This window comes from Copadichromis virginalis, linkage group LG1 (genome assembly GCF_057382275.1).
Source record: "Copadichromis virginalis isolate Kocher_CV1m ecotype Utaka linkage group LG1, C_Virginalis_male_GT1.1, whole genome shotgun sequence".
Classification (NCBI taxonomy): domain Eukaryota; kingdom Metazoa; phylum Chordata; class Actinopteri; order Cichliformes; family Cichlidae; genus Copadichromis; species Copadichromis virginalis.
The window spans coordinates 14,386,136-14,507,228 of NC_140618.1; the positions used below are offsets into that span (position 1 = coordinate 14,386,136).

Consider the following 121,093-nt stretch of genomic DNA (forward strand, 5'->3'; position numbering starts at 1 on the left):
TATGTTTCCACATGCCCCGCTAGTTTAGAGTCAAAAAGCAGCTCTTGGAGCTCACACTCCTCACCTGTCCCATAGCCCAAATCCTTCAAAGAGCAGCTTCCCTCGCAGCTATTTATTGACAAACTGTTACAATACACATCACAGCAAAAGCACCTCCCCTCGTAAGACCCCTCTTGATTACAAAGACAAGGCACTATGTGTGTATGTGTAGGCACTTGTATGCATGTGCAAGAACGTGTGTGTGTCTATGTGTGTCCATGTGTGTGTTTGGGTGAGTGTGTGAGAATGTGTGTGCGTGTGTGTGTGTATGTGACCTCCTGCTCACCAAAAGGGTCGTAAAAGCAGGAAGCTACAACACAAGAAACAGATCTTCCAGATAGAATGTATCTGCAGTAAAACCTCCCCCAGCACAGAGTGGCTGGAGAGGTGGTCAGAAACAAAGGAATGGCTTTGATCCTACAGTTTGAACCAAGACAAATTTAAGAAACACAATGACAACATTCAACAATTAGACTTAACAAGTATTAAATCTACTAACCTCAGCCAAGGAAGAGTTATGGAGGACTTTTGTCTTTCACCAACAGCACTACTGATTGGACTACAGGCAGCCATTTCAGCCTTGTTACGCATAAGCCTCACTTTGTTCACACTGTGGGTGTGTTTATGGGTGTCATCAACATCACACATAAATAATAAATTATACTGATGGAGATCACTTAATCTGTTACTCAGTGATAATGATAAGCTACATTAAGGAATTATAATCCTAAAGTTCCAATTAAACACCTAAAAACCAATCAAATATACCCCCACATGCTCTCATCTCTAGTCATTAGAATCTTGAAGTTTTCATTTGACCTCTGTCAATGGAAAATTGTATTTAGTAGTCAGTATAATCTTTTAGTGATATAAGTTTGCATATGATAGAATACTGCATGTAGTTATTTGTATTAGGAAATATTCAACCATGTATACTTAGAGGCATATAATCAATTGTGTGTGATCTCTAACAGGCTGCAGGCTTGGTGTGCACTCCAGGAATGCACCCCCACGTCCTGGGAGCATGAGAGTTCGTACCTTGTTTTATTGTTTTACGGCAGGATTAACGTAGCTATGTCTGTTTTAGTTTAAGTGCTTCTTTACATATAGATGAACTGTTGGATTTTCCAGACCAGCGGGTTAAGGGAAGTTGTTCATGGGGTCACACTCTGACCCTTTGATCTCTCACACACACACACACACACACACACACACACACACACACACACACACCACTGAAGTATAAATAAAGACCAGGGCAAAGCTCAGCGCGAGTCTCAGTCTGGAGGCTTTACTGAAGAAGTGTTTTAGAACATTTTCCTTAACAACCTCTGTCCACATGTATTTTATTAGTTGTATCTTGGCCTGTCGATCCATCAGTGAAATGGAATGATTTTATGTCATTTTTGAGATTAAGTTTGAAATAATAATAAGGTGAAAAACCAAACTAACTTCAGATCTGGTTAGAATTATATTTGGTTTTGAGTGAGTTAAGAATGTGTATATTTGTACAGATTGGGGTCCATTATGTGTCTCAACAACTTTAGAAGTTAACACAGGATCAATTATTTATACAAGTTCACACTTTACTGGGTCTTACCGGGAATGCTACTATGTGCTTCTTTGTGATTTTTGCAGCAGGTAAACAACACATTGAAACAATGCTGGTCTGAACATTCTGTCCTCCAGGAGATGTTTAACTCTACCACCATCAATGTGTCACAAGAAAAAAAAAACAACAAAGGTGAGGAGGATTACTACAACAATTACAAAGGAATATACCCTCTGATTGATGAAAAAGTGTTTAGTGTTAAACTAGAATTCCTAGACACTTTTGCTGTCTTCATTGTTCCTGCTACTCGTATGTAACTTTGAAATTGGCAGGATATTAAAAAGGCCTATAATGTTCAAGCTGCTTGAGTTGAGTTGGCTCCACTTGTATGTTCCTCAGCTTGATGCGACCTTTCCTGAAAAATATGATTAACCACATTTTTGGGAAATCTCAGTTCAAAATCCCTGCCAAATCTGTTGAAAAAAAGAAATTACATAAATAGAACCTGTCTAACAAACTAGTAATTTAAAAGATATCAAAAAGCAGCACATCATGCACTGTAAAATCTAATTAGTTCCCAGAACTCAAAAAAATTGAGGAAACTCGTTGCCTCAAAAAAAATTGAGTAAAGCTAAGCTAAAAATGACTAAATTAGGACAACTTATTTATTTTGAGTACTCTATACAGGCTCATTTGTTCCCAGAACTCAAGAAAATTGGATCAAGTTTACGTAAGATGACCAAGTTAGGGCAACTTACTCATTTTGAGTACACTGTACAGCCTTGTTAGTTCCCAGAACTCAAAACAATTGAGGAAACTCGTTGCCTCAAAAAAACTAAGTAAAGCTTACTTAAGATGACTGTTAGGACAACTTATTCATTGCAAGTCTGCAGTATTAAGAATAACTTGATATTTCTGACTGTACAATACTAATTGTTTACGTCTGTGAAGGTTCTCAGTCATCCAGGTCATCGTAGTCAAAGGAGCTTGCAAAGAAAAGCGTCTGGACTTCTTTAAGTTACTTGAAGACGTTTCACCTCTCATCCGAGAAGCTTCTTCAGTTCTAAGGTCAAATGGTGGAGAGTCCCAGATATAAACCTAGTGGGAGTGACCCCCCACAGAGGAACAAAAGGACCCCCTGATGATCCTCTAATCGCCTGAGCCAAGGTGTGAAACTGGGTGTGGGTCCCAATCAGCCAGAGTTTTGGGTGAGTTCATTGTGAAACCTGGCCCCACCTTATCATGCGAATTCCTGAGATCAGGTGGCCCAGGATGTGAGTGGGCGTTAAGGCGTCTGGGAAGGGATCTCAAAACTGGATTATAGATGGCAGAGAGTTGGTGTCGTAAACCACCACCTCTGTTCAAAGATGGTCGCTCACAGTGGACATAGATGGCTTCTTTCACTCCTCTTTCTTTGGTTTGAAAGAGGAGTGAAAGAAGCCATCTGGCTCAAGCGATTAGAGGATCATCAGGGGGTCCTTTTGTCCCTCTGTGGGGGGTCACTCCCACTAGGTTTATATCTGGGACGCTCTGTTATCCACCAGCAGCTGACCGGGAGGTCAAGGCTCGATAGAGTCCGGGAGCACAGCTAACTTCTGGCTATTCTTTTCAACCCCCCTGCACTCTTTTGCTACTCAGGTTAAACATGATATATAGTTAGTTAGTTAGTTAGTTAGTTAGTTAGTTGGTTATGGCTATGGATTGAAAATACCCCCACCCCTAACTAGGGTTGCCAACTCCCTGAAAAATAAATAAGGGACACCTCGTGGCCAGGGCCGGGCGACCCAGTTGTCTTCACCCTTCCCAGTGTGGTGAATTTTCTAGCTCTTTTTTTGTGTGTGAAATTATTTTTTTAACCATTTGACTTGAAGTTGATTGTGCGATTTTTGGCCCATTTTGAGCCGATTTTTGAGTGATCGGACCGATTTTGGCCTTCATCGTGCGTCGTGTAGTATACGTGGGGTAACGAGAAGTGATTAACACCTCACGACCAGCTCCCGATCATCAATCGCGCGCAAACGTAAACGTAAACGTTGGTGAAAAAGACGGCGCAGCACGGCTGTGCAGCGTGTGATCTGGACACAAGCGATGGAGGCACAACTTGTAGAACTTTGGAAAGCTCATCCGAGCCTTTTCGATGTGGCATCACAAAATGATCACGACCACAACAACCGTGAAAATAGTTGGATTTACTCTGCTGCTCAATCACAGCTGCCTGATCAATGTTTTTCATTAGCAATTTAGCAAAGTTGATGGTGGTGGTGTGTGTGTCTGTGTGAGTGAAAGACAGAGCGAGCGACAGATTTTCTGTTATAACCTTCATGTTATGGACGCACAGTGTGAGCACTCAGGTCGCATCAGAGCATCGGGCGGTATAGTGTGAGACCCTGCATCGTGACCTACCAACTTCTAACCCCTGCGAGTCAATCGTGCAGTTTGAGCAGGAGCTGAATAACGTGACTGAAAAAAATCGCACAGTGTTTGCCCAGCTTTAGGTGTACTGTCATCCGAGACTTGCACCGCAGAGTCGGCGTCTGTTCCCCTGTTGGCCATGCTTCTTGTTGTGGTCATCTGTTGTCTTCCGGTATTTTCTCCGCAAGCGACCTTTCCTCGACCAATGAGATGAGCGGTAATCTGAATTGTCATACTCGAATTGTCATAAGTGTGCTGTCAGCTCATTGGTCACAAAGCAGGAGAGGGGCTGGGAATTATGTTTTCAAACAAAGCGTTAATTCCATTAACATTTATAGACTACTTTTGATTCTCACTGTATTACGGGACAAAGTGCGTCCCTTATTAGCTCAATACGGGACGTGTACTTTTGTTTCTAAATACAGGACGATTCCGTATTTTAAGGGACGGTTGGCAACCCTACCCCTAACGGCTGCACCTCCCAAAGAATTTTGTCTGGGCTCTTATCTCACTTTTTTTTTTATTTCAAACAATCAACAGAAAATTTCACCGACACAGTTTTATGTAAGGTTTTTAAGGCTGTTGTGTTAATTTTTAAGTAACATGACCCCAGCGGCAGCAGCAACGCTAGGCTAACACTAACTAGCTAGCAAGATTATAAACCTGGTGCTAAACTAAGAGAAGCCGCAAAATCAGTTTGAATAAGAGTAAACATTTACTCACCAAGTCAGTGTATCAGGTAAAGATTCACAGCAATGACAATAATCTCTTGAGCTGACGCTTCTCCAGGTTTGCTCAACATATCCCATAACAAATGCTGGCACCATGAACATGTGGACTGATCCGAGAGGGAGGAGGAGGTAGTCATGTGGCATTTTCAAAACACATTTTTCATCCTTCCGCCCTGAGAAGCAAAACTTCCAGCTTACTTAGTTTTTCTAAGTTTAGACAACTCAAATAAATTGAGTTTATCAGCATTTTTGCATAAAAAGTACTGGTAACTTATTTAAATCGAGTTCTAATAACAAATTGATAAAAATTGAGTTCAGCCCATTTAATATTTTTAATTAAACACAATATTACATTTTACAGTGTGCCATGATCTAAAGAAACCCAAGAACAACTGAGATTTGCATTGTGGGCTACTTTTTGTGAAAACTTTTGAATTTATCAGTGAGAGAATAAAAATCCTCGTCTCAATCATGTTTAATATCTAAGCAATAATATCTTCAATAAAAGGACTGAATAAATTCCTTGAGGAAGATTGCTGAAACTATCAGAATGGAAGTGAGGGAATTAATCAAGAGGGAAAAACTAGAGAGACAACTATGTTTGCATCTGCAAAAAAAAAAAAAAAAAAAAAAAGACCACATAAAAGAGTGGGCACCCAGAGGGAATGTAACCAGGATTTTATTTTAACTTCAAACACTGGCTTCCTCTAGTTCTTGCAGCTTTTGGAGTACCTACCGAATACAAAGGAAATGTTTAAAACGCTTTAAGGAGAATTTGAACCTTTGCCGCAGACACAGTTATAATCTGCTAACACAAAAACACACTGGCATATGAACTCAGTAACCCTGAGACCCAGAACTTATGACCACGTTTCAGACAAATACAAGGGGGAGGGGGTTTAGGATCTGACTGAGTGAGTTTTCACCAACAAAATTTAGAACAGTTTGTGAGAAAGTAAGAGTATTTACTGCAGTGAGAACTTTCAGTTTGACAGATTGGCAGACACTTTCATTCACTGAAACTCCAGAAACATCCCATAAGCCTTTACTGAAATACTTGGAAAATCAAAGTTTCAACTCTAGAGTGTTATTGGCTTTTTCATTTTTATGTTGCAAACCCAGGACAGGAAAGTTACCAATATATGATTCATGGGTAGAGCTATGTTGAAAACAAATATTTACAGATATATATAGTTTAAAAAACATTGAAGCTACACAATTCAATAAAAGCTTAATAATTACTAAATAAGTAAAATGGAATAAAACTGCTGTATTAAAGCCTAAAAAAATCAGATTTAGGGGATTACATGTAACATTAAATATTGTAATTACATATTTACTTCTATTTAAAATCATGTTACATTTTGCAATTTAGCTGCCTTTAATTAAAAGACTTTTTTTTAGTTTTACAGCAAAGTAACCACGACACATCATTATAACTGAGATAGATAGATAGATAGATAGATAGATAGATAGATAGATAGATAGATAGATAGATAGATAGATAGATAGATAGATAGATAGATAGATAGATAGATAGATAGATGGATGGATGGATGCTGAAAAACTGTTATAAATTGTATTTAAGGATCGTGTTATTGTTGATCTTCCAGCCTGTAGATGGCGATAACGGCTTCTGTCCCCAGTTCCCCGAATCATGTGACTTCCACCAAAACAAAGCTACCAGCCAGCTGACGGTGAAAGTACAGAGGTCAGAGGCTGAAACTTTTTAGACTGAATGAAACCGCTGCTGGTTTAGGATGAACACGACACTGAAGCACTGGAAAGAGTCGGCCACTCTGATTTTAGCCGCAGGACGCGGGCGTGGTTTCACCCCGAGAGCACCGCTGACAGGGGAAAGCGACTCTGGACAGTCACATCTGCCCCACAGGTCCCTCTTTGATTACGACGTTTTGCTGCTTAAAAGAAGCGGTAAAAGCGGATTCATGCCCAATGCTTATGTGTTTCCTGGGGGAGTGGTGGACGCATCGGATTTTTCCAGTGAGTGGCTGGACATTTTCAGATCTTTCACTAACTCCCTGACTTTCGGGTTAAGAAGTGTCAAACAGCCTCTGGAGACCAGACCTCCAATCTTTGCTACAGACCGACTGAAACTAGGCTCTCCCATCCCGGGAGAAGTCGCCCTCCGGATCTGCGCGTTGAGGGAAACATTTGAGGAATCTGGCGTACTTCTGGTTGCTCCCAAAACAGAGGAGAAAAAAATGTTAAAAAGCATAAAGGACTTTGGTTACATTGAGCGCTACGGGGTGAATGATCTGTGCAGCAGTGAGCTCACCAAGTGGAGGGCTCTGGTTAACCAGAACCCCTCCAACTTTATCAGGATGTGTAGAGAGCTGCAAGTGTTGCCTAACATCTGGGCTTTACATGAGTGGAGCAACTGGCTGACTCCAGCAGGCCGATATGGGACGACGAGATTTGACACAGCTTTCTTCATCTGCTGCTTGCAGGAGATTCCGCATACGCTACAAGATGATAAGGAAATTGAGCGTTTTCAGGTGATTACATATATCCAGCCAGATTAATTTATATTCTTTATAGACGCATGAAACGCACACGTGACCATCAAAACCTGCTTACCAATTCATTAAAAAGGGGGTCAGTCATATAATCCAACAGTATCCCAACTAAAATCTGGGATCTGGTAGAGCAACTGACTCCTGAGCTACAGCCACTGAGGGGTGGCTCCTTTCTGATTTTTCTATCTCTTGGTATGGCCATATTATTTAGCAAAGATATAGTATAGCCATACTCAGCACAGATGTCCCTGTATACTATGCCAGGCACTTGGTTATAGGGTTCCATGTATCCCCTGCCTGCTAGCATCTTGCACGCTGCTGTTATGTGGTCATCTCAGGAGCATCTTTGCACAACTTGCACCGAGGGTCTTGCCTGGTGTGGTAGGACACAGCCTCTATCGACCTTTTGCTTATAGCTTACAGAAAACAAGAGATGTCAATTTATTCTTATTAGACAGACCTGCAGATCTTTTTGTCCACAGCCCATGCAATGCCAGGGGACAAAGTAAAGCAAAGAAATGCTCCAAATGTAACAGGAAATGAATTCGGAGAACAAAATTAAGACCTTTCAGTAATCACTGCTAAATACTTTATTGATCCCAGAAAGGAAATGATTGTGTTACAGCAGTGGGATAAGGAATAAAAACAGCACAGTCTGCAGTAAATAAACAACCAAATGAATGTATAAGTGCCACAGGTGCACAGTAAGGGAATTATACTGTTAAATAGTGCAAAAATTTACATAGACTACAATGATAACAAACAAAGAGTAAAACTGAAGCGAATGCAAGAGAATAGTGTAAATTGCATTTACAAAAAAATTAATAAAAGTAAACATGAAAGGGTATAATACAAAAATGTGTGTTTTAGATCTTATTCCTGACAGGTATGTTCACCTGTGACAGAACAAAACCTTATTGTACAGTTTTATAGAGAAATATAGGATTGATTTCCACAATCATTCTTTATGGCAGTGTGTTTGAATCAGTCTGAAGGAGCTCTGCTGCCTCAGTAGTGCGGAGTGGAGTGGGTGAGATTGTCTGTGGTGGAGAGCAGTTTGTTCAGTGACCTCCTGTCCCTCACTAACGGAAACACCTCCAAATTCTTGATAGTGATGCTTACCGCCTTGTGAATCAGTTTCTTGACAATCATGATTTCTGTTTTACGACACAGAGTTCGTTTTTGTTTTTTTTAAAGAAGCACAGTTGGAAAATGTCATAGACCTAAGAAGTGGTTCGATACTTGCTCCTTTTTAAATTTTCCCAGTGCAGTCAACTTGCCTCTTAAATAATGTTCCTCATAAAAAAAAAAGTGTGATCTCAGAAAATCACACTGTGAAGCTAGCATCTTCTCTGACCTCCCAAGATAAGAACTGATATCACCTGACACTGAACTTCTTTATACAATTCCTCTACCAATCATTAAAATCTTCCAGGGGCCACTGGTTACACAAGGATAAGTCAGCGTGAGTAATTCAAAAATGGGGTTTTGCAGCTGAAATTACACAGAAAATGTGGTAAAATTAGTTTCAGTGGGTAAATAACACTAGCTCTTTCGGGTGTCTTTGTACCAGCTGATTGATATTGTGTACCAAATCAAAGGTAAGATCACAGTGTTGCAGTTCTAAAACACTAACCCCATCTGTGTGTTTCAGTGGTCCACACCCTCAGAGATCTTGCAGAGCTACCAGGCACAGGAGTTGTGGATTGCGCCTCCACAGTTCTATGAACTCAGCCGCCTGTGCCACTTCCCTCTACTAAATGATCTCCACAACTTCGCCAGCCAGCGTGCCACAGCGGGCTGCGAGCAGTGGATGCCCGTTGTTGTATCAAATGATGAACATCATATATCGCTGCTGCCAGGTGCAGATTTTATCATTATCATTTAATGATTTACACCTATCTATGTTTAATCTTTCCTCTCTCTCTCTTGGACTACTTACTCATCCAGGTGATAAACTTTATCCAGTGGACAGCCCAAGAGACTCTGAAGCTGCAAAAAACACAGCCCCTCAATCAAAGGATCATCAGGATGCTTCCCCGCTCCACCGTGTTGTCATATCAGATCCATACACTTTAAGGGTACAGATCACCATCACTCCAAAATACAAGCACGTCCTCCCTGTTGCACATTCAGCAGTGTCACATGACTCAAAAAGTCAGCTTTGACAACCCTGTGATCCTTGTCCTCCTGTGCCTATGAAATAAAAAGTCACAAAACCAGGCAAATTTACAGTCATATTTTTATATCGGTCTCAGTCATGTTGCTCTCATCACTGTATATTTTATTATGTTAATTTAAATGAGAAATTTTGCAGCACTTTGAGAGTTAATGTGTTTCAGATTGGCTTGTTTTGGGTAGAAATTCCTAGTACATGAAGCTGGAAGAGAAGAAGAAGACAAACATGGACAGAAGAGAAAGAACATTCAGTCTTCAGCTCAGGCCAAACTTTGCAGGACCTGCCAGACAGCTCATTTAAATAATGGCAGTAATCGTGTCTGTTTTTACAGTGTGTAGTTAGTTTTTACGTCAGGACAAAAAGCAACTTCAAAAATTGTATATGCAGTTTAAAGATTAGACAACTTTTTATTTGCACGGACCTGCCTGCACAGACACAGATGCATTAAGAGGTCAGATTTTTGTTCCAATAAAAATGTATATATAGTTATTGCAATCCAAAGACATGTTCTTCATGACTATACAGAGGACCAGAGTATCCTCAAACTTTGTCACAGTTGTAGTGAAAGCTGAAGGCTGTGTTTGACCAGTTGTGCTTATTACTGGAAATATAGGTTGATTACAGCAATGCTGTTAATGAAATTTGTTAAATCTGATTAATTTAAACATAAAGGCTGCTGAAAAACACAAGTGTCTTGTGTGTGTTCATGGTTGTCCTTGTGTGGAGGATGCATAAGTAGAAGTTTTCCAGAACAGTGTCCTTCAGGACAAATTGAAGCCCTGTGAGAAATACTTTGTGCAAAATGGGCCACGCAGGATTTTTGCCAGTATAAATGAATTTATTATTGAGCATATTTGATCATTATTCATATTAACCTTTCAATAACGCTGCTTTAACCTGCCTTTTTGTGCTATATCTTATGATTATTTGTGATGGACATAAGTAATGAGCCAAATGGTTTGTCCTATTAAAATTAAGGCTCTCAATTCAGTTCAATCATCACAGTATAACACAAAGTCAGGTAAGTTTCAGGCATATTGTAGGGAACATAGACTGCTGTAAATCAGTTTCATCCATTTTGGTGCAAATCAACGTGATAACACATGCAGTGCTTCCTCTCCTTTGCTGTAATTTTTCAGTACCATTCTTGTCAATACTGGCAGCATGAAACAGTACCTGAAGCACATTCCTTTTGCACAGATAGCCCAGCTCCTCCAGGATGGCATACCTGTTTATACTGTCTAAAAAATGTTTCCTGTATCTCCCAACTATCACCATCAAAAGTGTGGAAGAGCATCAATCCAGCAGCAGGATTAGTATCTGCTTGTTTGTATGAGAAAGAAACACTACCAGAGCTCTGGAAGTGTTTGTTCTGCTCTTTCAAATAGACTTCAAAAGGGCTACTCATGCATGTTTTTCTTATCAAACAGCCAGACACAGGCTCCATGAGGGTGGTGTGAGGTAGTTTGTTAAACTATCTGAGAAAACAGTTCATATTAACCAGGTTTTAAAGTAAAAGTCTGGATATGATTTGTCATGAAATCCAAGACATGACAAATTTTGTTTCTTGTGGAACATGAGCATCCAAAGATTTTTTTCTTTTAGCTTTCAGTGTTCACTTAACTGTATATTTGACATAACAACAAGCTTTGTACAGATACAAAATTAATTTCAGATAAAAGAGGCCAATGGTTGAATTCACCCCGAGAGTTCCAGTACATTATGCACCAGTCACCTTTTTAGAAAAGGTGCAATTCAGAGGTACACTTTCACTAATTCACACTCAAAATGTAAAATGTAAATAAAGTATATTACAACTTTATTTATAATGTTCTTTCTTCTGTAGTAAGAAAGAACGGAAAAACCACCTGTTTTTCGGGCCGGAAAACTGGTGGTGGCTCAACGTACCCATAGCCTTGTCTCACACATTTCTCCAGTACAGTATTTTAAGACAGGATTTTTTTTTCATAACTGTTTTTGGTATCGGCTCTCAAAAACACAAAGTGCACTTTAAATGTGACAGACCACCGTCTGCTGGACTGCTGAGACGACTAGAACAAGTGGGAAGAGGCTGAACCAGCACAAGAGATAGATCCAAATATGCTGTCATAATGTCACCTGTGTTCATCAGAAAAAGTACTTTAATGTCACTCTGATCTGACGAAAACATTTCTCCCAGAAAAAAAAAATGAAGACACACACTGAAGCGAGTCAGCAGCCCTCAGTCTGGTTTTCATCTTTCTGACATATTTTACCTGTCAGCTTGATAAAAGATGCAGAGCTTCTGTCCCCTTTTGCCCTCCCCTGTCCTCACACCTCATCTCTTACTGCTTCAGAGTGCCGTGTGTGTAGGATGGTGGTGGCAGAAAGCGGGTGAGTTGAAATAACGCTGCTGAACCTTCTGTGCTGTTTGCGGAGTATGTTAAGGGTTTCTATGGCAACTCACAGCCTTGAAAACCCACCATCTAAGTCCAGATGAAGTGATGATGCAGTGGTCTGTGTCTGCCAAGTGTGTAGCTCACCTCTTTGTGAACCAGTCTGCTTAGTGTGCTTGTTTCCAAGCGAGCGAATTAAGCAAATACATGGTTTTGTTGTGCATATGTTAAAATAAAATACCTCCAAACAGCTGTTGAGAAACCTGATTTACTCACCTGTAAAGGTGAGTGATGGAGCACTCTAAATATTTGATGCTGTGGCTATTTTCAGGAACATCTTGCATAACTGAAATTTTTTAAAAAGCAATTTAAAAGACACATGAAACAGTCTCTGAGTTGCATGTTGCATAAATGCTCCTCTTCCTCTGGAAGTGAGTGGAACAAATTTTAAAGGGCAGCATTTGAGGATGCTTCATCTCATTCTCTACTTAAATCTCCTCCCTCTCATCCTCATGTTTAATTAATCACTTTTATATTTTTAGATTTCCGGATGACAATGTAAATCTGTCATAAGTTTCGAGAGATTCAAGGTCCGTGACTCACTGTTAGAAGAGCATAGTGCCTCTGTGAAATGACAGCAACGATAAACAAGATGTCAGAAAGCCTACTGTGAATCAGATGTGAGTAGAGCATGCCACTGATTTTCACACATCGAAGTCTTGCCAAAGAATGCTTTCAGCTTTTTTGTTAGAAGATTAAATATCTTGCATTTTATCTACTTTGTTTACTCTATTATACTAGTTTCTTTTTTAAATGTTTCTCCACAGAATTTCTGTATTGAGAGGTGGAGAAGAGAGAGAGATTCATTTCCTGGAAACAGGAAATGAATCTGAAACTTGAATACCTTTACAATGTTTTACATATAGTTCATATATATATATATACACACATATATATATATATATATGTAAAGGAAGGAGCCTCTGCTTCGAACAGGAATGTGGATGTACTGTAATTGCATTTAAACATGTGAGATAACTACATTCAGCCTAAGACTCAATTGACTTCAAATGCCATGGGTCCACTTACCATATACAATTAGTACAAGAGGACCTCCTTAATAGTGAAGAAGCTGATCATTAGGGTCCTTTCAGGGCTCATGTGATGTGCAGCTTTTCAGGTGCCAGCATTTAAACAGTCTTTTCATTAGAATTTGCATCAAACTGTTATTTTAATGATACAAGTGTAAATATTTATCTTGAATTATTGTTTTTAGTTAAATTGGCTCTTTTGTCAATCTAAATGGACCTCCTTCTGATTTGACTGATGACCAGAGTCATTACTTCCATGACTGTTTGTTGTTTCACTTATGAAATCAATGAGCGTTTAGTGAACATAAGTTAACCAACTTGCAATGAAGATGAGGAAACTCACAGGATGAACACGGTGGCCTGTTGGGGAAAGAAACTCAGACACCTACTTACATGAAGTGGCATGTTTTTTTAAATGAATAATAATGATAACACACAAACACTCTGACACAAAAATGCAATGAGTTTGTGCATAAATCTGGTTTTCTATTTCACTTACATAGACATTATGGCTATGTAAGAAATGAAGTTTTGTGATACCTGGATATTTTAGCCTGGAGGTATCAAAGTACAAGTTACTGTGATTTCAAACCCAGATTATGACAAAGTTTCAATGACCATTATTATTTTTCACCCACATATACATTTCTGAAAATATCTACATGCATGCTTATACCAACAATTTTGCTATCTTTATTTTTTAAGTGCACTTTTGTCTTTTTGACTTTTTACATTTTTTGTCAAACTTTTGTGGAGTTAAAAAAAGTGGAAGATGTTTTCAATCCTTTGCATAATTCTATTTTATGAATTTTAGGGTGGTTTGACAAGCATTAGATGCATTATCTCTCTATATGTTAAGGTTTTTGTTTTTAGCCCAATGTACTAAAGCATGTGACTTGAAAATATTTCTGGAGCAGCACTCGTTTCTGTTCTGCAAATTAATAACTAACTTGCATTTATATTCATGTTGGGCTAAAGAAAACTGTCTTAGTGTGCATCTACCCTTAACTAACAACCACATGGGTGGAAACTTTGACTCTGACTGCTTCCAGTTCAACTGGATGCCAGTCCAGGAATACCCTTAAAGGCTCTTAGATGTAAAACTATTAGGGATTTAAGCATAGTCTACTTTCCATTTAAATTAAGTACTATTTTAAACCTAAGGTGGTTAAGTGGTTAATTCCCTTCTTAAAACATCTCTATGTGTGTTAGATGTATAGATCTCTAGCTTAGGTTTGCAGTGATTACAAACTAGGCCCGGACTGGTACACAACTTACCACACCTTCAGACAAAGTGACCTTACAAGCATGCCTGGTCATGTTTGTAAAGCACCTATCAAACTGCAAGCACATTTTCAAGTGTGTTTCGAAGTTTTATTATAATAAATATACTTGATCGTATGTACATTTTCTGAAACAGCAGTATATACAAACCTTCTATTCATGTTGCAATGTACATTCAACACTGTGCAAGAAAACCCTGAAAAGGAACATGAGCAGGCTTACAGTGAATGGATGCGTTATTAAAAGACTGTGAACATCTCTTCGGTCCCAAGGCTCTCATCAAGCACATTGTGATTTGATGCGGTAAAGTAAGATGCAGGCCTATTGCAATCTGGCTATACAGATTATTATGACGCATTAAAACGGTGCTGAAAGGAGTGTAGAAGAGTGCAGATTTGATAACATCCGACCAGTGTGGTTTGACGAGCAGAGATTAACTGTGCTGGCTTCCACTATAGTTTCAATAAGACAACCATTTTTTAGATGCCCCCCTGTTTGTTTGAGCAGATTTAACTTTTCTGGATGCAAAGCATCAATCCACAGAACATCATGAGAATAGTTAACCGTAGGCTACATTTCTGCTTGAGCTTTTCCACTAATCCACTTGGATTACGTGTTGTTTATATCATCCTGATGGCTAGACTCTGTCACGTAATTTTATGACCTTTTTTCCCACCCTCTTCCAAAAATAAATGGTCCACTGGCCCTCCCCCCAAACATACTTTTTCTACCTCACTCCCATTATTTTCACACTTTGGCTATATTGTTCTAGTACATTTTAGCTTATCTGGTGCAATTTCTCGTCTCTGCCAAATACCTTCACAAATCAAGGAAAGCTTAATAACTTTTCTGTGTCCACATTATTTTTCAAGCCCAAAAAGACGCTCTTTCTCTTTCTTATGGGCCTGCAGAGTCTTACCGCTCCCTGGGCAGCTTCACAGGTTGTCCATCAGGGTGGGCTTTTGGTTAGACAGTTCACATATTGACGACCAAATAGCCTAGAACCAAGGCGACTATAACGATGACAAAGAATCCAATCACCGCGCAGATTGACGCAAAACCAGTCTCCCTGCTCCCTCCGCCACCTTCTTCTTCTTTGGGCTCTTCTTCGCAGATCGAGATGACACCCACTGAGGAATTCCCTACACTCATGTTGGACTTGAGCTCAGCGCCTGCCTCCTGCTTCGCCTCCACGGCCCACGGCGCCACCTGCACCTTCATCTCCATTTCTTCCATCATCTGGCTCACCTGGGTGATCTCGGCCTGTAGGTCTCTGAGGTCTGCCGTGTCGATATTGCTGTCCGCCTCGTACTTCATATTCTGCACGCTCATGGCCCGGGCCGCCACCGTGGTGGTGCTGCCGGTCATCCCTGTCTGGATGAGGTGTCTTGTGGGCACCTTGAGGGGGAAATCCTGTGCTATCTCTAAGGACCTTTTCATGTCCACCTCAAGAAGCTCCATGCAACTAGAGAACAGCACCCACAGGCGCTCGTACTCGGTCCGATCCTCTTTGCTGATGGTCTTATCTTTGAGCAAAGAAGTCAGTTTAGTCCTGTTGGCCACCGCCAGCTCCTGGGCCTTTTTGCGGGTCTTCTTCAGCTCCTCTCGCAGGTTTTGCGAGTCCGAAGTGCTCCCAAGAGCGATGACCAAATGCCTGTAGCAGGCGGTCACTTTGTTCAAAGCGTCCAGCATTGTTTTGCATTCCTCTTTCCCCATGACTGATAAAAAAAAATCTATATCCTTCTTAGAAAATATGAAATGATTAAAAAGGGGGAGCTCTAAACAGCGCGCTTATTCGAACAATGCTTTAGCCACTGACCTCGGTTTAGTTTCCACGGGAGCTCACCAGCCGCTCTCTAAATCCACTCAACGCGCTGGTGAGAGAAAATTCCTCTCTATCCATGCTCCTTCCTGTGCAAGCATATATAGAGAGGGGCTTAGAAAGTAATGCCCCGTAGCCTAAAAGGCTTTAGATTACCTTTGTGTTTTCCAACACGAGATCATACGGCTCCGCAGCCCGTCTCCTGCAGGACGGATGCGAACGTGAAACAATCCAACCACCCTTTTATGAAATTGCGATCCCGATTCAGCCACAGGTGTCACAACATCCGCCTAACCGTTTGCGTAGAGAGCTCGGCGCCTTTTCTCTTCAGCAGCTTAAAATAAATGTTCAAAGAAAATGCGCTGCCGGACAAGTTAGGTTCGCCATTCAGCGTCCGCGAGGAGCAACGCGAGCCATTGTTGTTTTGGTTTGTTTTATCTGCATGAGGAGCTGTCCACTTCAGCACCCGATCGATGATTTTTAAATACCAGTAAGCGCCTTCTGTAGTCACATGTGCACGCACAACAGTGCTATTCAGCGACAGGCAGAGGCAGGGCAGCAAAACAGCTTCACTCCCATTGGTTTTTTTTTCCACACAGGCGTTTGGTTTACATTCTTCATGCTATTGGCTGCTCTGTCCATGATGTGGGCAGAACTGCGATGTCTATCAGCAGGGAAGTCAAATCACAAACACCCTAACTCTCTGACAATACCATGGTCATCAGGGTTCCTGCTTACAGTCGGCTGCACGAGGAAAAATAAAGACCGGTGAACCCAGAGAGGAATGTAAAGTAAATAAATAAAAAAAATTAGATTGTTATTTATATAATTTTTTACTTAAGTTAAACAATCTATACTTTTAGTATGAATTGTTTAAATGAATGGTTCTTTTCTTCCTCTTGGAACTATCCTCAGTCTGTTTCAGTGTTGCCTATTACTTCATCTTCACTGCTGGAGGTTAGGCTAAAGAGCTTTCACTGGTACTCTCTCTCGTTCCCACAGTTCCCTTTCAATGGCCATAAAATAATCAAACTCTGATGCCCTGCAGTATATATATGTGGCTTGTAGACTTCCTGTGTTCTCTGTGTAACAGAGGCTATATTGCCATCAACATAAAAATGCACTGTACTTTCAACTAAGCTGCAATAGTTAGCAGCACACTGATAAATCTACCCTAATCTGTAATGTATGCCTGCCATCACTATGTTAGGAACTCTCCAACTTCTTGGTAAAGCCAATAACTAATAATAATAACTAATCCCATGGCAACAACTCACTGCACTTAGATGTGTAGACATGGTAAGGATGAATTGCTGTAGTTCAAACTAAGCACCAGAATGGAGAATAAAGGGTATTTAAGTGGTTTTAAATGTGGCATGATTTGTAGTGTCAGACAGGTTCCACTGAGTATTTCAGAAACTGCTGATCTACTGAGATTTTCCCCACATAATCATCACTAGGGTTTACAGAGAATGACCCAAAAAAGGGAAATTATCCAACCAGTGACAGTTCTGTGGGTGAAAATGCATTCTTGTTACCAGAGGTCAGAGGTGAATGACCAGACTACTACAGGCTGATGGGAAGACAACAATAACTTAAATAACCACTTGTTACCACCAAGGTTTGCAGAAGAGCATCTTTGATTGCACAACATATTGAACCTTGAAACAGATAGGCTACAGCAGCAGACAGAGCACACTGGGAGCTATTCATGTTAGCTAAGGACAAGGAAGCAAGGTTAGGTTAATTTAGGTTCATTTGTGTGGGCTCATCAAAACAGGAAAACAGAAAACTGGAAAAACATTGGCTGGTCTGACGATTTGATTTCTGCTGCAACACTCAGAGATAGAGTCAGAACTTAGGAATAAATAGCACGAAAGCATGAATCCATCCTGCCTTGTGTCAGTGATTCAGGCTCTTGATGGTGGTGTAATGGTGTGTGAGATATTTTTGGCACACTTTGGGCTGTTTCGTACAAGTTGAGCATTGTTTCAATGCCAACAACTTACCCGAGTATTTCTGCTGACCATGTCCATCCCTTAGTGATCACAGTGTACCAATCATCTAATGGTTGCTTTCAGCAAGATAAAAAAAACATGTAAAAAAAAAAGATCAAATCAAAGTTGTTTTATTTTATTTCATTTACATATATTTGACATGACAATGTGCTCACAGTCAGTGGACCTCAGTCCATTAAATCACCTTTGGGATGCATCATGGATGTGCAGCTGACATCTGCAACAACTGTGTGATGCTATCATATCAATATGAACCAAAATCTCTCACACCATAATCAGTGGAACAAAGAATCAGAAAGTTCTGAAGGTAAAACTGGCTTCCAACCCAAGATTAGCAACATTTTTTCTGATAAAGACATCGGTGAGTGTAGATTGTAGTGGAGGGTGATACATTTGAAAAGCTGCTAAAAAACAAACAAACACTATTGACGATGCTGCACCACCTTTTCATCAGCATATCAAAAATGCATAATTTTGCAATACTAAAAATAACAGAATAAAAAATTACCATCTGGTTGACATGTATTGCACCATTGACTGTCACAGCTGAGTGTGTTCATTGAACCTGATGTGTAATCAGGTTCAATGAACACTGAAAGCAAACCCAAAACAAACTGATGATACCCTGATACCAAAAGATCTTTCATACACTGACTAAACCTTCAGTCATATGTTCCTATAAAAAGATAAAACACTTTGTTTCTCCTTGTGTGTTGTTCCATGTGATTTTAAAGCTACGCCGATGTGATTATGAGACACAGGTTTGCGGAAATAGTATTCAGTTTTTCTCTTGCCATTTTTTTTTTCAGTTTTATAAGTGTGGTAAAAGTGGATAATTTGTGGGTTGTCACCACAGCTGCCTGCACACTGGGAGGAGGCCTGTTGTTGCACACAGTACTGGATGGATAATGTGTTGTTTAGTTGGCTCCTGCTGTGTTGAGAGATGAGAGGCACATAAGGCTGAGTGGTATTTGCCTGCTTTGCTCTTTTTGCATTATTCAAGCGGATGGGGCCTAATGATCCAGTGACTACAGTGCAAAGCTAATGGACTGGAGTGCAGTGAATGCCTGAGGAACTGAGTGAGAGGCTTATTGTTCGTTTCACATAAAATGACATCTGCTGTGGCATGGGAATTGATTTCTTCTGTTCAATTTATTCCTAGTTTGAATCCATTTTTGCTCATATCACTCATTAAAAACATTATGCATGCCCGCCCCTCATATTTGATGCTTTATAAGGTAACTGTGTACTAAAACCTGCAGATCACCATCCCAAGATTACAATATGTGGCTCTGCTGTAAACTGCACTGTTTAATATATTTAAAGTGCTGGTAGCCATTTCAGCACTTTCTGACTAATAACAAATATCTTGGTTGAGTCAGATGATCTTGGCAAATGGATCGTCTTTCCTTTCATGAATATGTTTCCATGGCTACCTCTCACCTCTTACTACTCTTCAGTTATTTTTCTCCAAGGTATTTCATTGCTCTGAGATGTCATCTTTCACTTTGTGCATTTAAAGTTACAAATCAGTTGTTTTCTGTTGTTTATTTCATGTTCTCATGAAATTCCTTAAGGAGCTAACTTTTACACAGACTAAACAAATAACTCAGTTTCAATTTTCATTTCATGCGCTTTCATTAATTTATTTTGAGCTTGAATTTAAAGTGTAAAAAAATAATTAAAAATATAGGAATTCATTCAAAGATTAAAGACCATATGAATTCCCAATAAACGTATAACTGGGCTAATGTAGACTTTATTACCTTTATAAATAACTGATGAAACGCTAAAGTAAGTCGGACTTGCAGGATTAGAAAATTGGCCATAGTCTCTGTCTGTCTACCTCTCTGTCTTTCTCCTCTCCTGTAAAAAGGTTGCTGATAAGCTGTTGTGTTAGATTCAAGTGATGAGTCAGACATGCAGTGGTCTGATTGCTCTCAGTGCCAACACATGATGGAAAACTCCATTTTTGATTTCCACAGGATTTTTGTTTGCACAGGACAGTAAAATGATATAGAACTCTCCAGATATTACTGTTGTTTTTACACAGATTATCGAAGAAATAAAGAAATACCCCCAAATCTCTGTTTGTGTAACAATGCATTATGAGTACATCATTAGATCATTTACACTGATATAGATCCCAAAGAATATGACACATATAGCAAGTTTGTTTAGCCTGGAAGAGCTACAGTGATGCACTAAGTACACACCATGATTCAGTAGCTTTTAGAACTACCTTTAGCTCCAGTACACTGAGTTGCTTTCTGTGTAACTTTATCTCTCAGATCATTGTGGATGAATTTTGACACACTCTTCTTTACAGTGTTGCTTCTTCCTCTCAAGGTCCTGCCACAACATTTCATTCAGGTTGAAATCTAGACTTTGACTGGGCCATTACAACATCTTGATTGTTTTCTTTTTCAGTCCCTCTGTTGTAGAGTTGATGTTTTGTTTGGGATAATTGTCGTGTTAGATGACCTAATTTTGAAAGTGCTTTAGCTGTCAGAGAGATGACCACACATTTGACTCTTTAATACTTGGTACACAAGGGACTTCATGGTTGACTCACTGACCGTCTTGTGGCTGCAAAATAAGCCCAACTCTACACCCCTGCACCACTGTGCTGACAGTTGGTATGAGGTGTTTGTGCTGACATGCTGTATTTGGTTTTTGCCAAATGTGGCACTGTGCTTCATGGCCACAAATCTCCATTTTGATCTCATTCTTTCAAATGATGTTTGAATAGATGTATGAGTGTGTATTTGCCAGGGTACTTGGCAGGAAGGTTGTTCCAGGCTTTTTAAAAAAATTGCCATCTTTCCTTTTTGGATCCATGTGTCCTCCGGTGCTTCTGTCTCTTTATGTAGTCCAAATATCAATCTTTGATGTTGAGTTCAGGGTATTGTGGAGTCTTGTTCTTCTTGTGATTCTTGTGTTGCTGCACAATGAATTTAAAAGAAAAACCCCAAAGGTATTACTGCACTGAATAAGAACATAAACAGCTGAAAGCAAAAATGATATTTGCATTGGCTTTAAAGAAAGTCTCAACCTTGCAACTATCTTCATATTATATGCTTATGTTATATACCTAAATGAAATAGGTAAAACTGGCATATTTGACATGATTTTTATCACTAAAAAGTAAATACATCAAAATGTCATATTACAAAAGTATTTAGTCACTTGATTCAGTACTGGCAGCTTTGAGTGTGGTTTTGACAACTGGGTTTAGACAGGAAGTGCCTCTTAGTTTCTCTCTTCAGAGTTCTGCAGAGTTGTTCTACAGGCTGTAATTGTGGGCCTTGGCTAGGTTGCTCAGGGACAGTAAGACAGTCGTCCTGAAGTCACTCCAGTATTGTCTTGGCTACATGCCTCAGCTCATTGTGGTACTAAAAGCTGAACCATTGCCCCAGTCTTAGGTCCAGGTTCTCTCTGTGCTGCACTGAGCCTTTAATGAGTCCCTCTGTCTGGGAAATTTGCCTCTTATGCTTTATCTCTGACAGGCTCTATAAGAAGTGTCATTTACCTTTTCTTAAACTAAACCAAGTAGCCTATACAAACTGTGAAAGGAAAAAACACGCACACATACACAACATAAAACAAACTTCCATAAGGCAAAATTATCCCATTAGCAGAATTCACCAAAAAAAAAAAAAATGTCTAAACAATGTCAAACTTGTTTTCCATGGAGATTATTAGTTTTTAGTATATGATAGCATTCAGATGCTAAATTACTCCATTTTTCAATGGAGTAATTTTATATAAAATAAAATATAGTATATATGGAATGTTTAACTGAGAAATTTCATGCACCAAGAGCTAAGCATTAAAATAAGAGGCTCAAGAGGTTAAAAAGAGGAGGACTTTAAAAGGGAGGAAAACATCTTAGTGTGTAAAGGAGACACAAATGATGCTATAACATGATACAAATTCTATAATCCAGATTAGCAGTTTCCTACAGGTCCTGGGATTAGCAGTATAATGCTCACTAATGTATCTTTTGAAGAACACTGATCTGTCTCTCTTGCATTTTCGTCATATGGAATCAATGGTTTTAGGGAGGAAATGGAGGCCTCTGATGCTTACTACACTTTGTGTGAGATGATGGTTAAAAGAGGACAGACATAAACACGGTTTCCCCCTGATCTCTGATACTCTGACCAAACACATTAGAAGACTCTAACGTCTGTAAGCCCTTTGATAATCCCAGTAAAAAGCTCCAGCACTACCTGATATTTCCCAAATGACCAAATATGCTTTCTAGTTACAGCCAGCTTTAAGTTTACACTAGTGCAGTCATCAATGTGACTGCTTTTGTTAACACTTAAGTGACATCCTATTCTTAGTCTGTGGGGTTTAACATGATGTTGGCCCACCCTTTGCAGATATAACAGTTTCAGCTCTTCTGAGAAGTCTTTCCACGAGGTTTAGGAGTGTGTTTACGAGAATTTGCATTTTTGGACTGGCTCTCAGTCTCCTATCTAATTCATAACAAAGGTGTTCTCTCAGATTGAGGTACTCTGTGCAAGACAGTCAAGTTTTTCCACACTAAACTCACGCATCCATATCTTTATGGGCCTTCTTGTGCGCTGATGTGCAGTTCCCAGTTCCAAAACTGTTCCCAGAAAGATGTAAGTGTGAATTTGTCCAAAATGTCTTGGTATGCTGAAGCATTAAGAGTCCTTTACAATGGAACTAAGGAGCAAAGCCCAATACCTGAGAAAAAAAACTCCATTGTCAGGTTCCCTTCTCTTCCTGGCTTGAGATGTCCTTCCGTCTTTCTCTCTCTCACACTCTTTGTTTCTCTCAGTTCTGCGTTGTCTTCCAGAGGTAGATTGTTTTACTACTCTTTGCTGCGGTGATCACATACCTGAATTCAGCAACCAATCACACACCTGCAGGTTGCCAGACCAATTATACTCTGGCTACTGGAAGCTGGAGATTCTCTTCAACTGACACCAGATCATTGCACTGTTAAACAAGCTCAGCTCACCTTCCAATCAGTATTGCAAGAATCAGTGTTTGTGCGTTTCTTTCCCTCTTTCCCTCTCTGTCCAGAGCTCTTTCAATGCAGAGTGGAAAAGGGGATATTAGACCAGCATGGGAGAGTAGCTCAATGAAGACAAGAACGCTTATGGGGGATAACTTTGCAGTCACCACCTAAGAACCTGTCTTGAACACTGTATCATAATAAACTTTTTTTGTTCAACTTACCTCTGTGCTCTCCACTTTATACCAGGATACCCACGGACTTAACACCTACACCATGATCCCCTCTAAACCAAACCTTACTTTTAGCACACAAGTACTGTTCCTCTGGCAACCACCAAACCCAGACTCATCCATTGGTTTGCCAGATAGAGAAATGTGATATGTCACTTCAGAGAGCACATCTCAACCACTCTACAGTCCAGTGGCACCAAACTTTATACTACTCTATCCTAAACTTTGCATTGGGACAATTGTTATTGCCAATTGAATTGGCACTATACAAATAAAATTGAACTATATATATATTTAAGAAGATATTTATAATCCTTTTCTGATAACATCCTTACAGAAAATCTCAGGAAAAGTCCTTCTAGACTGTATTATCCAGGTGAGCTTGTATGTCGTCACGATATCATCTCTAAAATCCACTTAACGACCACTCATTTCATTGCTTTATAGAATGACAAGGGTCTTACACACCCATGTAGCCCTATACTCATTTGAGCTTCTTCTTTTTTTTTTAAACTTTGCAGCTTTGTCTTTTAATAGCTTCCAACATTTGGCATAGAAGAAGGTGGAAAATAAAAGCTGTATGCAGAATTAGGAAGATTCAGTCACTTAGAAAAAGAGGCAGAGCACAGAGGGGAATAAAAAGCAGAGAAAGAGGAAGTCTGTCTTTGTTGAATTATAGATGGACCTTATCCACTATGTGGCCTCTTACACACATAGCATGCAGCAGTGGAGTGAACTGTGAGTCATGCCTCAACTCCACAAAGATCTCCACTCAACCTTGACTTTCAAATATATACACACACAAAGACTGAGTGTCTGAGGACACTATATTGATTTGCAGTGATGTAAGACAGACTTATCCCAGCCCCTAGCTCTAACCTAAATGTAACCTAATTAACCCGCGTAGGCTTTAGTGTGGGTTTTGTTTAGACCATATGGTAAATAGACACATTTTGAGAAACTGAAAGAGCTTTCCTGTGATAGATTGGTGAACTGCATGTATAAAAGTATAGTTGGATGATGGATGGATGATTTGGAATAATTGAAGTTCTTCTAAATCAATGTTCCAAAGAGACAAGGTGGATGTTAACTTAACCCAGACCCTTTTTCATAACACCCTGATGGATGTTACAAACTCAAACCAAGCCATGCCCTTGCAAAGATTTTTATTTAAACTGTTTTATTTCAGTAATCATGTTACATGTGTTTGTACCTGGTTCTGTCTCACTGCTGTTTATAGGTGCATTTCTTCAGTATATCAAGTTTATTTTAATGATTTTCTTTGTTGCATTTATTTATGATGTTGCCAAATACAGTAATCCAGTACTGCTGTACTGCTGTTTTAAAATGTGCTGCATAGTAAATTTGATTAGATTTTCATACCAAAAAGAAAGATGAGACCCTAGAAGCCATGTGCTTCTAGGGTCTCATCCCTAGAAGCACATCTTACTCGCTCCCTATGAAAATGATAGCCAAGCTTACCTTAAAAGCCCTCATACAAAGTTTGCATTGATCGCTGCCAGTGTAAAGCAACATTTATTAAAGAAGGGATATATGTGACTATGTGAGGCTGTGGCTGAAACTGGCTAAACTTTAAAAGAAAAAAATGCTTTTTCTTTCCTAAAGATGCAGTCATCATTCAAACTAGTTGCAGTCACATGCTGGGGAGCTGCTGATCTTCTCATTTAACTTTCCATTACAGAAGAAGTAAGCGTGTTTCCTTGAAGTGTTTACCGCATAGACTCTGAGAAAAAAAGGCCTACATTCCCTTAGCTAGAAAATATTATACAATGGCAGCCTTTAAAGGACAAGTATATTTTTTAAGTTGAGGGCAGTCAGTAAGCCTCACTAGTTTGTAACACAAGATAACATGTTTACCTGGACAACTGAGATGAGCCAGAAGATCCAATAGCATTTGCCGCGTCACATCAAGGCAAACTTCAGAAAACTCTGAGGTATGGCAAGCTTTAAAAGTGATATATTTGGAGAATAGTGTCAGCAGAGGAAATGAAGATGCAGGTCATTTGCTTTGCATGCTAAAGATTTGAATCAGTTTTCTGAAATTAATTTTGCATCAGCCCTTTTTTCATTCGTATTGCTTCTTGTCATTCTCCACTTCATAGTATCTGATAAAAACATATTAAAACAAGCGGTCCATCCAGCCTGTCATCCTGTGGCTTGCATGTGAAGGAGGTACTTGTTTATCCTTAGCTCCCCTCTCTGGAGCATTAATGTCATCCATTGTACATGTGTCTTTTTGCAGAAAATAGAACAGTACGATGAATGGAGGAAACAACAGGTGCATTAAGGAGATGTCCTCCACTGGGCTCTTAAAAGATATTCAGCTCTGCAAAAACATACTATAGAAGGTTTACATAGTTAATGAGAGAAATACATTAGTGACCTTTAAAAACGCTGAAGTGTTGCTTATTCATAACACTCCTCTTGGCGTCATTTACTGAATGTGCATATTCCAAATAAACCATACGAGCAGAGCTGATGGCCTGCAGGGGGGAAGGGTCATGACCTGTTTGTGCTCTTGCAGTTTTAGAAAAGCAAACAGATTTCCAGAGTCAGAAAATCCCTTCTAAAAGGCTTCTAGGATTTGTGTGGTGAAGGTGGGTGCAGCAGAGATAAGCCTTTGGAAAAGTCAGAGGCCATTCCATCTAAAGACTGTGTATAAAGTCTGCGTTTCACCTTGACCTGGGTCACTTTATATGATATCGTGGAGCATTTAATGTCCATTACTATGTCTGTTTCAATCATATTTAGAAGAAGACCTCATACATTTTTCTGTTGTAGATTTATTTAGCGTGATACTTGTGTACACTCACAACCAGATTACCTACTGGCAATAATAAACATCCAGTGTACTCTCATGTATTTACTGAAACAGGAAAAAGAAAGATAAAGGTATCTTAATTTATTTTATGTGGTCGCTAATATAATAAAAGTGACCAAACATTCAAAAAAAAAAGAGGAAAAAAAGGCCAAACCCATTTCAGAAATGTTTCCAGCAGTTTTATGGTGCTAAAAAGATTACTTTGCTTCATTCAGCCATGCTTCACAGAGGTCATGAGAATGACCAGGTCATGGGAAATGCATTGAATTGTATTTATCTCCTTTACCTCAGTTTGTTGAACAAATCTTGTTCTTTTAATTTCATTAAGCAGGCCAATCTACCCCTTTAATGGAGGGCTAAGCTGGTCTCCTGTACTGGAGACTGAATATAACCAAGGTGGCAATATTAGTGTTCTTGAGATTAGCTAAATCAAGTCTTACTTCATCTAGTACTCTAAATACTACGATCTAGCATTTTATTACACCGTGCATCTACTCTCCACTGTATTTTCCTCCTCCTTTTCTACCACAAGTAGATTGCTGACCATCTACCATCAACACCAAAGGATTTTCCTCTGAGGGTTCTCTCTTTAACTCTTTTTTCTTAATAAGACATTAATCTTCAGTTATGAGTCTCTTCTCTTACGGTAACTCAGGGTCAGTTGCCTTGGCACAGAATAAGCTTTGCAATGAGAAAATGTCTAAACAATGACTAGAAATATGGAGTTTATATCTTATACAAGAGGTGAATGTATAGCCATGTGACATCACTAAATGTGATATGAAATGTGACAGAGAAACTGAAACACTCATAAAGTAGCAATAAGCACAAAGTAGGTCCAACATGAGGATGCTTTATTGCCCCTTTTCACTCTAATGAGGACTAAACATTGGAAAAAATTGTGCTGTTCTTAGTAAGATGTTAAAGTTGGAAACAATTTATTGAGCTCATAGGTCAAGGAAGTCAACTTGCAGCCAAAGGATTTGCCTCTTGGCCATAAGAAAGAATGCAATTTTCAGGCTTCACTTTTTGGACATAGATGTTATTATAAATGGTCCTCTGTGTGCGTATTTTCTACAAACATCTTAGGTTACAAAATTTGCACCATTCAGCTCCGTTACAAGTTTATTAAAGTGTTAGATTTATTTCTGAAAATACTGACCGGCAGCCAAGCAAAAAAAAAAAGAAAAAAAAAGGGGGGGGGGGGTGTCCAATATAAAACTAACCCTCTTTCTGAATCTGTATTTTTTTTTTTCTTAAACACACAAAAAATATACTGTGCTAAGTACTGAGTTTGGGGCATAAAACTGACAGATTTCCCCTTGAAACAATGAAACAAAGCAGGTCTTGTAGTTGTGTGTGTATATGTTCATCTAAGACAGCTGGCTGCTGCTGGTAACTTTCTGTAGGAATGAGAGCAGTCTTAAACTTCCTCTTACTGCAGCAAGAAACAGAATAAATATAGTTGCAAGCTGTTGAATTATTCCCTTGAGAAATGTGATTAAAGTGATTTCCCTCTGGTTTTCAAAGGAATTTCCTTCCTTGTGTCATGCCGTGCTGAAGTATTTATATGCACAATTATGCTAACTTAATCCTTAACCAACCACAAAAATTAATATATAATTTGGATGCATCTGGTAGAAACCCAACAAGTGAGATTACCCAGATGGGGCTTCTTCTCCAGGACAAATCTAAATAAGGTTTTTTCAATGTCTGCGTAAATGCATCAGTCTGGAGCTGTTCTATAGACTCTTGTTTCTATTCTCTGTTTTGCTTGTTCCTTCTTTCTCTCTCTCATTTGCCTTTTTTTCTCCTCTCACCCCTTGAGAAGTAACTCAAGCCTTCAATTCTGTTTTCCTCTGTTTATTCCTGCAGCAATATACACACACACACACACACACTGACAAGAGGACCACCTAGAGTCACATCACGCACTCACTTCAAACCACTCAGGGCTCCACTCGTCTTTGCTTCACTTCATTTCACTCAAAAGTCAGCATGTTAACAAAGGACAGCGGAGGCGACTGCACCAAAATAATAATGGGTACTGCAACCCATAGGCTCCCATTGGGAGAGTTTATTTGTTACATGATCACTTGACATTCATTATTTAATTGGATGCAAGACTCCTGAATACATCAAGAGTTCAAATCAAACAACCCCCTCTTCCCACAGTTTCTATTCACAGTCTCTAATGCCTTTATAGGACATCAATGTTTTGTGAGATGCACATGAGGCATGAAGAGCCGTTTGGAGAATGCAGCACACAATTTAAATATATCCACAGTAGTTGCTCCTTTGGAAGTCAGTCAGATGCTCATCTAGCCGTAATGGAGAGAGAAGCAGTTCTGGAAATGGAAAGAGCTTCAGTCCCCAAATTCAGCCTTTAAGCTGCTTTAGAGGATTGCTGGGTATTTTTTTCTCTCCCTCGCTCTAAAACAGACTGCCAATATTGGCTCTAAACCAGAATGGGAGAGGGCAGACTCCCTGAGCTTTCACTGTGCAGTTGCACAGGGCAGAGAAGGGCCAAGCTGCTTTGTCTTGGCTTTGTAATCCACTCTTGGGTGACACGTGACGGCAGAGACTTCTGCCAGTAAGGTGTTGCCTCTCCCTGCTGTACACCCTGCTGTAAGAAGGGTGCACCTGACCTCAGCTGACCAGATTTAGTGAGTTTGTTTTGAGAGAGATTTCCCAGACAAGTCAGAGTTTTATTACAGTATTCATCCTCTTTTTTCTAAATACATATGTGCATGTTGATCAAGGTTGAGTTACAAGAGCATCCTCAACTTCAGACTGATTTTAAAGGTATCCATGCAACAAAAGTGTATGCATAGTTGTTTAATTGTGCAGAGTTTTAAACAGTGTTGACCTTACTCACTGGAGTAAGTGGCATAAAAATTGGGTACTTCAAAAAGTAGGAAAGATACACCTTAAAGCCTCATGCTGTTATAAGGTTTTTGTGGGCAAGCATTTGATAAAGATCTGCAGAAATATAAAGTAAATTTCTAAAGCACCAGTATGGTCCCTGAATGCAATTCAGCTGAGATGAATAATGAAAAAAAAATAGCTATTCAGTAATTCAAGGGCAATAACCTGAAGTAACAGGGTCCCTGTTTTTATTAATTTATTTTTGTTTCTTTTTTTATTGAGTGGAGTTTGCCCCAATACACACACACACTATCTAAAACACACACACACACACACACACACACACACACACACACACACACACACACACACACACACACACACACACACACACACACACACACACATCACCTGCTCTTTAACTATAGTTTAGCTTTTTCACTTGAACTTTACCTAAGGTTATTCACTGTAATTGGCCAATATCACCCACTAGTGGAGAAATCATGGTATCGCAGTTTTTAAGCGCAATTCTATCATTAACCACACGGTGGCAATGTTTAACCAAATATGATTCGACGAAAAATTACGAAAGGTACCGGACAAACCCGAAGCGAACCCCGGAAGCTCTGTTGTTACTGGTGGCTTTCAGCCCGTTGTTCAAACGATGTGTCGCTTGCTGCAGATCCAGCTGCTTTGAGGGTTAAGAGTTCAGCTGAAACGCTACGCCAGAATGTATTGAGACAGAGTTCCCAGGAAAATACATGACGAATATTAAGGTTTGTAATTTAGCTGTCACTCCAAAGGTTTTGTTTTCTCACTCGTCATTCGTATAGAGTGTTAGCATGCTAGCGGCGTTAGCTTATTTTAGTGGCTTGTTAGCAAGCGAGATTTACCAGCCATCCCGGTTGCATGTGAACTGTCAGGCTAGCGGTGCGTGCTGGCGTACGTGCGCGTGTGTCTGTCTGTGTGCGTGTGTCTGTCTGTGTGCGTGTGTCGAAGTGTTGAGTTTCTATCACGACCTCTGCAGGTATTGTAGATCTGAAGATCGACCCCAGTTGATGCTTTTAGCTGGCAGACAGATAGTCCGTGATACCTATACTAGTACGACGAGTTCCACTGATGGCGGAAGATCAATGAGAAAGTGGTTTGTGGTCTGATCAGTCATACCTCTAAACAATCTTTTTGAGTGACGAGACGCCTAAAGACCCCTGATGATGATGATGATGATGATGATGATGATAATAATAATAATAATAATAATAATATGTATCTGGTCAAACTAGTTTAAAACCAGTAAAAAGTCATTTACATTTCAGTTTAGTTTCTTAAAGAGTAGTTCAAAGTGGTTTGTAAAGGTTTACATGGTTGGTTTTTTGTATCAACGTTGAGGAACTGGTCGTGTTTTTCCCCCGTGTCTATTAATTTGTGTATTTGATTAGTGTTACTATAGTTTGACCACATTGAGCTGATCCAAATAGAGAAGGACTGATTGACCAACTCGGGGAAAAAAATGTTACTGTTTATATTTGCAGTGTCACCTCATCACCATGACTTGCCTTAATTATGGGTGTGCCACCTGGAAGTAAAAAAACAGTTGTAAATATATATGGCACATACTCTCATTCTGCTATAAGGAAATTAAGCGATGTATAAACTGATCGACAGAAATGGTTTCTTCAATCTGTAATTATGGCCGGTCACAATAAATAAATAAATAAATAAAAATAATAACTTCAGTTCATTACACTCTGTGGAAACTGAACAAATATTTGTGTGCCTTTTGTCTTTTTCAGCCAGCAGTCCACATGTGTATTTCATCCTGAATGCTGGCCCAGGAGGTGCACACCACAGCATGCTGTTGTGAAGCTGGAACATATTAGGTATGTAACAAGAGCAAACAGAGGAAGGACCTTGTGCCACCAGTTTGTCGCTTATGCAAAACCTGGAGAAGTTGCATTCCACTTCTTGGTTTTGGCTGATGAAAAGCGACATTCAGATCAGCAGAGAATATTTGCTTGATTCACTTGCAAACTGGTTTAATTTATGGTATTTTCAATCGTTAATAGCGAATCTGACCTGCAATATTGATGGTGTATGTAAAATGTGACAGTGAGTTGTAATATAACTAAGTAAATCTTCTTTTAGATAGATAGATAGATAGATAGATAGATATAGAGATATATATATATAGAGATATATATATATATATATATAGAGATATATATATAGAGATATATATATAGAGATATATGTATGTATATGTAATTTCCTTTCTTGCTTAGCGTGTTGGGGATATAACAAACCTCAGATTTTATTAGAGGGGATGAGTAACAAAAAAGAAATGGAAAGAGCAGTGGGAAATCTTTGGATCATGAACAAAAATTAAACTCAATAATTCAATCAGATAATGTCTGATTTTAACAGGATTAACTTTTTTAAATGGGCATTAACTGCTGCACGTGGATATCATGGTAGAGGAAGATGGAACCACGAGATGATATTGTCGACATTTGCATCGTGATCTTGGTTTCTGTTTTGGTGGAACTGCTACATCCCTGTTGGCATGCGATGACTCAAGACTAGTGTGAGTCCCATAAAGTGATCTGAGCAGAATAGCGTTTGGGTGCTGTTTCTGGTTACAAAGATAGGAAAAGGAGGAGAGAGGACAGTTGGTGGCTGTTGTGTTGTGCCCTCTGACTGGGAAGGGCAGACAGCTGGACAAGCAGCAGCTGCTGCGGCTTAAATGGACCTCCTCTTTATTGACAATGGAAAAATCAATACTCCTTAAACTAGCAAGAGCATTTTTTGTCCTCTTTAGGATGGTGATTTTCCTTTTTGTTTGTTTTTATTTAGTTTAACAGTCTACTGGCAATGCTGTCTGTCTTCACCTGGCCTGTGGTCCTAATGGCATCAGCTTTGTGGATATTAAACTTCAGCATGACTTCTTAACATACAAATGCAATGTTGCCAGTGGTATTGGGAATATGCAATGAGTGAGCGAGTTATTCTTTTAGCAAGTGTAGCTGACTGCTGGTGATTGAGCAGCTTTTCCTCAGTATATTCATCAACTGGCACAAACTGTTTCTCCTGTCATTGTAATTAATTGAAGTGAAGCATGTATATGAGCTAGACAGTCGGTCACTATCAGTTTCTGGGCTGACTTTTTCAGTTCCTGTTATACCCATTATAACTGGGTGGGAAACATTAGCTCAGCTTTGCTATATGAAATATTGCAGTCTATCTATACGAAGGAAGTGCAAAATTCAGCGACACACACAGTCATCTCATAACTGAAGCTTTATTTGTGGTTTATTGTTTTTGTCCCGTGCATCACACTCGGGGTCGCTTGATAACAAACTTCCTTTGTTTTAAGATAGTTTTTATATATAAACAAGGTTTAACAACGTGGAGAATTTTATTAACGTAAGACATCCTGTATTTGCACAATATAGAAAAAAATGCACTGCTGTAGTTTATTTGGAGGGTTACAATATGCACAAAGTAGTTTCATTAGATTAGACCAGAGATGCTAAACTCATGTTACATCACGGGCCACGTACAGCTCTCTTTGATCTTATAGTGGGCCGCACCAGTGAAACTCTCCTTTTTGTCAGTGTAAAGAATAGGGCTGCCACGATTAGTCGACTAGTCACGATTACGTCGATTATCAAAATCGTCGACAACAAATTTAATAGTCGACGCGTCGTTTAAAGCCTTGTAAGATCCTGAAAGACGCAGGAATAAGTAGTAGGATTTAAGAGTGTAATAGCGGACTGAAACAGAAAATGACAGCACTGCATGTACGAGAATGCCAGCTGCCGTTAAACCTCCAAGAAGAAGAAGCAGTTTCCGATATCGTAGCCGTGTCCAAATTCAGGAACCGCATCCTCTTGTGCCTGCATTTTAAGGCTGATTACGTTACAGCGACACGACAAAGGCTTTTCAAATTCGAAGACTTCTGCAAATGCAGCCGACAAATGTGTTCTACTTTTCCCCAGATTTGAAGGATGGGTCGGGCATATTGCCCAACCTATCCCATAATTCATAGCACGGCTCAGCATATTCCTGTTTCCAACAATGGCGGCAGCTACTTAGTTTTAATATTACTCTTATTATTCTTTCTGGGTCACAAAATAAACTTTGAACATATTTTCAGGCGAGAATGGAGCTGTGTGAACTTCAATCATCTGTTCGGCTTATCAAGACACCACATATTTGTAAAAGCGCTCCAACATTTTCGGAGACATCTGTCACCCACCAGCTGGATAGCTAGCCGGGGGCAAGGCTCACTGGAGCCCGTGAGAACACCGGACTCCCGGCAAATCGTTTTCAAACCCCCCGCGGTCTTTCGCTACTCAGGTTAAACACGATATATAAGTCACATGTCCAATGGATGCATGATCTGATTAGTCGACTAATCGCAAAAATAATCAGCGACTAGTCGACTAGCAAAATAATCGTTTGTGGCAGCCCTAGTAAAGAACTTTAACTACACATTTAGTCCCTGATATATTTTAATGTGAAAAAGAAGATCTCAATATAAACCATACATACCAGTTTTTCCTCACAATGAAAAAATGCTGCTGTAGTAAATTAATCTATTTGGGATGATTAAATTGTAAGAAATAAGTGTGTAAAATGCCAAAAAAGTTCTGGTATCATATTGCCCAACCTACATTTTAATTATAACACGAGAGGATTTTGTTATTTGACAGAATGTCCTTTTTTATATAATCAGTTAATGAATTTTTTTTAAAATTCTGGAGCTACTGGAAAAAGAAACATACTTTTCTATAGTAGATGGCAAAAAACAAACTTTCTGTAATTTAATTTATTTATTTACTTTGATGTAGTATTAATGGTTATTAATGAGGTATTCAGGAGAAGAGCTACAAAAACTTATAAAATTACAGTTAAATGCCCCATATTTATGTCCTCCTTAATATTTTCCAAAGCTGCCAAGCTGGCCAGATTGGAGCCTTTGGCAGGCTGATTCTGGCCCTGGGCTTTATATTTGACACCCGTGGATTAGACACACAAGTTACGACACAATGTCTGTATAGGGACATGAGTGTGTTTTGAAATAATATATAAAACAGCACAGCACATTTACCTTTCTGAGTTCGTGTTCAAAGGTGTATATGTTCTTCTGTTGTGCCTGACACTTCTGATTAAAAAAAGGAAAAAGCTATTGTTCTTGAATGAAAGGAACATCAATTAACAAGAGTGGTTAAAAGTGGCAATTTTACCACTTCTGTGCTTGCACACTGAAAATTAGGATTTCTTTTCACAATTTGAACTTCAAAAACATCACTCCATCACAAACAGTGTGTCTCTGACAGGGCATGATAATCAGACAGGTATGTCGTTAAAGGTAACCTTTAAAAAAATACAAACTTATGGTAAACATTTGTTTTGTGCACTATATCTGTAGCTAAGATATGTTAAAGCAGAGACAGTTTGACCACTCTTACTATCTGAACCAGTTGTTTGCACAAGTTACATATTGCTAGCTTGCGTGACGTAATATTTTATCCATGTAGGATGTGTTTGGAAGAATTTGTGTGTTCTAGCACTTACTCTTGTGTAACAATATAGATAACTTCCCATATTATCAAAAGGGACAATCCACACAGACTGTGAAACATGCACTACTAAAGTGTCACCTTGCAACACAGATTTTACAGAACACCTCTATTATTTTGAACCAGTTACCGTGAAATCACTTTGGGGCTTGAACTGAACTCCCAAAGAGAAAGAGGATGTCTGTTTTCTGGCAGCCAGAAAGGCAGTTTTCAACACTGCAGGGTAAAAACCTCATACTGCAACTTCAGTGAAAGTCACTGTCATGGAAAGGTGTTGAAGGTGCAAGCACAAGCAAATATCACCAGGGTATTCCAAAGACAGTCTGATTAGAAATTCTGCACAAGACTGACTGCTTAGCTTTGCACCACCCTATCTCCTGTCTCATTTTATTTAAATGCTTACCTAAAGGAAGCAGCTAAAGCACCTCTACTATTCACCTTAAGTCAATTCTGTAGCGTGGTAATGAGGAAATAGTGTAAGATTGGTGAGGGTGGCAAGACCTTGTGCAAGGTTGTTCTTCTGGCTGAGTCTTATCACTTTAAGGGCCTTGAATATTTGTGTTTGGTTAGCAGGGGCGCATGTATTCTGTTGTGAAAACTGGACATTGTTTAAATTTTTTTATTCCTCTTGTTCCTTTAAAATGGGATCCGTTCTTTTATTTTAAGAGTTAACTCTTTTCATTTGTATTTCTCTGCTCCTCTGTATATAGGCACGTGAAGCAGACACTCATGTACACTAAGGATGCATCAATCCCACAGTTTCCCGTCTCCATTTGGCTTTGGGCGTATGCCAATACTGAGTATACTGATCAGATAATAATGTTAAATTAATAATTGTATTCCTTGGAGTCATTCTTTCAGCAATTTATTTGCACTAGTCTCATAACAGCTCGGTGTAAGAGTCATTAGGCTACTGCATATTGGTATAATTTTCCAGATGTGCAAGTTTCTCCTTTCCCTGTTGTTCTTCTGTCTCAATGCAAGCGCACCTCCTCACTCGTGTGTTATGTGTGGAGTTGAGGTGATGAGTGAAAGGTACAAATAGTTGACGACATCATATAACCTTGCCACAAGTGAGACAAAGTTTGCCCCAGTTCCCCCCAGATTTGCTGTCATAGGGTGCTAGACCCTGGATGGATGGAATTGTTTTTCTTCTTCTTCTTCTTCTCCTTCTTCCCGTTTGAGTGTTTGGTGGTTCAAGTGTTCCAGCAATGGTAGAAACACTAGATTTGACCTTAAAGTAAGGCTGTGTGATATTTGTTTTCTCTCTTTTTTTAAATACTACAGAATCTAAAAAGCTTTGTTATATTATTTTGTTTTGTCTTTTTTTTTTTTAACACAAAGCCTACAAGCCAAAGGGAAAATAGGCCCACAAATTATTATTAGCCTTTATTTCTCCTGAACATGTAGCTCAGCTGCGGGATCAGTTTCCTAAAGGTACCAGAATAGCCATTGATTTATCCTGAAGCTGTGGAGATCGTTTCCCCAGCTGGTCCTGAATGTTCTTTTGCGACCTTGAGGAGTACGCCAATGAATCATGCTGAAAGGCTCAACAGGCCCTGAGCTTTGAGGGGGTTGAGTCCAGGGTTGAGCAACATTGATCATATACATACTTTGCCCCATTTGTGTCAGCTGGCATCAGACGTTTGTCCAAAACTTTGAATGTATAAAGTTGCCATAAACTATTAAGAAATGATTTGATTATGTGATTTCAAATTATTTTGGAAAGCACTCTGATCACTAGTTATAATCACTGCTGTCCTAAGGTTTAGTTGTCATTTTACAGATAATCATGACCTAAGAATAAGTACCTTACATTCTTGTTTGATGCTATTTGTAGAACTCTTAATTAACACACATTCCTCATTCTTTTCCCCAAACATTTTACTATTTGTCTCTTTGATGTACTGATTCTAGTTTAAACCGTATTTATTGATTGACTGCTATTACTTTTACTGCTACTAAGTTTGAATGTCTTTCCTCTCTCTAGGGCAGAATGCAGTCTTCAAACCACAGATTACGAGATATGGAGCAGCACCATCCGCTGCTGTCAGCAGGTGCAGATGTCGAGACAGGTAGCCTTGCAGCCGGAGTGATGGTTGGAGGTCCACATGTGGGTCACACAGCAGGAAACCGCACTCTGTGGTTTATTCAGGACAGCTGTGGTATGGTGTGTGCAACCATGACCTGGTTCCTGGTTCTGTACGCTGAATTTGTTGTGAACTTCGTCATGCTTTTGCCTGCCAAGAACTTCTGGTACTCGCTGTTGAATGGTGCTACCTTCAACTCACTGGCTGTGCTTGCGTTGGCCTCGCACCTGCGCACCATGCTGACTGACCCGGTAAGTATGTTTATTACAGTAAGGGTGGAGAAGGCAAAGGTCACTGAAAGTGTGAGAGTTTCAGTCTGATGGCAGTTATTTGTTTTTGCAAACAAACAACATTTACAAATATTAAATAGAACCTGGCTTATTGTTGTAATTTTGCAAGCTAAATTTTTGGTGCTTTAGCTATCAAATCATCTTAATGAAATAAAGATGTGTGGCATGATGCTCAGACTTTGTATAGTAGTCTTACTGCAGTAGATGTTTTGACAGTGAAGCTTACACCAAAAATCACTGACAGTGATACTTGGAGTCACTCACTGATGTAATCTGGGACACTAAGCTTAGGGGTAGTGTGTGAGTGGATGCTGTGCACGAAAGCAGCACAGTGCAGCCTTCTGAACTGAATTTCTGTCAGCTTGTTACTCTAATCTGTTAAGAGCATTTGAGGTTTTCAAAAAAAATGTTCAACTTTTAATTTGGTTTGCTACTGACTTTGCTTCTAATACTTGGCGAATAGTTTAAATACAGTGAAGTCATGTGTCGGGGGGATTGCACGTCTAATACTGTTAGTGCTGCTGTTGAAATGTCAACTGATTCTAACTCAAAGAAACTAAAATGTCTGGTGACAGCCCCACTGGTGCCTCCAGCCCAGTGGCCCTTCCTGAACAAATGCTTAATTGAAATCCACCAAGTAAAACACAGAAGTGTACGCTGTAGTGGAGAAACTGGAGTTTCAGCTGTACTTTCAAGGTCTTAAGGTCATCTGTGTATTTGAGTTTAAGTGTGCGTTACACACTGGGTGTTTCAGTCGACATGCCAAAATGGTTTTGGGCAAGATACTGAACCCCGAGTTGGACCCAGTGCATTCATCAGAGTTTGAATATGTGTGTGAATGTTTGCGTGAGAGGGTGAGTCAGACATAGTGTATAGAAAAAGCTGTGAGTCCTCAAGTAGAATAGAAAAGTTGTGAATAAGAACCAATGCATCTGTTTGTGTCTCAGTTGGACTATTGCCATTTTGGGTTATTAAGATTAATTACTTGTATTACTTTGTACAAGTAGACATTTTGTTCCTTTTATTTATTTATTTTTTAAATTAAAGTATTTTTTCCCCTCTCACAGCCTAGAGACATTAGGAACAGTGGGTGAATTGCTGTATATGCTTGAATTCTCAATGACCCCAGCATAATGCATTTATGTGGATCTTTTTAATAAATAGCATGTTTCTTTTTCTGTCTGCCCTTTTCCTTAGGGCGCAGTTCCCAAGGGTAACGCAACAAAGGAATATATGGAGAGCTTGCAGTTGAAGCCTGGCGAGGTCATCTACAAGTGCCCAAAGTGCTGTAGCATCAAGCCTGAGAGGGCACACCACTGCAGGTCAGTCTAACACCATGCATACGCAGCAGGCAGAGCATGAGTAGCATGTAATGAGAACAGAAGCACATTCAGACTCTGTGACTTAGTAATACACAGGCTTGTTGTAGCAGGAAAAATGTTCCTTAAAAACATATTTTATGAAAGGACAAACAGAGTAGCTGATTACATTTGCATTAGCAGTCAGTTTGTCATGAATTAAACTCTCCTTTCTCCTGCCTGCAGTATTTGTAAACGATGCATCAGGAAGATGGATCATCACTGTCCCTGGGTCAATAACTGTGTGGGAGAAAAGAACCAGAGATTCTTTGTTCTTTTCACTGTAAGTACACAGTTGCAGTCGTGAGTTAATCTGTTTGTTAAAGTTACAAAGCAAGTAGAAATGCTCGTTTTACATATGAGAATACTGTTTTTAATCCTCTTAGAAAATTGCTTGTTTTCCACTCATTTTAAATTTAAATAAATACATAAATTATATTTTATTTGGTACTACATGGGAGATATTGCAAAAGTCTTCCCACTTGCTTCATTTCCATGATCAAATAAGCAGCTCAGCTCAGTAGAGATGCACCGCACAGCAGGAACATGCCGACATTAAATGTGCTTTCATGGCCATCTGTGACTCTCTTGACAGCATCAGCACTTCTTTCTGGTTTCGTGTGCTGACTGGAACTTTTTTGAGGGCAGAAACATAAAGCTGTCATATATGGTTGAGTGGCACAAGGTCATAGTTAACTTTCCTTTCAGATTGCCATAAAGGAGAAGTTATCTGTGGAAACACAGGTTCATCATTTAACCCTTTAAAGAACAGCATATCGTATTTGATACATGTGTTTTTGTGAGTTTTTGAGACCTCTACATCATCAGCGTGACTTTTTTTTTTAACCCTCAAAAAAGAATATAAATTGCATGACACATTTTTAATGACTAAATTGCAAAAAATATGGTTTATGTAGTAAATGTGATATAAATGAAAACTCATAAATATATATATGCAGATTAAAATTTCAAATATTTGTATTAGTGCTGTCAAAATTAACGCGTTAACACACATTAATCCGCCATCACGGTCAACGCGGTTAAAATTTTTAATGCAATTAACACATGTGGTAGAACCTGTGTTAAAAGATTGAAGAAAACTATTCAAATTCTCTTTGAATTTAAGTATAGATTATTTGTTTCTTCTGCATTTACTTCATTATATTGGATAAATGTCTGTTACAAGCTTAAATATAAAGTTGAAAAAATCAAGTAATCAGGATCAAGTATAATTACAGACAATTTTGAGATTAGTTATTTTTTTAATCTATTAACACCACTAATTTGTATATATTTTGTCTAAATTGTTAATGGCCTGCATTTGTATAGCGCTTTACTTAGTCCCTAAGGACCCCAAAGCGCTTTACACTACATTCAGTCATTCACCCATTCACACACACTGGTGATGGCAAGCTACATTGTAGCCACAGCTGCCCTGGGGCACACTGACAGAGGCGAGGCTGCCGGACACTGGCGCCACTGGGCCCTCTGACCACCACCAGTAGGCAAACATGGGGTTAGTATCTTGCCCAAGGATATTTGGCATGCAGCTAGGAGGTAGCCTGGGATCGAACCACCGACCTTCTGATTAGTGGCAAGGTTCCACAAACACTCCATTATCAAAAAGTTAAAGATTTCTGGCAGTTCTTTCATGGTTCAGGTTTTAAAGGGTTAAAATAGAAAGTTGTTTTTGTTTTTAAGTCTAAATACTTAAACTTGTGAATAGAGCAGGGCGATATGACCAAAAATATTTATCACGATATACATTTGAAAATTTGCGATAATGATATAACTGACGATATAATTGACAATAGACAAAATACTTTACAACTGCACAACTTTATTAATGTAAAAAAAAAAAACATCAATGTGTTTTCACTTAAACAAGCAGCTGTTTTTTATGTGCATTAAAGTTATATAAAAATTTAACAGTGCAAATGCAAATTCCTTGCTGACAGTTTAACCAAAAGGCATTTCCAGTGGAAACTGGCTGACATATCCTCAGCATAACCATGTATAATATCCACAAAACTTAAAAAGAGGTTATACACACACAATACGGTAATATTATGTTGAAGCACAGTACGTATCACTCTGCGAGGCTCCTGCCTACGATAGCCGTAATGCTCCGACAATCCATCAAGCGGTAGCTTAGCAAAGTCGTATTAAAACGTTTGAAAGATTTTCGAGTGCTGTGTAGCACATAAAATCGTTTCGAGGTCAGTAAACACAACCAGAATTCATACATAAGGCACACAGGATTATAAGGGGCACAGTCGATTTTCAGAAAAATCAAAGGATTGATTTTAAGTGTGCCGTATGTGCCAAAAAACACGGTAATAACGACGGCCCACTAGCATGCGCTACCAAAAATAGTGCTTTGTTGTGTATCTGACGGACGAAAGCCAAGCCAGTTCCACACCACTGAAGTCGCAGCATTTTTACAAACCAGTTCTGGTTCATCCGTTTCATTCATCGATCCGTTTTCGCTCTTCTCATTCTCCGTCGCCGCCATGCTTTTTTCGCCATGTGCGTATGAAAACAAAGACACTGCGCATGCGCGTTTTACCCATATTCTATCGCGATATTTCATTTTCTTATCATTGCCCAACATTATACCGGTATCACCTTGAACGGTATGATCTGGCCCAGCTCTACTTGTGAATGTGAAATTTATAGTTTAAGGCTACATTACTCCAGTGAATGTCAGTAAACTTTTGGGTTGTGAGTGGTTTTGCTTACCTTCTTTGTTTTGTATATGTGACTTTTTTTGTTCTCTTCATCTCTCCATAGATGTACATAGCCTTGATTTCTGCCTATGCCCTCGGCCTCAGTGGCATGCACTTCTTCACATGTATTAAACTTCAGTGGAACGGTAAGGCTTCTCTAACGTAACTTTCAAAAACATGAACACATGATGTCAAAGACATGCAGTTTAAGGCAGAAATACAACTGTTAGTACAAGTGGTTGAAACTCCTTAGAGACATGAAGAAAAGAAGCAGAGTATGGAAATGAAAGAGATTTTTATCCTGTTGTCAGAACAGCTGCTCTGCACAAGTCATTGAAGTTGTGCGGCAAAGCCATCATTGAGCTGTCATCCATCACTTCCCGCTCCCTTGTGGGTCTGTCTGTAAGAGTGAACCAGAAAATGAAGATAATATTTCATTCTTCAAATTCTAGCTTCTCGTCGTCTCTACAGGATAATACTCTGACCTCCCAAAAAAATACAGTCTGCCGTAGCAATTGTATTGTAGCAAAGGGACTATTTTAATGGTCTGCACTAGATTTTATCCAGTCACCTATGTGACTTTTAAACACCCAAAGGGAAGACATTTACCCTTTTAGAATCTGTCCTATTTTAAATGTATTGTTATTTGATTGGCATTTTATATTCTGTTTTACTCAGTTGTTCAGCGCACTCTGAAACCTCTAACTTTGTTCCTCTAACCAGAGTGCAGTGAGTTCTCTCCGGGGGTGTCTGTGCTGCTGCTTATCTTCCTGTGTCTCGAAGCCATCCTCTTCCTCACTTTCACAGCTGTAATGTTTGGTACGCAGATCCACTCCATCTGCAATGACGAGACGGTCAGTATCTACTGCGCCATGCAAGCTTTGTTCCTTTCAGCAGTGGAGGGATTAAATGTTCATGAATCGAAGAAAGAAGTCATAGACTAATTTTATCAAGTTGTTACGGTGTCATATTCCTGCCTCAGCAATGTCATCTCATTGGTAATCATGATCATTCGTTAATTTTAATCTGTAAAAGTCACAGGAAATTCACCTAAAAGTTGTGTACCGAGATAGCAGTGATATATTATTTATAAAATAATCAACTGAGACATTGTTCAGGCGTACATTAAATTTCTTTAGCTATAGTAGTATAATTAATATGCAATGACTTTTGTTCTAGTTCTCTGCATAAATGTTTGTGTTAGCATGCTAATGAGAAAGGAAATGGACAACTTATTGAGGATCTTTCCTTTCTGGTGGGTTCAAATGTGTTGCAGGAAATTGAACGTCTTAAAAACGAGAAACCCACTTGGGAGCGTCGCATGAGATGGGATGGCATGAAAGCTGTATTTGGGGGTTCGCCATCTTTGCTGTGGTGCAATCCGTTCACAGGCCTGCGTCTGCGGCGCCTAATGCTGTTGACCCACGGTCGCCGTGGTGGGTCTGAGTTTTCTGTCTGAGAAGACTGCAGACTGATGCAACTCACCGACACCTCACCGTGTCTGGTGTGGTGGAAAAAAAGGATTTCTTCTATGCCCTCTTCGACTGGAGCTACCATGAACCTCCGGCGGCGTCTTTCCTGAGTAGGTGACAAAACATTCTGCAGTAATGGGACCCAAGTGTATCACAATCACTACTGAGAGTCTGTGTTGTCTATCACATGCTGATGTGGATCCAACACATGTGATATTGCTTTGCACAAATCAGATGAACAACTGGATTTTTTTTTTTGCAGGGTGGGCAAAATGAGGAGCTATGTGGTTTGTGTTGTTTGGTAACGCATGCAGTACGTAACTCAAGTGAGTCTTTTTATTCCCCACCATCCAAGATGCTGTTTGAACTCAACTAATGCACCTTGGGACACAACTTGAGTATGTTTTGTTTGCTGTGCACATGAGATTGGAGAAAAGTCTTTGAATGTTTTTTTTTTTTTGAGGGATGGATCAACAACGTCTTTCATCATCACTGGAGCCACACAAGTGGGTCGAAATGGAAAGTGCTTGAATTATTTTTCTTTTGGCCCAGACATGAGAACCACTGACAGGGGATTCACAGTCAAGGACATGCACTACTTACATGACACTTGAGGAAAAAGCTTGGTTATGGAGCACAGTGGTCATTAGAGTTTGAACTGTGCTGCATGTATAAGGCTTCATTCAGCATCTTAGTCTGGAAATGAGGCTTTAATCATCTTAACAAGCTACCATGAACACAATGCTCATTCTTATCTAGGAGATGGCTTTTTCTATCTCTTCATCTCTGTTGTTTTTTGGGGGTTTTTTTGTTTTGGGTCCTCGGGATAAAGTTGTTTAGGTTACTCGAGCTAAAAGAAATTTATTGGTGAAGCTTTATCACCATGTGCACACCTCAGCAGATGACCATGACTCACAGGAGACGACTACTGCTAGTCTTCATTTGGACAAAACATTTTGTAATAATTGTGTATGTGTATCCATTTCCATCACTCCTACATGCTGATCAACATCTCCTTATCTCTGCAATCAGTTAAACAACAGGACAACTGATGGCTGTGCTTTCATGATGAAGTGAATTAGGCCGAAGACTAAATGTTACTAAGTTTGCGTTGTTTAATACTTTCATGTTTTGTTTTGTTTTTAACCTCTGTGTGGGAAATCAGAGGGACCTTATGTGTAGTAGGAATATTTTACTATATACAAAAGTTATCGGAAAAGTCTTCACAGCATTTTAAACCCTAAAAAAACAACGTTATAAGCCCTCAAGACAGAGCCGAGTCTCAGACATGGTCACTTTACATGCTCCTTGGCCACCGTGTGTAACAATGAGTTGAAAAGGAAGGTTTGAAACGTTAGCACAACCTCCTTTGGGTCATTGTTTTCACATTCTGATCGACTGTGCAAAGCTCCATTGTGAAGTCAGCTTGTAGATTTAAAAAGAGTGCTTTGCTGAAAAAGACTGAGGTACCAGGCTCACTATACGAGCTTTAATACGGTCTCGGGGAGCTCAGCAGAGGCTTGTGAGGCCTTTTTTCCTATTACTGCAAAAGTTTCAGGCATGTACCATCTAGTGGCAGGACAGCAGCAGACACTTTCCCAGTGTTATTAGAACACTTTGCCATGCCTTTGAAACATCAAATCAATTGAATTTTTGAGATTGAAAGATATTGTGATTTTTGAAAATGTCAATTTTGTGGCTGCCACTCTCCTAACTTCACTCTGCCTAACTAATGAGTTTGTTGGCACCGGATGAATGTGGCTTTTCGAATCTGCAGTTTACAGTCAAGTCCAGATGCACAGGCTGGTATTATCAAAGTATTGTCAAGTCTAGACTCTTAAAGTCTAATTTATTTGCTTGCTGAACAATATTACTGCTGTTTGTTTTCATCTGTGGTCGTTAAGAAAAGGAACTGTGCCCACTGTTTACAATAAATAATATCTGATGCTCTATGGCTGTAATGTTTTGAAAAACATGCTGTCATTAGAATGGTATTTGACAGCACTGTCATCAGAAGGGTCACAGCACTGAAAGCTAATTAATATCAGGGGATTATTTTAATGCTGGCCTCATTTCTCATTTGTATTCTGCTGGATTTCATATATTTCCTATTTAAACATTGCTTTACTTTCACTATATATAGATCATAGAACATTCAACAAGTCCCTAACATGCTAAAAACTGAAAACTGTTAAAAGTTAAGCTTCATAGAAAGTAGAAAATGAAAATTTTTATAACTGAAAGAAGTTTAAAATTTGCCAGAAAATAATACTAAAATTCCCATTGTTTAGTTTTGCACGCATATATGTTGCTAATCATGCAGCAGCTGAATAAATGTGTTGCAGGAAATGTTGACGAGTCCAATAAACTATTATGTCATTAGATAAAAGGCAAATATCAAAAGAAATAACAGTTCTAATGCAGTGCCGAACTGTAAGTTGTAGTTGTTGTGGGTACAAAAACAAAAGTAATTGCAGATATTGCTGTGTCAAAGCATTTGAATTTGATTGGTATCATTTGGGCAAGATTGATATGGTCAAGTATTTGACAATAGGATGTCCTGCTCCATGACCGAACTCTTAAACTGTCTCATGTCTTTTTCATATTTGGTAACAGACTCGATGAATGCTGAAGGACTACACTGATAATCTCTGCTTTCTGCTGTATGACTTTAAAAAGCTACAATCACCACAGGAAGATGAATGTTGAACAACATGCAAAGATGCTTAAACCAATACAACACTATTCTGTCAATGCTTTTTTTTTTTCTCCTCACAGTAGTTGGCAGTTGAAGCAGAGTCCTGCAGAATATAAAGGATAGAGAGAATTTTGTGTTGTGTCGTAATGGTTCTTAACAGGATGGGTGTTTGATCACAGATTTACCGTTAATATCACCATGAACAGTTGTGAAAGTTTTGTGTCCTACACTCCTGAGAGAATGTTTCTTCAAGAACAAAAGTCCTTCAGCTTTACAAGCAAAGTATAAAGGTTACTATTAACAATATATAAATGGAATGTTTTATTCAAGTTTTTTTAATGGTGTCATAATCTTATGATGTCTTATATTGTTAATGTCATACTTTTACATAATAAACTTGATTAATTTAAAGCTATACACTCGGATTAATTGCCTGTCATACTCATGCTCACGTGCTCCTGATTTGCTTAAAGCAGTTCAGCAAGTGTGAGGTTGGGCAGAATTTGGAGTGGATTTTGATTTTCATCATACATTATGGAGTATATGTATATTAAGTCATTTGTGATGCAGATGCAGTGTGCAAATCATCTTTCAGTTGCTTCCTTTAGGGGTTGCTCCGTCTCACCCTACCCCTCGTTTCCTCCTCTGTCACACGAACCCTCTGCATGGCCTTCATTATTACCTCCTTGAACCTTCTATGTGGTCTTCCTCGTTTCTTCCTGTCTGGCAGCTCTGGATTCAGCATCCTTTGTCCAATATATTCCACAATCCCTCCACTGTGCATGTCCAGAACATCTCAGACGTGCTTCTCTAACTTTGTCTCCTTCATGCTCAGCCTGAGCCATCCCTCTGATATATTAATTTCTTTTCCTGTGCATGCCAGTTACGATCAACAAAAACCTTAAAATCTCTAACTCTGCCACCTCCTGTCTTGTTGTTAGTGCCACCATCTCCAAACCATACACCATAGCTTCTAAAACCTTCCCTTTCGCTCTTCCTCCTTTCCTTCTGTCAGAAATAAATACTGCCACTTATTTCCATCCATCTGGTACTGCCTACACTGTACAAAAAGGTTGACCCCACGCACCATCACTAACTCTAGATCTACTAAGCAAATCAGCAGCAAAAAAATACACACTGTAATTACATAATTAAGCATTTAAAGTCTTCAAAGTTCAGTTGAGCTTCATTCAGAATCCCTCCCCAGAAACAGACATGCACAAAAATGTAAATGAGAGCAATTATTTCAATAGGGGAACACCAAACTTTTAGTATTGTTGTAATGCAAGTATTACAGCAACGTACAGGTGTGCTGAGTTGGCAGCGATGGAGCAAAATGCTTGCAAGGTACAAGTAATGCAGTAAAAAAACATTTGAAAAGAACAGCGCTGCTTCTTCCAGTCCGCTGGGTGGCAGCATAGTGCTATCCTGCTAGTGCAACGTCGGCTCAGAGAAGAAGCGCTTGTGTTTTGTAAGCTGAATTTTGACTTTCAGGCAGAACTCTTTTTAAAGTCTTAATTAAATTTTGTATTTTTGATATTGGACTGGCAGTCATGGTTGTAGTTTCACCGATTTTTAAACGTTATTTGGGGATATTTATTGTCTTGGATGAGTTTCTCTTGTGGTTTTATACAACTGGAATGACTTAAGTGCTGCCTGAAAAACTAAATTCGGAGAATAAAATGCCCCGGTTTGCCTTTCGGCCAGCCTTCAAATTTTCCCCGCCTTCATCCTAAATGCTTTCCTGCTTTACCGTCTAACTTGACGTGAATATGGCGGCAAAGGAGACTGTAAACAGTAATCAAGTGAGCGTTGAATCTGTCGTGAACGGCTGGCTAGTGGATTATTACTTCTTTTTGGCGGTAGAGTTCTTTAAAAATGAACAATACGAGGATTTCTGTGCCATTATAGATATACTCGACTGTAAGTATAAACAGTGTTTTTGACTAGTTTGGCTAGCTCGTAACCAGCTATAGTACTACCAGAACTGCCTAACTTCGTACCAAACTTAATACAAGTTAGCGGACTTAAATATTAGTGCTCCTTTATAAGTTGTCTTCTATCTTGGTTACGATAATACATGCTCTTAAACTTTCCAGGCGTCAGCTGACAGAAAATAAATGAATAAACGGGGGAAATTTCATGAATCGTGTTGTTGTGAGACTAAGCGGACTCATCGTCTTGTTATGTCGAGCGAGGCTGCTCTTATTTATTTGTTTTGATCTTTTATATACACAAGGAACAATTTCAGTTCTGTTTACATGTATGTACGTTCACGTAGTGGTTTTTCAACATACTAAAATGTGTCTTTTAAGAAAAAAATCAAGGTGATTTTAATGACATATTTATAGTTTTATTACCATACAAAAGACATCTTTTTCTTAAATACAACCTCCATACGCCTTATTTTTGGTTTGTTTTTTTTAAATTATTTATTTATTTATTGAACTTGTTTCTAGGGCATAGACTTCTCTCCAGGTGACATGATAATGGAGTATCAACAGGACTGTCATAATGCCAAGTGTTTATGTAGCTGTACTTCTAATGCTGACAAACATGATACTGACATTACCTGAAAATGTTATTTGTAGCCAGTCAGTAAAATCGGTTATGTATTCCTTCAATTTGAGACACCTCAGTAGACGTTAAAAAAGTGGGCATATAGCCAGCTATTATTGCCAGTTACTTAGGCTATTTTGTGTTATTAATTTCTGTGTGTTTGGGGGAAATAAGAAGCTTCTTTATTGTTTTATTGCAGGTATTATGGCGCGCCCTTTGGAGTCCACGGATGACATCGCAATGAAATTTCGAGTGTTGCAGTTTATCTCCCGGATAAATGAGGGTGAAAACCTTGGTGAGTTCAACATTAATCGACAAGATCGGCACATCTGAGTATTACTGTGGTTCTTTAAGCGACATCAGTGTACAGCTCTGTGCATCAAAATAAATCATTTGCAAAAATGTAATAACTTAACTGTCAAATGATTAAAAAAGGGTATGTAACTAATCTGCAATACATTGTACCACAGTTATGCCACAGTTAGACACATTTAGAGGCCAATATAAATAATAAAAGCTTGTGATTAGAGTCTGACTACACACTCACTGGCTACTTAATTAGTTACACCTTGCCTATACTGGGATTGATCACCTTTTGCTTTCAGAGCTGCCTCAATTATTTGTGTCACATAATTTTCCTTCCTTGGTCCATATTGACATGATATCCATTGATGTCTATTTAAATACCAGTACACATTTTTATGTAATATTCTGATATCACAAAAGTATCATATCACAATGTCACTGTTGTAGCAACGCCATGCCTTGATGTTCCCTAGTGTGGACAACAACGAGAAAAGCCGAGGCATGTCTCAGAGCAGGAACCACCTGTCAGCTTCCAATGATTTAGTGAAGCAGCTCCCTTTTTAGATCCCAACTTCCAACAAAGGAAAAGTAGTTTGTAAAACACCAAGGTGGAAATGTCAAACTTATTTCACTACTTGAGGTGGTGCTAGTTTCAGTCGTCATTATGCAAATGTACTGTTTATAAGATTGGGGAAACCTGCAGTCAGCTGAGACTGAAGGAGTCACTTGGATGACTGACAAAACGTTTCTCCCACTGAAAATGCTGCGTCCAGATGAACAGAATCAACTAACAACAGAATTGGGGACTAACATGCTAAAGTCACAGCGGAGATCAAGACTCACCAGACCAGGCAGAATTTTCCATTTTGAGTGAATGAGTCAACTCAAAATAGTCTCACTATTCTCCTCTGACTTCTCCCATCAATATGACAATTTTTATTCAGCGAACTGCTGCTCACTGGATGTTTTCTCTTTATCTGACCATTCTCTGTAAACCCTAGAGATGATTGTTAGAGAAAATCCCAGTACATCTTAAATGCACAGACCAGCCTGTCTGGCACCACAAACATGCCATGTTTAAAGTCGCTGAAATTCTTATTCTGATGCTCGGTTTGAATTCCACAAGTAGTCTTTACCATATCCAAATCCCTAAATGCGCTACAGCTGCTGCGGTGGGATTTTAGAAATTTCTATTAAGAAGCTTTTGAAACTTATTGGTATTATTGTACCTAATAGTCCAGTGATGTCCAGTGAGTGTATACATGGTATATAAAGGACATCTGGTGACATATCAATACTAGGACTGCTTCTGTAGCGCTCAGTTGTCACGGCGTCACTCACATTTGCAACTAAAAACAGACAACGTAGCAGAAACATATCTAAGAGCAGGGGTGTGTTAAAAACATTACGCTCAAGCTGCTCCGGTTTTTAAACAAAAAAAATCGTTTCTAAAAGAGAATTCAATGAGCAGTTTATTTTAAAAGACCTGTTTTTTTCTCATTTTAATATTTAATATTTTAAAAATTGCTTATTAAAGAGACAAATGTAATTTTCCATTATTACTCAATTGATAGAATACTTGATTATCAAGAATACTTGATAACAAAACTAAGTTTGATTTCTGTCATAATCAATAGCCTGATTCACAGCTTTCTCTAAATTCATATTTGAGGTTGACATCTCGTCATACTGCGAATATTGTGAATAAACACAACAGTGAATATTGGTTTGTCTTTGCCTACAGGTGTTTCATTTGAAATGGATGTGCCATCAACTCCTCTGGAATCAGCCTTAATGTTACTGGAAAAAATAAGCCAGGAATTCAGTATCCCACAGCAGGAGTATGAAAAGGTGTCCTCTTCTCTTAAAGATATGGTAAGCATTTCTCTTGAGCTGAATTCCTTTATTGTACTTCCATTCAAAGTAGAGCTGGGCGATATGAGATTTTTTCATATCACGATATGTTTTTTTCATTTCAGGCGATAACGATATATATCACGATATAAGCCAAATAACTATATTTGTAAGATTTAAATGTGCCGTTGCTCACAAGTAAAATGTGAAATAATCAGCAGCTTGTTTTTATTTAAATATTTATTTCCCATAATAAGTTCAACAGGGTAGATGTACTTAAGGAACATGAGACTTTTTCAGATAAATAAAGGCAAATATTGCAAACTACACAAAAGGCAGCCGCTAAAGCGTTTAAGTTTCAAAATAGAACAAACAAAACAGACTAAATTGTCAATTCCACTTAGAAACAAAATATTAATTCTAAAAATAAATCTTAGTTTGTTTTACAGAAGATCAGACAAAACTGACTAACTTTTGTCAATATCAAATAAACTGAGAACTAAAAGGAAATTCTCAATCTCTCCTTGTTGTATAGCTTAGCTTTTCAAACAGTTTTAACAGTTACTTTAGTCTGACAAAAGCCGAATGACGAATTAGCGCTTCCAGTCAGAGACTGAGGCTACGTCCACGGGTACACGGGTATTTTTGAAAACTGAGATTTTCCGTTTTCGTTTTAAAAAATAATCCCGTCCACACATAAAGGCAGAAATGAAGGAAAACGCTGCTATGAACATGCCAAAGCAGCAGGTGGAGCTAGATTCCTAACCGTGCCGAAATGTTGGCCAATCAGAAGTCTAGAAGCCTCGGTGGGAAAAAGTAAACAAAGCTGCAGCATAGAAGCAGAACCGAGTCGTATGTGTGGAGGGACAGTAACTGTGTGTATGTGTAAGCATTTAAACACTGCAGAGAGTAGAATTAACAGTATTGTAGAAATTCATTTCACCGAAACAATAACGTGGCGCACAGTGTGACGCATGCTCCAGTTTATTGTATTTCCAGACTTGCTTTCGGCACAATTTACAGTGCACACTACTCTGTTTTTTGTCAGACTTGAAATAGCCGAAATACCTTCACACTACGGAACTTCTATGGCTCTTCCGTTCGACAATCTCTCCGGCATTGGAACCATCATCTGTTTTCTCTTCGGTCACGCTCGGTTGATTTTTCTAGTCGGCACACTCATTTCCTCCATTACCCGCTGGCTGCTTCCCAAACAAACACACGTGCGGCTTGGCACTTGTGCTGTACGTAACAAGTCACGCGGACGTGACGCTGCGGCTGTGATTGGTTCGGCTCTGCGCTACTTAATTTGGATTGGCTGACCTTTTTTTTTTTTTTTTTTTTTTTTTTGAGGACAAGAGCGGCGAAGTCTATCGCGATAGCTTAATTTCTCTATCGAGTAAAAGTTATATCGCGATACATATCGTTATCGTTCTATCGCCCAGCTCTAATTCAAAGACAACTTCTCCCTAAATTAAGTGGGTTGTTTTTGTTTTTACATTTTAAATATCTGCACTTGTTCAGCTTTTACATTCTTACATACGTCTACAAAGGCAATCAAAACAGTGGTTTCTAATTATATTCTGTTTAGCAAATAATATATTTCTGTCTTTAGATTATGGGGATTTTCATCAAAAACAGTAAGTTTGAGAAAGCAGAAGAGGTGCTGATGAAACACTTTCCTCCCAAAAATATTGGAAAGGTGAGGTTACTCGCTAAACCTTTTTTTCACTACACGATAATAACATTTACATTAAAGTCAGTGTGTAACTTTATCCCAACTGATAAGTTATTTTGTAAAGTCTTGTTTAAAAATTGATAAGCATTGTCATATCGATGTTGATATGCTGTGTAATACAAAATAACCAGGATGGGAAGCTTTTGCTAATCGTTTTATAGCTTTTAAGTGTAGACAAAGACACAACGGTTAATTTCATTTCAGATCTACTAGGCTTTGCAAGCTTAGGCCATAAAAATACTGGATAATGGACAGTCTGCTTTCCCATCTTGCATCTCCTCATCAGCCACAGTCATCAGTGTGCTGATATGATGATAGCGCTGGTGCAGGAAGACATTATGTGGAAAAGACAAATTAAAACAATTGGTTTAGCTTGCATGCCTTATAAGTGTCCCTTTTATTATCTGGATGGGGTTGACTGATCACTGAATGATCTTTGGATGGTGGAGCCTCATTTCACTGTAGAATCCTCCCCAACTTTTTCTGCATTTGTTTTTTAGCTCCAGCTCCCTCCAGTGGCCAACCTCCCCCTTTACAACAAAACCATCAAATAACTGCATTGGCTAGTTTTCATTTTCTGTCACATGAATGTTAAACAATGTTGGGTCTGATTTTATTACATCCCTAAAACAATTTAAAAATTAAAATGGTGCATGCTAAGATATTCAAACACATTATATTTTTAATGTCACGTTTCTCACATTTTCTGTAGAGAGCAACATTCATGGGTCTCATCAGGAAAAAGAATAAGATTCATGAAGTCATTGAGCAAATCAACTTTCAGCACTTCAAGGAGGAGATGCTTGCGTTTTGCCTGAGGATCTGCCACTTCAGCCTTCCTCTTCTTCATAAGGTATACATGCTCTGTATTAAATATGTTTTGTTTTTTTTAGTTAATTATAGAAACTAATCAATAGAATAACTTTAAGCAATGTGAAGTCCTTTTAAACATTTGGGGTCAAGATTGGCCCATCTTTGCATTTAGACATTTCAGCACTTGTTGGGAAAATGGAATGTACACTGCCCGGTGCATCTGCAAAGAAATTGCTGTTACATGAGGTTGACAGCATTAAACTGCAGTCCAGCATTAAACTGTACCCTCTAAACCAGGGGTGGGCAACTCCAGGCCTCGAGGGCTGGTGTCCCTGCAGGTTTTATATGTGTCCTTGAACCAACACAGCTGATTTAAATGGCTAAATTACCTCCTCAACATGTCCTGAAGTTCTCCAGAGGCCTGGTAACGAACTAATCATGTGATTCAGGTGTGTTGACCCAGAGATCTAAAGATCTAAAACCTGCAGGACACCGGGGCCTGGAATTGCCCACCCCTGCTCTAAACCAAGTCTCCAGGGTTTTGGAGATATTTTTTTTGTTGGTGTTTTTTAAAGCCTGCGCATCTTGTAAAATTATCAGGATTTCTATATGTTTCTTTATTACCGGTATGTCTATTCTTCATGTACATCCCTGCTGTAATTTCCTGCTTAAGGATTAAGGATTTCATAGATCCAGCTCTTTCAGCTCAGATATAATATATGCTGACACCTTGATTTGTAGTATCTTCCAATACTAGTATTAATCAATAATAAGTTCTTCTTTATGAGGAAGAGACCAGGATGTTTGAGGCTGCAAATATCAGATTGCTTTCTTGAGCAGTCCTAATAGCTCAGTGTGTTTAGTAAATGCATGAAAGGTTCAACTTGCTGTATATTATGAATTTAAGTGCATTGTCTTTTGACTAGAATTGAGATTCAAATGAAGAACAAACCATGTTTCATATGTAATCAATTCAGAAATCCTGTTCATGGAAGTTTCTTTGTTGTGAATTTGTGTGTGTGTGTGTGTGTGTGTGTGTGTGTGTGTGTGTGTGTGTGTGTGTGTGTGTGTGTGTTTGGTTTATGCATCCCAGGCTGCAAAACGTATCATTGAAAGAACCCCTGTGGATCAAGACAGCACAACAACTGAAAGTGATGAACAAGCTGAACCTCAGCCATGCTCTAGTTCACAAATAGCCACTGTCCAGTTTGTACCATGGTAATCGCTTCCCTTCTCTTAGTTGATTAGTAATGTTAGTAATGTCTAATGTTAATGTAATGTCCATAGTAATGCCTATTAAGATCAGTGGCAAAACAACAGTCAGTTTGAAAATGTGTGAAGAAAAATAATTCTCCCTTTTCTTTGAATTGGAAGTGATTATTAACTATATTAATACTCACCATTAGCAGCTGCATTAATTGTATGTTGCACTCATGTGATCACACTGTCCATGCATGTAAAAACATTTATGTATTAGATTAACTGTACATACCTTTTTGTTGTCAGGATGTTTGTTTGTCTGTTTTTCAGTTTTCTAGTGTTAATAGTATTTTATTGTCTTCCAGTACACATTCACTTATCCCGAAGACCAGGCTAGAAGCGGCCTACAAATCCCTGGCCACAGGTTTAAATAAAAAAACATTTGCTCAGTTGGAGGAAGAAGTAGACAGAGAGGAGCTGGAAAAAGAAAATTTTTGCGAACAGCTTTCCATGACATCAGAGAGGTGCACAAGTGTGGACTTGGAGGAACTGTTATTTCAGAGAGACTCAGGAGGCCCTATGGAAGCTTCCCCAGCAGACCAACCAACACAAGCAAATGCCATTCCTCCAATTTGGGCAGATTTACACTTTAAGAATCCGATTGTGCTGTGTAAAAGAGAGAACTACACTGTGTCTCGGCTGGTGGTGGAACCAGACAGTCAGGCAAGTTCACGCTGCACAACCGCTTTAGAGGAACTGGAACCTGAGGTCAGAAGGAAAAAAACACCACAGACACTGTCTGCATCTAATGAAAAAGACCGTCAGTGTCGGGGAACAGACAAAAAAGGTGCCACGCCCACCCAAAAGAGCTGCGTTCAAGCCAACAGAACTCGCACCAGGTAAGTTAAAGTAGCAAATAGCAAGATGTTTTTGCTATCCGGTCGTTAAGTCTGACGTCATTAGCCGTGCCTGGGCCCAAACTCCGCTGCAGGTCCTTAAGTCACACGATCACTGCAGCATCACTGAGAGTTAAAAACTGTCTAAATTCTTTCATCTGTAATAAAATGATCAGTGTGGCTGCTCTACCAGGTGTAACAATTATGTTTAACATCCAGGCATCCATGAAAACTGAATCTATGAAGTTTAACGGAGTTAGAAGTTAGCAGGGAGTTAGCTCGCTAATTTCCATCTAAATATAATATACCATGTTCTGACCGAGGGATTTCTGAAAAAATTAAGACGTACAGCTCAGCTATCACTTCCGACATAAATGAAGACAGAAAAGTAAACAGCAGTGACTTTTGTAGGGTTACTGAAGTTGGACTAGCTGGTATATAATGATGTGCTACGTGATCGCTAGCGATCATATAAACAGTGAAGCTGGAGGATGAACGCTAACCTTTTTCCACTCGATAAAAAGTTAATGTGAGGGTTCCCGAAGGTTAGGGACAAATGCAATCGCATGGCAGGATGCTGTAAACAGACCAAACGTCAGTCAGGAGAACAACTGAGATAATCCATCCACAATATGAGGTTAGTCATTAATATACTGCTGCATGGGCTGGGCTGCAGTTACATCGTAAGGTTTTAAAAACAGATTTAAAATGATTAGCTGTAATAAAAACTGAGAGAGGCCGACAGTGATCACTGACTGTTTTTAGGGACTTGAGATTAAATAGAACAAGATACAAAGCATTAAAACGTGTTAAATACACAACAGCCTTATTAAACACAGAGTAGTTTGGGCCGGGAAGCAGGATTCATCACGTCCTCACTTAAAGACCGGATTGTTTCGCCTCGTCCATGCCCCACAACTTACGTCTGCCCCTCAGTTTGAGAACCACTGTGTTATGAGAAAGTTACTGCTTAGTAGATATACAACATTAAAAACCGTTTGTTTCAGCTGTTTGAGTTGACTCCTCTGACTCTGCATCCAGCAGGGAAAGTTATGCTGCAGCACAGCAGTTTGATGGTTTACTAAGCAATAAGTCCAAATGTGCATTTCTCACCTGTTACTGGTTACTAGATTGTCAATTTTCAATGTTTGAACTTATTTTATAATAACTTTGATGTGAAAACAAATAACAACCATCAATCCATTTTTCTGCTACTTATCTGGCTCTGGGTTATGAGGGCAGTAGCCTGAGCAAAGATGTCCGGATTTCCCTATCCCCAGCCACCTGTTTTAGGTCTTCTGAGGGTATATTTTGTTTTCACCATGTCAGCCAAATCACTCCAGCATGTCCAGGGGCCCGTTCTTCGTACGTCGCTCACTACATCCAAGATCAAATGACACATCCAAGATCAAACCATCGCGCTAACCGTGAGCTCGCTAATCCGGTTCTCCGAACACACCTTCCGTTGACGATTAGTACAGCTGGACGCAGTAATGTGACATCACTGGGTGTCGTAAAAGGGGCTACGCATCGATAGTAGAAACATTGATCGGCAACCCTCTGATTGGTCGGCGAAAATGTCGAAGGAGCGCGCTCGGCTCGGTATTTTTCGGCAGCAGAGCAAGAACTCCTGAGTGAGGGATTTCAGGAGTTTCAGAGTTTAATCAGAACGCAAGGGAACACTGCAAAGGCTGCAAAAGCAAGGAGAGAGGGCTGGCAGAAAGTTGCTGACAAATCAAACTCGTAAGTAATTTAATAATAATAATAATAATATATTGGATTTATATAGCGCTTTTCAAGGCACCCAAAGCGCTTTACAATGCCACTATTCATTCACTCTCACATTCACACACTGGTGGAGGCAGCTACGGTTGTAGCCACAGCTGCCCTGGGGCAGACTGACAGAAGCGAGGCTGCCATATCGCGCCATCGGCCCCTCTGGCCAACACCAGTAGGCGGTAGGGTAGATTTATCATATCACACCATATTATCCAATATTATATTACATTATATTATATTGTTATATTATATCCTCTTTCACATTAGAGCCACAACAGGACCCACTAGAACATGGGAACAAGTAAAAGTGAAATATAAGAATATTCTACAGAATGGTAATATTTATCACTTATATTGCTTTTCGTCTCTTGGAAAGAGACCCTGAAATAATCTGTTTGTTTGTTTATAACAGCAACCAAGAAAAGGGCAGAGCAAAAAAAGACAGGTGGTGGTCCTGCACCCCCTCGTCAACAAGTTGGTTAAGTAAATAATATCCTCACGGGAAAATCGATATCTCTCAATGAGCACACTGTCGCGCTGAGCTAAAGGATCCTGTCTGTCCCGCAATATACGCTGAATTCTGAGGACTCTCCTTATCAATCTTGCACCTTCCGCAATGGGTTGCTCGCGTAAACGGACAGGACATGGCTGCGACAGGCTTCCCAAATCCACCTTGGATTTTATAGCCGTGGTCTCTCATCTTGATTACACGAAGTAATTTACAATTACTACTCTGAAATATGAATTACATCTGTAATAATCACATACATGTAATAGAATGTTAATAGTACATTTCCCTTTTTTAGGAAATGACCTGTATGTATCTGTGTGACATCAATAAAAGGATCAAGTGCTGCATTATCTTCAGTTACATTGATGTTATTTATTTATCGCTGTTGCTTTCGTATAAATGAAGCGGACATACCTGCGTGGCCGCGATCTAATCCTGTTTACATAAAGTAAACCTGCTCCCGAGCAGGTTTACGCTTACGGCTCTGTTGCTATGACAGCAAGTCCCGGATGAGCTTCGGGGAACCGAACGATCCAAGATCACGCGAAATCGTCAACAATCTAATCCAGCTAACTTACTTAGCGCGGTACGAAGAACAGGCCCCTGGTCTCCTTCCAATTAGACATAGCAGAAAACACCCAATTAAGTCCTAAATCCTAGTAGGATGCTAAAAAAAACAAAACAACTCACCCAATTGTCTTCTTTAGGTCCACAACATGATTGATATTTGACCAGTTTTATTTATTTATTCAGGAATCAGGATAATATGGACGTCAGCCGTACCACATCCTCTTCAGTGGAGAGCTCACCAAGTGAGTCACCTTCTCATCCTGTCCGACAAACAACCTCCACTCCTCACAAGGACTCTGGTCAAAAGAAAAGTCCTCGTCTTTTAAAATGGTTAGTAAACGCCAGTAACTGAGAAACTAAAAGTGGTAGAATACACCTGGGTGAATATTTCACCCAGCGTGATTGAGTAATAGTTCTAATCATTTTTAATTTTTATCTTTTGTAGTTGTGCTTAATCATTTTGCCAAACAAAAACACACTCTGGATCTTATTCACAGGAAGCGACTGTACCATGATGCACAGGAGAGCAAGGGCGGCGAAGAGTCGTATGTTACCCCTAACAAGAGCGGTATGTAACACTTCATTAAATATAAAATGTTTATAAATATTCAATAAGACTAAAGCAAGTTTGCCATCTGAAACATCTGGTTTTAATGTTTTTCTGTTTGTTTGTTTTTTTGCCTTCCTACAAAGGCTCAGACATGAGCACCAATTCAAATTCAGGCCAAAGGAAAAGGGTAAGTATAGCAAAACATGCTACAAAGCTAACTTGTCACTGTACTTTCCTGTGGATGTTATTTATAAATATAAATAATTTATTTATTTACATAAATTACACTAAGTCAAACTCTTTGTTCAATACAGGCATCTCCATTTACAGTTTAGCATATATATTTTGTTCCTCTTTTGCACAAAAAGTACTCATTTGCAACCATCATACAAATGTAAGTTCCTGTATGAATAATGCAGTACACATGAGGACATTTCACTTTAGTCAGTTACATTAAAAACAATTGAAACAATGTTTGGACTCTCCACAGTAGGAAAAAGCTAACAAATCTTTCAATTGTGTTGCAGAAATGGACAGAGAGTGAGACGCAGAAGTTAAAAGACGGGGTCAAAAAATTTGGAGAGGGCAACTGGTGTAAGATAAAGGAACACTACGGCTTCAAAGACCGAACAAATGTCAACCTGAAGGACAGGTGGAGAACAATGAAGAAGTCAAATATCATCTGACTCACCAATGTCATTTTATCCCATCTCCATTTATTTATTTTTGTTTCTTAAGCAAGTTATTGATAATTTTAAAAATTTGTTTATAGATTTGGTAAATGTTCAGTGTCCACGGCTCAAAGATTGTTTTGTTTTGAGGAAGGGATAAAAGGTTACTGTAATGTTACTGTAATGTTACTTTGATAGTCTCTTTTTGTCTGCATCTTTATGTTAATGTGTTCTCATTTGTGTTTCACGGGGTCCTAGAGGATTACAAGACATGACTCATACGTCCCTTTAGTGAACAAGGACAAAATTCAAGGTCTCTCTTCTTCCCCCCCACCCCCCCCCCCCCCCACCCCCCCCATATAATCCTAAATTTAAGTGACATTAATTAGCTTTTTAAATTGGATCCATTCTGTATGCTATTGTGACTACATGGCACTGAAGAAAACGAGTCTCCCCATCAGGATGCTACGCAAATGTTGATTAATTCCACATTGTGATCAGTGCGGATACAATTTAGTATATACAGAGTAGCTTTAAAAGTCAAAAATTTCTCTCAGTCTTGTGATCTCAGAAAAGCAGAACAGACCTTTTAATTAAAGATATGACAGCAGCAAAATATCCATTTAGCTGAGATCTACAGGTAAATTTTCCCCCAAACAAACTATCGATAAAAAGAATGAATGGAGCAACCTTTTTTGTGTGTGTGTGTGTGTGTGTGTGTGTGTGTGTGTGTGTGTGTGTGTGTGTGTGTGTGTGTGTGTGTCAGGTCTGATGCAGTGAAATAGATATAAAAAATAAGCCCAGAGAATTTAAAAATCCTTTCCTGTTTACAAGCACAAACCCATATTGAGACATACATTTTATCATTCAGTCCCTATTAAAAATAATGATGAACATGAACAAAGTTCTGCTATGACATTACTGTTGGTAATTCTGGGTAAATATAGGTGCCCCTTAATGTTCTTTATTCTTCACTTACAGTATTAATAGCTTCCATTGTTTTTTCTCTTCAGTAAATATAGTGAGATTCCAGAAGTGACACTGCAAAATAAAACACGTTTCCTTTTCTCCACTTCTCCAATAACTGTCTCACTTTCATATTCTGTGAAACCGTTCTTTGCTGTCATTTTTATTTATGCGTGTAGTCCAATTAAACCCGTGTAGACTGAAATATCAGTGAGCTACCTTAAAATGAAGATTTAAGTAGGAGAGTAGTGAAATGTAGCAGATGGAAAAAATTATATATACCAAAAGAACTGCGTTAATAATGCCTTTACAATGTAAACATGTTACTTTCTGCTACTGTACTTTTTTTTTTTTTTTTTATCCAAATACATTTCTTTCTAAACAATACCAATTATTTTTAGGCTTTAATTTTTATTTTTTGGCCCATAAATTGCATTATTATCATTCAAGCTCCCCAGGAAAATAAATGAGGCGTTATTAAAATGTCACAACGGTTTTAATGGCTCAAAACTGTACAGTGCTACAGCAACAAGATAGTTTGCCTAGTCGAGGTTTCTGTAGCAGCTTGGTGTTTGTGCGGTAGGAAAGCTCTGCTTTCTCATCTGGGATTGAAACCTGGATTATCAGGGCTTGATAAATCAGAGTTAGTTAAATCTAGATCAGGTATGTGTAAAAACAAATTGTTTAAGGCAAAAAAAAAAAAGGAAAGAAAATACAAAAACAAAATCACTGTTAAAATTGAATGTCTAAAGCGTAATGCGCCTTCCAGTCCAGTGTGTGGCAGCACGAGGTTTTGCGAGTATACGATTTGCCAATGAGTTCAAAGAGTAAGTGTAAGATTTAGTTCTTTTCTTCTTCTTTTTTTTTTTACTCTAAATTGAGACCAATGTATTGTTATACGTAGTATTAATTGAGAGTTGTCTCAAAGGGTGTCTTCTGGGGTAGTTGACCTGGTTATTAACTTCTGTCCGACAGAGATAAAGAGTATTGTAAGGAAAAAATGAAGAAAAGATGGCAAAAACAGTGGCAAGAGGAAAGAGGGCGGGGAGGGGGAATGAGAAGCACAGCACAGGACAGGAAGGAGTAGGAGAGAGGAGGTGGTCATATCCAGAATAAGATTTGAACATATTGGTTTAAACACTACACTATTCATAATGGGGAAACATAATACAGGGAAATGTGACTACTGTGGAGAAGAGGAAACTATAGAAGTATCAGGTGGAGAGAAGTCAGCTGACCCCAAACCTCAGTAATATGAAAATGAAACTAGATCTTATTGATTTACTTGAAAAGGTCTCGTGAAAGTTATCAGGCCTTATTCCGGTTTTTAAAAGAGGGTTTGGGAGGATTTGAGGGGGGCGGTGTGAGTGACGTTCCGTCCACACTCCATACCAGTTGGTGGCGGTAATGCACAATTCAGCTGTTTGCCAACCGCCCATAAAATTTAGAACTAAAAGAAGAAGTCTTCCGTTGGATACGAACGTTTTGTCTGTTTTTGTATGTGGTGTGTGTTTTGTTTTGTCTTTTTTTACGCTTTTGCTGAATTCTGCCTCTAAAGAATTGGAATGAAGCGCCACCTGACAAGCTAAACCCGGAGATTAATAACCCATCACTCCCTATGAATATGGCGGCAAAAGAAAACGTAAACAGTCGCCAATTTGATACTGAATCCGTGGTGAACCGCTGGGTAGTGGATTATTATTTGTTTTTGGCGCTAGAGTTGTTTAAAAAGGAACAATATGAGGATTTCTGTGCCATCACAGATGTACTCGACAGTAAGTAACAATCAGTTTAGCGTGTTTTGACTAGCCTACGTATCTCTGGGATTACCAGAACTATGTTTTGCAAGCTTGTTATCCTTGAAAAGTGAAGAAGTGCTCTATATATGTCAACGTGTCACGGTTCGTGTGCTGGACTAATTGTGATGTAGGTTCGTGGTTGCATGTCCCACTGGTTTATGTCATTTATGTGACATTTTTATCAATCTTGTTTTTATTGTAGATACTTATATTATTTTGCTACTGCCTACTACTTGTTTCATCCAAAAAATAAATATGCATTTTTTAGCCTTTTGATTGTTTTCTTACAGGTGTCTTGGTTCGTCCTTATGGGCCCATTGATTTCATGCCACAAAAGATTCAAGTGTGGCGGTTTCTTTGCCGGATAAATGAAGGTGACAAACCTGGTGAGATCAACATTGACCATTTATTATCACACATCTGTCAGTCTGATTCATGGTAGTGCTTCTTTTGCATTGTGAATAAACACTAAAATGAACCTGTTTTTTTTTTGTTTTGTTTTTTTCTCCCAGCTGCAGACACGTCTTCTCAGTCGGTATGTCCTCTGGAATCAGCCCTAATGTTGCTGGAAAGTATGAGCCAGGAGTTCAGTATCACACAACAGGATTACAAGAACGTATGCACTTCAATTAAAGAAATGGTAAGCATGTTCCTTATTGTTTTTTTTAAATCACCTATTCAATTTATGCACATGATTCGTTTTTACATTCCCTTTCACAAAAACATACAGACATACTATTTTGTTTAATCAGAGACTATAAATGAAATTATTGTGCTGCTAACTTGATGGTGTAAATGCATGGGCGAACGTGTGTACACATCTTTTTTTTTTTTTTTTTTTTTTTTTTGTGCCAAAGGATGAATACATGAACTTACTAAGCCTGAGCTAAATTCATTTTTTTACATTATTAATCAGGTTTCCCAAAATGTTGATTCTGTTCATCTGGATGTAGCATTTTCAGTGGGAGAAACATTTCATCACTCATCCAAGTACCTCACAGCCCATTGTTCATTCAGTGCAGCCCACTGAATGCTATCAGCTATTGTGCAAATGTACTGTTTATAAGGTTGGGGAAACCTGCAGTAGTTGAGACTGTCGAAGTCACGTGGATGAGTGACGAAACGTTTCTCCCACTAACACTACACAGAACAGAATCAACCTTTTGGAATTTACTTACCTGGATCATTGAGCATGCATCAAGACATTAATCAGGTTTTTTCAACAAGTTATTTGTTTCTGTCTTTAGATTATAATGCTTTCTATTAAGAATGGAAAATTTGAGAAAGCAGGAAAGGTGCTGAACAAGCACTTTACCAAGAGGATGGATGGCAGGGTGAGTTCACTAATTAAAACATATTTTTCCTTAAGCAATATTCTTTGATTGTTTTATCTTGGTAACTCTATTCACATTGATTGCCATTTTGACATTATTTACAGTGTTAAAATTAGTAGTTATAAAAATGCTGTGTAAAAGCAATAAGAGTAGGGGTACTTGGTTAAATCATGCTTGCGGAAGATGGGGGGGGGGGCTTTTTAGCTTTAACTGTAAACACCAAAATATTATTATACTAAATTATTGATGGTGATTCATGAAGTTTTTTAGGTGTTCATGTAGTGTCTTATATTAATGAAATATTTGTGTTCTGTGTAGAGAATGCTGTTCATGGGTCTTATCAGCACGAAAAATAAAAAGCATGAAGTAATTGAGCAAATCAACTTTGCACGGTTCAAGATGGAGATGCTGGCTTTTTGTGAAAGGCTCTGCCCATCAAGCGTTCCCTTTCTCCAAAAGGTATGAATGCTATACTTAAGATAAAGGCTTTGTAGTTTGTTTGGGGGTTTTTTTGGTTTCTTTTTTGGTTGTTTGTTTCTACTTTGTGATCAGTAGGAAATGTTTGCCTGTGACTTCTGTTTATTCTGTTGAAAAACAATTAACAAAACATTGTGGATTTGTCTGTAACATAAAAGTCTTTACACTTACACTATATAAAAGTGTATATTTTTGTGTAATTCTACCAGGCTGCAAATCGGCTTATTCAGGAAAAGAATAAGGAACAAGACAGCAGTGCAGCTAGAGCTGATGAGCAAGTCCAACCGGTCCCCTCTTCAAGTCCACAAGTAAACATGGTCCAGTCTGTACCGTGGTAAGATATCTGTCCCTCTCAGGTGATCTGATCTAATCTGATCAGATTAGGTTTTATTAGATCCTAATAAGTACAGTTATGCTTATCTGTGCTGAGTATTTGCACATTGTGCTCTCTTATAGTCTTAAGCTGCCCGGAGCCCTCACACAAATGCCCAGAGAAAAATCACTCCCCATCTGGACTGGGAATTGCAAACATCCATCACAGATGACTGTTTTAAATTTATTACAAATGAGAAATGTGGTCGTAGTTTCTTCATTATTCAGTAATAGTGAAAGCTATTTCAATTCTGAAATTGAGTACTACTTCCGTTAATATATTGCACACTCTGTATCTACCCCTTGTCAATGCTGGGCAGCATAATATCAGTTGAGAACGGTTGCAGCTTGAAAATCCAATTTAGATTTCCATTTATTTATTTTTTTATTGTTGTTTTTTATGATATTTTCAGGAGTACTAGATTCAGCAAACCATAAAAGGTTTAATTAGGTCCCCTTAACTTTAAAAATACACAAAAGAAATCAATATAATCCCAAATTTTTTTCAATAATAATTTGCTCTCTGGTGGCCACTTGAGTACAGTGAATGCAACAAAGAACCAGTTTGAAATGATGTGAGCCTTGTAACAGAGCATGTTACATGACTAGGTGTTATCGTTAACAAGCTGGTGAACAGGTGTACCGATTAAATTAGCAAGTGAGTGTGAAAAGTTAAATATGTGGCGAGACATCCCTTTTCAGCCCCTTTTCCTTGTCTGCATCTTAATTTCCAGCAAGCATTCAACTATCCAGAGGACCAGGCTAGAAGCAGCCTACAAAGCCTTGGCTACAGGATTAAATGAGAGAATGTTTTCTCAGCTGGAGGAAGAAGTGGAGACAGAGGACCAGGAAAGCGAGCATATGTGTCTGCAACTCTCACCTGATCCTAAAATGGACACCAATTTGGACTTGGAGCAGGAAGTGTTATTTCAGAGAGACTCAGGCAGCCCCATGGAAGCTTCACCGGCAGACCAACCACCACAAGCAGATGCTGTTCCACAAACTCAGGAAAGTTCGCTCTCAAAGACAACTTCTGTGCCATGGAACGGACAGCTTTACACTCTGTCTCGGCTGGTGATGGAACCAGATAGTCAGGCAAGTTCACAGTGCTCAAAGGTTTCAGAGGAACTAGAGACCGAGGCCAGAGTAGAAGAAGCACCACAGACACTGGCTCTGTCAAATAAAAGAGACTCACAGTGTCCAGTTACTGACCAAGAAGTTTCCATACCAGCACCAAAACGCCACAGAAGGACCAACAGAATTAACAGGAGGTACTTATATTTGTTTTTTTCTTTTCCAGGAAAATGATTAGTAGGCACTATTTTCTTACAAGGTTGTAAGGTTTTGCATTTCAGCTTACTTTTAGTATTTGTTTAATCAGTGTATGGCATTAAAACCTTTTTTTTTGCTTTTGTTTACAGAGTTTCAACTAGTTTTGCTGAGTTGTCAGCAGAGAGTGAGGAGGACTCTCCTCATTCTGTGGCCAGCACAGCAGTTAGTGTGAAACGTCATAACCAGTCCAGTAGTTCACCCACCAGGTAAAATATTAGAACTCTTAACAATAACCAGAAAGACTTCACCGTCGTTAGAGCAAATATGCATTCATGTATTGTCAGTTTGTTTGTAATTATTGACTGTATCTCCTTGTTTTAAGCTAGCTCAATATTAATGCTAATAAAAGTTACTCAGGTCAACTTACACTTAACAATAAACTAGTTAAAGCAGCTATTATACTCGGTTGCCCACGGTGACTCAGACAACTGTCCACACAATGAATGAATAGTTATTCCTGTTTTAGTTCTTTGAAGTCTGACTGAAGGGTGTGTGCGTAGTTGATGTTCTATAATGTTTTCACAGACATGTCCAGACAGTCACAAATCATTGGCAGGCATATGGATGTCAGCACAGAGCCTCATGAAATTTATGTAACTCAGAACCGACAGCGTGTAGTAAAACACATGAGACATGAAGCTCAGAACTCTAAACTATCCTCACTCTCTTATGTTTCCCCCTCCTCTCTAATGTGAGGGTTCAGTGCAAGTGAACAGGACTCACTTTCAAAGAGAATTCAAATTACACTTTTGTGTATTTGATGATGTCATTTAGTTAATAGTAATTGTTTTTTTAATTAGAATTACTCTTTGTTTTATTACTTTGGTGCTTAAAAACACATATATTAAACACTACAGATAAACAGTATAGTATCTTTCAGATCTCCAGTCAAAGCAAATGTTACATTTTGAAGATAATAGTCTAACAGTCTAACTCTTGTCTAACAGAAACATCAACAAGTCAAAACAGTCGTCATCAGACAGTGAAGGAGAACCACAGAAGCTCTCAGAGCCTTCAGTGAAGGTCTCTCCCAGTCTGCTCCCTCTGCACTCTGTTCCTCAGACAAGCTCCACTCCTCACAAGGATTCTGCTCAACTCAGCAACAACTCCTATTCAAAGAAGTGAGTAGAGATAACACCAGTAGTTTTGGCTATGAATAGATAGACGTCATATGTTCAAGTGTTCATCTTGAGTGTAAGATAAGTGATTTACTTTGATTTTTTTTTTATTGGCCACAAAGATAACAGCAGTGAAATTACAGATGGGGAACACTGTAACTTGTTAAATACTTTATCAAGCATGGCAAGTCCATATGTACAGCTTCACTTTATACAGACTTGACATGTCTTATAGCTAAAGATCTACTTTGGAGAACATTAACAATAACTTATTTTTCTGATGTTTGCTGTGCTGCACATTAACTGAAAACATTGAAAAACGGTTATAGATTTTTAGATTTCAAAATGAATTACTCTTACCTACGATGTATATGACACCAAAGCAATCGTCTTAATATACATTGTAGCTTAAGAGGCTGGATGGAATCATTTCAAACTATGGAGCAGAAAAGTGTGAATTAATGGAGAGGAAGAAAAAAAAATTCCAACAGAAGAGACGTGCAAAAGACTAAGATTAGCTCAGAAAAAGAAAAATGCATGAAAGAACTAGCTTCATCAGAGACCCATTTAAGATTACTGAAGACAACAAAGAAATCCCTGGAAGAACACCTTGGAAAATGCACTCTGACCCTGCAAAGTCAAGGGGTCAGAGTCCATCATCAAAGGAAAGCTCTCCAACCAAAGGTTCTCAATTGACAACAAACAAAAAGCAATGATATCTGAGAAATCCATCAGAAGATGCTATGATGCAAATCTCAGACCATGAACAGATCAAGCAACTCAAGCAGGATGCTTGTAGGGACCTCGAGAAATTTGATCACTCTATGCTCAAAGCTTTGGGCCTTCCAGTTTGGCTTGCTGCCTCATGTACATTTTCTCAAAAGTGACTTATAAATTTATTTATAAACTTAAAGTTGGTTAACAGCTTTGTGGCATCATTGACTCTCATTTGTACTTTTCCCAGATCTAATCATACTCGTTGAAAGTCTAGCCAGCCTCTACAAAAAACTATTGCATCAAAAATTATTTTGTCTTTGATTCCTCATCTTTCTTCTATTGTATTGCTTCGTATTCTTAAATCTCTGTATCTACATCATGGTTTAAGACCTGATCCTTTTTGCAATGATAGTGTATCCCCCACATATTTTGTTTTTTTATGAAGAAGTTATTTATTGAAACATTTATATACAGGGAGTGCAGAATTATTAGGCAAATGAGTATTTTGTCCACATCATCCTCTTCATGCATGTTGTCTTACTCCAAGCTGTATAGGCTCGAAAGCCTACTACCAATTAAGCATATTAGGTGATGTGCATCTCTGTAATGAGAAGGGGTGTGGTCTAATGACATCAACACCCTATATCAGGTGTGCATAATTATTAGGCAACGTCCTTTCCTTTGGCAAAATGGGTCAAAAGAAGGACTTGACAGGCTCAGAAAAGTCAAAAATAGTGAGATATCTTGCAGAGGGATGCAGCAGTCTCAAAATTGCAAAGCTTCTGAAGCGTGATCATTGAACAATCAAGCGTTTCATTCAAAATAGTCATCGGGGTCGCAAGAAGCGTGTGGAAAAACCAAGGCGCAAAATAACTGCCCATGAACTGAGAAAAGTCAAGCGTGCAGCTGCCAAGATGCCACTTGCCACCAGTTTGGCCATATTTCAGAGCTGCAACATCACTGGAGTGCCCAAAAGCACAAGGTGTGCAATACTCAGAGACATGGCCAAGGTAAGAAAGGCTGAAAGACGACCACCACTGAACAAGACACACAAGCTGAAACGTCAAGACTGGGCCAAGAAATATCTCAAGACTGGTTTTTCTAAGGTTTTATGGACTGATGAAATGAGAGTGAGTCTTGATGGGCCAGATGGATGGGCCCGTGGCTGGATTGGTAAAGGGCAGAGAGCTCCAGTCCGACTCAGACGCCAGCAAGGTGGAGGTGGAGTACTGGTTTGGGCTGGTATCATCAAAGATGAGCTTGTGGGGCCTTTTCGGGTTGAGGATGGAGTCAAGCTCAACTCTCAGTCCTACTGCCAGTTTCTGGAAGACACCTTCTTCAAGCAGTGGTACAGGAAGAAGTCTGCATCCTTCAAGAAAAACATGATTTTCATGCAGGACAATGCTCCATCACACGCGTCCAAGTACTCCACAGCGTGGCTGGCAAGAAAGGGTATAAAAGAAGAAAAACTAATGACATGGCCTCCTTGTTCACCTGATCTGAACCCCATTGAGAACCTGTGGTCCATCATCAAATGTGAGATTTACAAGGAGGGAAAACAGTACACCTCTCTGAACAGTGTCTGGGAGGCTGTGGTTGCTGCTGCACGCAATGTTGATGGTGAACAGATCAAAACACTGACAGAATCCATGGATGGCAGGCTTTTGAGTGTCCTTGCAAAGAAAGGTGGCTATATTGGTCGCTGATTTGTTTTTGTTTTGTTTTTGAGTGTCAGAAATGTATATTTGTGAATGTGGAGATGTTATATTGGTGTCACTGGTAAAACAAAATAATTGAAATGGGTATATATTTGTTTTTTGTTAAGTTGCCTAATAATTATGCACAGTAATAGTCACCTGCACACACAGATATCCCCCTAAAATAGCTAAAACTAAAAACAAACTAAAAACTACTTCCAAAAACATTCAGCTTTGATATTAATGAGTTTTTTGGGTTCATTGAGAACATGGTTGTTGTTCAATAATAACATTATTCCTCAAAAATACAACTTGCCTAATAATTCTGCACTCCCTATACAGTGCTTTTAAGCTCATGACATTATTGGTAGCCAATGAAGAAACACAGACACTGCTCACTTAAAACCACAGTGTACAAGTTTAAACCAGATAACAGCTTAAGGCATTAGTAGTGATTTAGCATTTTGCAGTTAAAAGTTTCTCTCTACTTGTACACATTGTGCTGTTCCTTTTTATAAAACCTGGCTGTTTAACTTCAGAAATAAAGAGTAAAACATCATTTTAATCACCAATCACTCAAAACAGGTCGTTCCTTTTACAGAATATCATTGACTTTTTTTCTCATCTTGCAGAAAGTCTAAAAAGTCAATACGGTTATCGTCAGACAGCGAGGAAGACCCGAAGGAGCCTGTGACCTGCAAGAAAACTCCAGTACAAAAGCCTCATAAGCAGCTGTCCAGTGATCCTGTGGACAATCAAGTGTAACTACAGAATCTTGTATTTTATACCGGTGCTCTAGACGACTAATTAATCATATGATATTTGACCAGTTTTATTTACTTTGACAGGAATCAAGATGATACGGATGACATCCATATTACAGACTCTTCAGTGGAGAGCTCGCCAAGTCAGTCCCCTTCTCACCCCATCCCACAAACGATCTCTACTCCTCACAAGGACTCTGCTCAAAAGAACGTCCATTCCCATTTAGAATGGTTAGTAAACACCAATAAGTCTGAGAAAGTAACAAGAGGGCTGTAATATGTTAAAATGTAACATTTTGAATGCTTTATCCTTTTGATTGGTGCACATTTTGATTTGGTTTGAAGGTGTGACGTTCCAGTCAATGATTTAGGGTGCCATGTCATCTGCTAGCGCAGGTGGCAATTGGTCTGCTGTGTTCTATTAAGCACAAAGTACACAAAGCAGGCTCTTACCAGGACATTTTAGACCAGTCTGTGCTTCCATCTGGAGATGCTGGTTTCCTTTTCCAGCAAGACTTAGCACCTGTCTACCCACAAGCTGAAAACTGTTGTCAAAGCAACCTGAGCTTTGATAACATTTCAGCAGTTAGAATAGAATAGAATAGAATTCAACTTTATTGTCATTGCACATGCACAGGTACAGGGCAACGAAATGCAGTTTGCATCCATCCAGAAGTGCTTTAGTGATATAGATATATTACAATATATATTAGCAATAATATAGATATGTGAGTATATTACAGTTACTCAAGCTAATTGCCTCCATGCCACACCACACTGATGCAGCAACTCATAGCAAAGGAATCCTAACCAAGTGTTTGATTTCTAAATAAAAACCCAGTATGAAATTAGTATACTGGATATTTCTGTTTTTAACAATCTGAAATCATGGATTTCTGATTTTTGAGCTACGGGTCATATTCACTTTTTTATGGTTAGAAATATTTAACATTACTCTATAAATATAGAATAAAGTTGACTATTTTTGAATTGTAAATGTCTCATATTGTTTTTTATATGCACTAGTCATTAGCTGAGAATATTTAATATGTGATTACATGCAAACACACACGAGTATTCCTCCCAGCATATCTGATTAATAGCCCTAATTATTTTTATCTTTTGTAGTTGTGCTTAATCATTTTGCCGAACAAAAACACATTCTGGCTCTTATTCACAGGAAGCAACGGTACCATAATGCAAAGGAGACCAAGGAGGTATGGAGCGACGAAGAATTGTATTTTACCTCCAAAAAGAGAAGTAAGTAATAGTTCATTGAATATTCAACTCGAATTCATGGAGTTTAGATGATGGGGTTCAAATAATTTTGTGTATTTTTTTTTTTTTCTTCTCACAAAGGCTTAGACATGAGCACCATTTCAAATTCAGGCCAAAGGAAAAGAGTAAGTATAGCAAAACATGCTGCAAAGCGAACTGGTCACATTACTTTACTGTTGATATTTGTACTTAAATGCCTTTGTCACATAAATGTGTGGAATAGTCCATAGGGAGGACTTCTTGTTCAATATCACACAGTAATTTGCTGCTTTGCCTTTTGTTGCTATCATACAAATTGAAGTTCCTGTATCAAAACCATTGCATGTTCAGTCACTTGCACTGGTATTACAACTTGATCTAAAATGCTGTCATTTTTAGACTTCCCACAGTGGCAAATGGCTAACCGACATGTTTTTACTGTGTTGCAGAAATGGACAGAGAGTGAGACGCAGAAGTTAAAAGACGGGGTCAAAAAATTTGGAGAGGGCAACTGGAGCAAGATAAAGGCATATTACAAATTCAAAGATCGAACAAATGTCAACCTGAAGGACAGGTGGAGAACAATGAAAAAATCAAATATCGTCTGACTCACCAAAGCCCATTTCATTTTATCCCATCTCCATTTATTTGTTTTGGTTTGTAAATGTTGAATGTTTGTGGGTCAAAGATTGTTTCTTTTTGAGGAAGGGATAACAGAAATTGCAGTAATAGTGACTATTGTAGCATCTCTGCAGCCCTAAATAACAAACCCACTTGTTGAATTGATACAGAGATGGGAATAGCTTTAAAAGTCAGTATGTTACTCAGTCTTATGATCTCGGAAAAGCAGAACAGACCTTTAATTAAAGATATGAAAGCTGCAAAATATCCATATAGCTAAGATCTACAGGTAATTTTTTCCTCCCACACAAACTATTTGTAAAAAAAAAAGATTTTAATTTAAATAATACAGAGATGTGGATTTATTTCAAGATTAAAGTTACAAAAAACATACACACAAAAACAAAACCCTTCTCATTTAATACAACAGGGAGGGGACAAACCAGGAAATTCTGCAAATGGCAGAAGTGAGTCAATAGACAGATTGTTTTAGCCTCTGGACTGTAGGGAAGTGTTCCAGGTATAACAGCTGCTCGTGAAGTAGGAACTTTGATCAGATCATGTCACTATAAAATGTTTAGCAGCTAAAAGTTGAACCTTTGACTTTGAGTGAGTGTTACTGTTAAAAATAAACAGTTTGACAGTCCACTTGTTTCTGCATCTTTATGTTAATGTTTCCTCATTTCTTATGAACTCGCCGACATCAGCCTGGTGGAACACAACGATAGACATGGGGTCCACTCGCCGACACTCCTGCGTAGACTTGGCCGCCACACCAAAACCCTGAAGATTAAGACAAACAGCCAGCCTATAAGTGCCTTTTGTCATATAACCTTGAGTTAATCAGGTATTAACCTCTTTTTAGTACATGAGTGGATCTATCCAATACCCTATTGTGAATACACGGCACTGAGGAAAACAAAACATCTGCATAATATGTGCTTTGTTTTCCAGCATGAGTGTTACCAACAGGAATATGTATCTTTGTTGTACTGTGAATACTGCCCATAACAGTGTGACAAGAAGAGCAACCTTTAAAGGACTTACCAGAGGCACATCTGCCATGGAGTAAACCACAACTCCCTGATATTGCATCGTGTTCTCAGTAATTCTGCCAAGACCAGATTTTAGCACGTGGTTCCCATACAGGAAAGACTGCTCTGTTCCAGGTTTCACCCACACCTTAAACTGAATACATGATAGTTTCAAGTTATTCATACATGAATGAATGAGTCCAATATGACAGCACAGATGAAAAGCTTGAACAATTAAGAGAAAGCCTAGAATTTCTAAGCACAAAGAGCTACTTCTCTCTTGTTCTCATAATATTTATAAACTACTTAATACAGGTTCTCGCCATTTAGGGTCTTCAAAAAGCAAAAAAATACATTCAGTTAAAGTATCCATGTAGCTAAGATGTGAATCTGTATGCACAGATATGAATCTTCTCACCTATGAACTTCAATTTGTTGAAAAAAGATCTATTTTTATAGAGCATGTTAAGCCTAATGCAATGAGATGGAAAAAAATAACAGCCTGTTTATAAGTATAAACAAACTTTTGTACAGCACAATTTTTCATGCAATAAATCTGTAATAGCACACAGAATTGCACATGAGCCTGCAAATCATGTCCAGTGTTTCCCAGCAATGAACAATGATTTTATTTCTGATTGAATATTTTGATTTTCCATCTGTATAGTAAACAGCTGTTTATGCATGTGAAAAACAATTTCTACCCGTTGTGTGTCACTGATCCTAAAAACTGGTTATACACACTCCACTACTTTACATTTTTGCTCTAACTCTTTCAAAAACCCTTCTGGAAGATGATCTGGTGGCATAATTCAGAATGAGCCTCTACTATAGAGGACTTTAGTAATACCCGTATTGTTTCGTTTCCTACATCTTATTTAAGCTCCGCTTGGTATATTGATGGGAGGGAATGACTTGGCTGTGTGTTGTTTATAGTCACCTTTGCATATGGAGCAAGGAAATCCAGGGCTGTGATGTGCAGGCGGAACTTCTTGGTCTTTGTAAACTTCCCAAAACACGTACCCACTGACATGAGTTTGTCCCGGGAAAAGTTGGTGGCCAGCTTTAAAATTTTCTCACTGTGGACAGAAAACCAAACGCCTTAATCCTTACATGTACGGACAGGTACCCAACATGCGTGTTAATTAACCAAAATTACCTCATGTAGTAGACTCTGTCATGGTGCAGCCTGAAACAGTAAACGCCGTCTGGTCGGTCCACTAGAAGTTTTATGTTTTCACCAATGCTGTTACAAGAGAAAACACATGGATCACACACACATTCACAGCGTGAGCTACCGGGCTTGCTGAACGTGTTGGTATAATTTGAACCTTTACAGGCTAACACGGCGCAGAAACCGTTCACTCACTATTTAGATAACTTCTCGAACATCGTTTTGGTCTCTTCTTCTGTTAGCGGCCTCATATTTACTACTATAAATCCTTAACGTTAGCAACGGATAAACGTGTCTCCTGTGAGAAAAAAACGTGGGTTAACGCGGAAGCAGTAATGCTTTAAAACGGAAGTTGTGTGACGTAACAGTGATCACAGTTCCTGGTTTTTTGCCTCCTTTAGCGATCAGTTTGGACGGACGTGTTTTTTCTCCGGTAAACCGGTCGCCATCTGGTAAGTTTTCTCATACTAAATAATTACAATTCACAAAGAAATCTTGAGGAGTAGTTGGCTCTAATTGCGAAAACCAGCAATTGTTTCAGCTTTTGTTTTAATTTAATAACTGAAGTCACAGCTTCCGAAAATGGGCTGCGTTAGCTCCGACAGCTAGCTGTCAGTGGAAAAAAACACAGACCCGCGGCTATCATCGAGCCCGTGAACGTTAGCTGGAAAGCTAGCTGTATTAGCATGTGGTAGAGCTAACACTCCAATTTACTAAAGCAGTTCAGTTCTAATCAACGCCGACGCCCCGGCACAGCAGCAGTACATGTGTTGAACTGCACCCAGCTGCGAGCTGTGTTCAGACTGGTCATGTAAAGCGTCTTTGCCGCAGCGGGGCGAAGTTACATAACGCTCATTTGTTTGTAAATACCGATTAAGTTCCAGTAATCCAAGATCACCGGCAGAGTTGGTAATCCTTAAAGGATGTCAGATGTGGTTAAAATCATCATTAAACACGTCTGCGCTCATTTTACGACTCTTGATAATATGATTCAGTTGCACTGAGTGTCAGCTGCAGAGTCAGTGTTACAGACTGGGAAATACACTCCGTCAGCGAGCACTTCGCTTTTGGCAGATCATTTGATCCTCCTGTCACCAATTGTTTGACAGCCAGAAGGCCTTCTACTGTGTCTTTCTGAGGCATCGACCAAAAAAAACGATTGACATTTCGAAATATGTGGTAACACTGTTTGATTATATCACCCTGTTTTGTGTGTGTGGGGTTTTTTTTTGTTTGTTTGTTTTTTGTTTTTTGTTTTTTAATCGTTTTGTTCGACTTGTTTACTCGTTTCAGTGTGAAATTTCATTGTTTATAATGTTTTTGTTTGGTATTAATTATTTTGAGTATTAGTTTAGTCTTTTGTGGCTGATATTTGGACAGGAGTTGCAATACAAACACAACACTCTGTAAAGGGAGTTGGCTCACATTGAGAGAGAGTCATCCAAAACACAAAGCCTCCCCACCCTAGTTGTGTTGACACACTTGACTAAATTTGACAAAGACTGATGATGATTTTAAGATTATTTTATGTAATTTAAACTTAAATATGCACCCAATTTTAATTAACTATAATAGCTTTGTTGATCATATGTTTAACTGCATTTTCTTTGATCCTTGTAAACAAATTAGTAGATTAGTGATAATCCCACAAGTTGTTGGTGGTTTTTTTTTTTTTTTTTTTTTTATTAAACAACATTTATCCCTTTTAACTACATTTTTTTTTCCTAAGATATTTGTCAGTATAGAAACATTTACCATACTGATATCTTAAAATAAAAATTGTCATCCAACACCAAATTGATGGCCACAGTGTGCTTCCAAAATCAAATTTCTTTCCTTCATTATAGAATTAAGTATATTTTGAACAAGTACAGTACAGTGAAGACAGTTTTATTTTTTATTTATTTTCCCAAATGGTGCTCCACATTGCTGCTGCCCTATTAGTGAAATAAGCCTCTAGACGATTTCAAGTCCACAGAGATGTTAATTAAAATGGAAAGCTTATCAAGGTGTCGGAGCTAATAACAGCTTTCTGAAAATTGAAACACTGGCTGTTCGTTTAACCTCACAGCCCAAGGTTGGATTCAGGTAGTAAGTTATTTACCACCGGAGATTAACCACAAAAGGGAAAGTAACAGTGATCCCCTGGACAGCTTGTTGAAATAGAGGCCACACTCTGGCCCCATTTCTTTTTCTTAAGACTTGTTACAAGAGAAGTTAAATTTGAATGTGGTGAAGTTTCTGTTTTTAACCTTCTGACGTAAATGTTTCACCATGCCTCATATGTAGTATGTGTCTGACAGTAGTTTAAACGTATGATTAAAAATAACCATAGATTACCTCATCAGACGCGAGATGGTATCATACAAAAAGTGGCAAGCTTCCAAGAAAGGAATTTTTAAATATTGTTTTCAATCAAAAGTTGCTTCCTGTAAAAGTAAGTCCAGGGAACTATTAGCTATGGGGAACATGAGCAGCCGAAAGCTGCTGATACACATCAAAATATATCAGCAATTGATTGAAATGTGTGTTTTGTTTTTTTTTGTTTTTTTTTTTTTTCTTTTGTTAACGTGTCAGCAGGTGTGTGGTGCTCTGAAGTGGGACAAGACTTTTCGTGCCAACGGTTTACCCCCAAGAAGCCACTGGCCTGTGTCTGTCATCAGTTTCCGGCGTGTGTTTGTGGTTCTGGTAACACGGAACAGGAAGACGGGCGTAGAGACGTCTGAGCAGAGAGAGGAAACTGCTGCGGCTTCTTCGTTGGCCTCAGAATGACTGAGTTCTGGGTTTGTTTCAGTTGCTGCATTGCAGAGCAGCCACAGCCTGTGAGTATGAAATTTGCAAGAAGAACTGATTTATTTAATTTAAGCTGCCTTGTTTTTAAAAGTTTTTAATTTGAATATAGATTAACAAAGTAGCATTCATCCAGTTAAACACATCCTGGCAAAAAACACTTTAAATATATTTGCTAAAAGTTATCTGTTGGCAGACAGACAGTCTGGTTATAATAGGGAACTGTTTGATGTCACAATAATAACCCCTGTCCTGCCGCAGCAAGTCTAAGTTGTTGAGTCCTTTGGAATGATCGTGAGTAATGTATCGATTACTCATATGTGGTTTACTGCTCAACTAATTCAGAGTTAATGACAAAAACATGCAGACCTTTGTACATTTCCTGTTTGTATTAAACTCCCCAAGTAATTGTTCTCATGGAAGGCTTTCAAATTTAAATTAACTTCTGAGTTTAGAAAACAAAAACTTCAATCAGAAGTTTCTTGTAGCTGCTCATAAGACGGGCACAGTGATTGGGAGGGAATTTGGATCATTCCTCACTGAAAAACTATTTGTTATTATATCTGGGATATCTTGACTTAACATTGAAGCTATCTAGGTCATGCCACAGTATCTAAATTGGTTTTAGACCCAGACTACAAAACCTAGTTTTCTTCATTTAAAAAAGTAAACCAAGAAAAACCCTTCTTGTTTATTTACTTGTGTGCTGTCACATGATCTGCCATGACTGCTGCCCAGATATCATTCTGTAATGCGGTTATGAATTTATTGCTGCCTTTGTGAATGTGAGGTGTCGCGGACCTGAGCTATAAAAGCAGCTCAAGATAAGCGGGATTTATAGCCTCGCAAATGTGTCCGTCTGCATACAGTTTTCAGTCAGAGAGGGGAGACGGGTTTTCACCCACGCGAGAAACGCTGCCGTGAAGTCCTCCTAGATCCTGACTGCGTCTCGCTGGAATCGGATGACGTATGCGACTGCCAAATGTTAACTGGTTGATAAGTGGGCCAGAAAAGAGCAGGGAGCAGTAGCAGAGTTCCACGGGAATAGGAGATCCTGTTTAAAAACTTCAAAGATCAAAAAATAATGTATGAAAAGCACAGACAGTGACTGCAGTGACAGTTTTCATTGTTTTTAATATTCGGTTTCACTTCAGGTTTTGTGTTTTATAACTTCGTTCTTCTTCGTGTTTGGCTCATAGACCAAAAACAACATGAGCCACAGTTGTCCACAGATTGTTTGTAGCACAGACAGTCAGGCCCTGGAGCGGAGTGGACAGCTAACACGCTCACTCTGCTCCACCATAAATCCCACTGTACTTTCTGCACCATGTTTTTATGGATGGTGTTTTGTGTCGGCTTGCCAGTACTCTTTTGTTTCCCTCTAAACATAGCACTCCACATTTTGGCAGGTTTGTTTTCTTTTCTGTTTGCCCACATTTGTCTTATTTGCCCACAGAATAGTTTGAGAATCTTTACAGTGAGGCATTCACATAGGTTTAGTTTTTCCAGCCTGAGTGTGATTAATCGGTGTCCATCATAGAAATTCTAAACTTTTCCCTGTTGTAGGTTTAGTAACCCTGGATTGACAAAACAGATTCAGTAAAACTTCATCACTTTGGTAGTGAACTATCTGTTAACAGATAAGATAACACAAATGATTAGTTTTTACCTTTGTCTCAGTGCAGATCCACTATACTTCAAACAAAGATTTAAAAAGTAAACTGATAAGTGTTTAGTTTCTGATTCACACATGCTCTTCTCAGTTCCCAGTGATAGTAATATTTGCTTTGTGTGTAGTATGGTAAGTCTACTTGTGATATTAATATTTAAATTTAGATTTTTGCTACTTTTCAGAAACGGCGGCGAAGGATCGATCGCTCCATGATTGGGGAGCCGACAAACTTTGTTCATACCACACATGTAGGCTCAGGGGACATGGGCCTGGGTTTGGCATCAGTAAGTTTTGGTTTTTTTGTTTGTTTTCACTGAATTTTCAAACATGTGTTTTCAGCCAGCTAACATTTATATATTTCTATAGGTCGACCTAGTTCAGGCCCAGATGAAATCTAAAGGAGGATACGCGCACACAAGTTCTGAAGGTTCGCAGTTGTAACGAGGTGAGAGATGTCCTGATATCCCTTAGTGAAACTGACATTAACCACAGATTTTTCACTACCCCAAAGCCACACAAGCACAGTTTCATCTTGTTTTCATGCAGCCAAAGCCAACTTATAAAAGGTCAAGTTTGTTTTTGAGTGAATTTTCGTTTTTTGTTTTTTGTTTTTTTTTTTTCCCCTTCCCTAGCAAAAGCAGTATTTGTCTTGTTCCTCTGTCTTCCAGTTCTTTTAAATAATAGATTAGAAATATCAATATCATATAGGATGTGTGAAATTCTAGACTTGGGGCTCTAGCCATAAGTCAGTGATAGTGTCAAAGTTCTCGTGACTGTTTCCATCTTGTAAACCTCAAAAGTTTGCTCCACCCATGCACTGTCAAAAACAAGTGATGGCAAATCAAGCCTGCACACAACAGCAGGCTTGCCTTATGTGGCTTTGAGAGGAAATGGGAGAAATGCAATGAAGCACATATTTACACTGTACTGTGCATGGTATTGTTTTGCTGATTACCTCTCAAACTGTCTTTGTGAGCGTGACTCAGCTGTCAGAGTAATGACAGTGTAATCGTGCCAAAGTCAATTTAAAAAAAAATAAATAAAATCTTTATTATATAAAAATGACATACTTTTTTTTTTCTCTTGACTTTACTGAATTATACTTTTTTTTTTTTTTTTTTTTTTTTAATAAAATTAGCCTTACTTTAGCAAAATTATAGCTCTCTACTGTCCTAAGACATCAAGAAAGCTACATCTGCAGGGTTGCTTTTTTGGGTTTTGTTTTTTAAGGTGGGGGGGGGTGTAACCACTCCCACACAGTGTTGCCATAGGTGCTAAGACAGATCGAACCCAAAGATATCAAATACTTTCTGGGAAAAACACAGATGACTGTAAATTTGACCAAACCAACTAAGATTTTAAAATTGGGACTGACAAATGCACACAGACACAAAAGTACACCTCCAATCAGAAGCAACTCGAATCCTAACATTTGTTCCACCTTTTCCTCCAACAGCTCTTCAGTCTTGTGGAAACTACTGTTGTTCATATAAGGAAGAATTTTCAAAAAGCAGTTCTGTCCATAAAGGACACAGGACCAAAAGATGAAACTACTGCTTTACCTTGATGTTGTATATATTTTTATTTTTCCATTCCCTTTTTTGTTTTGTTTTTTGTTTTTAATGAAAGCACTGCTATCCATTTGCTGCCATACTGTTGCACTGTAAAGAGAAACTGTTTAAGAGTAGGGAAGAGGGTTTAGAAAGCTCATAATCTCAGACAGACGTATGTTTGTGTGTATGCATGAGGAAAATTTACTTCAAAGATTCTTGCTGTTGAAGCCAATTTGGATGCCTGTATTTATTATCTTGATTTGACAACGGACCTCATGGTGGCTGGGCCACGCTGGAAAATTGGAACATTGAGTTTCCTTCTTTATCCTCAGAGGTTTATCAAAGGACAGGTAGCAAGGCAAAAAAAAAAAAGCAACACGTTCATAGTTTTATTCTGAGAAATACTCATTATACTGAGTTGCTTTCAGGGTTGAAGATTGCTGTTTTTGTAATAAACTTGAAATGAGTAGAGTACACTGGACCATACATTGTACACTCACACTTGCTTAGGAGTTCAGCATTGATTTCAACTGTTTTTTGTTTGTTTGTTTTTTATACTCATTTAGATTGAACCATATAGGATTTTAATAAACTATTAACTTCCTAATCTGCCTTCCTGAAGTCATGTTATTTGTTTTGCTAGTGCGATTTGGAAGCTTAAAGCTGAAGTAGGCACAAATCTGGAAAAGGCAATGTTTTAAATGATCACCTTTCTCCCCTTTGCTCTTTGCTGTTTTGTCAATAACCTCTTTATGCTAGATTCTTGAACAAATAGGCTTGACCAAAGGTTGCCACGTGACTGCTTCTTATGTAGCTTCACTTAACGATACCTTTGCTTGTTGGTGGCTTTTTCTGTCATCAATCCACCATCTGAAGGCACATTTGTAGGTCAGCCAATTGAGAAGACTTGATTGTCTGTCACAGTGGGCAAAATTTTTCGATTGATAGAAGAGCTTAGAGGCGGTGCAGAAGGCTAGTTTCTTGCAGAGCACATTAAAGTACAATATGCTGAATTGTTACTGTGGAGCCTTTGCCTACGTATGCCAAAAATGGTGTCTCCCCCAGCTTTAATGCTTTGTTTGAGCTTTTATTTATTTTTGCAATTGCATGTTTTTGAATGCTATGTGTTTTGTTTTGTTTTTTTGTTCATTCGCCTTTTTGTTTTTTTTTTTTTGTCTTTCCAAGGTTTGTGTACCAACAGTAGACTTTAGACCTTAACTTGGAAGTAATCAGAATGTCGCAAACACTGCAGCAAAAGTGGGTTTTGTTACAGTCGGCAGTATTCTCATATCTAGTTCACCTACCTATCATCGTGGGGGGGGTTGTTTGTTTTGTTTTTTTAAGATGAAGGGAATTTGCCACAGATAATGCTGTCCTTTTTCTTAAACTAACCTGCCATGACTGTTACAGCTGATAAATGCAGCTTGATGACTTCCAGCCACATGTGACCCACCTTTGTCGCAGTGTTTGAGCTTATGTTGCTTCTGTTTTGAATTATTGCTACATATAACCTTATTTTGTTTTAAAAAAATAATAATAATAATTTTTTACTAAAAGTATTAACACACCACCTGACCGTCTTGGACATTACTTTATTCACAGTTTGCCAGTGTTTTTAACCTTCAAGCACATAATTTTCCTATTTGGGGGGGAAAAAAAAAAATAAAAACAGATCTTATTGCCTGGTTATTCTAGTTGTCAGTCATGTCAGTGATCAGACTAGAATGTCTTTTTGATTTTGTTTTTTCCCTTGGAATTATTGTTGTTGTCCAAATTTCTGAATTAGGGTCCATCTTAAGAAAAAAAATCTAAGCAGAAAGATCAAAAGTGCTGAGCAAACCAGCAGGCCTGGACCTAATAAATGTCATTGTTTGTCCTCTTTGTACATCATATTGATTGACTATTTCAGCGACAAAATGTGTTGAATGTATTAAGTCGAGCATGTAGATTGGTGTTAAATGAGTGCTATTGTCAACATTTCTATGGTACAAAGAAAACGTCTCATTTGATGTTGGTACTTCAAATCATAGAATACATTTAATTGATGTTGTCAAATTTCTTATATCAGCCTTAAGACTTCTTGCAAGTACTTTGCCCGTAACCCCGGACAGATTTAAGATTCATCAGGTTGAAACATTGTAACAAACATCTGTGTTTCTGTAGTTATTCCTATGTGCAGATGGATCCACATACATGTACACGTTTTTGTTTTGTGTTTTTTGTTTGTTTGTTTTCCAGCTCTGGGATAAATGCTGTAGAATGTGCAGTCATACTTGGATTGCAGTACATTATGTGACCAGCAGGCTGTGCCAGTGGACTGTTTGAATGTGACTTAACAGTTTTGTGTTTGGATTCCTGTCACAGGGCTTATTTTATGATGACACTGTTATTACATGATGTATAAAAGTGATGGCTCCACGCTTTCTCAGATTCATATATTTCTGTATAATATTACAAGAAAGGTGTAGTTGGCAAAATCCCCCACCCCGCCCACCCTCAGAATCTGCCTAATGTGTAGTTCTCACTTTAAAGGGAAAATCATCTTTCCTTTATTGCATTTTCAGAATAAGCCAATAAATGTTATACGTTGATGTTTCACCAAATGTGTATTCCATCTTTTCATTTTTAAGAGGAAAGCAGTGAAAGCATCAGTGTAACAAAGACGATACATTTTTAATACAATACAAAATTTTACTTTATATAAATCTAGTAGAATTTTACAGTAAGAGTTCTCACCCCAGAATGAAATACTGCCCGTGGAGCATACTTGGATATACTTTTAGATTGTTAATACATTTGAGTGTTGAATGCTGCAAAGAGGAACCTTATTAACAAAAGTTGGGCAATTAGTGGCTGACATTTCCCGATGCTTGCATGATACTGATAGCAACTAATTTTGAGCGCTCAAAGTCTCATTCACGCAATTACGCACACATTTATGTAGCACTTTTATCTATTTCTTATCGCTTTGTTTAACACTGACAGGCAGACTTGCACTGTGATGAATACATCAAGGGCATCTCAGGGTTCAATATGTTGCCCAAAGGTATTTCACCGTTTAGACAAAATGAGCCAGAGAATGCTCTATTAAATGTTCTAACTGTTAAACTACCCAATTTTTAAAATATTTATACATAAATATTTAAAACAATTATCAACTTTTATATGTGATGCAGTGGTTAGCACTCACAGCTAAAGATTCTCAGTCTAAAACTGCTGCCTGGCTGAGGCCTTCCTGTACCGACTTTGCATGTTCTCTCTCCACCTGCATGCACCTTACACCAGCAGTCCCAAGGCATTCTTGTTGGGTTAATTGAATGTGAGAGGTGATGATTCTGTCTCCATGTGTAATCTGTCCAAAGTGTATGACACATTTGGTCCCACGATAACTAGGATAGACTCCATCCCTCTGTGATCCCGAACTGGAAAAAGGGAATTGGCAAGATTAGAAATAAGCACATCAGAGGGAGACCTTGGTTTGGAGCTAAAGTTAGAAAGTCAAGGTTTATATTAGATACAACAGGCAAAGGATCTAACAAGTATGTACAAAAAAGAATCAAAGAGAAGATCCACAGAAACAGCACAGGTCGACATGCAGAGGTTTGATGTGGCAGAAGAGGATGTAAGGGATAGACTGTGAAGAAGGTAGATGATCTGCTGTGGCAACCCATAAATAACTACAATGTCTCTAATAGTAATCCTTGATAGCAGATTCACTTTATCAACATCTGGTATTTTTATTGCACTCTTGTGAAGTGTTATTTGCACTCTGCTTGTTCTGCTGTGATAGACCCGAATGTCTTCTGTTAAAAAGACGTGTCAATTAAAAACACTAATGTATTTGTTAAAAGCACATGTTTGAAGTTTTTAGGTTTTAGCCAGTTATAGCAATTAGATAACTCTGTTTTCAGAAATTTTAGTTTTTATGTTGAATTAATGCACAGTAGCTCCCGTTTTCTTACAAATGGCATATTGGCTTAGTAATTCCAACATGTAAAGCTGTGTTCAAGATTAAAGATTTAAAGCTTTAATCAAGATTTAAAGCTACAACTTTAAAAGCTGTGCTCAAGAATACAACTTCGAGATAAGATCAGAAGATTCAAGCTGTATTCATTGGTTACATGGTTTCATATCTCCTAACACAACAAGGAATGAGGTGAAGCAGATGTTTTAAAAAATAGAAATGTAACATCTGCTCCTTGTTATTCATCACAGGATTGGGTTTTGGATGCTTGTCAATCACAATGAGTTATCATACTCCTCACATATTTCAGGATGTAAACAACGTGCAATAAATGTGGAAAAAAAAAACTAAATCAAAAAGTAGAAACTTGGCAGCTTTTTAATCACACACTAAAATTCAGTATTTTTTGCATTCATTTTTATATACACACAGGATGTCAAGAATCCTGACAAGTTCATGCCCTTGTGTAATTTGTGTATTTTGTAAAAGCAGGTTTATTTATATATATAATGTAATATATAAACAAATAATATACACAAAAAACAACATGGGTATTATTCACTAAAACACACAAAACACACTGAACAATCTATAGCCTTAAAAAAGATACAAAAAACAAACAAACTTGTATTTCATGTTGGAAAGTTTTTTTTCAAAAGGTAGTAAAATTAATTTACAAATGTAGAAGTCGCACACATATTACAAATGGACAAGGATATAGAATACACCGTATTGTAGATTGGGTCAGCTTTCTGTGAATGCAGGTAAAGTGAGATTTGAACTCCACTCACAAACACAAACCTACAAATTGTTATTCTTTGTTCTTTGTTTATTCTTTGCTCTTCATTTACTGGCTAAACATCCAGTCAAGCTCACTGAAACGGGCGAACAGAAACTGATCCTGCACTGCGATGAAATGAGATCTGCGAGCTTGGGGTCATTTCTGTGAGTGTTAGGCACTAAATCTAAACATAAGTAATGTTGACAGAGGTAAAGCTTGGCTTGGAACTGGATCTTCATCCCAGCATGCTCAGCAGAGAGGATGACAGAGCAATGTTCCCTGCCCTCTCGCATTTCTCCTATTTCCTGCAATTAGCTTATCAGAAAAACAATAAGAGGGAAACGGATGAAGGTTAGCAAGAAAGCTTAAAAGAAAAAACACACAAAGTAAACACAAAGAGAAGGTAGATGGAGTTCTTGGGTGCACAGCTATGGCATCAGTGGTTGCTGATGTGTGGACCAGTCGGAAAGTTCCTTGATGTAGTTTGGACCAAATAGATCGCTGCAGTTCTCTGAGTGCAGAGGATATGAGTTATCATCTCCAGGACCTGAGAAGCATAAAACAGCACATAAACACACAGTCATGGCAACAATCATGGCTGTTGTCACACCTTTAATACATTTAATTTTATCCCACTTTTACAGATTGTTACATGTACACATAATATATTGAATTTGATCTGTCGGGCTTAACGTTCATCTACCTAATAGAGCTGTGTTTGTTTGTTTGTTATTCTCATAGTCTTTCCCTCAGTGTTACTCACCCCAAAATCCATATTTATACAAAAATATATAGTACAACACACTTCCTGTTCATGTTTACATTTACTCTATCCGAGTAAAATTAAAACATTTCAGGATGTAATTTAATTTAATCATTAGTTATTATCAATCTCTGACTCTCTTCCACAGTGCATTTCTCTGTCTTCTCTGTATTATTCTAGGGGGTTTACCTTACAATACAAAGCGCCTTAACTGTTGCTGTGATTTGGCGCTATATGAATAAAACTGAATATAATTGGAAATGTTTACATTAAATCCACATACAGTAAAATGCTGTACTGCAGTTTAGTACCGTGAAGTAGAAGGGTTATGTTTTTTCATAACCATTTCATTTAACTATTGACTAATAATACTTTGCAGAAATAAAATAAGCGTCATACAGTGCCAGTGGTTCCAGAGATTGTGTGTTCTCCATCCTCTCTGCTCCCCGGTCTGGTTCCAGAGCTCAGTGTTGTTTAAGTGATCCATCAGCTGCAGGAAACAAAACACTGAAAGTTAGTCAAACAGATATACAGAGCAGCACATACAGAATCAAAACTGCAGCAAAAAGAAATTCCCAGGAAACTGATCTCGGTTAAGTCAAATATGATGTAGTTCAATTACATAGCAATTATTTTTCGTTTCCTGAGGAAAACCCACATGTTTTTGCAAGAATACCAAGACTGTTGGTTTGCATTTGATTAGTTAGCATATTTAAGATATAGTACCTTAAAGACGGCCTCACTCTGTTCCTGGTCCACTGGTTTGGCGTCCCACATCCCTGCATACCAACAAGAACCATCATCAATCTTTTCAAAGTGTCTCTTACATCCAAAACACCAACAGAGCACTTTAAAGACAAAGCATCTCACCCTGTCTTTGAATGCTGGTAAATGTGTTCTCTGCAACAGCTTCCACCTTCTGTGGTATGTCTGTAATGGGCCTTGTTGTTGTGGGTTGCCAAATCTGTGTGTTGTGCATGTCATTAGATGTGCATTCACCTAAACTGGTCTGTCTTTCTCTGGATCGGTCGAATAACCGCAGCCCTGAGAGGAGAGAGAGTAGGACTGAAACATGAGGCCAGTGTTTGCAGGTAAAGTTGGGAAATACACTTTAAGTCTGTATCTTACCTCTTCTGCGTTTCTGTGTTTGTGAGCTGGGCAGCATCCTGTAGACTCTGTAGGCATTACTGCCTCTCTTTTTGCTGTGCTCTCGCAGCTCACAGATGTCAGGCAGAGAATTCAAGGCACAGCGGAAATTTGCTTTCCATGTCTTTGGATCTGGCTTATCTTTGCCTGGATGGTACCGTCCTAAAGAAGCATATACAGAAAGGTTAATGATAAAGTCAGAAAAAGACTGTGGTCAGGTGTGTGTAGCTAGGGAAGTCTGCGGTGTGTATAGTTTTAAATACAGACTTTATTTAAAAGCTGCACACAGCAAAAGCACGTCTTCTAAACCTGCAATATTTCTAATGGCCAACAGGGGGCAACTCATCCGGTTGCAAGTAGCCAAATCGAAAAGAAGTCAATGAGAAACTGATCCTACTCATTTCACAAGTGACTTCAGTAAACATCCTCCTTACTAGGCTATGGATGGCCTCAGTTATAAGTGTCACAGCTTCTTTGTTACAGCATAATATTTGTTTTAAAAATCATGGTCCCAGTTAGAGTGACAACAAAACAGAATACGCTTTAGGGCACACCTTCCTTGTGATTTACTAGAGATAATCATACTCACGGGTGTGCGTAATTATAGAGGCTGAAAAATAGTCCAGAAAACAATGGAAGGCAGCTACAGCCAAACTCTTTATACTGTTAAATAGAGTTAAAGGTGTGGCTGCACCTATTAACATACTTAACAGTAATATCACAATTTGGAATGTGTGAAGTCCTTAAAATATAGTCAGATGTGTCTTATAATTAAGGAAACTCAATTTATTAAATTTTGTAAATCAACAAGTACAAGGAAAATGAACTACAAGTCTGATACAGAAATTGTAGTACATGTAGCAGTTTCTTGGTTTCTGATTGAAGACAAAAGAACGTGGAAACACACTGACTGCAATAAAGAAAAAAAATGCTACCAATTTTGTATAAAACAGTGGATGTAAACTATAAGGCCCTGCAATAACCGATATAGGCAATTGCTCCATTATGCTCAAACATTTTTTTTTATTGTGTGGAACTGTGGGGATCAACCTTTAAATGTACCTTTAGATACTAATTATTAACAAGCCAAGTTACTGTGGTCCCACCAATCCACTGTTTCTAAAATCTCACAGCATGGGCTTTCACGATTTGGTTCTTTAAAAAGTTGCGTAAAATCAAAGTCCATCTCAGACTGTGTACAATTATTTTTTAGTCTAAGATTTGAGAGGTATTTATATTTTCACTGTACAAAAAGCTAGAAATAATAAAAAATTATATTTATCTTGTTGGGGTAAAAATGTGAACTAATCCTGCAATTAATTTTTGGGTTTCAAAAGAACGATTTACGAAGATATTTTTTAGTGTTATGAGTGAATTATTTTGTATTTGTTGTTTTCTTTTCCTTTTCTAGGGTAGGTTAGCTATAGTGAAACAAATGTAAGCCAGGCATATATAAGCATTGCTTCTGCCTGAACCTGTTCAGTCACTTGTCAGTACATAGATAGACTTTATGTGTACTGTAACAATCTCTATTTATGTGATTGCTGAATAAAGTACTTTTTGTATAGTAAAAATGGGGAAGAAAAACACAGCTGTGGCCAGCAAAACAAGGTTTTTAAAGGGAAATTCTGATGTAGTTTGACCAGTGTACCTATGTCACTATGCCCTTTTTGGTTTCCTCTCATTAAAGTGAATAAAGGGAACAAGAAGTAATACAAAGCACATATCAACGTAAGCACTGCAAAATTCCTGAAGCCTTAAAGTAGTACCAAGGAAAGGACCACACGGTAATCTTCAGAGACTAGTTAGTGGTTGACTGATTAGTTTGAAAATCACAGCCTTTGGTTTCAACTCTTTGTAATGACACTAGCCCAACTGTCAATAAAAACAACAAGTAATCAAATCAGAACCAGTGTATGCATAATGTTTGACTTGTTCCCTAGTTCTGCTTTCCGAAATTGTGTTATTACACACATTTAACACATGTTTGTACCACAACATGCCACTAAGGGTGTAGGTCCCCTGTTTGGATTGGAATTTCAATGTATTTTATTTAAGATTACATTTTAATTATATTTACCTACAAATACTTAAAGATAGTCATAGAAAAAGAAGATTTTTACATCCTTATTTTTGCTACATCTTTATTTAATATTCATTGTGTTGATGTGCATGGATGGTCTGTTTTTCAAATGCTTCTTTATTTTACCAATAGAAATGTGAAAAGGACTGTTATCCCTTACAAGCATTTAAATCTCCTTTTTTGTAAAATAACTTTAAGTTAGGCAAGATAGGCAAGACACTCCCAAAAAGTGTAAGATGGGGGGAAATACATTTTTTCCTCTCTAAATCATTAACAAGTTACAAAATAATTAAGATACTTATGCAGTACTTAAATGTACTCACAGTAAAATTGTTTCTTTGTTTGTAAAACCTTGATCTGTTACCTCTTTATTCTAGTGTACCCATGTTTAAGCATTCGAAATTCCATTTAATTACAAAAGAACTAAACCCTTAATCGCGGGCCCTATCATGAAGTGTTACCAAGATTCTCCATCACCTGGTGCCAGACCAGGCTTAATGGTGAATCGTTAACATCATTCATCATTAACCCTGCTGTCAGGTGACTTCATCCAGTCTATGGTCGCCTTTCTCAAATTTAGCACAACAGTTTAACTTGGCTCTCAGCCAGCCTTCTGAAAAGAACTGTTAAAGTAATAAAATCACCGGAGCTTTAAGATCCACTATGGATCACTTACAGCAGACAAGGGCTAACAGGAATTAAAGGGGCACATGCAGCGGCCACTGAAACCTCCCATTCATCAAGGTTTCCACAAGTCTCATGTCAAAGACCTTTTTTTATTTAAGACATTAACTCCATGTAGCTTTTTATGGTTTGTGTTCAAATCAATTTAGTATTTATTTCACACCGTGTTTTTACACAGACAGTTCATGAATATGTTTTGTCTCTTTTTTAGAGCTTGTTTTTTTTAAGCCTTAATGTTGTACTTTGACAGCAATTCGATCGCTTTGAGCATTCACAGCAAGTGAACTGGAGCTTTCCCATGATGCAGATGCAGTCATAAATCGCAACTTTCCCAAGACGGAAACATGTTTAACACATGCGCACATGCACTTATGCTTCTCTGTGCATTGACCAAAACAATAATGTGGGGATAGAAGACTATGAAAAATATATGTTTTATATTCTGTGAATTGTGAAAACTGTGTGATCCACTAAAAGGAGTGAGGAAAATTACTCAGTGTTATGTATTAAATTACTAGAAGAAGGTTATCAGACTACTCATGAGAAGATATCAGTTAAATGATCTGGGAAGATAACATGTATTAGAATGCTTCAGTTTGGAACTGGAGAGCGTCAGAGGGGACTTACATGAACTGAACTGACATCCCTAACGTTATTGCAACAGCTTGTAGTGCCAACTATTTACCCTTAAAGAGACCATGTCTATGTTTGATTGGATAAGGCTTGTTTTATTTGAAGTTGCCGTCAAGCTCTCATCACTTAGCTGGAAAGTAAACAGGAATGTGGTAGATCTAGAAAGACTGAGCAACACAACCGTGGAGCTCTTCACTGGAAACACTTCTAGAACAGAAGAAACCGGTCTATAGGCAAATCTCATCAGGGTCGTTAAAACAATGATTGCAATGCAATTTAAATAGCATTTAGAAACTTTGTATCTGTTCTCTAAAGTATGTAACCCTAAAAAAATACATTCCGTGTTGAACATTCCCATGACTTTGTTGTTTTTGTTTTTGCGAATAAAGTAATTATCCTGATCTTTTTGTTAGATGTATATTTTTAGGGGAGCATATCAGCTCCCTAACAGATCCCTGATCAGACTTGTACCAGGGAAGTTGTGAAGACAGGGCTCACCTCTTAAACTATCAAGATACCAGGACACAATAGACCCCTACCAAGATAATCTTTCATGACATATGTATGATAATTTTTATTACTATTTACTGTAAAAACAAATAAATATCTTTATAGTTCAACGCTAATATCAATAAAGCGCTGAGATTCTGTCCCAGGGATTGATTTTGGTAGTTATTTGTGGGATGTTCCTGTGGTTTCTGTTTGTAGTTCTTGTTGCTCTGTATTGAAACACGAGCGTGCAGTGAAAAAAATGTAGCATAAGAACTTTGTTCTGATCAGTAAGAGCGATCAGTACAACAGATGGATGATAAAACAGACTGAATTGAGCCGAGAAACAATCAGATGAAACAAATCACATAGTGTCAGTGTTTTGCTCTTACCTGTATGCATGGCCCAGCTCCGGAAAAGGGTAGCATCTCGCTCAATACTCCAACCATGGCGAGCGGCATGTTTCCATGGGATCTGGAAGATTCGTGCTGACTGTTGAATGAAAAAGAAAACAAACTGTGATTTGTTGTATTATTCCCAGGATTATTTAAGAATAAATGCCTTATTATGTTTACCTACTGTGATTTTAACTATAGGAAACTTTCCAAACCCCAGTTGTATTTGTATATGTGTGTAGGTGTATGTAGATATGGTGGTAAGAAGAAGGTGATCTACCTGGTCCAGCCAGCTGACTCCTGGATACCTCCCAGACTGAATCTGTTCCTCCAGCCACGGCCTCAGCCTGAGCCGGCCTTGTTGTTGCATGCTCCAGTCTGTGCTTCAGGTGAGTGGAAAAGGTGGTCAGTACAAAAGCAGGAGTTTCAGCAATAACAGAAAATTTCTTAGGAGCTCAGATTAAATCAGAGGTTATGCTGGGACACCCTTCCTACCTGGCTGGTTCTTCCAATCAGAAGACTCACAGTTAACACGATCCTGCTCCTCCTCCAATAGTCTACCACACAGGCTCTTCCTGTTACAGAAAATATTGTATACTGCATGTTATTTGCTTCGAGTGGAGTTGAATTGGAATAGTGCGGTTATAGGTGGGAGGAGAGTTGTAAAGCTGCTTGTACAGGTTTTTTAATCCTTTTCCAATAGTTGAATATAGACAGAAAAGCTGGTTTATTAACCAGTTGTTTACAGTTAATTTAAAATAACTTGTATAAACATGGGGGAAAAGGTAAATATATATTATGTTTGCATGATATGTGAATTTTTGTATATGTCAGCTGCTGCAGAAAGTCAGTGTCAGTATATTTTTTATTTTGGCTTTATTAAGTCACAGCACAGTTACTAGATAGCATCTATTCATGTTAAGACCACAAGGTGGAAGCACAAGCAATGGTGTAGTAATGGTGACGTTCCCTTACATGTTGCAACAGGGCCTCGACTTTTTAGTGTACATGTTCAGTACAGTTCAGTTAAGCGTGAACATTTCTTTTAAACCTATGCGCCCACCACTAATACTGAGCATAGCCACACACATATACATACACACAGAAGCAACAGGATACAGAACACACACACACATATATGCACTATGTAGTATAGAATATAGTGACTTTCACTCACCATAAATGCTTGATGTCTTTATTTTAAGTAGCACATAAACACTAGTTTACATTAGTCCACTGTCATGTTTAAGTACACATATTTACTACATGGGGATCCAAAAAGCAAATAACATGTATCCTACTTAAGGTATATTTATTTGAACTTTTTTATACAACAGAAAATTATTAAGATTCACATCACCCAAATACAGAATAAAGTTGTTTCTTTCAGTTGCATATATTAAAAAGTAACTATGTTTTTATTTTGACAACTACAACATGCTGAAGGCGATGACGTGTGCTTCTGTGGAAACAGATCAACAGTTCCAAACAAGAGCAATGAGGAAGTATTTTCATAACTCTGAACAGCAGCCCTGAAGGGCAGATAAGTGTTGCGGCTTGTTTTAGTCAGAGAGTGCAGCCATTTCCAATGTAATTCCTACTTAAAAGGTTTAGACTTAATGGGCAAATTGTCTATCTTTTCTATTCTTTTAAACTGAGATTTAAATGAAAACTCTAAAATGGCTCAAGGGGATTACTGAGTTGACATTTTAGACAGATTTGATACAGCTTAGTCATCTCAGCCTTTATGCATTTAAGGAATCTGTCTTCAAAAAGAAATGCAGAATGACATTTAAAAACAAACGGCAACACAAACCAAACTGAACAAAAAGAAGAAAGAAAATTCACTTTGTTCAATATCAGATGTGGAATGTAGATAAATGATGTGATAGGAGCTGTTTTGCCTATCCCTTTGTAGAAAACAAATACTGAAAATATTAAAGCTACAGGCGCATACTGGTTGATATCTGATATCAGTCATTTTATGTGGAAGTTTCATGGACACTTCACAATTTTCAATCAAAAACTTCAGAAAGAAAGTATTTACAGTTGAAATGTTTTCAGAATGAATACCTGTGGATGCTCTATATTGAAAATGTATACATTTATATGTAAAAGCAGGACTTACAGTGTAAAGATCCCATGCAGTGCAAAAAACAGACACTAATTGGCTCTTGAGTTACAATTTTAAAACCGTATCCAAGTTCAAGAATGAACCATAGGTCACAGTCACAGTGCTACACAGCTTGATAGCCAGCATCTGTAATTATTGGCACAGAGTGGTCAACAGACATTAAGGGGGGAAAAGGTATTTGGAGCTGCCCGCCCTGGACATTGTGGATAAAACCTGGAAAGACTTCACTTAAGATGCTTTGAGGAGTCTTTTTGAATAATTTTTCGTACTCACCATTTCCTTGCTCTAAAAGCAAAATATCAGGTTGTTTCTCCAGACTTGGAAGTGCCTGGTAGTCATCATCCATTGCAAGAAAGCTGTTTGACCCTTTAGGCACACAACCATAACAGGGATTTTCATCACAAATTGTGACCTCTTCACCTAGCTTTGGTTTACCACTGATGACCTCATCAGAGCTCTCAAACTTTGCCTCAGCTCTGGATGAAAATTCACAAGAATCAGATGCGTTAGTCCCACTAGAGACAGAGGACAAGCTGGTGTCTTCTTCATATGAAAATGTCCCAGAATCTGCTTTGTAGGATTGATATGGCATGTTTGGTTGCCTTAGAAATGAACCAGAATCCTGCTGAGCAGGAACTTGACAAGATGGTAGCAGCTGATGAGGACAAATTCCCATGTCGCTCTTACTGGGATGGTAATCAGGGACACAAAGCATTTCAGCCTTCTCCTGTGCTTCCAAGTCGCCCGTCATGGCCTGATGTTCAGAGACGGGGATTAGGAGGGAATAGGTTTTATTTTCAAATACAGATGATCCTGAACTGGTGTCATTAGCTTGGACACTACACGGACTGTAGGGAGCTGAGCATAAATCGCTTTTTTGCATATTCATTAATTGTGTAAGGGGACTGGTGGTCACTGGTGATATGGGGCTAATATTCAGGAAAAGTTTAGAAAGCACATCATGAACAGCTTTAGTGATAGGAGGTTCTTCGTTCATAGTCTCAGGGGGTTCGGCATTCGCATAACTGAGATCGGAGGAGCCCGTGCTGATCCCACTGGTTTGCTGAAGGCTTCCACTGCTTGTGTCTGTCAGTGACATCTTCGACCTGAGTAGAGAAACAATTACTGAAACTGCCAGATAAAAATCCTCAAGAAAATATCTTGTAATGCTGATGCATCAATAGAGCCAATACTGACCCCAGTTTACTGTCATCTGGTATAAGGGGCTCAATGCAGATAGTGGAGGTAATGGATGGCTCAGGTTTTAAGACCTAAACAAAAGGGATTAGCAGTCTTAAACATGACGCAGGTCATAAATTCAAGCTCAGCTGTAATCCTGTCAGATTGTGTGAGAAGTACTATCCGATATAAGGTGCAGGGCGCCGTCAGTAAATGTTATACTCAGTGAACTAATTAAGTTGTTTTAGCCTGCCTACCATTGGTGCAAACCTCCTCCAGCCCATGTATTCATGTTTGATCTGTGCTCATGAAACACACGGAAGGGTGAGGAAGTCAGCGAAGAGAGCCATACTAAAAATATAAATGACTGCAGATGGAAATAACACTGTTCTTCTGAGTATAACAGTCCCAACCAAACTGCTATTTAACCTCCTAGGACCTGGCGTCCACATATGTGGACATCACATTTTGGGTTATTTAGACCAAAATACTCAATTTTGCTCTACAAGGGCCTGATATCCACTTACAAGGACATTATGCTGCTACTGTTCTATCAAAATTTTAAATGAATATCTTCATATGTGGCTCTTATTTTTCCTAAAAACAGATTTAAGGTAAAAAAAAACAAAATCTGGCAATTCTTTGTTTTTACATTCATTGAGTCCCAATATGCCCAAATATCAAAGAGAAATTAAAAATGCATGCCGTGGAAGACTTCAGGTCTTAGGAGGTTAAGGACAGAACATAAATCCAATGAATTGCTACTAATGAAGAAGTAATGAAAAGAAATTAATAAAAATTTCCCACAATTATTACTATCAAGTCAGAAGCTTTTAACTAGTGTGAAATATGTCTCACCTGTTCCTTGTTTGGATAGATATTAAGAAAGCTTGGATTTGGAGGTTTGGTAACTACATCCCACCAGTTTATTTTAAACCTAAAAGGAAATGTTAAAAAAATAAATCAACAAAAAATAAAAAAGCTCTAGTATTTAGGAGAAATGTGCACTGGCAGAAAAAACTAACTTTTTATATGCACAACCTACTTGAAATAACAGCCACACATAACAGCGCTTAAGATGACGGCAGCAATACTGAGGCAGATGATGATAACCACGAGCAGGTAGTGTGGGGAGCGAGCTGTGAAGGTAGGCGTTTGAAAAAAGTTGAATGCTTTTTCTATTTGTACAGAAAATACACAACTATGAGCAAACACTACTGTATACAGACAAAAGTATGAATCAGCTTTTGTATTCTTTGTCATTTCCAAAAGCATAAACAAAACCTTTGTGACCAACAATTCAAGCAAAAATGAAAACAGGGGAGAGGATGAAAATGATAATGAAGAACAGGTTCAATTTGTATTGTGACATACAGTAAGTCAGGAAGTTTAACGCAATAACCACATTATTCAAAGTGTTTGGAGAAAGTACATATTAACACTAATGCAAATAACAAATGTGAGTGCACTCTCTGGAACGTAAATAGAAGGACATGACATCATAGTAATTCGGTTGTTTTGGAGAAAAATTCAAATGAACAAACTGAACCTTCACAGCAAAGTATGCATCGCTTTGCTTTTGAGATATTCAAGGATCTTTTATGTTTGAATACAGGACATTGTAGTTCAGCTTTAATGTTACAATCTGAGGAGCTCATCTCCACTTTTCTCTGGAGACAGCGGCTTCCATGAAAGTTAGTTTGAGAGTTAATATTAAAACTCATTATTTTTCAGCTGAATGTGTAATAGAAATATAATTTGGGCCTCTTAACACAGTTAAGAAATACAGAATTTAAAACTGAAAAAAGACAATACTTACCAGTTTGAAATTCCCACTCTTCGCTACTGTCACTGAACTTGCCACTCAGACTTATGAAGCTTTTCACGCTGACCACATATGCTGAACTGGGATCCAGGTCTTGACCTTTTATTATATAGTAATTTAGTCCATCAACTGTGGCTGGTTTGAAAGGTCCAGATGTCTAGTATGGAGGAACAAAAATGAGTTTGACAGTTGTCCATGTTTACATCTCCAGAACAAATAGTTACTGTGGCATTGTTCCTACCTTTTCTGTTTCTCCTTTTTTATAGTAAGTCACCACAGCAGTCATTTCATTGTTTATAAATCCCTCCATGTTTGACGTCCACATGACTTCAAAATTCCCTTCAGATTGATTGACTGATTTGATTGTTGGAGTTTTTGGTTTTACTGTACAGAAACAGAAACAAGAGCATTAAAGTGAATGTTTGTTCGCCCGGTCTTTCTGGCAGATGCAGAGTTATGGGCTGTAATTTAAAAGGTCCTCACATACAAGGTCTTAAATAATCAGGCCCCATCTTATCTTAATGACCTTGTAGCACCATATCACCCTATTAGAGCACTTCGCTCTCGCTCTGCAGGCCTACTTGTTGTTCCTAGAGTATTTAAAAGTAGAATGGGAGGGAGAGCCTTCAGTTTTCAGGCCCCTCTTCTGTGGAACCAGCTTCCAGTTTGGATTCGGGAGACAGACACTATCTCTACTTTTAAGATTAGGCTTAAAACTTTCCTTTTTGCTAAAGCATATAGTTAGGGCTGGACCAGGTGACCCTGAATCCTCCCTTAGTTATGCTGCAATAGACGTAGGCTGCCGGGGGATTCCCATGATGCATTGAGTTTTTCCTTTCCAGTCACCTTTCTCACTCACTATGTGTTAATAGACCTCTCTGCATTGAATCATATCTGTTATTAACCTCTGTTTCTCTTCCACAGCATGTCTTTTATCCTGTCTTCCTTCTCTCACCCCAACCGGTCGCAGCAGATGGCCGACCCTCCCTGAGCCTGGTTCTGCCGGAGGTTTCTTCCTGTTAAAAGGGAGTTTTTCCTTCCCACTGTCGCCAAAGTGCTTGCTCATAGGGGGTCATATGATTGTTGGGTTTTTCTCTGTATCTATGAAGCGCCTTGAGGCGACTTTTGTTGTGATTTGGCGCTATATAAATAAAATTGAATTGAATTAAAAGAAGTCAACATACTGCTCTCTGTGACACTGAAAACTTTTGACTCCATGACGTTGCCATCTTTCCAGATAGTTGCTGTGTGAGTTTCTCCAAGCACGAGTATCGGTTGAAAGGAGCAACAACATTGTCCAGTGCCACACTGTTGTAAAAAGCAATTCTTCTTACTGTGGGAAATAATAATACAAAATGTTTAAAACAAATGATATTTATGACATCTTATGCTGATTAAGCTAATATTACGTTTTTATGTACAGCATTTTCACCCAATGCCTCCATCCCACATTTTTATTTCCTCTAGCTTACAAAAGCCAGTGTTTGAGTCTCACAAAATCACGGCTGGAAAATGAAAGCATTCCCCCTGAAATCCCAAGATGATCACTAGATAAAAGAGGAGTTGAAATGGAAGAGTTAGGCTCCATAGTGTGGTGGTTTACACCTTCGCCTAATAAACAAAAAAATTGTGGTGTTTTATTCTGGGAAGAGACAACCCCTTACGAATCTTGAGAAAAACAAAACAAAACCAAAGTTCCAATAACATTGCTGCGGAGACCCCATGTCAATAAGGGAGCGGCCAAAGGAAGTGTACAAATACAAAAATCCACTAACAAGAAGTACAATATATATGTTCTTCACGTGAATGTTAATATTTATCATTTTATTTACTTTTATTTACTTTAGTTCAGCATTATAACATTCTTCACTTTCAGTTTGTTAGGATCATTTCTGTGAGGATCAGTCGCACCCCTAAAACAAGCAGGGACACAACAAACAACCAGCAACAATACTCCCGCATATCAGTCCAAATATGCATCCACTTAGGCTACGTTCACACTGCAGGTCTTAATGCTCAATTCCGATTTTTTGATCAAATCCGATTTTTTTGTCTGCTCGTTCACACTACAAATAAAATGCGACAGCAAACGCGCTCTAGTGTGAACGCTCAAAGCGGCCCGCATGCGCAAAAGAAGATGTCACACACAACGCGCTCTGTTTAGACCCAGAGCAACAGTATTGTTTGACTGATGGCCCTTAATATAAAGACTTCGGTCTTCACGTTTCCCAATTTTTGCTTTAAGTTATTTTGTTATTTACATAATAATGTAAATAACCTAATAATGATCCTTATTGCTGTTTAAGAGAGGAGCGCTGCTTCAAAGGATAGCTGTAGATTTCTGTCAGAATCTGCAGATTATACAGTACAAATAAAATGTTTACGTTGTCTTCCCAACAGTTTCACTGACATCTACACTGGATGGCCAGGAAGCGTTCGCGATGTCTTCTCGGGCGCTTCTCTGGCGCTGATAATTGGCTTCAGTCTTGTGTCGGTGACGTAAAAGGCGGATTTAATGCGACTTGACCGTTCAAACAGCAGTCGCTTTCTAAAACATCGGATATGTATCGGATTCAGTACCACATACGAAAGTGACCCAGATCGGATTTGAAAATATCGGATTTGCGCCGTTCACACTGTCATAGCATGATCGGATATGGGTCGCATAGGGTCAAAAAATCGGATTTGATGCGCTTTCGCCTGCAGTGTGAACGTAGCCTAAATGAGTCAAGTCAAAGCAAGTACAAACCCGCCGAAAGAACCCGCTGTTACAGTCCCTGCTCCGCACACTAAGTCGACAGTTCAGAGCTATTAACAAAAGCAGGATCCACTCAAAGTGACGCAGCTGGTTTAAATGTCATCAGGTTAATATTAAAATTAGACTAAAACCAAACAAAACCATCTCAGTCATACCCGTCTACACTCTGGAGAGTCAAACTGTACTCAGTGCAGTTTTGTAGCTCCAGCTGACACAACATCAGCTCGTCAAAGTCGTTGGTACAGTCAAGACTGGAGTTAGTTGTCTGATTATTTCCTGCACGAAACATAAATTATAAATTGTGGCTCCTTAGGATTTCACACAACAATTAATTCGTTTACTGTGAGCTACATACCAAAGGGAACAGTCACGATGTGCCCTAAAAGAAGGAAGATAACAGAGATCCTGTTGCAGACTCGTCTGGAAAAGAAAAAGGGAAAGAGAGATATTTTCTTTCAACAAACATGACGGATTCAGTAAGAAAGACAACTCCAAGTTATTCAGTTTACCTATTTGAATCCATTGTAAGATGAGTTAGTGCATTTTTCTGCTATGGAAAATACACAGCTACGGTCTATATCCTGGGTACGCGAACGCTGCTTACGCCCAAGTCTCACAGTCTTCCTGTTATGGGAGCGATAGAAGGATATATTGCGCCACATTAGGGGAAGTCAGTCCTACTCACATTTCTTTAGAAAGACAGAACCGTGCGCATAAAGCCCACAACAGTAGCCGGGGTGCGGCGAGTCGACTTAAAACAGCTACTGAAATCCCAGTGTTTGTGTAGAGTGAGAAATTGGGTTGAAATTAAAACAAACACCCCCGACAAAAAATAAAAATAACAAATAAAACATGTACATATGAAGATTTAGAGCAAGCATCCATATTTTTCCTACCACATCACAGGCACCCGTTAACATGTCCCTCTGTACTGTGTTGTGTGGTTTCTACTCATGTCTCGTGTCTTTTCTCAGCTGTTAGCACATTGAGAGCATTTATTGTGAAAGGTGAAAGTGACTAATAGCATGTTGGCCTATGCCCCACAGAGGAATGAATTATCTGACACAGCCGTATTGAATACGCTTAATGAAATCTATTTAATACTTCAACAAAAATATTACCAACTTTGTTGGTAATGACAGCTTTGAGGTGTCTTGTGTGGCCCGTTGTTCCACACAAACACTCTTCAAATTCTGAAGTTCTGTGGGCCTCTTTGATGAACTTTGAGCTTCGCTTCTTTCCACTGATTTTAAGATGGATTCAGGTCAGGTGATTGGCTGGGCTATTCTAGCAGATTTATTTTCTTTTTCAGAAACCCATTGAGAGTTTCCTCGGCTGTGTATTTGGGATCAATGTATTTGCTGAAAGGACCCCCCTTATTTCATCTTCATCATCCTGGTCCATGGCAGCAGATTTTTATCTAGAATGTCTCCATACATTTTTCTATTTAGCCTTCTTTCAGTCATATGAAGAATGCCAGTGACGCTCTGAAAAAGAGCCTCACACCATGATATGCAGTACCTTTTGACCTTCAAACAATGTTTGTAGTAGGGGATCCAAAAAGTAAAATTTTCGTCTCATCTGGCCAGATTATACACGAGTGTATTTCACAGCCGTTTTTTTTCTCTAAATCTTGTTCCTTAAAATTTGAAAAAGCTTCAACATGCTTTTTCTTTAGCAATAGTCTTGTGTGGTGAATGTGCACACAGGCCATGGCAGTTGAGTGCATTACTTATAGTTTTCTTTGAAACCATTGTACTTCCTGCTTCCAGGTCTTTCTGTAGCTCTCCACCAGTGACTTTTGGCTTTTTGACAAATCTTTTGATAATTTATTTCACTCGATCTCTGAAATCTTGCAGGGACCACTTGGCCATGGCTGGTTTATGGTGAAATGATGTCCTCGCCACTTCCGAATTATGGCCCCAACAATGTTTACTGGAACCTTCAGTAGTTTAGAAATTCTTCTGTAACCATTGTTTGTATGCTATGTACATTTGTTTTGCAATAATAGGGTTGCGAAGGTTGTGAGAGCGCTCACCATGTTTAATGAGAAAGCTTTTCACAGACTATATGTTTGGACTGAACCAGCTAAACTTAATTTGTATTAAGTGGGAGCATTGCTTTCTAATTACTGATAGATTTCAGCTGGTGTCATGAAATCCCATGCTTTTTTTGCTTGCACCTCTCATTCTTCCTGTGTTGAATATTTTTTGCCTTAGTTATTTGTCATCATTACTGTTAGGGAAAATGTTCTAAAACACTTCTTCAGTAAAGACTCAGAGAAGAGAAACACACAGAAGTTCTTGCTAGCAAGGGCAGTCTCCACACTAAGAGACTCCAGTGAGAGAACTGCCCTGGTCTTTATTTATACTCTTGAGCGTATGTGTGTGTGTGGTGTGTGTGTGTGTGTGTGTGTGTCACTGCTGATCAAAAGGGTCATATAACATACAAACACAAAAGGTACATCCTTGGTCATAAAGAGGGTAGTCTCCCCCACCCTAGATGGCACGGTGAGGAAGTCCAGCAGTTAAAGCACTTAGACTAAAACAGACATAGCTACGTTAAAACAATAAAACAAGGTGCGACCTCTCCCACGCTCCCAGGATGTGGGGGGTGAACCAAGCCTGCAGCCTGCTAGAGATCACACATCTTGTCACTACACAATTGATTATATGCCTCTAAGTATACATGGTTAAACATTTCCTAATACAAATAACTACAAACAGCATCCTACCATAAGCAAACTTATATCACTAAAAGATTATACTGACTACTAAATACAATTTTCCATTGACAATTACACATAACATTATGTGTGTGTTGGATTGGATGGGCTGCCTCTCTCTCTCTCTACACACACACACACACACACACACACACACACACACACACACACACACACACACATATAAGGAGAAATCATTAAAATGAAATGAACATGATGTACAGAATTTAAATAAAGGTATTTAGTGGTTAGACTCTGATGGCGCGACTTGGCGGAACGGTATCCCAGTGTTGATAGGGATTAGATCAGGACCACCTGGAGTTTAGACACTGGTGGACGAGAGTACAAAATACTTGATGATGTAATGGTAGGTGCTAAACTTTGCCAAGATGGATCAGACAGAAAAAAGTTTTAGTTTTATTTTTCTGATTCATATATTAGACCAGATGCAATGTTGAGAAGAATTTGTGATCACATTTAAAAGGGAACACTTTTCAACTTCAGATGTACAGTATATACAAAAGATATCTGCAGTTCTACAGTTGTATTGCTCTACTGCATCATTTTGCACACTTTTAATCAATATATTCACAACTGTCATAAAATAAAATGTGACATTTTGCTTTGATGGGATCTTTATTTGAAAAAAGAAAACAACAACCAAAAAACATATTAATAGACATGTTATGATGCTACCTGTGCTACCTTTCTTTCTTTCTTTTTTTTAACTAAATGTATTCTCAGTGACGTTTCCTTGTTTGAAGACCAAAAATATGTCTTGTACTGTTCTTGTCCAAGAGTTGATCCTGAGTTAAACTAGAAGTGTTTTGGTAGTGTGGTGCAATTTGGATAACACATTAACTGTTGTGTTGAACTGTCAGTAAAAAGGACCGTAAAGATCTAGTCTAAAAGTATACTGTGCGTGATTGCAAATATATATATATAAAAAAACACCCAGCACGCCCCTGCGGGCGGTTTATCCTTCAAGCTCGGGTCCTCTACCAGAGGCCTGGGAGCTTGAGGGCCCTGCGCAGTATCTTAGCTGTTCCCAGGACTGCGCTCTTCTAGACAGAGATCTCCGATGTTGTTCCCGGGATCTGCTGGAGCCACTCGCCTAGCTTGGGAGTCACCGCACCTAGTGCTCCGATTACCACGGGGACCACCGTTACCTTCACCCTCCACATCCTCTCGAGCTCTTCTCTGAGCCCTTGGTATTTCTCCAGCTTCTCGTGTTCCTTCTTCCTGATATTGCTGTCATTCGGAACCGCTACATCGATCACTACGGCCGTCTTCTTCTGTTTGTCTACCACCACTATGTCCGGTTGGTTAGCCACCACCATTTTGTCCGTCTGTATCTGGAAGTCCCACAGGATCTTAGCTCGGTCATTCTCCACCACCCTTGGGGGCATCTCCCATTTTGACCTCGGGACTTCCAGGTTATACTCGGCACAGATGTTCCTGTACACTATGCCGGCCACTTGGTTATGGCGTTCCATGTATGCCTTGCCTGCTAGCATCTTGCACCCTGCTGTTATGTGCTGGATTGTCTCAGGGGCATCTTTACACAGCCTGCACCTGGGGTCTTGCCTGGTGTGATAGACCCCAGCCTCTATGGATCTTGTGCTCAGAGCTTGTTCTTGTGCTGCCATGATTAGTGCCTCTGTGCTGTCTTTCAGTCCAGCTTTGTCCAGCCACTGGTAGGATTTCTGGATATCAGCCACCTCCTCTATCTGCCGGTGGTACATACCGTGCAGGGGCCTGTCCTTCCATGATGGTTCCTCGTCTCCCTCCTCTTTCTTGGGTTTCTGCTGCCTGAGGTATTCACTGAGCACTCGGTCAGTTGGGGCCATCTTCCCAATGTATTCTTGGATGTTCGTTGTCTCATCCTGGACTGTGGTGCTGACACTCACCAGTCCCCGGCCCCCTTCCTTCCGCTTAGCGTACAGCCTCAGGGTGCTGGATTTGGGGTGAAACCCTCCATGCATGGTAAGGAGCTTTCTTGTCTTTATGTCAGTGGCTTCTATCTCCTCCTTTGGCCAGCCTATTACCCCAGCAGGGTACCTGATCACGGGCAGGGCGTACGTGTTGATGGCCCGGATCTTGTTCTTACCATTCAGCTGACTCCTCCGGACTTGCCTGACCCTCTGCAGGTACTTGGTGGTTGCAGCTTTTCTAGCGGCCTCTTCATGGTTCCCATTCGCCTGTGGGATCCCCAAGTACTTGTAACTGTCCTCTATGTCTGCAATGTTGCCTTCTGGTAGTTCAATCCCCTCAGTTCTGACTACCTTCCCTCTCTTTGTTACCATCCGACTACACTTCTCCAGTCCGAACGACATTCCAATGTCATTGCTGTATAGCCTGGTAGTGTGGATCAGTGAATCGATGTCTCGTTCACTCTTGGCATACAGCTTGATGTCATCCATGTACAGGAGGTGGCTGACAACTGCTCCGTTCCGTAGTCGGTATCCATAGCCAGTCTTGTTAATGATCTCACTGAGGGGGTTCAGGCCTATGCAGAACAGCAGTGGGGACAGAGCATCTCCTTGGTAGATCCCGCACTTGATGGTGACTTGTGCTATGGGCTTGGAGTTGGCCTCTAGTGTTGTACGCCACATCCCCATTGAGTTCCTGATGAAGGCTCTTAGGGTCCCATTGATCTTGTACAATTCTAGGCATTCCAGTATCCAGCTGTGGGGCATTGAGTCATAGGCCTTCTTGTAATCAATCCAGGCAGTGCACAGGTTGGTCAGTCTGGTCTTGCAGTCTCGGCTGATTGTTCTGTCTACCAGTAGCTGGTGTTTTGCGCCTCTGGTATTCTTGCCAATTCCTTTCTGTGTCCCGCTCATGTATTGACCCATGTGCCTGTTCATCTTAGCCGATATGATGCCTGACAGGAGCTTCCATGTAGTACTGAGGCAGGTTATTGGTCGGTAGTTGGAGGGGACCGGTCCCTTCTTGGGGTCCTTGGGGATCAGGACCATCCGGCCTTCAGTTAGCCATTCCGGGTGTCTCTCGTTAACTAGCAGCTGGTTCATTTGTGCTGCCAGACGCTCGTGGAGTGCAGTCAGCTTCTTCAGCCAGTAGGCGTGAACCATGTCGGGCCCTGGTGCTGTCCAACTCTTCATACTGGAGACCCTTTCTTGGATATCTGCCACTGTGATGGTTACTGGACCCTGTTCAGGGAGGTCGCTGTGGTCTGCCCTCAGATCCTCTAGCCACTGAGCATTGCCGTTATGGGTTGTGTCCGTCTCCCATATGCTCTTCCAGTATTGCTCCGTCTCCAGCCTTGGTGGTGCTGTTCTCTTATTGTTCCCTTGCCACTGAGAGTACACCTTTGCTGGTTCTGTGGAGAACAGCTGGTTTATTCTCCTGCCTTCTATCTCTCTGGTGTACCTCCTCAAGCGGCTGGCCAAGGCTGTGAGTCTTTGCTTGGCAGTTTCCAAGGCCTCAGGTATGGACAGCTTGCTGTATTTCTTAGGCACCTTATTTGTCGCACCTTGCTGCAACTCCGTTAGTTGGCTAACCTCCCTCCGTGCTACTTTGATCTTGCCCTCTAGCCTCCTTCTCCATGGAGGGTACTGCCCCTTGTCGCTGTTCAACTTGTAGCCAAGCATCTCACTGATCACTGCTATATATATATATATATATATATATATATATATATATATATATATATATATATATATAAAACAATCAATTATTTTAAATTTAAAACTGTATGTCTTTGAACTGTTCATTAAGCAGCTATGGGGTTAAGAGAAGGATCCAAGATGCAGGCACTGTCTTTGATGCGAGTGAGCTTTATTATCAGGAGGTGAAAACAAGCAAAAGCTAGGATGGCGAGGACAGAACTAAGCTGAACTGGGAAAACTAGTGAACAAACCTGAAATCATAACATGCAGGGAGGAACACGGGATGATGAGCAGAGAAACGCAGACGGACCGACAACGAGCAAAGGCAAACACACACTTTTAAATACACGGAGGGAAACAAGGAATAGCAAACAGGAGGGAGACACGGCTGAACCTAATTAACATGACGAAACAGGGATGGCGGAAAACTGAATACAGTGACACCAGACATGGACCTTCAAAATAAAACAGGAAATAGACAGACTGAACTTACAGACAGACTCAGAGACACGAAACAGAGAGAGCCAGAGTACAGGGACCAGAGTGGCATGAGGAGCAAAGGAATCCAAAACCTACGAACTAGAAATACAAAACAGAAACCAAAACACTAGTAAACACGAATCAAGAAGAAACCACAGACTAATAAAAGATAATAATACAAAATCAAAACACCGGGTAGGATCCTGACAGCAACCCTGCAAACTGTGATTTTGCATTTATCTTAGATTACAAAGTGTTAGCAGGCACCACTTTGACAGAGGAGCATCTTCCATTTTCTGTAATGATTCACGGTACACTGGATTAAGCAATATGTTTATGAAAAAGTATTAGCACAATCTTACTGTATTTGTCCTAAACATTTACATTTTAGGAAGTGGTTTGTTTATTTCAAATAAAATCAGATGCTTTTTCTATGATTTTAGCTTAGCTTGTGTAATTTTACACTACACAAACAGCTTAATTTTCAAAGATGCCTCTGTCATAACAGCTCTGCATGAAACATGACAAGACAAGAAACAACAACAGTTATTCTGTAAATTTGACAGTTGATGAAAGATGAAATTTAGTAATCATAAGCTACAAGTCTGTGTTTGCTTTGCTCCTCTGTGCAAAATTTTTTAAGGTGATTCTTTCACATTAAACATGAAGCAGTGATTCATCGAATGAGTGAGTGTGACACACGTTGATATTCCTTTAGTATTAGGTGAGTATGGATATCACAAGTGCTTAAACAACATAAAGAAAGTACGTTGAAGCATGGCGAGGTGGCAGGCAGGCAGGTGCATGAGAGGCAGAATGATGTGCCAACCACAGCTATATAATCGGGGAACAGAGAGCCCAGGAGTTCTCAGATGGCACTGATGAGCCTTTCCCCGCAGGGGTCATCAAACCTGTCAGTAGACATTGCAGAGAAAAGGATGGTTGGATTGTATTATGGGTGTGGATAACTCAACCTGGAGAACTAGACTGGGCTTAAGAGGCTTTGAGCGATAATGGTGAACTATGATGTAAATTTTTCACATCAACAAGAAACCCATCGTTGACATTTAATATTCTTCTTTTGGCTGCCTCCTGAATGGCTCATCTGCCTCCATCTCCTGCTGTTGCATGAATACTCCTCTCATACTAGTGAGTCTTCTTCACATCATCCACACTTTTCGTCTCCATATTACATTCTTTGTCCAATATATCCCTCCTTTCACTATCGCTCCCCTACACATGCATAAACCATCTCAGCCTTGCTGCTAAAATTTTGTTGTCTCCAAAACCCTTATATCAAATAAGTATTTTTTATTGGCATACTTTATGTATAAAATAATAAGGGTGTGATATCTTGCTGTATCTTGTAACATATACAGCATAAAAAGTGACCAGAAGATGTGTTGTAAGCTTCCACTCAAAATTTAAATAGGTGGAAAATGTTGAGAAAGAAAGTGTTGCAATGTGGCATAATCATGCTAGGCTGTGGTTGCGCCTGTAAAAAAATGAAAAAAAGTTTTAGTTATTTTCTCCTTTTTTCATATATTATATTATCTGTTGTTACACTGTGAATGTGTTCCATTAATGTTTTTAAAGTGTAGACTGAAAAATATGAAAAAAGGTCCCACAAATTTAGGAGGGGAATAGAAAGAAGTTCAGTTTTGGTTTGTGATTTGTCCGGTGCTGAAATATATATAAAGAATACACACTACCAGTCAGAAGTTGGGACATACCTTTTCATGTATTTATTTTTATTTTTTTTCTACATTGTAGATACATACTGAAGACATCAGAGATATGAAAAAAGATATATGGAATTATGCAGCAAAGAAAAAAAAACTTTAAATATGTTTTATATTTTAGATTCCTCAATGTAGCCACCTTTTACTCTGTTGGCAGTGCTGCAAACCCTTGGCCTTCTCTCAACGAGCTTCATGATGTAGTCACCTGAAATGGTTTTCACTCTACAGGTGTGGCTTTAGGGTTCATTTGTGGAATTTCTTGCCTTCTTAATAGGGTTGGGAACATCAGTTGTGTTGTGCAACAGTTAATGGTTAACTATTGGATACATTTGAAAGGTCATAAAAAAATCAATCTGTTAAGAAAGTGTTAGGTAATTGTTGGGAGAGGGGAAAGGATTTTAAAAATAGTTTTGGGTGGGTTGGGGATGATAGAGCTGGAGCATTTAAAGTATATGACAAAGAATTTAGTCAGACATTATTGTTGCCTTTAAGGCCTACATGGACATGGAAATACATTAAGGTAAATAGATCATTATATATTAAGAATATTAAGAAGAGGAAATTTACAACAGATATTTGTCAAGAATTTTATAATAGATTGGAGAACAAGTACAGTGACTATTTACAGTCACCACAGCAGTCATTTCATTGTTTATAAATCCCTCCATGTTTGACGTCCACATGACTTCAGAATTCCCTTCAGATTTATTGACTGATTTGATTGTTGGAGTTTTTGGTTTTACTGTACAGAAACAGAAACAAGAGCATTAAAGTGAATGTTTGTTCGCCCGGTCTTTCTGGCAGATGCAGAGTTATGGGCTGTAATTTAAAAGGTCCTCACATACAAGGTCTTAAATAATCAGGCCTGATCTTATCTTAATGACCTTGTAGCACCATATCACCCTATTAGAGCACTTCGCTCTCGCTCTGCAGGCCTACTTGTTGTTCCTAGAGTATTTAAAAGTAGAATGGGAGGGAGAGCCTTCAGTTTTCAGGCCCCTCTTCTGTGGAACCAGCTTCCAGTTTGGATTCGGGAGACAGACACTATCTCTACTTTTAAGATTAGGCTTAAAACTTTCCTTTTTGCTAAAGCATATAGTTAGGGCTGGACCAGGTGACCCTGAATCCTCCCTTAGTTATGCTGCAATAGACGTAGGCTGCCGGGGGATTCCCATGATGCATTTAGTTTTTCCTTTCCAGTCACCTTTCTCACTCACTATGTGTTAATAGACCTCTCTGCATTGAATCATATCTGTTATTAACCTCCGTTTCTCTTCCACAGCATGTCTTTTATCCTGTCTTCCTTCTCTCACCCCAACCGGTCGCAGCAGATGGCCGCCCCTCCCTGAGCCTGGTTCTGCCGGAGGTTTCTTCCTGTTAAAAGGGAGTTTTTCCTTCCCACTGTCGCCAAAGTACTTGCTCATAGGGGGTCATATGATTGTTGGGTTTTTCTCTGTATCTATGAAGCGCCTTGAGGCGACTTTTGTTGTGATTTGGCGCTATATAAATAAAATTGAATTGAATTGAATTAAAAGAAGTCAACATACTGCTCTCTGTGACACTGAAAACTTTTGACTCCATGACGTTGCCATCTTTCCAGATAGTTGCTGTGTGAGTTTCTCCAAGCACGAGTATCAGTCGAAAGGAGCAACAACATTGTCCAGTGCCACACTGTTGTAAAAAGCAATTCTTCTTACTGTGGGAAATAATAATACAAAATGTTTAAAACAAATGATATTTATGACATCTTATGCTGATTAAGCTAATCTTACATTTTTATGTACAGCATTTTCACCCAATGCCTCCATCCCACATTTTTATTTCCTCTAGCTTACAAAAGCCAGTGTTATAATAAGACTAAAAAACCCCCCAAAAAAACCATCTCAGTCATACCCGTCTACACTCTGGAGAGTCAAACTGTACTCAGTGCAGTTTTGTAGCTCCAGCTGACACAACATCAGCTCGTCAAAGTCGTTGGTACAGTCAAGACTGGAGTTAGTTGTGTGAATATTTCCTGCACGAAACATAAATTATAAATTGTGGCTCATTAAGAATTCACACATAGAATAATCCATTACAGCATTTGTTCACTGTAATGTACATACTAGAGAGAACTGCTGCAGTCGCGATGTGTGCTAAAAGAAGCAAGATAACAGAGATCCTGGTGCAGACTCGTCTGGAAAAGAAAAGGGGAAACGCAAAAGGAGATCTTTTCTTTCAACAAACATGGCGGATTCAGTAAGAAAGACAACTCCAAGTTAATCAGTTTACCTATTTGAATCCATTATGAAACAACTGAGTGCATTTTTTTCTGCTATGGAAAACACTCAGCTACGGTCTATATCCTGGGAATGCGAACGCTGCTTACGCCCTAGTGATGGGTCGTTCGCGAACGAAATGGCTCTTAGAGCCGACTCTTTGACGTGAACGACGCGAGCCGGCTCCTTATCGCGAGCCGTCACGTGGTTTTTTTTTCTTTCTTTCTCTCAGCCTCTCTCTCGCACTTTTTTTCCGCTTCACTCTGCACGCGAGCCTTGTGCTTTACGCTGGGCAGAGGGGGGAGGGGCGGTAGTTACACTCAGTAGCACAGGAACAGAGCCAGAGAGAGAGAAAGAGAGGCAGGGACAACAACATTAGAAAAGTATAGTAATCATCCACAACTATTTTCGGTTGCAGATGATAAAGGATTGAGAAAGTTTATTCATGCAGGTCCATATGACAGAGAATATGCATGTTCTTTTAGTTTTCATATTATAATTTATATTTAATTGTGTTGTGGTTTGCAGTGTTTTGTGTTCTTTTCACTTTAAATTTGTGAAAGGAAAAAGCTGAAAATGTAAATAGTTAAAACTTGAAATGTGAATAGTTGATTTTTGTATTAGATGATTTATTTATTACATTTTATGTGGAGTGAATAAATAAAAGTATATTTACGGTGGCCCCTAGAGACAAAGCACATACAAACTTCAAATCACGTACGAACTCTGAAGCATGTACAAACTCCAAAACACGTAAAAACACGTACAAACTCCAAAACACGTAAAAACTCCAAAACACGTAAAAACACGTACAAACTCCGAAGCACGTAAAAACTCAGAAGCATATAAAAACTCAGAAGCACATAAAAACTCAAAACACGTACAAAAGAACAACAGAAGTGCTCCAGGATGCTGGGCGCAGTGTTGAGCCTTTGTTATCTTGTGGCTACACAAGCCAGCAAGTACCAATGACCGGATTTGGTGTGTGGTAATAACAGGTAAATGAACTTTTTTTAAAATTATTTGAATATATATATGAGTGCCTGTGTATAAATACACAAACAATACACACATGCTTTCAATTGTGTAATTTAAGTGATCTAGTAGCTCTGCTTTGGAAGTTCAGTTCATGCTAGAAATGTGTTTTGGAGTTTGTACGTGTTTTGTCTCTAGGGGCCACCGCATATATTTATATATAAACATATATAAATAAAACCACTTGTTTTTACGTTAGTAATTCCTTTTGTGCATAATTTTATATTATTGTTAATAATAAATTAATTAAAGCAACAAAACAACCTGAAGAGCCGATTCGGAGCCGAAAGAGCCGGCTCTTTTTAGTGGGCCGAACCGAAAGAGCCGGATCTCTAAAAAGAGCCGGAAATCCCATCACTATTACGCCCAAGTCTCACAGTCTTCCTGTTATGGGAGCAATAGAAGGATATATTGCGCCACATTAGGGGAAGTCAGTCCTACTCACATTTCTTAAGGAAGACAGAACCGTGCGCATAAAGCCCACAACAGTAGTCGAGGGGGAGTTGACTCAAAAAAGCTACTGAAATCCCAGTGTTTGTGTAGAGTGAGAAATTGGGTATGCATTATCTGACACAGCCGTATTAAATACTCTTAATAAAATCTATTTTATACTTCAACAAAGGTATTATCACCTTTGTTGGTAACGTATTACCAACATTGACATTTACATTGACATGTAAATGTTTAGAAAGAAACCCATCATTGACATTTAATATTCTTCTCTTGGGTGCCTCCTGAAGGGGGCACAATGGCTCTCCTGCTGTCACTTGAATACTCTTTGCTTACACTGGCCTTCTGCATGTCCTTATTTACTGCATCTTGTGATTTTCTTTGTTGTCTCTCACTTTTCGTCTCCATATTACACATTCTTTGTCCAATATATCCCTCCTCTCACTATCGCTCCCCTACACATGCCTAAACCATCTCAGCCTTGCTGCTCAAATTTTGTCCCCAAAACACTTATATCCAGTGAGTAGTTTTTTTATTGGCATACTTTATGCATAAAATAATAAGGCCGTGATATCTTGTTGTATCTTGCAGCAGAGATATACAGCATACACAGCATAAAAAGTGACGAGAAGACGTGTTGTAAACTTCCACTCACAATTTAGATAGTTGGTAAATGTTGAGAAAGGAAGTGTTGCAAGAGTTGTAGATCTTGTTCATGTGGCATAATCATGCTAGGCTGTGGTTGCTGCTGTACAAAAAAATGAAAAAAAGATTCAGTTATTTTCTCCCCTTTTCATATATTATATTATCTGTTGTTACACTGTGAATGTGTTACTGTTTTTGAAGTGTAGTCTGAAAAATATATTAAAAAAAAGGTCCCACAAAGTCAGGAGGGGAATTTAAAGGAGCTCAGTTTTGGTTTGTGATTTGTTCTGTTGGTTTTCTTTCACACACATACAATCAGTAAAACTTTACTGATATAACTGTTACTGTATTGCAGCACAAAACGGCTGACATGTAACTCAACTGCATTAAGGTTGATGTTATTTTCCTGCTATGCCCAACGGCCAGAAAGAAAAACCAACATTGGTTAAATACTTACTTACATACTTGACGATGACGTTGGTTGGGTGGGTTGATGTACAGTCATATATGTACAGGGTTGTACAGTAGGGGGCTGGGAACGCAGCCTTGCGGGGATCCGGTGCTGTAATATATATAAAGAATATACACTACCAGTCAGAAGTTTGGACACATTTGATGTTTTTTTTTTTGTTTTTTTTTTTTAACTTTCTACATTGTAGATACATACATACATAAAACCTTTTACTTTGTTGGCAGTGCTGCAAACCCTTGGCCTTCTCTCAGTGAGATTCATGATGTAGTCACCTGAAATGATTTTCGCTCTACAGGTGTGGCTTGTCATTGGTTGAATTTCTTGCCTTTTAATGGGGTTGAGGCCATCAGTTGTGCTATGCAGAAGTCAGGTTGGTAACACAGCTGACAGCCCTATTTGACAACTGTTAGGATTCATATTATGACAAGAACCAACCAGCTAAGTAAGACAAATGACAGTTCATCATTATTTGAAGAACTGGAGGTCAGTCAGTCCAGAAAACTGCTAACACTTTGAATGTGTCCCCAAGTGCAGTTGCAAAACCAACAAATGGCAATATTGGCTCACATGAGGACCGCCCCAGGAAAGGAAGAGTCACCAGCCTCAGAAATCATTCCCAAAATTAACAGATTACTAGGGACTACTAAAGATTACTAGCGACTACTAAGAAAAAGCAACAAGCAGAAGAGATTGGTTTGAGCCAAGAAACCAAGGAATGGATATTAGACTAATGGAAATCTGTGCTTTGGTCTGATGAATCCACCCGCCTTGCCTTCGCATGACACAGAAAAGGTGAAGCCAGGTCTCTACATGCATGGTTTCCACTGTGAAGCATGCAGGTGAGTGCATTTTCCTCTGTGCTGTGTGAGGCTGGAGGTTGACCTGTTCTGAACAACTATTGGCAATCAGCTCATCAGCAAATATACAATGATTAATTTAAAAAGACAATGGAATAAATAATGTATTTAGAATGATAGTTATTCCATTGTAAATATCTAACATCCCTCCTAAAGTTTGAAAAATCCTAAAAAGTGTAATCTGGATTTTCTATGACATCAATGCTCAAAATTTCACTTGGCAATCTAGAATAATATAAATATTTTTCATTGTAAAAAGTTAATTATGAAATCAAAATTGACTCTAGTTCAAAGTCCTTATGTGCTCTTGATTTGAATTTCTCATCACACTAAGTCATTGACTCCTGTTTATTCTTTATTAAGAGCCTTCTACAGCCATCAAACTCTGCATATACTCAACACTATGATGTAAAAAAAAAATAGATATCTTTTTATAAACGTATTACAATGAAGTCAGTGTTCAAAGTGTAATACTGTAATACTGATCTTGCCCCCGGCCCACCTCAATTTTTTGTTCTTGTGCCGGTGCCTCTAAGGCGATACTGAGTTTCGCCAGTAGGTGGCAGTAGCGACTCAAACAAATGAGTGACTGGCAAATCCCTTACAAAAGTAACGCAGGCCAGTTTTGGTAATGAAAGCCTTCAGTAACACCTAACTGCTGTTTTGCTGTGTTTCAGAGCAATAAACCTCAATTTGCACCTGGATGAACCTTGTCTTCCTTCAGCATGTAACAGTAACATAAAGTTATTCTGGCTTGTGATCAATTTGTAAGTGATTTATGAGTCAGTTATGAGACTAGTTAACCCCTACTAAATCTACTATTATATGCTATTGTTTATTATTAGTACATTTTCTACATATTACGCCATACCAATAGGAAAAACTCTGGGCCAGACACAAACAATCAATTAAATAAATGAAACAATGAATATCTAATGCGTGTTTGCATGCTCACCCACTGCAGGTGAGTCTGTTTTGGTCATGTGATTTCATGCAAATTCACAGTGCAGAGGCGACAGTGTCTGCTCATGCTGAGAACACAATATGGAGGCGGACCCTGATAGACATCCAGCCTCCAAGCAACACTGAAGGAAGCCAATATTAAACATCTGAATTAAACAACGTGAACAGAAAAGAGCTACATTATCAGGAGTATTGACTAACTACCGAAAAGTTTATAATAAATGCAGCACTATTTGTATGACTCAGTGTAGCTGTAAATGTATTGTGTTTATCATTACTATATGCACATTAGTCAAGCTTTCAGATATGTGACCCCCTCCATTGTCATTAACAGGATTACATTCTTCTTTGTGGGTTTTGTTTTTGCTATCGGTTTTGTGCTCTCATTTATTAACGACTTTAATTTGAAGTACCAATCTCTAAAATGGGTCACCGCATTGGGATCCAAGTTACAAATGATACGCAATGATGCTTGAAGAATTTAATATTAAATTGTTTGTGCAGACTGTACAAAGTACAGCATACTGTAGATCATTGAAAGTCTTCAGTAATGTCTATTTGAAGCAAACACATCTCAGAGTAATTCACTTTGAACATTTTTTTAACTCGGGAAAAGCAAAGAGATTAAAGCTCACTTGTTTTAGCATTCATGACAAATTTAACATATTTTGGTCTTATCAGTATTTATACATTCCAGTAATACATTTCAAATGTCCATCCATCCATTCGCTTCCGCTTATCCTTTTCAGGGTCACGGGGGGTGCTGGAGCCTATCTCAACTCTCATAGGGCTACACCCTGGACAGGTCGCCAGTCTGGCACACAGAGACAGACATCCATTCGCACTCACATTCACACCTATGGGCAATTTCGAGTTTCCAATTAACGTAACCCACTAACTGCATGTCTTTGGCCTGTGGGAGGAAGAACCCACGCAAACATGGGGAGAACATGCAAACTCCACACAGAAAGACCCTGGCCTGATGGTGGAATTAAACTCAGGACCTTTTTACTGTGCGGCAACAATGCGAACCACTGTGCTGCCTCATTTCAAATGTGTTATTTACAATTAAGTGAAAACAAAACAAAAGAAAATAACTTGAATTTTGGATATAAAAACAACATGACAAATAAAACTTTTTTCCTAAACATTTGTTGAAAACAAACACTTAATAAATTACGGTTATAATTATAGCCATATAATATCTGAAAATTCTTCAGCAATGTTTCTTTGAAACAAACAGAGCCCAGGGTAATTCACTTTGATTGAAAAGCATTCTAATGGCAACATGTACATCACTTATACCCTAAGTTTGTTTTTATTTGAGATCGTACACCATAACTGAAAGCCCATTTCAAACCTACACAACAACCTTCTACGTAACTGACTTGCACTTCCCGAGAAAAATAACCACTGTTCAGTCGACACGTACCACAACGACCTGAATGGTGTGGAAGGCTGTGGTGTAGGGATAAATGGAGTTTCTAGTTCCAGCGTCATGTATGAAGTAGATTTATCGCAAAAGTCAAAATAGACCTTAAGATTTACCCTCTGGTGAATGCATTCAGAAACTTGCCCAAGGATATATTGGCATGCAGACTGAAGTAACCTTACATTAGTAGATGACCTGCTCTACCTCCTGTGCTCACCCCTCAAATCCACCGGTCAAGTTAAATTCAGTCAGACCTTTAAGGGTCGGGTCTCCCTTGTAAAAGAGATCTTTGGTCTCAATGGGACTAAACTGGTGAAATCAAAGTTAAATAAATAAAATAATGTTTGTTATGAGTACATTTTAAATATGCTGAACCTAAGTGTTCTCACAGTGCAAATCTTTGACTTACTATATAGAATAATTTCCAAATGACAGCAGGATCATATTCTATAAGAAACAGTTATCATGAGATCATTTTCATGCATCCATGTATTAGAAAGAGCTAAAACTGAAGTTATGGTCACAACACTACACACTTTGATAGCCACTCTCTGTGATTATTGGTACAGAGCAGTTAGTAGATTTAAAACAGGTGGGTACTTGGAGTTCAGAGACACGCTGCCCATCCTGAACTGGAACAACTGGGCTTAAGATGCTTTCAGGGCTGTTTCTAAGTGACTCCTCCTCCGACTTGTCCAAATGTTCCTTATGCTCAGTATTTCTGTGCTCTAAAAGCGAAGCATCAGGCTGCCTCACCAAACTTGGAATTTCCTGATAGTCGTCATCCACTGCAAGAAAACTGTGTGACCCTATGGGCACACATATGGGGACCTCTTGATAGGACATGTCTGTTGATAGAAGAGGTGAAACCACTGATGGTGAAATACCACTTAGTTGTGCAGGAACTTGACAAGCTGGTATCTGGTGATCCGGACATCTCTCCATTCCACTGTTACTGGGATGGTAAATAGAGTCACAAAGCATTTCAGCCGTCCCCTGGGTGTTTAAGTTGTCTGTCATAGTCTGATGTAAACAGCCAGGAAGAAGGAAGTGATAGGTTTTATTTTCAAATGCAGATACTCCAGAACTCGTTTCAGAGAATAATTCACTTCCTTGTGTATTGTTTGACTGTGTCGGGAGACTGGTGCTCACTGGTAATATTGGGCAAATATTTGGGAATATTTTACAGAGCTCATTCTTAGCAGCTTTAGCAATAGAAGATTCTCCATTCACAGCAACGGGGCTTTCAGTATTTGTATAACTTAGATCAGAGGAACCCGTGCTGACCCCACTGCTTTGCTGAAGGCTTCCACAGCTTGTGTCTGTCAATGACACCTTCGACCTGAATACAAAGAAACAATTACTGAAACTGCCAGATATAAATCCTCAAGGAAATGTCTTGTAATGGTGATGCATCAATGCAGTCAATACTAACCCCAGTTCACTGTCATCTGGAATAAGGGTCTCAACATGTATGGGGATGGTAATGATGGGTTCAAGTTTCAAGACCTAAGCAAAATGAATGAACAGTCTTAAACATTTCAGTTGAAGGAGGAAAATCTTTTGGAACTTTAGTATGTTTCTCAAAGTGCCTTTTGTATTCCTTAAGATATCATTTCTGGTTGACTTAGTTTGCCCTGTTTTTGGGACAATAGGATTTAGTGACTGATTTTACCGTAGAAAAAACCTGTTAAAAAATGCAGAGCTGGATTCTGATTTCAGCACAATTTCTGTTAAATCATAGCGTTTGTGAACAATGAAAAATTAAATATAGTGTCACTTAAGACAGGCCACAAATTCAAGTTCAGCTGTAGTCCCTGCAGATCAGCTGATTTTTAGTGCCAGTCTTCATCAGCTGATGGCTAAGCAGATACATTTCTATTCTAATCGCCAAATGTTGTCCACTAGATGCATTAGATTTTCTTTTGACTATAACAGTCCTGATAAAACTGCTATTTATAGACCAAATGTAAATCCAATTATGGCAAATGATGAAAAAGTGATGCAATATAATAATTTAATGAAAATCACCAACAGATTTTAAATTGTTAATAATTATTAATAATAAAGTAAATGAATGCAACCATTGAAGTTAGAAGTTTTTGACCTCACCTGTCTCACCTTCTGCTCACTTGGATTAATATTAAGAAAAGAGGGATTTGTAGTTTTCGGAACTGCATCGTAATAGATTTTTCTCAACCTAAAAGGAAATGTAGGAAAAAAATGATGACCCCATTCAAATATTTAGGGGAAATATGCACTGACCGAGGCACAAGAAAAACTTGTTGATCTACATGACTCACTTTGCATAACAGCCATATTTAGCAACGCTGAGGATGACTGCAGCAATGCTGAGGGTGATAATGATAACCAACATCAGGTTGTGGCGGGAAGGACCTGTGAAATAACATGTATGAAACAAGTTTAATAATTGCAATCTTGCACAGATGTTATACAGCAGAGAGATATAGTAGGATAAAGTGCATAGCATATGCTTATATGTCTGCTAACAGACTTGTATTTTGTGTTAGATGTGTTGTGTTGATGACACTGTGTGTCACTACTTAATGCTATATAATTCCTAAACAGTTTCTTCATATTGCCTCAAAAGGATAGTTTTTAGTTATTTTTTTATACCAATGAGAGTGTCCCATTGCATTTTTTTTTACTCTATGCAGCCTCCAAAATGTAAGTTACAAAGATAAAATATACATTTTTTAAAAAGTCTTCATACTCTATCTTATACACGGTATGAATATTCAGATCGATACTACTTAAAACAGGACATAGCATCATAATTTATTGATTTATTGTTGCTTTGTTGTTCAGGAGATTAAAAAAGAGAAATTAAAACTGTACATATTATACATACAAACTTTTTATCTCTTTGCTTTTGAGATTTCCACAGATCCTTTATATTCGAATACACTTCTAAATTCACTTTTAATGTTACAATCTAAGCTGCTCATCTCCACTTTTCTCTGGAGACAACAGCTTACATGATAGTTAGTTTGAGAGTTAATATTAAAACTCATATTATTTTTCAGCTGAATGTGTAATAGAAATATAATTAGGGCCTCTTAACACAGTTAAGAAATACAGAATTTACTGTTTTACAACTGAATAAAGACAATTCTTACCAGTTTCAAATTCCCACTCTTTGCTACTGTCACTGAACTTGCCACTCAGACTTAAGAAGCTTTTCACGCTGACCACATATGCTGAACTGGGATCCAGGTCTTGACCTTTTATTACATAGTAATTTAGTTCATCAACTGTGGCTGGTTTGAAAGGTCCAGATGTCTAGTATGGAGGAACAAAAATGAGTTTGACAGTTGTCCATGTTTACATCTCCAGAACAAATAGTTACTGTGGCATTGTTCCTACCTTTTCTGTTTCTCCTTTTTTATAGTAAGTCACCACAGCAGTCATTTCATTGTTTAAAAATCCCTTCATGTTTGACGTCCACTTGACTTCAAAATTCCCTTCGAGTTCATTGACTGATTTGATTGTTGGAGTTTTTGGTTTTACTGTACAGAAACAAAAGAGCATTAAAGTGAATATTTGTTCACATCCAGAGAGTCTTTCTGGCAGATGCAGAGTTATGGGAAATAATTTGAAAGAAGCCAACGTACTGCTCTCCATGACATTGATAGCTTTTGACTCCATGATGTTGCCATCTTTCCAGACTTTTGCTGTGAGAGCTTCTCCTAACACACGCATCAGTTTGAAGGAGCAACAACACTTTCCAATGCCACACTGTTGTACAGCGCAGTTCTCCTCACTGGGGAGCAAAGGATAATATGCAAAACACTTTAAACATTCATATGCCACAGCATATTTACACTGTCAGCCACAGCATTGAAACCACAGACAGATGAAGAAAGTAACAAGTAATGACTACACATTAAATGCAGTGTTAATGATTAACCTTGGATTCCAGTTACACCCAACCAATCATCTTTGGATCATGCTAACCTCCTGCTACAACAACGCCACATTTTTATCCTTTGTACACATGTCCCACATACTGAGGCAGTGTTACTCTAGTTTACTAAAGTCATTGTTTAAACAGCACAAAAATTATGGAATAAAATTAACAGTGCTCATCTATTGACATATTCCCCTGAATCCCAAAGAAGATTAACAGACAGAAAAGCAGCTGAAATTTGTCAACTGTTTAACACTTATTGATTAAAAAAACAGCCTAAAGAAACAAAAACAAATTTGGGAAAACTGTACATATTGTAAAAGTACAATATGTTTGTTCTTCACAAGAATGTACCAACCATTTAACTGCCATAGCTTATTATTTTAGTTTTTTGCTGTTTTTTTTTTTTTTTTTTAAAGTTTGATATAACTCTGTGCACATTCATTTTACCTCTCAGCACCAGTAATACCGAGTTTGCTGGGATTTCCACTGAGAACTTCCACACAACAAGAACTGTCTAGAAAGTGAATGAGGAACACAACGAAGAGCAAAAAGCCAAACATCCCAATCTAACTGAGAATCCACTCAGTGTGCCAATGCAAGTCCGGTCCACATACAGCCGACCCAGGAACCCCCACACAGGGCAGATACCCTCAGATAAATCGTGTCTATACCCGGACACGTAGGAGCTAGTAGCAAAAGCAGCACCCAGTCAAAGTAAGCCTGTTGGTTTTAATGCCATGGCTGATCGGTGTAATACTAAAATCATCGATTAAAAACACACCGGGCATACTTGTCTTGGACTTGGAGAGTCATGCTGTACTCAGTGCAGTTTTGCAGCTCCAGCTCACACTGCATCACCTGGTCAAAGTCGTACGTACATTCAAGGTTGAAGCCAATTGTCGGATTCTTTCCTGAACGAAACATATTATACAAGTACGAAAATTATGAGTGCTCACACAGGGCTCACACAGACTATCTAATTACAGTATTAATATTATTATTATTGTTTTACTGTAAGCTACATACCAGGAAGTACGGCCGCAGTTATGTATCCAAAAAGAAGCACGGTATAAGAGATCCAGTTGCAAACTTGTCTGGAAGAAAAAACGAAAATAAGATATTTTCTTTTAACAAACCTGACGGATTCGTGAAGAAAGTCAAATTTACGTTATCCAGGTTACCTGTTTGAATCCATTACGAGACAATTTAGTTCGCGTATTTTCATAGAAAGCGGTCTGCTCGGCTCCAGCCTAAATCCATTCGCACAGTGTGTCTCACAGTCTTTCTCATGTGAAAGCTGTTGCAGAATGCACCACTCATTTAGGGGAAGTCAGACTCACTGACTTTTCTTTGGAAGGACAGAACCGTGCGTATAAAAACGGGGGAGGGGGGAGTAGACTTACTGTAAAACACTGTAAAATCCCAGTTTGGCAGTAGAGTGGGAATATGGAAAGTTATGGAATAAAAACGATGGAATCATTTAAATTAAGCAAAATTTTCCTCTTTCTTTTTCCCGTGCACATTATCGACAGGAACTAACATTACCAATTATATTTTGTTGGGTCTCTAAAGTTCACTGGCTGTCCTCAGCTGTTTTATATTACATTTATGCTAAAAGTCTCTGACCGCTTGTGTGTCATACTGTCATAGACCTGCGTTAGGCTACGTATAGTAAACGGAACCTGAACATGAAATTATACAGCTTTCATGGAAACATTTTAAGCCTACTATTGCACATAATAAATAATGCCTTGATTCTAGAATTGCGATATGCCATTCTTGCACAAAGGTCGTTTTTATTATATGGAGAACATGAGAGGAAAAAATAAACCATGTATAAATAATTTGGAAAAAAGTTATGATAAACACAGTATGATTATTTGTGACAAGCTAGACAATAAACAAGACAACAAACACAAATGATTCTATTCTATTCTTAAGGATATTTCTAATTGGCAAATTACTGCTGCAGTTTTGCAGTTTGATTTAAAAAAATACAGTTCACATTTTCAGCATTTTTTGCACAGTCAATAGCCATGACGTGACATAAATTTATATATAGACTTATTTTAGGTTCAAAACATAACACACAATTACAAGAAACCTTAGACCCATACCAGGCACATTTTAATGAATGTATACCCATGTATAGTGTAGCACTAATTTTCATTCACTGATGATGTAAAAGGGGAGGAACATGTTTTAGTCACATTGACAGGAGGTTTATATGTCCCCTTTCATCTTCTTCCACAAAGTGGAATGTATATAAAGCAAGTTGTGGTGTTTAACATGAATGTATTCTCAGAGGA

General features: G+C 38.8%; 11 protein-coding genes across 22 annotated transcripts; 5 read left to right on the forward strand and 6 right to left on the reverse strand.

Moving 5' to 3' along the window:
* The first annotated feature begins 6,396 nt into the window (after nt 1-6,396).
* Nucleotides 6,397-10,132, forward strand: nudt19 (nudix (nucleoside diphosphate linked moiety X)-type motif 19). The gene is made up of 3 exons (XM_085451807.1): nt 6,397-7,250; nt 8,926-9,133; nt 9,222-10,132. The coding sequence occupies exons 1-3, from the start codon at nt 6,495-6,497 to the stop codon at nt 9,437-9,439; spliced, it is 1,182 nt and encodes a 393-aa protein (XP_085307933.1). The 5' UTR covers nt 6,397-6,494; the 3' UTR covers nt 9,440-10,132.
* A 4,151-nt stretch (nt 10,133-14,283) lies between these two features.
* Nucleotides 14,284-16,604, reverse strand: LOC146718461 (regulator of G protein signaling 9-binding protein). The gene has a single exon (XM_085436335.1). It carries the CDS (start codon nt 15,914-15,916, stop codon nt 15,176-15,178), a length of 741 nt encoding a protein of 246 aa, XP_085292461.1. The 5' UTR covers nt 15,917-16,604; the 3' UTR covers nt 14,284-15,175.
* A 12,992-nt stretch (nt 16,605-29,596) lies between these two features.
* Nucleotides 29,597-45,616, forward strand: zdhhc7 (zDHHC palmitoyltransferase 7). Of its 3 annotated transcripts, none has more exons than XR_014918981.1 (9): nt 29,597-29,755; nt 30,773-30,859; nt 36,555-36,905; nt 38,142-38,266; nt 38,489-38,585; nt 41,096-41,177; nt 41,755-41,885; nt 42,308-42,829; nt 42,967-45,616. XR_014918981.1 is itself a non-coding variant. In XM_085451815.1 (8 exons), exons 3-8 carry the CDS (start codon nt 36,561-36,563, stop codon nt 42,488-42,490), a joined length of 963 nt encoding a protein of 320 aa, XP_085307941.1. In that variant the 5' UTR covers nt 29,597-29,755; nt 30,773-30,859; nt 36,555-36,560; the 3' UTR covers nt 42,491-45,616. The 3 variants fall into 3 exon arrangements, 1 of the variants encoding a protein (XP_085307941.1); XR_014918982.1 differs by having other exon boundaries at nt 42,308-42,613; nt 42,766-45,616; XM_085451815.1 differs by having other exon boundaries at nt 42,308-45,616.
* A 1,076-nt stretch (nt 45,617-46,692) lies between these two features.
* Nucleotides 46,693-59,716, forward strand: LOC146718463 (telomeric repeat-binding factor 2-like). The gene is made up of 11 exons (XM_085451836.1): nt 46,693-47,124; nt 47,960-48,055; nt 49,811-49,941; nt 51,536-51,622; nt 52,371-52,511; nt 53,565-53,689; nt 54,037-54,570; nt 57,611-57,757; nt 57,925-57,995; nt 58,121-58,164; nt 58,505-59,716. The coding sequence occupies exons 1-11, from the start codon at nt 46,974-46,976 to the stop codon at nt 58,661-58,663; spliced, it is 1,686 nt and encodes a 561-aa protein (XP_085307962.1). The 5' UTR covers nt 46,693-46,973; the 3' UTR covers nt 58,664-59,716.
* A 977-nt stretch (nt 59,717-60,693) lies between these two features.
* LOC146718464 (uncharacterized) lies at nt 60,694-71,748 on the forward strand. Of its 3 annotated transcripts, none has more exons than XM_085451865.1 (14): nt 60,694-60,711; nt 61,704-61,799; nt 61,926-62,053; nt 62,661-62,747; nt 63,066-63,206; nt 63,434-63,558; nt 64,331-64,867; nt 65,018-65,134; nt 65,876-66,049; nt 69,093-69,221; nt 69,309-69,455; nt 70,405-70,484; nt 70,584-70,627; nt 70,931-71,748. In XM_085451865.1, exons 2-14 carry the CDS (start codon nt 61,739-61,741, stop codon nt 71,087-71,089), a joined length of 1,929 nt encoding a protein of 642 aa, XP_085307991.1. In that variant the 5' UTR covers nt 60,694-60,711; nt 61,704-61,738; the 3' UTR covers nt 71,090-71,748. The 3 variants fall into 3 exon arrangements, with proteins under 3 accessions (XP_085307991.1, XP_085307984.1, XP_085307977.1); XM_085451858.1 differs by lacking the exon at nt 60,694-60,711 and adding an exon at nt 60,739-60,863; XM_085451851.1 differs by lacking the exon at nt 60,694-60,711 and adding an exon at nt 60,892-61,389.
* nip7 (NIP7 nucleolar pre-rRNA processing protein) lies at nt 71,193-74,321 on the reverse strand. Its single transcript, XM_085451902.1, has 6 exons — nt 74,181-74,321; nt 73,506-73,608; nt 73,296-73,382; nt 73,077-73,215; nt 72,150-72,290; nt 71,193-71,885 (listed from the first exon to the last, which is right to left on the reverse strand). Exons 2-6 carry the CDS (start codon nt 73,559-73,561, stop codon nt 71,766-71,768), a joined length of 543 nt encoding a protein of 180 aa, XP_085308028.1. The 5' UTR covers nt 73,562-73,608; nt 74,181-74,321; the 3' UTR covers nt 71,193-71,765.
* cdc42se2 (CDC42 small effector 2) lies at nt 73,524-90,627 on the forward strand. 3 transcript variants are annotated; one of them, XM_085451935.1, is made up of 5 exons: nt 73,524-73,762; nt 75,888-76,132; nt 77,955-78,056; nt 78,139-78,217; nt 90,506-90,627. In XM_085451935.1, exons 2-4 carry the CDS (start codon nt 76,079-76,081, stop codon nt 78,211-78,213), a joined length of 231 nt encoding a protein of 76 aa, XP_085308061.1. In that variant the 5' UTR covers nt 73,524-73,762; nt 75,888-76,078; the 3' UTR covers nt 78,214-78,217; nt 90,506-90,627. The 3 variants fall into 3 exon arrangements, with proteins under 3 accessions (XP_085308061.1, XP_085308043.1, XP_085308052.1); XM_085451917.1 differs by lacking the exon at nt 90,506-90,627 and adding an exon at nt 79,229-79,937 and having other exon boundaries at nt 73,530-73,762; XM_085451926.1 differs by lacking the exon at nt 90,506-90,627 and adding an exon at nt 79,229-79,937 and having other exon boundaries at nt 73,530-73,762; nt 75,891-76,132.
* Nucleotides 83,654-90,828, reverse strand: irf1a (interferon regulatory factor 1a). Of its 2 annotated transcripts, XM_085451889.1 has the most exons (8): nt 90,759-90,828; nt 90,544-90,646; nt 90,261-90,360; nt 85,962-86,141; nt 85,704-85,877; nt 85,560-85,612; nt 85,233-85,323; nt 83,654-84,617 (listed from the first exon to the last, which is right to left on the reverse strand). In XM_085451889.1, the coding sequence occupies exons 2-8, from the start codon at nt 90,631-90,633 to the stop codon at nt 84,499-84,501; spliced, it is 807 nt and encodes a 268-aa protein (XP_085308015.1). In that variant the 5' UTR covers nt 90,634-90,646; nt 90,759-90,828; the 3' UTR covers nt 83,654-84,498. The 2 variants fall into 2 exon arrangements, with proteins under 2 accessions (XP_085308015.1, XP_085308007.1); XM_085451881.1 differs by lacking the exon at nt 90,759-90,828 and having other exon boundaries at nt 90,544-90,728.
* A 616-nt stretch (nt 90,829-91,444) lies between these two features.
* On the reverse strand, nt 91,445-99,080 carry LOC146718468 (uncharacterized). The gene is made up of 11 exons (XM_085451870.1): nt 99,056-99,080; nt 98,669-98,783; nt 98,515-98,579; nt 98,315-98,435; nt 96,586-96,734; nt 95,643-95,785; nt 95,396-95,558; nt 94,622-94,715; nt 94,435-94,513; nt 93,595-93,668; nt 91,445-93,503 (listed from the first exon to the last, which is right to left on the reverse strand). The coding sequence occupies exons 2-11, from the start codon at nt 98,680-98,682 to the stop codon at nt 92,501-92,503; spliced, it is 1,905 nt and encodes a 634-aa protein (XP_085307996.1). The 5' UTR covers nt 98,683-98,783; nt 99,056-99,080; the 3' UTR covers nt 91,445-92,500.
* Nucleotides 99,081-104,668: 5,588 nt separating this feature from the next.
* LOC146718469 (uncharacterized) lies at nt 104,669-110,283 on the reverse strand. Of its 2 annotated transcripts, none has more exons than XM_085451954.1 (5): nt 109,010-110,283; nt 108,844-108,914; nt 108,632-108,752; nt 108,286-108,434; nt 104,669-105,907 (listed from the first exon to the last, which is right to left on the reverse strand). In XM_085451954.1, exons 1-5 carry the CDS (start codon nt 109,021-109,023, stop codon nt 105,831-105,833), a joined length of 432 nt encoding a protein of 143 aa, XP_085308080.1. In that variant the 5' UTR covers nt 109,024-110,283; the 3' UTR covers nt 104,669-105,830. The 2 variants fall into 2 exon arrangements, with proteins under 2 accessions (XP_085308080.1, XP_085308072.1); XM_085451946.1 differs by lacking the exon at nt 104,669-105,907 and adding an exon at nt 106,719-107,480 and having other exon boundaries at nt 109,010-110,279.
* A 3,601-nt stretch (nt 110,284-113,884) lies between these two features.
* Nucleotides 113,885-120,111, reverse strand: LOC146718470 (uncharacterized). 4 transcript variants are annotated; one of them, XM_085451978.1, is made up of 10 exons: nt 119,966-120,111; nt 119,811-119,878; nt 119,566-119,695; nt 118,486-118,634; nt 118,238-118,380; nt 117,991-118,153; nt 117,154-117,247; nt 116,972-117,050; nt 116,286-116,359; nt 113,885-116,192 (listed from the first exon to the last, which is right to left on the reverse strand). In XM_085451978.1, exons 1-10 carry the CDS (start codon nt 120,007-120,009, stop codon nt 115,379-115,381), a joined length of 1,758 nt encoding a protein of 585 aa, XP_085308104.1. In that variant the 5' UTR covers nt 120,010-120,111; the 3' UTR covers nt 113,885-115,378. The 4 variants fall into 4 exon arrangements, with proteins under 4 accessions (XP_085308104.1, XP_085308111.1, XP_085308097.1 ...); XM_085451985.1 differs by having other exon boundaries at nt 119,575-119,695; nt 119,966-120,110; XM_085451971.1 differs by having other exon boundaries at nt 116,963-117,050; nt 119,575-119,695; nt 119,966-120,110.
* Nucleotides 120,112-121,093: the final 982 nt, after the last annotated feature.

Bases quoted from the DNA above. Each gene is read 5' to 3' on its own strand.
- nudt19 (XM_085451807.1), top strand. From the start codon at position 6,495: ATGAACACGACACTGAAGCACTGGAAAGAGTCGGCCACTCTGATTTTA. The intron at 7,251-8,925 runs GTGATTACATAT...TGTGTGTTTCAG, and splicing joins AGGAAATTGAGCGTTTTCAG to TGGTCCACACCCTCAGAGAT. The intron at 9,134-9,221 runs GTGCAGATTTTA...TTACTCATCCAG, and splicing joins TCATATATCGCTGCTGCCAG to GTGATAAACTTTATCCAGTG.
- LOC146718461 (XM_085436335.1), bottom strand. From the start codon at position 15,916: ATGGGGAAAGAGGAATGCAAAACAATGCTGGACGCTTTGAACAAAGTG.
- zdhhc7 (XM_085451815.1), top strand. From the start codon at position 36,561: ATGCAGTCTTCAAACCACAGATTACGAGATATGGAGCAGCACCATCCG. The intron at 36,906-38,141 runs GTAAGTATGTTT...CCTTTTCCTTAG, and splicing joins GCACCATGCTGACTGACCCG to GGCGCAGTTCCCAAGGGTAA. The intron at 41,886-42,307 runs GTCAGTATCTAC...AATGTGTTGCAG, and splicing joins CCATCTGCAATGACGAGACG to GAAATTGAACGTCTTAAAAA.
- LOC146718463 (XM_085451836.1), top strand. From the start codon at position 46,974: ATGGCGGCAAAGGAGACTGTAAACAGTAATCAAGTGAGCGTTGAATCT. The intron at 51,623-52,370 runs GTGAGGTTACTC...CATTTTCTGTAG, and splicing joins CTCCCAAAAATATTGGAAAG to AGAGCAACATTCATGGGTCT. The intron at 57,996-58,120 runs GTATGTAACACT...CTTCCTACAAAG, and splicing joins TGTTACCCCTAACAAGAGCG to GCTCAGACATGAGCACCAAT.
- LOC146718464 (XM_085451851.1), top strand. From the start codon at position 61,233: ATGAATATGGCGGCAAAAGAAAACGTAAACAGTCGCCAATTTGATACT. The intron at 62,054-62,660 runs GTAAGCATGTTC...TTCTGTCTTTAG, and splicing joins GCACTTCAATTAAAGAAATG to ATTATAATGCTTTCTATTAA. The intron at 62,748-63,065 runs GTGAGTTCACTA...TGTTCTGTGTAG, and splicing joins CCAAGAGGATGGATGGCAGG to AGAATGCTGTTCATGGGTCT.
- nip7 (XM_085451902.1), bottom strand. From the start codon at position 73,561: ATGAGGCCGCTAACAGAAGAAGAGACCAAAACGATGTTCGAGAAGTTA. The intron at 73,383-73,505 runs GTGAGTGAACGG...CTCTTGTAACAG, and splicing joins TTCGAGAAGTTATCTAAATA to CATTGGTGAAAACATAAAAC. The intron at 71,886-72,149 runs GTAAGTCCTTTA...CTTAATCTTCAG, and splicing joins CCATGGCAGATGTGCCTCTG to GGTTTTGGTGTGGCGGCCAA.
- cdc42se2 (XM_085451935.1), top strand. From the start codon at position 76,079: ATGACTGAGTTCTGGGTTTGTTTCAGTTGCTGCATTGCAGAGCAGCCA. The intron at 76,133-77,954 runs GTGAGTATGAAA...GCTACTTTTCAG, and splicing joins TTGCAGAGCAGCCACAGCCT to AAACGGCGGCGAAGGATCGA. The intron at 78,057-78,138 runs GTAAGTTTTGGT...ATATTTCTATAG, and splicing joins TGGGCCTGGGTTTGGCATCA to GTCGACCTAGTTCAGGCCCA.
- irf1a (XM_085451889.1), bottom strand. From the start codon at position 90,633: ATGCAACAACAAGGCCGGCTCAGGCTGAGGCCGTGGCTGGAGGAACAG. The intron at 85,613-85,703 runs GTGAGATGCTTT...GTTGGTATGCAG, and splicing joins TACCAGCATTCAAAGACAGG to GGATGTGGGACGCCAAACCA. The intron at 84,618-85,232 runs GTATGACGCTTA...TATGCTTCTCAG, and splicing joins TCTCTGGAACCACTGGCACT to GTCCTGGAGATGATAACTCA.
- LOC146718468 (XM_085451870.1), bottom strand. The intron at 98,436-98,514 runs GTATGTAGCTCA...TGTTTCGTGCAG, and splicing joins CATCGTGACTGTTCCCTTTG to GAAATAATCAGACAACTAAC. The intron at 96,735-98,314 runs GTATGACTGAGA...TATTTCCCACAG, and splicing joins ACTCTCCAGAGTGTAGACGG to TAAGAAGAATTGCTTTTTAC.
- LOC146718469 (XM_085451946.1), bottom strand. The intron at 108,753-108,843 runs GTATGTACATTA...TGTTTCGTGCAG, and splicing joins GACTGCAGCAGTTCTCTCTA to GAAATATTCACACAACTAAC. The intron at 107,481-108,285 runs GTATGTTGACTT...GTTTCTGTACAG, and splicing joins TTTCAGTGTCACAGAGAGCA to TAAAACCAAAAACTCCAACA.
- LOC146718470 (XM_085451963.1), bottom strand. From the start codon at position 120,009: ATGAAAATACGCGAACTAAATTGTCTCGTAATGGATTCAAACAG. The intron at 119,696-119,810 runs GTATGTAGCTTA...TGTTTCGTTCAG, and splicing joins AACTGCGGCCGTACTTCCTG to GAAAGAATCCGACAATTGGC. The intron at 118,381-118,485 runs GTACGTTGGCTT...GTTTCTGTACAG, and splicing joins TATCAATGTCATGGAGAGCA to TAAAACCAAAAACTCCAACA.